At 40.6% G+C, this 139,282-nt stretch overlaps 10 protein-coding genes and 1 long non-coding RNA gene across 22 annotated transcripts in view; 6 read left to right on the top strand and 5 right to left on the bottom strand.

Moving 5' to 3' along the window:
* The window catches only part of si:dkey-177p2.6 (uncharacterized protein LOC568712 homolog), a 5,406-nt gene extending 326 nt beyond the window's left edge, over positions 1-5,080 (bottom strand). The window contains exons 1-2 of one of the 2 annotated variants that reach the window (XM_063909501.1): positions 3,943-5,080; positions 1-2,805 (exon numbers count right to left, since the gene is read on the bottom strand). The exon at positions 1-2,805 is cut by the window's left edge and continues 326 nt beyond it. In XM_063909501.1, the coding sequence (XP_063765571.1) occupies positions 2,043-2,805; positions 3,943-4,145 (966 nt within the window). In that variant the 5' untranslated portion in view covers positions 4,146-5,080 and the 3' untranslated portion in view covers positions 1-2,042. The remainder of the gene's footprint in view (positions 2,806-3,942) is intronic. The other variant, XM_063909503.1, reaches the window with a different exon arrangement.
* Positions 5,081-8,418: 3,338 nt separating this feature from the next.
* cdca4 (cell division cycle associated 4) lies at positions 8,419-15,258 on the bottom strand. 7 transcript variants are annotated; one of them, XM_063908589.1, is made up of 3 exons: positions 15,040-15,225; positions 11,403-11,543; positions 8,419-11,072 (listed from the first exon to the last, which is right to left on the bottom strand). In XM_063908589.1, the coding sequence occupies exon 3, from the start codon at positions 11,061-11,063 to the stop codon at positions 10,143-10,145; it is 921 nt and encodes a 306-aa protein (XP_063764659.1). In that variant the 5' UTR covers positions 11,064-11,072; positions 11,403-11,543; positions 15,040-15,225; the 3' UTR covers positions 8,419-10,142. The 7 variants fall into 7 exon arrangements, 5 of the variants coding, with proteins under 5 accessions (XP_063764659.1, XP_063764657.1, XP_063764655.1 ...); XM_063908587.1 differs by having other exon boundaries at positions 11,403-11,540; XR_010168041.1 differs by lacking the exons at positions 8,419-11,072; positions 11,403-11,543 and adding exons at positions 12,578-12,712; positions 12,793-12,881 and having other exon boundaries at positions 15,040-15,258.
* Positions 15,259-17,716: 2,458 nt separating this feature from the next.
* Positions 17,717-22,164, top strand: ahsa1b (AHA1, activator of heat shock protein ATPase homolog 1b). The gene is made up of 9 exons (XM_063909038.1): positions 17,717-17,961; positions 19,179-19,369; positions 19,707-19,789; positions 19,887-20,004; positions 20,180-20,268; positions 20,411-20,539; positions 20,667-20,768; positions 21,018-21,069; positions 21,319-22,164. The coding sequence occupies exons 1-9, from the start codon at positions 17,882-17,884 to the stop codon at positions 21,489-21,491; spliced, it is 1,017 nt and encodes a 338-aa protein (XP_063765108.1). The 5' UTR covers positions 17,717-17,881; the 3' UTR covers positions 21,492-22,164.
* Positions 21,285-25,548, bottom strand: LOC134881584 (dr1-associated corepressor). Of its 2 annotated transcripts, none has more exons than XM_063909040.1 (6): positions 25,380-25,548; positions 24,628-24,700; positions 24,248-24,341; positions 23,998-24,111; positions 23,463-23,562; positions 21,285-23,051 (listed from the first exon to the last, which is right to left on the bottom strand). In XM_063909040.1, the coding sequence occupies exons 1-6, from the start codon at positions 25,419-25,421 to the stop codon at positions 23,025-23,027; spliced, it is 450 nt and encodes a 149-aa protein (XP_063765110.1). In that variant the 5' UTR covers positions 25,422-25,548; the 3' UTR covers positions 21,285-23,024. The 2 variants fall into 2 exon arrangements, with proteins under 2 accessions (XP_063765110.1, XP_063765111.1); XM_063909041.1 differs by having other exon boundaries at positions 25,395-25,548.
* A 493-nt stretch (positions 25,549-26,041) lies between these two features.
* LOC134881190 (uncharacterized) lies at positions 26,042-32,828 on the bottom strand. 2 transcript variants are annotated; one of them, XR_010168012.1, is made up of 4 exons: positions 32,389-32,828; positions 31,978-32,067; positions 28,892-29,004; positions 26,042-26,642 (listed from the first exon to the last, which is right to left on the bottom strand). It is a non-coding gene; the product is annotated as an uncharacterized LOC134881190 (long non-coding RNA). The 2 variants fall into 2 exon arrangements; XR_010168013.1 differs by lacking the exon at positions 28,892-29,004.
* larp1b (La ribonucleoprotein 1B) lies at positions 32,035-57,314 on the top strand. Of its 3 annotated transcripts, XM_063908348.1 has the most exons (20): positions 32,035-32,196; positions 32,495-32,852; positions 35,332-35,393; positions 37,005-37,061; positions 37,613-37,859; positions 39,903-40,058; positions 41,623-41,748; positions 42,136-42,304; positions 44,120-44,264; positions 44,376-44,556; positions 45,434-45,582; positions 45,667-46,026; positions 49,507-49,618; positions 49,863-50,032; positions 50,915-51,021; positions 51,605-51,765; positions 52,548-52,692; positions 53,788-53,897; positions 55,571-55,698; positions 55,816-57,314. In XM_063908348.1, exons 1-20 carry the CDS (start codon positions 32,035-32,037, stop codon positions 56,062-56,064), a joined length of 3,354 nt encoding a protein of 1,117 aa, XP_063764418.1. In that variant the 3' UTR covers positions 56,065-57,314. The 3 variants fall into 3 exon arrangements, with proteins under 3 accessions (XP_063764418.1, XP_063764419.1, XP_063764420.1); XM_063908349.1 differs by having other exon boundaries at positions 32,046-32,852; positions 51,608-51,765; XM_063908350.1 differs by lacking the exon at positions 39,903-40,058 and having other exon boundaries at positions 32,046-32,852.
* A 1,423-nt stretch (positions 57,315-58,737) lies between these two features.
* On the top strand, positions 58,738-66,422 carry pgrmc2 (progesterone receptor membrane component 2). Its single transcript, XM_063908351.1, has 3 exons — positions 58,738-59,226; positions 63,030-63,185; positions 64,839-66,422. The coding sequence occupies exons 1-3, from the start codon at positions 58,881-58,883 to the stop codon at positions 64,934-64,936; spliced, it is 600 nt and encodes a 199-aa protein (XP_063764421.1). The 5' UTR covers positions 58,738-58,880; the 3' UTR covers positions 64,937-66,422.
* A 1,418-nt stretch (positions 66,423-67,840) lies between these two features.
* Positions 67,841-73,101, top strand: asmt2 (acetylserotonin O-methyltransferase 2). Its single transcript, XM_063908975.1, is given in 10 exon segments — positions 67,841-68,172; positions 68,252-68,339; positions 69,558-69,732; positions 70,210-70,339; positions 70,538-70,581; positions 70,584-70,605; positions 70,694-70,812; positions 71,067-71,204; positions 71,380-71,502; positions 71,612-73,101. Coding segments are annotated over 9 exon segments (1,044 nt in total). The 5' UTR covers positions 67,841-68,172; positions 68,252-68,258; the 3' UTR covers positions 71,824-73,101.
* Positions 73,102-73,660: 559 nt separating this feature from the next.
* Positions 73,661-83,405, top strand: jade1 (jade family PHD finger 1). The gene is given in 12 exon segments (XM_063908974.1): positions 73,661-73,726; positions 75,517-75,599; positions 76,438-76,505; positions 77,297-77,454; positions 78,380-78,564; positions 78,860-79,071; positions 79,382-79,549; positions 79,827-79,943; positions 80,477-81,079; positions 81,286-81,403; positions 81,622-81,885; positions 81,888-83,405. Coding segments are annotated over 12 exon segments (2,715 nt in total). The 5' UTR covers positions 73,661-73,709; the 3' UTR covers positions 82,610-83,405.
* Positions 83,406-85,866: 2,461 nt separating this feature from the next.
* Positions 85,867-103,067, bottom strand: nsd2 (nuclear receptor binding SET domain protein 2). The gene is given in 23 exon segments (XM_063909704.1): positions 85,867-88,159; positions 88,250-88,448; positions 88,534-88,640; positions 88,731-88,872; positions 89,197-89,313; positions 89,482-89,751; positions 89,877-89,980; positions 90,184-90,386; positions 90,505-90,661; positions 91,227-91,406; positions 91,708-91,908; positions 92,011-92,137; positions 92,319-92,408; positions 92,570-92,679; positions 92,796-92,904; positions 98,213-98,322; positions 98,840-98,875; positions 98,878-99,061; positions 99,426-99,857; positions 100,200-100,366; positions 100,483-100,648; positions 101,249-101,857; positions 103,037-103,067. Coding segments are annotated over 22 exon segments (4,122 nt in total). The 5' UTR covers positions 101,834-101,857; positions 103,037-103,067; the 3' UTR covers positions 85,867-87,833.
* Positions 103,068-105,253: 2,186 nt separating this feature from the next.
* On the top strand, positions 105,254-127,631 carry letm1 (leucine zipper-EF-hand containing transmembrane protein 1). Its single transcript, XM_063909582.1, is given in 17 exon segments — positions 105,254-105,592; positions 110,883-110,940; positions 111,553-112,045; positions 115,612-115,755; positions 116,400-116,537; positions 116,847-117,050; positions 117,131-117,250; positions 117,357-117,425; positions 117,427-117,489; positions 117,620-117,778; positions 117,955-118,041; positions 118,337-118,369; positions 119,306-119,440; positions 119,846-120,039; positions 120,792-120,824; positions 121,719-121,857; positions 122,789-127,631. Coding segments are annotated over 17 exon segments (2,304 nt in total). The 5' UTR covers positions 105,254-105,507; the 3' UTR covers positions 122,939-127,631.
* Positions 127,632-139,282: the final 11,651 nt, after the last annotated feature.

Here is a 139,282-nt window from a genome sequence, read left to right as displayed (position 1 = left end):
GTTGGAGCAGCAGCAGCAGTCGACTGCTTGTACATCTCCTGTGATTGGTCGGTGGTCTGAGTCTGAGTGCAAAACAAGCTCAAAACCCCTCCTACTGAACAAGTGACGCAAGTAGCTTCCTCCCACCCCTCCTCCCACCTCCATGTCCTCCTCCTCCTCCTCTTATTTTCCCTCCTGGCCCTCGCTGCCACCTCCTCCCTCAGCTAGTTTACTGTCATCCTGTCTGGATACATTAAGCTCATATGCCACTAGTGTTCACCGAGCACAGAAAAAAAAAAGGCAAAGAAAGGAGAAGAAACGATGGCGGGTTGTGGCGCTTTAAAGAACCCCTCGCTTCAGTTCTTAGGTTTCTACAAATGAAGCTCGAGCACAGACAACCACTTATACCTATAAGTTAAATTCAGTAGTAAGGCACGTTTTACAATGAGAAGGAGATGAGGATGGATTGCTTTGGCCTGACAGGAAAACATTGGAGACCATCGGGTTGGATTTTCAGCCGAGTTAAAACCGGGGAAAATTGCAAATATTTCAGTGACAGACAGGAGTGTCCAGGTAAACGAAGAGACAGACATCAGGAGGTAGAACACACGTAGTGACGGTCGGACATCATGGACATGGGGTTAGAGCTTCAGGTAGAAACACACATATAAAACAGTTGTCTTCTGTACATTGCGATAAAAAGTCATACCATCATGGCCATAAAAATACATACTGTAGGTTTCTGTTGTCATTTACAATTCTGAGACATGGCAAAGTGATCCTGATTTTTGACGTGAGGCGATCGGCTCCTCAGTCAGCACCACACTGGGATAACATTACTATTTAAAATACATGATTTACGCTGCGTTCGTGACATGTTGCATTTACCGTAAATACAAGCTGCCGACAAGGATAAACTGTTCACGTCAACCGTGAGTATTTCACGTACAGGCTTCTGATAGTTTGTCCCAAGATCATAAAGAATCTCAATTATAAGTTACACTCACACCCAAACAACAAACTCAATATACAAAAAGAAGATCTGCTGCAGATTGTGGGTGATCTTTCATTCATAAATAACAATATTAGATCAAATGTGTTGGAACTATTTAAACATCTTGTCATCCATTTTGGGGACTTGATACTTCTTTGGCTGGTAATCCCCAAATTCAGTGGCCACATTCTCCTTTTCATGAGCCAAATAAGTATATTAATAAAGACTGTCCACCCCTCTGCTGCATGAACACAGCCACAAAGACTTGTGACTGATGTCTGATTTAAAGATCCTACGCGAAGTGATACAAGTCTTTCAGTCCCAACGCTGGAAGGACACACCTCTTAAGTCATTGACGGGATTTCAATTAATAATCAACCCAGATCTGAATGACCCGACGAACACGGAAGCTTAGGTTTCGTCTTCTGGTGAATTCACTCGCAGAGAGATGCTGCTTTCGCAAAAGACGTGGAGTGATAAGTGGCATAAAAAAGTGGCTATTAAATGGTCCATCTGAAATGATAGTTTAAAATAAAGGAAAATCTACTTTCACAGCAACTTTACTGTGGTTGCAAAACACTTTTGGTGTATTGACTTTGTCTAGACATGCCTCCTGTACTTTTACTGCAGATTATTGACCCACACTGCCACTGTCCTAAAGCTGCAGAAATGTGTCTTTTTCTCGTTGAATGTCAACAATATTATTTGATAGCTTAAGATTTCCAATACTGAATTCCACTGAGACTTCTAGAAAAACCTTTACACGCCTTCACATAACTTATAGTGTTTGGAAATATGACCAAAGACAGTGTAAAAGTGTGTAAGAATGGATGTTTCATATTCATATTTAAACCAGTTTCTTCATGTATGGTAATAAATATTGATGTTCTTGCAAATAACTTTTGGATGGATTTTTTAAGAGTTATTTGCAAAGGAATGAATTAAATCTAGCTGAAGCTTGAATCGCATTTTCAACCCAAATGTCAGACGGTGCCTTAAAAGTCGAAGGTCCCGTCCTCAGCTGGGATCTGACTCTGAGACTGTGTGCAGTAAAAGTTCATCTTGGTGATCAGGACTTTACCAGAATCTCCATGATGTGGTCCAGTTCGTTCAGGTCCATCAGACAGGACTGGAGAGTCCCAGCCGATGGGTGGCTAGGAGGACGCATTTTGACATCCTCGTCCGTCCACAGCGACACACTGATGGGCCACAGGGAGCCCGCCGACCAGGCCGAAGGCAGTTCTGAAGTCTCATACATCGATGTGTCAATGTCGTCGAAGATGTCGTCCAGGGTGAGGTCGCTGAGGTAGCCCATGGCGCTTACTGCATCACTAAAAGTATTAATGGCCGCAGCAGGAAGTGATTTCTGCTGGTCGGGCAGGCTGTTTGCCTCCTGAGAAGGAAACTCTGGGGACAGTGGTGGAGAAAGGCTGTCCCCATCCTCCTCTGCACAGCCGGGACACGTAACCTGCATGTCCTCCCTGAGAAGGCAGGAGTCGGTGTGGTTGAGGAGCGTCTCAGATGTTCCCGCCCCCTCGCTCTGCATGTCCTCCTGGATCTGCCTGAGCGTGTTGATGAGCAGCACCGAGCGTCGCAGGCTGAGCTCCATGCCGGCCTGGTAGCTCTGGAGCTTCTCCATGCAGAGGCCGAGCACGAGCTGCCGCTGCTGCAGGTGGTTCATGTCGGATTTGGATGGACCCACGAGGAACCCGTCATCATCCCCTCCGCCTTCCTCGCCATTCCTCTCCTTCTCTGCAGCAGCAGGGAGGGTCTCGGCCTCCAGCTCCTCCAGGCAGCTCCACTTCCGTTTCACACCGCGACCCAACATTGACCTACATTGATACATAGATATTAACATCCACGCCTGATGTGCATCACATGACACCAATATGCATTCATTGACTATATATTCATATTGCTGTAGTATTGCATCTAATATTAATACATTACATTGGTTACACTTTTTATGCTACAATTGCACCGGTATGTAAGTGCATTTCGGGCAATTTGCAACTCTGTCACATTACAAAATTCTTCTACATTAGTGTTATCAACCCTTTAAAATGGAGACACAACTGAAGGAGGAGAGAGAGAGTTAAAACACTGCCAACATTTTCTGTAGATCAAATAATTGACTAATAAGTTTAGCTCTAAGAGACACAAGCACCTTTACATTTATAAGGTCATATATTAAGACTTGCTGTCCAATAAACTCTTAACTATTAAATAATTAACTAAACTAGTTGTGGCTTAAACCAGGTGCTTATTCTTTGTGATCACTGAGTCACATTGAGGATCACATCAGGCTGCACTGCCATGTAATAAACCTTGCATCCAGTTTATGTAACAGCACCAACCTAGCAAACATGGCTTGTTGGTTTATCATTCCTTTTGAATCAATCATCTCTCATAAATCCAGCAGAAACTAAGTTACTGACACATGCTTCTCAATCTGTACAAGTTTTACAAGGTGGACTTGCTTTTTTCCATTCAGGACATTTAAAAGTGAACATTAAAACTGGTATATGACTCACTATGAGACACCAATGCAGTCTGAGAGACTTTACTCATCCATACAGAGACACATTTTTCTATTAGTTGGATCATTGTCCCTCAAATGCTTTCCCAAATACCAGATGGGAACACACGAAGCCCCATTTGATGAGAGTTTAACCCCCAATTGAGGAGATTAAAATCAGCCTGGTGTTATTTAAGAGAGATACACAACCATACCAAGTCAAATATATGTTTAAATAACCTATTCAAACAATGTACTCTCTTTGGAGCAGCAAAATAACAAAACGATGTCACTCCATCATACTTATTCTAGCCCAGGATCCCTGCGATCACCCCCAACCCCCTTTAACGGACTTCATAGGGGAAACACTAGCTCCATTCAAACCAAGTTTAAAAGAGAAAGACATGGCGATTTTTTAAATACATCCGAACAAAATAGTTTACAAACGAACCTTACGTGCCCTTGGAAAGTGTCATTAGGGGTTTGAATCCGTCGTGTGTTCGGTTCGCTTCGTTTTCGACGTCGCGTTCCTCTGCTCTCGAGCCTCAGGAAGATGAGGAATGCTCCGTAGAGCCAGCAGCGGGGGGAGGAGGAGCAGGAGACAGACTTTCGGAGCTCACAGGGCGGCGTTGATTGGTCCGATCCCCCGCCCATCAAACCTCCACCACCGTCACTCACGGGGCAGCGAATGTGAGACGGCTGGTTCCTGCTGCTGCGTTCAGGGACCGCTCATAAAGATCAGTGACAACGGTGTAGGTCAACGTGAGCGGGGAAAAAGGGTTATGTGATCGGTGGTTATCTTTTATGACAGGAATCTGTTTGAAATCCTGATTGTGATATAAAATACACATAAAAACAGACACTAAAATTCAAAGAAATGAAATGAATATCTATATGACTCCCATACCCAGTTTGGTTGACAGTGGTGGGATAAGTATTTATATTCTTTACTTAACTACTAATTCCACAGAGTAATAATACTCTTTCTGAAGTATAAGTCACATATTATCTAATTATACTTAAAGTGTCAAAAGCTAAGCTAATGGAGAACCTTGAATTTCAGCCTCACCTGATACATACTGATAATGGGTGGAATAATTGTAAGGAGCATTTCAATGTCATACGATTTTAATAACTGTTTTTCAGAGTTCTTATAAGAACTGTGATGTTGTAACTATCTTTGTGTACTTATAGTGAAACAAAAAGTTCAGTACAATTAATGCATTTTAAGTTGTCATGTAAGTTTAAATTACCTTTAGTTGTGTCAAGAACTAAATATGTGTTATTGCATCACAGATAAGAAACATATCATTTAAGGGAACATTGTTAAATTAACTGACTCTATTTTTCACATCACTAGAGTGGATAGTCCCGATTATAGAAACACACACTTCAATCAACTTTTGTTTTCTTCTTCGCGCTGAAAGGAGCCAGTTGAGGTGGTTCGGGCACCTAGTGAGGATGCCACCTGGGCGCCTCCCTAAGGAGGTGTTCCAGGCACGTCCAGCTGGGAAGAGACCGAGGGGTAGACCTAGGACCAGGTGGAGGGATTATATCTCTTCGCTGGCCTGGGAGCGTCTTGGAATCCCCCAGTCAGCAGGGGCGGATCTAGCCATTTTGGGGCCCTAGGCAAAATATAGACATGGGGCCCTCATTCTTGAAATGGCTGCTAAATTTTTCCAATCGTTTGTGCCATCGGAGCTGAACCGCTGCTTGTTGCAATTGCCAAACAGCCGACAACAGAAGCAAACAGCGCGGTCTTTCATCATGCTGTACACGAGCCAGGACCTCTGGATTTTTTCGCCATTCTTCATGTTCATGTTGTAGTAAGTGTTTGTGAATCGTCTGCCCTGAGTGTTCTGGGGGAAATCTCCTCGTATCTGCACTGGTCCTTTCTGTACTATTGAACAACGCTCTCTGTCTGTTAACTTTTTTGGCCAATGTGCAGGGTCGTCGCCTATTATTAAATTATCTCCACTGCTGGTGGTAAATGGCCTAGCACTACTCACCACTAAATCACCTTCGTCTTCATCATCCAGAGTCACCTGTTCCTCTGCTTCGGCTTCTATAGCCACCTCTTCTCCTTCGGCACCCATAGCCACCTCTCCTTCCACTTCAACATGTTCCTCATCAATACCTGCTGAGCATGTAGAACTAGCAAGTTCAGGAGCTACTACAGCGGATGCTGTAGCAGCAGGAGATGTAAAAAAGCCAAAGGACGTTAATTTTGGCAGTGTATCTGCAATTCTTTTGCTCTCTTTTGCTCTCTTTCTTTTAGAATAACCACTTTCGTAGCTCCGCTTCATTTTTACCGAGTCGCATACAGTTTACTTCCCGCTGCTTTGGTTTGAAGGCACGTCATTATTGCTACGTCATCATATTATGGACTAGTCAATGCACAGTAATGGAGGGGGGTATGTGTGCTTGGACAATTATTATTTAGACATTAATTCGGTATTATGCTGATATTTCTTGTTTTTTTATTAGAAATGTGTTTTGTTTTTTTACTTCACTTAAGTAACAAATTAACATTCGTTTTTTGTGTCTTTACTGTGACTGGGATGGTCAGATTTGGGGGCCCCTATTTGGTTGAGGCCCTAGGCAATTGCCGAGGTTTGCCTAATGGAAGAACCGCCACTGCCAGTCAGAGCTGGTTGATGTGGCCAGGGAAAGAGAAGTTTGGGGCTCTCTGCTGGAGCTGTTACCTCCGCGACCCTGACGGATAAGCGGGAGAAGATGGATGGATGGATGGATGGAGGATCCTTCATAAAATATAAACACGTGTACATATCAGCGTTGCGTTAGAAATATCTAGAAATCATAGAGAATTGCAGTGTGTACCTGAACGCAGCATTTTAAAGGGACCAGTGAGTCAGAAAGGAGGGAGGGAGGGGGGGCCGACAGGAAATATGGGGGAGGGCAAACACCAAATAAGGAGACTCTTCATTCACGTTTTTCAGCCACTTCCTCCTGAAGCCCTCACAGCATTCATACTTCTTCTTTCCTCTCGTTTCCGCTTCGTCTTCCTCTGAACAGAAAGTAAATATTCAATGTTAAGATTCGATTATATTCCTTGTTTGTGAGCCTTCTGTTGTTGGTAATTTGGGAGCAATTGCAATTAAAATGCATATCAAAAACATGTAATGTATTCTATTGTGCCATTGAGCTCTTTGAATTGTGCCAAATGCAAAACCGCAAGGTGTAGTAAATAAATAATAACCTTTCAGCATGTTAGGGCTAGTAAATTAGAGGTTCATTCATACATAACAGACATAGTTGCTTTATGGGGGCTAATTTAAAGTACTTTAAATAGTTAGGTGGTATATTTTGTTATTGCGTCCAATAAAAATGTTGTCTTCACTTCAGATAACAAGTGAATTAAAAGCCCTTGAAGGCTACCACTTACTTTATACTCACGTTTCTTACCAGCGGTGTAGTCGACGGACAGATAACACATGTAATAAAATGTTCAGCATGATATGGAAGTAGAAATGCATTTCTGTAACACTGCACCAACATCACATTTACTGCTCTCTGTGTTGCTGCTTTTTTAAGACACAATAGCCTCTTTCTCTAATGACTCGTTTTTTCCTCGGGCTGCTTTTTTGCTGAGTCACCGAGAGTCCATTAATCTTTAACTATGGGCAAACGAAGGCCAGGCAGCAGGCCAACATGCAGAGTGAGCGAGAATTTTTATGACCAACTACTTTTCGGCAGTTTTAGACAAGACTTTGGGCTTGTTCAAGACTATGAAAAGTCTCTATTCAGCAGATTAAGAAGCAGCATTCATTATTTATAAACGTGAATCCACTATTTCACAGGTTTTGTGTAGTCATTCTGCAAACACAAGTTCTGTTGAATCAAACACTCTCTGCATATCTTCAACAGAATCTCACGTCCAACGTCATCATGTGAGAGCACGTGTTGGCGAAGGTCCTTCTGCAGCCAAACTGCGCCAGATTTACATCGAATTCACTTGAATTTTGTAAATCGAACCATAAGCACACTCACCTTCATCACTTACCTCTATCAATTCAGTGCATTTTCAAAGAGATGTAGTGAAATAATTCTAATATTCTCAAATGATAAGATGTCCTGTGCTAATTGGGACAGTTGATTAACTACATTTTTTTGGCAACTTGGATTTTTGTTTCAACAGTCAAGGCATCTAAAGAACCGTCTAGCGTTCTGAGGAGTTATTATAGCAATTTGTTTACCTTTCATGGGCTTAACTTTAACCGTTAACTCACTTTAATTACAGTATATAGAATTTGTCATATGTAAATGTTGTTCATTTGTTATACTAGTCTTAACATCGTTTTTTAAAATAGCTGTCATAGATAGAATCGGAGGATGAAACCCTCTTTATTTGTCACATGCATGCACACAGCAGAGCACACACAGTGAAATTAGTCCTCTGCATTTAACCCATCCTAGTTCTAGGAGCAGTGGGCAGCTATTGTGCAGTCCTATTTTCATTCAGTGTTGCTTCGTATTCTTCTTTCTTTGTCTTGGAATGCCCCACATAAACCAAAGTAAATTCCACGTATGTGTAAACCTACTTAGTAATAAAACAGGTTCTGATTCTTCTGATGAATGAAAGGTAACATTTGTGCTCCTGCATCAGAACGCGCTCCCTTAAACAGTTAAAGTAACCCTAAGCAAGGACAGGATATGTTGAATCATTAAGGATTTCTGTAATCCTACCAGGTCTTTTTTTATGTAACCTTAAGGAAAAGTTACCTTTTTTTCTGTATCCTGATTACATAATCCCAGATCTGCATATAGTGTGTTTTTGCAAGCCTTATCTTTCATGCTCACCCAGAAAGCCAAAGGTCAAAAAACAAGTCTTTAATAAAAGCAGTAAGAAAAACAAAAGAGAATTTGCTTAATGCTACGATAAGTGATCCAGTCCACACCACACATGTAATAGTTGCACCTTTTATTATAAAAAATATTTACAAAGATGCTACAATGTTTTTCCTTAATATAAAAAAATGCATACATTTTACAACGGTAATTAGTCTTTGAAGTTCTAGCTCCCATTCAGACCAGAGTGACATCCTTCAGGAGTGTTGTGGTAAGGTAATAAGCGTGTCGTAATACTGTATTTTTGTCAATACATTTTGTTTGCCTGAGTTAAATCTCTTCATCACGATGATAATGAACAATTTTTTTGAAAAATGCATTTGATTTTTCCACATCTTTAGGAGAAAAAGGCAACTGTTTGCATAAAAGAATTAAAGGACATTTGAGTCGTATACAATCATTTTGAAACACATATGACAGAGCTGCATAGTGATTTGAATAGTAACCCGGTCATTATTATTACTGCTAATAATAATAAAAAAATGTGAGGAATAAATAGGTACTGCATTCAAAACGGAGGGAAAATTTGGATAAATATAATTTCATCGGGCCTCGTGGTTGAATTGATACGTCAATATGGCATGTCGGTACCTAGATATAATAAATACAATAAATAAAACAACAATAAATTAGGTTGGGTTGACACACAGAACTCTACATTTGATGTTATAACAAACGAGAGAAAGAAATATGGCTTCTTGATGCAGTTATCACCCCGGGGTTTTCTCCAAAAATGCTTCCGGAAAAAAGCTGTTGTTATTATTGTTATTAGATCTGTATGTAAAGCAGGGCAGGAAAATGACTTACGCTTTACCACTGGCTACTGTAAACTTAGCAGAAACAGTCAAATGTTAACCAGCATTTGGTTGGTGGCCGTCAGTCACTTCCCTGCCCTGCGTAAAGCTTTTGAGAAAATGAAAGAACAGCGCCTTTAAAAAGTGTTTCGATGCCAGTCCTGACACCGGTTACAGTCGACTTGTTTTTACCAAACCATGGGAAGACACTGTCTCGAGTCTGGCTACATTAAAATCTTAAAAACCGCTTGGGAGGGAAAAATAATAATTAATATCAAATGATACTTGCAAAATCCCCCAGCTGTATAATGCAAAAAATATATTTCTATATACACATACGTACATATACATATATTCCATTCATAATTGCTCAAATCTTTAGGAAAATATGCATTAATTCATAGATTTGGATTTACAATTTGTTCTGTTTCTGATGCATGTAGTGTGATGAGTTGTTCCTCAGTCCATGATACAATAAATAGAAAATGGACAGAATGGCAGAAAATACGACCAGAAGGAGCTAGTATGACAGAATGTATGACAGACGTAAACATGGAAAGTACGTAAATAAGAATGCATCATGGTATAGGTAATTATCTTCGCCCTCTCTCACACATATTGTCAAGTTTTGGATTTCATCAACAAAGTAGGAAACTAACCGCTTCGCCCACAGAGCAACGTGGCTTGTGAATCCCAAAATTCATTAATTTTTGATTTCTACTTTCACTGCCAATTACGATTTTTGAATAAAAGAGGAAGGTCCCAACAGCAGCTGCCGACTCGCCTAAGTGGCCGTTAGAAGACTAACTACACCCCCAACGGCCGATCCCAAAATCTACTTGGCTTGCTGTTAATTTCCCACCTTGTCCCCAAACCTCTAACAATCTCCATGTGTAACAATACCACATACAGAACATGCACATGTGTACTGTGCATAGTCTGGAAAGAGTCTGAGGGATCAGTACAGGCCAGAGGAATGTTCTGAGTTTCAGGATCCCACAATGATCTCCATGATGTGGTCCAGTTCATTCAGGTCTGACCTGCAGCTCGAGCTGGAGCTGAGGGCCGTGGGCCCGTGAGAGGAAAGGCTCTCCAGCAGATCGTAAGGACCCATCTTAGGGGCGCTCTGCATGCCCGTCAGCACCGTGTCGAGGTCGTAGTAGGACGGGTCCACGTCTGAAAACAGTTCCTCGAGTGCAGGGTCAGGGGGCGGCGCTGGGTGTTTGATCTCAAAAGTCCCAAAAACCTGCTCCCCTGTCCTGGTGTCTGGGCTAAGGTGGTCTCGGTCCCCCTCCTCGCTCTCAGACGCACACTCCTCGCTGTCCTCCTCTTCATCCTCCTCGCACTCACCATCTTCGTCTTCCTCCTCCCAGCAAGGTCCCATGCCGAAGGGACCTGCAAGGTACGAGGTCGAGGACAGCTGTGGGGAGCTGGGCGACAAGGTGGACATGGTGACCTCTGTCTCCACATCTCCCTCCATTACCACCTCCTCAGCGTGGTAGCCTTCCTCCAGGCCGGCCCCTGGGAAGGGCTTCGGGCTCTGCCCCGCCTGAGATGCCGGGTCCGTCTGCCGGCACAGCACCTCGGTGGCCACCAGACGGTCTGCAGGACACTGGGCAGCTGCCAGCGCCTGGGTCATTATCTGCCAGGTGCCGTCCTGGGTCATCTCCTCCTGGATCTGCCGCACTGTGTTGGCTATCAGCACGGAGCGGCACAGGTTGGGCTCCACCAGCATGTGGCATAGCTGCAGCTTGATCAGCGACATGTCAAGCAGCGACTGCCGCTGCAGGCTGTACGAGGACGTCAGCGTCCGGGCCGCCACAGATGGAGCCGCCGGGACCTGGTCCTCCCCGGGGACTGGTTCCTCTCCGGAGTCTGAGAACTTGCGCTTGGTGCCCTTCGGGAACATGTTGTCTCTCTGTGGTGATGGCGGGGAGAAAGAAACAAAGTCAGACATCTGACACCTATCTTAGAATCAATAAATGTATCACACTTACAACACAAAATGCCTACTGTTCACTAGCTAAGAGTGTAGTGAAAAAAGTAAGTGCCATGTAATTAATTATGTAAATGTGTGATGCATTAAGGCTATGTGGGGTTTTATCTGTGTATGGTCATGAGGGAGCTAGAGCTACAAGCTGCTCAACAGCAGCTGTGACGTTATAAATAAACTACAGGTTTAAACTCTCAATGGACTACAGTAAACAGTAAATGTTTGTTGTAGTTTTTTTCTTAAAGTTTGCTATACCTTTCCTGTTGAGAGGCACAGGCAATAGAAATGCAGCTCGGTCCCGGCTGCAACGCTTCAAGTACTTTTGTACGAGTGACAAGCAGCTTTTGTTCAGCACCATTTCTGCCCATTTTAGGCCAGTCTGAGGCAAGACTCCTGCTGGGCGGAACAACCACACTTTTAACAGACCACTGGGCCACCGAAAATAGCATGGTTACCAACTAAATGCAAACGCTGCATCAAAGTAAGCACAGACTAGACAGACCTTTGTCAGAAAACAAACACAGCACTCAAGTTACATGATCAGTGCACTTATATTCTTTCCCACTGCCACCTGTGAGCAAAAAAATATCCCAAATCGATAAAAGGTGCTTTTAAGGGGGTAAAAGTGATAAGAATATGACAAAAAATAGCATTTACAATATCACAATACAATATACCACCATGAACCACTAGTATTTACAAGGGATAACAGGTTTCCGGGTCTACACACGCCACGATTCAAAAACTAGTAGAACAAGATTTTCACTTTCTCTTCACTGAGGGAGGGGGAAGAAGAGCAGAGTCAACTTCCTTATTACACACCGTTTGGCACACACAGTTGTCTTACAGGAACAAAACAACACTCCTGCCAACATGTAAGGTCCTCTGACTCCCCAAAAATAAACGTAAGGAGACTGAGGTCTGAATAATTGCCTTAGGCATTTCATTTTCCAGACAGAAAAATAATGTGCAGTGTCCAGCTGTGTAAGAAACCTGCCAGTGTAGGCAGGGCATTTTGGGTGAATGATCCACCTAATTTAAACTTTGTGATACATTTCCTTTAAAATAATCACAAAAAAGGAAAACCAGGGGTACAATGACAATGGTATTGATACATGCTTGACTGTAACAGCATAGCATTTGGGTTTACAGAGTAAAAAGCAAACAGCAAAGAGTTGTTAGCAATTTTACAAAAGCAGCCCCATATTTCAGCTGGAAACCAAAATTAAGCTAACGGAAAACACTGCTGTTATTGTCACAATTCATCTCCAACAAAGAATTTGTTTTCCTTTGAATGTTCATCTTAAAATGCCAGGCAAAACCAGGAGCCTATAATCAGTGGAAATGACATACCATCACCAAATTAACACACTGTAAGACTGCAGGAGTGTTGTGCAAGATTTTGAAGCCAAAAACTAGAAAGACAAAAACACAATTGTAACATTTTGCATTTAATCAACATATAGTCAAACAAATGTCTTATTTGGGGTTGATTGTAAACTCTCCAATCCTTCTCTCCAGCCTTTAATGGGGGAATAACTTTGCTTCTTTACACACATGACAACCTGACATGAAATGAGAAAGAAAGATTAAGTTACAGCTACTGTCTTCACCTGATTGATCACATGAATGATATAACCCTTACCAAAAAAAAGAAGTGGATCTAATATACACTGAATTGTTTGGGAGCCTTCACTTTCTTTGAGTCCTCGCTTGCACAGGGAATAGCATTTCCTGACATTGGACAGAATAGAAAAAAAGTCATTTATGAAAGTGCCCGTGGATCTAAAATACAAAAAGGGTGAGGAAACAATTATGGACAAATGTTTTCTTCTTGTGTGGTGCATTTGTGGCTGGCCCCTGTTAAACAAGACGACACACTATAGAGCAATATCTCTCTGAAGAAAGACAGCAACAATTATGTAAAAGTTAACTTGAATAAAACCAGGAAGACCTACAACCTGAGAGAAAGCACACTGCAAAGTGAAGAAACAACAGTTTGGGACATGACAGTTTTTACAGGTGTATTGAAAAATGGTGGTTTTGAACACCATATGGTTCAGCATTTTGGGGTTAAATCTCAAGGTAGTATTTGTTGTATAAAATCAGACTGGAAATGACTTGGGTCTATGACTTGATCATTCTCATGTTGCACCTGTAGCAGACAAACTTACATCATACAACACTTACAGAATGTAAATGAACAAACACTTATAAATTACCCAAAAATATTTAAAATACATACACTACAATTACCTGTATCTATTATATTTTCAATATATTGAGAGATGTTCAGAACTGACAATAACATGACAAACCCCTATAATACAACAACACAAAATGCAATAACTTTACACCAAAGCCTGAAAGTGGTATGTTCTTACACGCACCTAGCATTTCAAATATTGTAAGTATAACCCAAACGTATATTGATTATTAGGACATATGTTGTCTACTAAAGATGCTTTTTGTCGCGATTAACATCCGAACCACTTCCTGCACAACCAATAATTGAAACTTACACATTCCTGTCATGCAAATTTACTCAGTTTCAGGAAAATTTAACAAGGAAATGCTGACATGTGATGTTCAAAAAAACGTATCTTGCAGGAAATGAGTAATCAATTGTAAAAATGTTCATAACGCAAATACTATTGTAGTCACACAACTTGTATTACACAATTGTATATATGCAAGACAGTGCTGCTATACACAGAGTTAGCTATACAAACATTACCACAGAAGTACTGTACTTAAATACAATTTTGAAAAGGCTTGTACTTTTCTTGGGTATTTTTTGCTACTTTGTACTTCTACCCCACTGCAATTCAGTTGATCTTGTACTTTTACTCCACTACATGTTCTTTAATTCCTTAAGTTACTTTGCAGGTGTTGATTAATAATGTAAAATATAACGACCCTATAACCCTTAAATAAGACTTTAGTTACACCTTGAGTAACATTCACAAGCTACCCTGCAGTATACAAAGTCATTACAACTACCTGCACCTTTACCAGCTCTGGATTAATGCATTAATAAGTATCATCAAAACATACTATTCTAAAATGCACCAATCTGCATAATTAGCACTTCTACTTTTGGTACTTTATGTATATTTAGATGCTAATATGTTCCTACTGTTACTTGAGTCACCTTTTGATTACAGGATTTACAGAGTATTCAACACACAAAAAGTACAAAATCTGAGTACATCTTCCACCTCTGTACTCAACTGAGCCCTTGTATTATGCTAGGAGCCAAACACAAGGCAGCCTTGCTTTACGTCAATGGCTGCTAGCATGACCCATCCCCCACTGCACACTGAAACCCCTCCACTTTCACAGCCTAACGTACTAAACGAGTAAATACACTCACACCACGGCGGCATTGTATTTTTCACATTTCCCTGTGAATAATACTAACTTAGCACTATGAGCCGGTGTTGTGGAGCCCGTACAGCCGCGAAGAGAGCGGCTCGGAGCTGCTGGCCGTGACTGCCGCATGCTTTGTCTTTTCAGCATCAGAGCTACCGAGCGACAATGAGGCCATTTTGCGCTAGTAGCTAACAGCTAGCCGGCTACTCGCTAAGCTACGGCTCTGACTTTACGAGCTAAGCTAACTGTGCTAATATGTTCAGTGAAACGGTAGAAAAATGGTTGGTCTCAATACAACCTTCTTTATGTATTGCTTGTACAAAATAAATGCTAGCAAGTTGAGCTAATTAGCTGAAAGCGCCCACCCACACACATCCTCCGCGGTCCTTCCTCCTTTTTCTAGCCAAAAACAAGAGTTTTTTTTTTTACCGCGGCTGGGCTGTTTAAGTTCTCCCGAAAAAAACAACAATACACGGTCTCCCCGGGTAACAACGGCTACTAACGGTCCGGTACTCACCTCGTGTTTGTGTTATTTTATTCCCGTCTCGGTCATAGGATCGACGGCAGGGAAAGCGGAGATCAGGTTCAGATGAGATCATTCATGCCACGGCTTCAAAAACTGAACTACCTCTGTCCTGCTGCTGCTGCTGCGGAGCAAGGGAGGGAAGGAAGGGACGGGAGGGGGAGGGGAGCCGACAAAAGCCAGCCATATGCCTGGGATTCCTCTCTAATGATTTCTCCCTGCTTTTTCTCCCCCTCCAGACGCTTTAATTTGACTAACAAGTGAAAGCCTGCAGTTTGCACCAGAGAACGAGAAATTAGACATCTCTAAGTTGCGTTGGGTGTAAGTGATGAATGTGCATACGTTTAACATTTACTCAGATGTGTAGATATAAAAGAAAAACAAACAGACAACTAATATGTGGTTGAGGCTTCATTCAGAATATTCACACATTCTGAATACTTTTACTACACAGTCGTGGAAAGTAGTAAAGTAGGTTGGTTACATGTTTCATGTTTGGTTGTAACATTTTGAATATCCACATATTACAAATACAAATAGTACCAAGGGTGGAAAGTAACTAAGTAGACAACATACCTATTTTTGAGTAAGTCCAGTGTTAATAATAATCACAAATTATAAATACAAAAGTACCCAGGGGGTGGAAAGTAACTAAGTAGATTACATACTATTTTGTGTATGTCCATTAGGAATTATTCAGAATATGATTAAATGACAAATTATGAATACAAATAGTACCTAGTGGTTTTTTTAAGTGAACATATCTGCATTGTTATGTTGTTCAGAGTCTGTGTTGTTGTTTATTACATGTACTGTACGTTGCTTTCGATAAAGTGTCAGCTACATTTAATGTAGTGCAGTTTTGGAAAGTATAATAGAAGCAGACTGCAGACTATTTTTAAAGTATTCTCATTAGGTGAGTGCCAGTCCAATACTGAGTTATGCTAACCAAATTCCTGCAATGTGTTTACAAAATATTGGCATCAAATAATACTTGAAATGTCCAAATTAAAATGATGTGTTTAAGGACACCATTTCCAAATCGAATATATTAAATTACTGTAGATGTGTATTAATGTATTAATGGGTAAATCACCGCTGGTGAAGGTGGAGTTAATTTAAATGACTTGTAAACTGGATGTTCTAACCTACAATCATATCACAATTTCTACTTAGAAGTTGAATTATATTTTGAATTAGCTTATGATCTGAAGCAGAAAGGTAACTAAAGTTTTCAAACACTAGTTGTCCAGAAAAAAGTACAATGTTGGCTTCCAAAATGCAGAGAAGTAGAATGTATAAGGTAACATAAAATTAAATAACACAGATCGAAAGTACCTGAAAATTGTATTGGTACTTGAGTAAATGTTCTTTACTACTTTGATCCACTGCTTTGCCATAAAGCATGATTTTGAGTTGTGTGCAGTTTCATCAAACCACATTTCAAATGTTAACCAAAAACCCTCCCTTACTGACATCCCACTTGTGACCCCTTACAAAATACAGATAGTAAGATATGTCCTCAATATGCAGTGATGCGTACGGCAGTACAGAGAGGAATAAAACCATCTAACAGCACAACCCATCATTTGCCTGCTAACATTTAATATGTAAATTCTGTGGAATGTGTTTACTGTGAGCCATGTAAATGCTCTAGGGATGATACCGATGTTACAACAAATATTTTCACTGTTTTTTTTGGTAGAAATTTTGTTAAAACGGATTTCACCACCCTGTTCATTTATAAAAATGTAAAAAATCATGTACTTTAAAGTCCATTAAATGTATGTATTTGCTTTAAGGAAATATGTGCCTTTTCAGATGAATGTTCAATGATGGTAAGTGTTATAAAATGAAGCAATAATTGACTTGGAATGATATGCATTATACATCAATAATTATAATCCAATAACTTCATATTAATAATTCAGAAATCGTTAAAATTATATTTTTGATGCTGTGTTTTGATGATATTATGCAATTCTTATTTGACGTGCATCCCTTAACAATTAAACATAATTATTTCTCAGTACTACGAACCCTTGCACATCCCCTGGAATATATTTTTCCACCTTTCTGCATAGCTCTTCAATTTTTCAACCATTATATTGTGCATAAAAAAATATTTCTATTGCTGTTGAATATTTATGATCTATTTTTGTTTTATTCTTTATATTTTCTTGTTTATGCACCAATACACCGTAGGGACATCCTTGGAAGTGAAAACCTACTTGGTTATAAACCAGATTCTGATTCTTTTACAGAAATAGGATTTTGTATGCAGGACTTTTTCATACACAGTAGTGCTACAGTTCGGTATTAGATTCAAGATTCAAAAGTTTTAATGTCATATGCACAGAAGCTGCAGTATAGAAATGGCAATGAAAATCTTGAGTCCCGAGCTCCTCCAACAATGCAACATAGTTATGTAAGACTTAAAACAATAAAATAAATTGAAAAATAAAATTGAAAAAGTGTATATACACGTAAATAGAATATGATATATACAAGAACAGAATGTACAACATGTATATGTATATATTACTGCTGTTACTCTAGTAAAGGATATTTCATAAAGTGTTCTTTCCCTCCAAATGTCTTCCCTTTATGAAGGGGACATATTCCTTAGAAGGTAACTTCCGGTAGGGCGGAACGTTTCTACGTCGTTCCACAGAGTTCCGTTTCTAGCATTTTCTACACACGGACGACAAGAGCAGGAGCACTGCGAGGGCCAGCAGCTGCCAGAGGCTTCTAGAAACAACGTGCACCGGGACAGTCACCGGCAACAAACCTGCCATCCGCTCACAGCTCTAGACGTCAAATATTTCGGATAAAAATGGCTAAATGGGGAGAAGGGGACCCTCGTTGGATCGTAGAAGAGAGAGCCGACGCGACTAATGTCAACAACTGGCACTGGTGAGAAATCATGAAAGGACAGTGTATGCTAACTAGCCTGCTAATGCTAATATAACACATTGAGATCCTATTTTTGGCTATATCTGTTATTTTTAGATGTTGCTCCTATCTGCTGATGAACAACTGCTGTTCAGGTATTCGAGTGCTCTGAGGGTGAAATATAGACTATTATTCAATAAAATAATCACATTTTACAGGTTTTTTCTTACCGAGCTATCGTTTTGAAGTTAGCTTCCCTTGTAGCTAGCTACTGTAGCTTTAATGTATGTATGGAGGGTTTAGCGGTGTACAATATAATGGTTACTCCACACGTGTTGCGGTGTAATAACGGGCGGTGTAGTGTAATCGTGTGTTGGTACACCTCTATAGAACATGTGAAGGGAATTATATTTGAGAGGTTCCAGCAAATCGATATCTTTTTTTAAATTTTTGTGGATCGAGATTTTGGTGACAGCTATTTCTTGTGGTGAGCACAAAGCAGCAGTGTAAAAGTGGGCTAAGGTATTCCTTCATGAGATATCCTATATACCAAACACAAATGTATGCTGTTTCTAGGGTTTTCTCCATGGTTGCCTAACCCAATTACTATCCATGGTAACATCAATGAAGATTCAGTTAATGATTGACTCAGTTAATGAAGATTCAGTTCAGTAAATGTGGAAAACTTCACCTTAAATATCAGAAAAAGGGGTTTGAGGTGCAAAGATATTCTAGATTTAAATGTGTATTGTTCAAGACATAGGCTAGTAATTGAAAAGGTTTTTTTATATATATAGTTACAAATTTCCTGTCCTATTTCTGTGAAGTATTTAAATGTGTAGTTTTGTCAGTCCAAACCCCAAGATAATCAGTTAAATATGATTCATAACAGAGGAAATCCGACTGCTTATGTAGTTTACTTCCAAGTGCTTTGTAAAGATGCAATTGTTGTTGATAATTCATTACATTTCGTTTTTTTTTTGCTAAATGTCAATGAATTCTATGGTGAAATATAACTCCGGCTACAATATGTTGGTTTTAAAGATTCTAAATCCTTTTAGATAAATTTGTCAAAGCAATACATCTTCAGAATAGAAGCATCTAGCCAAAAACATTACACAATCTGGAAATGAAACAGCTGTAAAGATCACATTGCAAATGCTGTTCTTTGTAAATAATATAGAGGAAGAAAATGAAGATCTTGGTTATTCACCTATTTCGATGTGTTCCCTTTGCAGGACTGAACGAGATGCAACAAACTGGTCGTCAGACAAATTAAAATCCCTCCTCCTCGGTTTGAGCGTGGAGAACGAAGAGGGGAGCTGTGAGGTGACAGAAGTTGGCAAGGTGGAAGGAGAGGCCTCCATTAACAACCGCAAAGGGAAACTCATCTTCTTTTATGAATGGAACCTGAAAGCTACTTGGACTGGTGAGTACTGATGCTACTGTTGGTAGGTTGTAGTATAACATTTGCATTCAAATTGAATGCTGGATGGATACACAGGAAATAATTAAGTGCACAACGCAGTAATCATTTTCTGTTAAGTTAAGGCCACTTTCTTATTTTGGCATGTACATGGTTCTTAAAATAGAAACCACAGCTAGAGTAACTCAACAGCTGATCAAAAATAATTGTTCCTTTGCTGTCGTCGTCGTCGTCGTCGTCGTCGTCGTCGTCGTCGTCGTCGTCGTCGTTGTTGTAAAAGAAAGCTGAATAAAGAAGCTTCAAGTTCCCTTTGACAACTGTATTCCCTTTCTTTTCCCAGGAGTGTCAAAAGCAGGAGTCAAGTATACAGGATCAATTGAAGTCCCAAACCTTTCGGACGAGAACGACATGGAGGATCTTGATGTATGTCTCAAAGAGTTTGTTTGTAGTGTTTTGTTTTTTGTAACCAACTGAGCGTTGTAGGAACAGTAGTGATTCCCATCCTGTGATCTTTGTGCAGATCTCTGTGTCGTTGAATAAAGATGAACCGGAAACACCCCTGACCAAGCTGATGAAGACAAAAGGAGCTGACACAATTCGCCAGGTCCTGGGAAGCTACGTTGGTTACTTGAAAACAGGTGAGGGAAACCATTCTGTAACTTAAAGGGATACAGGGAGGTAAATTACAGCAAAAGAGTCCAAATATTGATGTTTATTCAATGAAGAGTTTAGAATTGAATTGTTAATTATTTAAAATGAACTCTTTTTCTGTGATGTGGGTTTATGCTGATGTTGTTTCATTTTTTATTCCAGAGTTCACACAGGGAATGATCCTTCCTACAGCCAACGGTATGGCCAAGACAACAACGTCCCAGTCCAAAGCCAAGCTGAATAAAACTCAGGTTTGTAAATTACAAAAGATCCTCAGCCGAATCTTAAATGCTCCTGTCTCTAAATGATTTACCGTTCGTTATGCACCATCGCAGTATTTTCCTCGCGGCAGTTTCCTCAACAGACTTTCTTTTTCGTTGTTGTGTGGAACAGATTTCCTCCTCAGGCTGCACAGTTGCTCCAGTCAACACCGGCGTCAAGATCCCCACCTGCAAGTTCAGCATGAGGGAAAAGTTCCTCACCTCCCCGGCTGATCTCTACAGGGTCTTCCTCAACCAGGATGTGAGCTTCCTCTCCATTTTCTCACTCTGAGTGCACTTCCTTCTCACAGATGGTTCAAATAATAAGCCAACAAAAACACATCTTGCTCCGAGTCCTCTGATTAAAGTGTTTATTCGTCAATCTGCAGATGGTTCAGGCGTTCACACACGCTCCTGCCTCGGTGGACGGAGAGAGAGGCGGAAAGTTTCGTCTGCTAGATGGAAATGTTTTCGGTGAATTCACAGAGCTGGTAAGACATCCTTTAAACCAAGCTAAGCTGCTAAGCATTAAATAACAATCAAACTAATTCATGTGAACAGCTAATGAAATAACAGTCTCAGTATTTCTTTTGGGTATAAATGAATTCTGTAAGAAACCTTCTTGTATTTGCTTTTCTAGTAACAATTTAGGTGTGATGATAAGAGTTAGTTTGGTGCTTCAATTTCACTCTTAAAAGTAAATGTGCAATTTGATGTTAACAATGAATCCTCTCCACCAGGTTCCTGATGAGAAAATAGTTATGAAGTGGAGGTATAACAACTGGCCTGCTGGTACGTTCATTTATACATTCTCTTTTATATTTTCAGAGACGATTTCACACAAATGTTAGAAATGATTGTCTAAAAGTTTACGTTTTATCTACCCAAACACACCATGTGTTTTGTCAAAATGTAGGGAAACAGTTTAGCTGGTAAAAACAAGTTTGTCAACTTAATTTTTTTACTTCTAAAGTTAATAGTATATATTTCTGAGCTTTAGACTCCAACAGTGTCTAATGTGATGGTGTTTCTGCCCCACAGAGCATTACTCGACGATCTCCATGACGTTCATGGACCGCAACAGCGAGACGGAGCTGAAGGTGGATTGTCGAGGCGTCCCGGACAACGAGGAGGACCGGACGAAAGAGGGCTGGAAGAGATACTACTTTGAAGCTATTAAACAGACTTTTGGCTACGGATCGCGACTCTACTGAAGAAGTTTTACTCTAGTCTACGGTTTTGTTCTTTTTCTGTTCTATGATCTCTCTGGCACAAGATTACCCATTGTAAACTCAAAGCACGAGTTAATGAGAAGAGATAACGAAGTGAGGCTCTTCTGTCACCCGTTTGTGTAAATGTTTTCATTTCTTTCAATGTATTTAAGACTAGATTTCTCTCGGTCAGTTTAGAGGAGAGGGATTAATGGACTGATCCTTTGAGACTCTGGATTGAATCAAGCAAAAGAAGAATCTATTGAACCACTAATGCAAATTGGCCTCCACTTCTATAAATATGTAATTACTGCAAGAGTTAATAAATGTTTGGTTTTTCTTTTACGGAAAGAAATTATGCTTTTTTTAAAAACGTATTTTACTCTTCATGTGTAACTGTAGTGAAGATGCATGTTTTATTTCAAAAAGCCAGACGGAAGAATGACTACTGGATCTGAATTTACTGAAGTGTGTCTCTTAGCGCTAAGCAGTACTTTACCGTTTAGGTATTTCATCGAAACTTCACCACAGGATCAGCTGGGAGCTGAAGCAAAATGTTAGAAAGTGTTACAATTTGAAATCAGTTTCCTCTCTTCATGCAGCTAGCAGTGCAACTCAAGAGAATTGCTTTTATTTGGCTTTAAAAATGTACATTTCCAGTAAAGTTTTCAGAACGGCGTGCGTCCATTTATTCATCATTTCACCTCACGATGTTAAAAGATTAGTTTCTTGGAATAAACCAATCTCTATGCTCTTGATTTGTTTTTATTTAACTTCACGTTAACTCGCAGAAGTTATTTATTTAGAATTTGACTTCACATGCAAAGATTCGTAGCCCCATAGGGACATGGACATTCACATCAGCATGAAAAAGTGTCTCTTTGTGCATGTTCCCGTAGGAGCTCTGTACTATTGTAAACTCTTTAAAACGTTAATTTACAAGTGCTTTAAAAGTTAAACGCTCAACAGGAACCGTTGAGGTCACTGTTCAGCATAATAAGCACTTAGTTCAGTTTTAAAGGGTGCTGCATAAAACAGTAAGGGAGACGGGGATTTAAAGCACAGTCATGTCCAAACATTGAAACTGTAACCAGAGCATCACACCATGTTAATTCAACTTATGAACAAAGCAAATTGCATGAACAGCAAAGAATTTAAAAGTCTGACATTATTTAAATGGAATAATATAATCAGTATACCTTAACGTAAACCTACACAGAGCATTCAACTTCTTCCTGTCCTCGCAACATTTCTGCAACAAACAAAAGGGGAACAGGCTTCATCACAAAATGCCACAAATATAGATATATTTTTTCAAAATAAAACAAAGACAACCCAAAACTGTACATTAGCAGCCAAAGGTGTAAAATATTATGTAACTTAAATGTTTTTCCTCAAAACGATGCGTTTTTCTTTTCATAGTTATAACCCACACATTAACCCGGACAAGCAAAGTATAAATACAAATAAACATTTAAATAAAAAGGGACATGATGAAATGATGCTGGAAGTTGACTGCACTTTCCTCTGGTTTGCTCAAAGGCAGATGTAAAGTTCTGATTCCTGCAGGAAAAAAATGAGAACAGATTAAACTAATTAACAAATATCGGATAAAATCCTGCACTAAATACACTCCAGGCACAAATGGGACACCAAATATTTTAACTGGTTAAGTCATCTGTTTTTTTATTAGCAAAGAAAAAAAAAAAGGCCTTTTCTTCTGATTGTAAAGGCCATTTTTACCCCGAGTTTAGGAAAGAAGCTAAAAATAGAAAAGCTTCCCTCACGTTTTCTTCTGGAGTGTAATAACCATTCCAGCCTCATGAGGCCGCTATTGCAACAATACACAACAGTACACTAAGACCGCCTCTGTATACGGTATATCAGGCTTTAATTATGGGTATTAAAAAAGAAGCAAAAGGAGATCATCATCAGTTATTTTTTGGTAGTACAGAAAGCAGGATATATACGTACACTGGAGCTGGAGTCGTTGTCCAGTGAGCAGAGATTTCGCCTTGGCGCCTTTTCTACCACTTCAGACGGTTTCTGAACCTGCATTTCATGCATTTTGGTCCTGGAAAGAACGTTGTGTAATATATGAATAAAGAGCTGAAACAATTGATGGTCAATTAACAGAAACCTGTATTCTTTAAGTAATTAGTGAAGCTAAAACATAAATTCTCTTGATTCTAGCTCCTGATTTGCGAAGTTAACTGATTTTGTGTTGTTAGAGAGCAGGCAAAAAGAGAAGACTAATGTGAAAAAACAAGAATATCATAGAGCAAACTATTTTTAGACTTATTGAGAAAATAGTTCAAATAAATATTGCAGTCTTAAACTCAATAAAATGAAAAAAGTATCCTTTGATAATTATTCCTTTATTTCTACACACGAAATTGTGTCGCGTAAATGCAGAAACACAAGCTCTGTCAAAGGAGTCACACCACCCAAACAGCAGTAGGGTTAGGATTGAAGTTTAACATCTGATAATAAAAGTCTCAGTGAGTACCTGTACAGCGGCCACAGGCTCAGTCCTCTGGCGTCCTTCTGTCCTGCAGACAGGGATTGCTCAACCAGATCTCTGAGGAAGTGGAAGAGCTTCTCTGACTCTATGCACTGCTTCCTACACAGAAACATAATCCATTAACTGTTCTCATATACACCCTACCCAATTGATAGTTTAGGACAACTTTATTCCAAAAGTGTGTAGTTTAATATTGACTTCATATTTGTGGAGGTGAATCTACAGGTTTACTCACATGTGAGCGACGGACACGACACCACTGTTCTTAGACTGAGTGAGCAAACAGATTTTGGTCAGCAGAGACTTCAGGAACATTTCCAACGCTCGAGCTGATCTCTGACATTCAGGACTTTAAAAGACATCAACATTTCTACATGCAATTAAAATATAGTGAACTTTATATGACAGGTTTTACATTTACACATTCATTTGGTCTTCATTTAACAACATAACTAGAAAATAAATCTGCATAAACAATATAGTAATCTTAAGTAAAGCATTAAATGGAATTATTCAAGAACAAGTAGTTCAAAGTCGTACTTGCAATCAGTATTTGGGTGGAAGAATATAAACTCACAGCTAATCTACCACATCTGAAAGTTGAAAAAAAGATACAGATTATCACAGGAACCGCCATCGCGATCCTCCCCACCTCTGCATCCTTCTGCATGATCTTTTTGATGCGACTCTGTGAGCAAAAACAAAGAACTTTAAGACACTTCCAACAACCCCTGTTTCCTAGATCTGAGGTTGTGAGAACAGAGCTTAATTCAGCCTTCAGAATTCTTTATTTGCCATCATTTGACACTTCTGATGGTACTAAATCTGCCCCATTGTTTCCATAACATACAACACATACAGTATATGAACTAAGATTCATCCCAGGAAAAACAACACTAAAAAGATGGAGACCAATATAGAGCCATTTCTGTTACTGATCAAAGTTATTTACAATCAAAAGTGTCATAGGGCCTAGTTAATACATGGAATTGCATATTCTACTGCTTTTAATTTAACTTTATTTAGCTTCTTATTTTACAGGTTAAATGTGCCATTTTGTTTGAACAAGACCAAAACTAATAATTACTTATACATCAATTTCTCACATTCAACATACATAAATACATACCAACAATCAGATTATTATTGGTATGTAAAGGTTAACATTTAACATACATTGTTAAATAGGCTTCTGTGTTGTGAATATTCCGCACTCGGGCTTCATTGAATAATAAATGACAGGCTTAGTGTTTACGACGATAACACAGATTTCCGGCATCAGACGAACGTCGCTACATGAATGCGGTTTATCATTTTTACCTTTAACTTTTAACAGGTTTAAACTCTAAAACAAAGTGTGTACTCACAGGAGGGAACCTTACATTATATCTTCTTTTCTGTCCGGGCATTTTACTCGCTTTAATCCGCGCAGTTTGGTCACATTTTTCATGTTTTCACCGCAAACCGCCGCTGGGTCCATTTGTTTACCTTCAGCAGGAATTTACCTGAGAAACACGCGAGGTCAACCCCGCGTGACCCCAACAATGACGTCACGAGCCCCGCGTTTTTTTCCTTCCTGTTCTTCTAAAACAAATATATATCAACAATGATTTAAAGGTTACCAAAACAGTGTTTAAAACTCCTCACATAAAGGGTATTATTTGTCTATTTTCCTGATTTGATCACCATAAATCCTGTAGTACTTTAATCCAGGTTCAACTTGGTTTTGAAAAGCACATTATAAATGACGTTTAACATGTTCCACCTCTCTTATTTGGCTAGGTTTGTACAAAGGCATGTTGAAATCAAACATATGTACTGGGTTTAACATTTAAGAACATCTTTCCAACACGATCTGCAATACACATCGAATATCCGCTGCATAGGACTCTGCCTAATGACTACAAAGGTCAAAGACAGCATTAATCAGAAATAAGAAAAAATAGTAAATTTAAAATAGTAAACCTAGAAAGCAACCACCAAATATATTTTTAGAAATGTGACGTGACAATGAAAAGTGACTGCGCTCTCTATGAACACAAAGACAAGCCTTTATTTATCTTAAAACAGGAAATTCAGATGTTGCCGCAATGCCAGAAATGAGTTCAGATACACAGAGGTAGCAAAAAAATAAAACTTAGTTAAGAAAAGAAGTGAAAATAGAAACTATAAGAGCAAATGAAGATTACAGTGTAGTAACTTTAGAAAACACTCACCAGACTTATAATTAAGTTCATTGTTTCAAGGTATTTAAAACAACACATATTCATGCAATCACAGGTAAGTTCAGTAAGGAGAGCTGAGTGCCCTCATGATGTTTAATTCAGTTCAAAGCTCATAATATTAAGTTGTAAATGATTTGATAATGTTTTATTGGTGTTGTGATTCATCGCTGTGTTTGTTCTTCTCCAGAAACGTCTCTGATCAGATAAGACATATGATCGACACGTTCAAGTCTTATCCCGTAAATCACAGCGTCCATAACTCTGCTTATCAGATGATTAATAATCTTTACTTAAACTTTATTTATGTGACGTTTAAGATCAACTCTCCATTCTTCAGGGTCTGAACTTTGAAGAGGACTGGAAGCTGGTGACGATGCTGATCGGCATGAAAGACATCTGTGATTACTGTAAAGACAAAGTAGGAGTAACATTTTGATAATAAGTCATTTTCAAGGCCATTCTATATATTTTTTTAGTTCAAAATGAAGCTAGAGGAGTAGGCTTGAATCAGAGAAAATAAAAACTCATAATTTTCAAGATTAAAATCCATTTTACCTAGGAATTCTTTTACAAAAATCCCCAAAATTAAGCTGAAATTATTTTAAATTTACAACAAAAAAAAGTGTTTTTATTCAGGAGTCCACGTCATCATAAAATACAAGTTCTTTTTTTGTAAATGTGAGGCTTTATCATTTAGGAATACACTTTTTCTTGTACATTTCTGACTTTTTCTTCTGCAAATTTACAGTTTTAATCTCAGAGAATATCTGAGTTAAAAAATATCAGACTTTGAATCTGACCCTCCTCTTCTCTCTCCACAGACTCTGTTCTCCCCCGAGATTCATTCACCACATGACAGAAGCTCTGGAGATGATGATGAAGGACGTGAGATTTTGTGAAATTGTCAGTAAAGTAGAAGTACCTCAAAAGGCCTGGTGTGGCTAAAGATACAAATTTAAAAAAACCTGAGCTCGACTCATATATTATACTTTAGTCAAATTAGAAATACTACAATGAAGTAATGTTTGTTGCTTCATTTGGTGTAACTGAGATATATTGACCATAATCCCCCAAAAAACCAAGTAAAATATGTAGTAATGAGGTTAAATGAAGGTCGCTTTAAATGTATAACCAAGATTTGGGTGATCATTTATAGTCTGTGCTTTATCAACAGTCAAACCAGGACAAAAGTGGCACAAATGTTAGTGCATTAAACTCAGTGCATATGCATACATGTGAGACACTCCCCTCCCCTTTTGCTATTTGGGAACAGTTTGTCCTTTCTACCTCTATCCTACTGAAACTATGAAGTAAGAGAGAGCGGACATGCAGATATTTTTAAGTACACTCTTTAGTCTTAAGTTTGTTTGTGGTGAATGTTTTGGTTTTGGTTTCAGATCCTCAGGACGATCGTGAACTTGGTGCAGATTCTCCCCATGAAGCCTTTCAGAGACGTCCAGAGGCCCACGCTCGGCTGTCAGCTGCAAAAGTGACCTCTGCATTTCTAATAATTATTTATCTAAACCCTGCAGGATCCAAGTATTACCACCAGTTTATCTTAAAATATAGATATACTACACCCTGAATCCTGTTGTGCATTGAGGGTTTTTATTTCCCCTTCCATTATATCTGTGTCCAAATCTCTGAGGATTAAAAACACAATTGATCTAATAATCTGATAACCTGATAATTGGGTTTTCTGCTCCTGTCTCGTCCAACCTGAAGAAAACTCCCCTGAGCTGAAGGAGCTGGTCGAGGTTAACTATGCATTTCAGGTAATAGAAAATGTTCTGCCTGAAAACATTGGACTCCCCAAAAAGGATTGAACAGCTTTATGATGCACAGAGTTCAAGTAAACCCGGTGTAGATGTCATGCTATCAGGCAGTAAAACTCTGATTTTGACCTCCGTTCTTAACAGAGGAGATTAGAGAAGCTTCTGCACGGCGAGCGTTTCTTCAAAAAGGACTTTGCTGTTGTTCTGCAGCCTTATTCAGAGAAGGCCGGACCTCCAACACTTCCTGTGAGTCTCACACACAAAGAAACGTTAACACCATTCATGTGTTGCCTTTTGTTTGCACTTATAATATCTATTTGTGATTCTTTTTTTGTTGTACTTCAGGACGGCAGATTGTTTCCGCTTCACTGTCAAAGGACATGAAGAGCAGGCTAAGGGACTGTGGAACAACATGGGGAAGTTATATTAGTTGCATTATGGATGGATAACTGTTTAAGGTGATTTTAGTTAGCTTAAAGTGTGCTTTAGATAAGATTAGGGTATTTGGTTAAAATGACCATTGCATTACTTGTAGGATCACTTGAAATACAGGCAAATATTTGGATATCTGTATCAATAGTTTTATCAAAAAGCAGCTGATATGGGTTCGGAACAGATCAGATATACTGTGTTTTTTCCTAATAATATATAAGTGTGTCATCACCGTATTCATGCAACATTTTACCGAGAGAGCAAATTAAGGATTTTCTTTTCTGATTCTCAAAATTAAACACAATGCTCCCTCAGTTCCAGCCTGACGGAGCAAAAGAGAACATAAAGACTTTTTCAGACCCAATAAAACTCATCTGCAAAACAAAGGTACAAAATAACTGTCATTTTGTAGATTGAAGCATTTGTGTTTGTAGATAAGATAATTACTTTCTTTTCTCGAGGAGCATCCCTACATCTACACCAGACCTTCAGTGGTGTCGTCTGCACCGAAGCATTTCTCTGTGGCGCTGACGATGTTTCTGATCTCTGTGTTTCATTATCTGTAGTTCAAAAGGCAGAGCAAGGCACTAACTGATTTTTTTGGCCCATTTGTTTTTATGTTGACACAGAGTTTAATGTATAATATGTAACATTTCCACATTAAAATGAGTATATATACGTATACGACTTGGTCTATTTTATGCAAGCTGACTTTGTCACACACATGTACAAATATATCTTTACACAAACTCTTAAGAAACCTAAATGTCAATGCATAAACATTCACATCACATACACACAACATATGTTGTGTAAAACTTCAACAAAGTCACATACTGTACACCCAGCTTTCTAGTTTAATTCCTTTCTATATTCTGAAGGTCTTTACAAGGCTGTCATTTTTTTCACAATAAAAACATGTATTCCTAAAAACAAAGTGATGTTATGGCTATTAACAGTATTTCTCTGATATAAAAAAAAATGACAAAGTGTAATCAAATATGTAAATGAATAGTTGTCTACATCAGGGGTCTTCAACGTTTTTCAGGCCAGGGACCCCCAAACTGATGGAGAGTTGGAGCAGGGACCCCCTACTATTAATATGGCATACAATTGTGTTTTATATTAAACGGGGCCTAGTGCAGTGTGTAAACATAGATACTGTTATTGTACATTCAATACTAAGCTATTCAAATAATACACAGGTTAATATATTCATGTTTTTATTTTAAACAAGTGCAAGGTACAGTGTGGCCGTACCACTGCCATTTATGAACATATATATTGCACACAACACAGGGCTATTAAAATAAATCACAATAAAAGTTTGAACTTTAAACAAGTGCAAGGTGCAGAGTGGCTGTGCCACTGTCATTTATAAACAAACACTGAGCTATGAGATTTTAACACTAAACATGCATGTAGATGGGACAATGAATCCTCAAACCATCTGTGGATGGCACACGTACTCTCACATCAGTGAGATGTCTGACCCTGATGAGCAGCACACAGCTGATCCAGCCTTGGACAGATGGAGGTTGTCAGGCAGAGGGTCATATCAGCCTCAGGCTGCAGCCTTGACCTGTATTTGTTTTTCAAGTAAGTCAGTGAGGAAAATCCACTTTCGCAAAGATAGGTTGTGGCAAAGGGCAAAAGGCTCATCATGGCTTTTCCTGCCAATTGCGGAAAGTCTTTCTGGCAAGAGATCCAGAACTGGGTGAGTGGTTTTGTGTCATATATGTGTCTGAACGTACTGTCAGTGGATAGTTCGATTAGCTGATCCTCCTCCGTCACTGTCAGGTGTGTGCCGTCTGCTGCGTTGTCTGTGAATGGAAACAGTATCCATGTCTTGTCCCTGCGCCAGGAGTCAGCCTCAGAAAAGTAGTGCCCAAATTGTCCCTCGAGCGCCTCCAAATGCGCAAGAATTGCGCGTGTAATGGGGGGCGAGAGCACAGCAGAATCTCCCAGCTCATCCACTGATGGAAACATGGAAAATATTTCCTCCCCGATGCGCTCCCTCCACCTTTTGATTTTTTTTAGAAAGCCTTCCATTTTGTCATACAGTTGAATGGCATGGGTATTGCGGCCTTGCATTGAACTGTTCAGTTTGTTCAGCTCAGCGAAAACATCAGCAAGATAGGCAAGTTTGGTGACCCAAACATTGTCACTGAAAAGTGCAGCCAGCTGCGCTTTTGGAGAAGTAAAAACTCCCGAATAGACTTGCGCAATTCCAGCACACGTGACAACACTGTTCCACGTGAAAGCCACCGAACCTCGGAATGGTAGAGTAGCGCAGTGTGTTCTTCTCTCTCAGCAGCACAGAGATTCGAGAAGAGACGTGTTTGCAATGCGCTCTTCTTGACTAGGTTGACTACTTTCACTACCGAGTCCATGACATCTGCCAATTCAGCGCTCATATCTTTGGCAACAAGTGACTCCCTGTGTAGCATGCAGTGCGTCCAAATCACTTGCGGAGACACATCCCTTACAAGCGCGATTAGTCCACTTTTTAAACCAGCCATGGCTCTTGCACCGTCAGTGCACAGCGCAATACATTTTGTCCACGGAATGTCATTCTCTCTGAAAAAAACATCGATCACTTTGAAGATTTCAGAACTAGTTGTGCGTTGAAAGTGGCTGTGTGTTGTCTCCAAGTGACGCTGCAGCTTTGATGGCTTCATAGATTCATTTGAAAGAACAGTAGAGCAAATGACACACATTAGAAACTCAATGCCATCTGTCTCCTTAAAGGTAAACCCGAACTTCAGATAATGATCTGAATATTTTCGTGTCTTCTCCCTTTTGCGCTTACCCTTATTAGCTGCAACATCTGCAGGCGCAGCAGGTTCTGCCTCGTCACTTGCATGTTCACTGGTGGATGGTATCTCGCTTGTGCTTGTAGATTTTTTCGCTCGAGTTACAAAACGATCCATTTTATATGTATGGTCTTCTCAATAATGTCGCTGCGTGCATCCCTTTGTCTGGGTCTTCAGTAAACTGGGGCCTGAATAGGCTCTCGTCCAATCACGGGGAACCTGACAGAGCCAGCGCATAGACATAATATTATGTCTATGAGCCAGCGTGTGTCACACGGCCTCGTGATTGGCACATCTGCCTCCATTTTTCCGTTCGCTATAATATTTTGGATTTGTGTTGTGCATTTAGAGACATTGCAATTTGTGGGAAAAAACGGTTTGTAAAAAAAATATATATATATAAAAAATTGTCTAATCAACCAAAGATTTGGCGACCCCCCTGCAGTACCTCCGCGGACCCCCTGGGGGTCGCGACCCCCCTGTTGAAGACCTCTGGTCTACATGTCAGTAATCAACCATGAAAGTTTCATAGTTGTGTCAAATGAGTCCATTCCTAACCTCACATTGGTCCCGTAGGCATCTCTAGGCTATTTGTAGGGTATTGAACTGATCTAAGTCGCTGTGTGAAAGTCAGCTACACAATGTATAATGTAGTATCTGCACTTCCCCTCGTATGAATATCATATACTGTAAATTAATACATGTGTGTTGCAGTACCGTCGTGAGGCCGCGGGGGGCAGCAGAGTCACTGTTTACAGGCAGGACAGCAGCTGGATGCACGAGCTCTACTCTGCTGGGAGCGTGGAGCTGAAACCAGAGAGAGACAGCGAGGAGGACGCTGTGGGAGTTTGTTTTTTAAAGAAAAGTAACAGAAAACTCGCGGGCAAACTAAACCACATCGTGTCCTCTACATGGTGGCTGACCACAGACTCTGAGGTAACTAATTGTTGATGTTAAAACTGTGGATTTAAAGCTTAAATAGAGACATTTAATCTCGCTGACTTGGTGCATGGTTAGCTAGCTGGCTAACTGTTAGCTGTAGGAGCTACTTTAGGCTAGCTGGCTAACTGTTAGCTTCAGAAGCTACTTCTTGCTGGCTAACGAGGTCCAGCCCTAAGAGTTGTTTACCCCAAGTTGTGGATGTGGTCTCCCCCTGACCTTCTCACGGCTTTTCTCTGGGATAAAAGAGCAAGGACTACATCTTCACACTGGATTTAACACTGTGCACTGTTAGGAGACTAGCAGGATGTCCACAGAGGTTGAGAGCAGTCAGGTCGGATCGGCTGGTTTGACAGCGGCCAGCTCCGAGGAGAAGAACCAAAACAAGACCGAGGTAGGGGCTCAAGAGGAGCAGCATGGAGAAAAGCAGACGGAGAAGCAACTAGACGATGACCACAGCAGCACCGAGGCGGACCCGCACAATAAATGCAAAGAAAACGACAAAGAAAATGACCAAAGCAGCACCGCTGACTCGGCTGTGGAGGCGGTGAAGACGAAAGTTGTGGAAGCTCCTCCGCCGAAAGTCAACCCGTGGACTAAGAGGACGACGGGCAGGGTGCCGAGCAGTAATATCAACAACTCCCAGGATAAAGGTGAGATTCTTTTTAAAATGTGTACTCATGTGATCAAAGTGATTTAACTGTGACAGTATGGTTACTACTAACAGCAGTAATGTGAGCACGTTGTTGAAGCATTTTGACAGCTCCCCCCTGCACAGAAAACCTCTTATCATACCTCATTTGGGCTTTTCTTTTTTAAAGGGTTGAATGAAGTGTGTAAACTTGAATGTCAAGAGGTGTTTACCGTAGCATATTTCCCCTATCCCCTCCCCCTCCCCCCTGTGCTCGGATTGTCCCGCAGCACCACGTGTTGATTGCCGACTACTTCTTTTAATTTAGCTCCCAACATATAGGTCTCACACCAATCCCCTTTTGTTGGTTAAATGGAACACACAGGGAGGCATATAATGAGTGCAAAATCAGCCCCATGTGTGTGCTGTCTCTGGGTAATAAAGGAAAAAAGCTAAGACAGCCATGGCTAGCTGCTGCTGCTGTAAAGACACGTTTTGCATGTCCAATGGCCTGGCTGCCTGCAGTTCCTCCCACCAGCCTCCTGCTTCACTGTCACTACTGAAAGTCTGCAAGCAAGGTGGCTGGGCAGGTGGAGAGTTAAATAAGTAGGTGAGGGTTAAATCTAATGGATTTTACTCTGTATAAGTCTAGTTTGTATGTCTGTGATTCATTATTTACTCATTAATTGAAGGAAATGGGAGGGACTCTGGGGCCCTGAAAAGAGCCCAGAGTCCACTCTTGTTACTGAAAAGGGTTGCAAAAATATCAAAAATAGTGGCCAATTTTCTGTTGATTAACTAATGATAAGCTGACTAACTGTTGCAGCTGTAATAATGTCAACTTTCATCAGCAATTTTTAAAAAATGGATCCAACCGACAATACAAAACCCAAAGATAATCACTTTACAATAATATATTTATAAAAGCATTACATTCTCATTGTGAAGCTGGATCGAATCAATGCTATTGTTTTCCCTGATAAGTGACAACTAATGGCTTGTGAAAATAGTTACTGTTAATAGTAACCAAACAAACACATGTTTGGATGTGTAATGCTTTCACTATGACAGTATTAGTTTGTTGAACTGATTAATTACACAAATAAAGAGGTACTCTAATGGTACACATGGAGTTTGTCACAAGAAGCGTAGGTACTATGTCATTACAAATAATGTGTGTTTGTGTTACAAACTTTGGGAGATGCCTATGTTTTTCAGCCAGGGAGGATGTAATGGAAGACACTGTTGCATTCTGGGAAATGTAGTATGCAGTGTTTTCCCCCCATTCCTGGGCCCCCTGTTTCACTTTTTAAATAAACTTTCTTACAAACCCCTTGAACATTATGACAGTTAAGTACTAAGATGTTTGTTTAGCCTTTTAATAATTGAATATTAGATATCAGAATTATAATAAATGTTCGTCCATCTGATCCGATGAAATGTTGAAAAGGAGAACATTTAGTAATTTGCTAAATGTTAGAATTTGTTAATAAGATGTGTAATTCCCTCTTCTTGCACAAGGGTATAATCGAAAACTAAAACCCCAAAATAAGCTGTGGAAAATGTGGTTAAACTGAAACTAAATATAACAATTTACTCGGATAAAAGCTGAAACAAAATGGTCTGACAAACAAAATAAAAACTAAACATAAAATGCAAAGTCTATTCGTTTTAGTTTTATAGCAAACATATTTAGCTATAAAACAAGTTTCATTTCTGAGTGTTCTAGCAAAACAAGAGGGGTAAACATTATGGCCATTCCTACACAGTATTTCGTCTGTATGTAGTGAAACACTTGTGAGACATTTTGTCTTTCTGTTGCAAAACTAGCAAACAGTCTCTCAAAACAAACTCAAATTGAATTACAAAGTCAAAACTAAGACACCTTGTTGTTGTAATAATAATGAGAAAAAAACGCAGGCTTGCTGCTCCCAGAGCCGCACAGAGTTTGGGTTGTGAATGTGTGTCAGAGCGCGGGGAGTCCAGTGGGAGCTATATCTGACTCTGACGAGAGCACAGGCATCGTTTTACAAAAGTGTTACAGTACAACGAGCGCAGTGGGCGGATGCCTGCATGCAGCCTCAGAAAAAGCACACAACCATTCATGTGAATCCTCGGGCCTGCATCTCTTATCAATCCGACCATCCTCCTGCACAGCGATAGGGACTGTCAGCAGAGGGCCACTCCCAGCATGCAGCTGCCCGTGGAGACGCAGCCACATACCGCGGCTGGCTGCATTGAAAACACCCTCAACTAGTTCAGTGGCTTGGCCCTCGGGGTAGGGGAGGTTATTTTTCATTCTGTGCTGACAGAAATTCCCAAACGCTGCCCGGCAGACAGAGCATGCAAGAGCAGCAGCAGCAGCAGCAGCAGCAGAACACTCCCAGTAGCTCAACCTTTCCGGGCTAGGGGTTGTTAAATACTGGTTTGTGAAGGATAAAGGGGATTTAAAAACACATTTGTTGTGTCAACTATGTCACTTTCCTTTATTGGTTCTGCAGATCAACAAAGCGCTCTGAAAGTGGTCCGTCCCAGCAAGCCCAGACCGAGAAAATCCAGCAAGGTAAACGCAAAGGTCATCTTTCAAATGTCACCAATATTGGGTAGATTACATGTCCTGTGAAATAAACCCACACTCCCTTTCTGTTGTTTTTTAATAGGATCTCCACTCACCTCCAAAATGATCATTTGTGTATCAATCACTCACCCTGTGTGACCTCGAATTCTTAGAAAAAGTGTATTTATCTAATTTCCTCTACAGTTAACAAAGAACCAAAAACTGAGAAAATAATTGATTAATTCTAGTAAATATTGTCTGAGTTTATCAATAGAAAAATACGTGAAAACACATCCACAGGCGTGTTTATCTTCAAGTGAATTATTCATAGTGTTTCAGCTCTGTATTTTCTCCCAGCCGCTGACATGCAGGATGGGAAATTAACATCTGCCACAAGCCAAACACTAGTTTGTTTGAAGTTTGTTTTGTTAGCTTTTACAACCAGTTTTTCCGCTGCAGGGGATTTAAATGCATGTTTTCAGACAAAAAAAAGTACCTAACATTTTTTAAGTTAACACGATGTCAGAGATGATAGCTTCTTTGAGGCTTCACTTCACTTACATCCTGTCCAGACTAGCCTGTTTGTTTAAAATCCATGCAAAAATATAGACATGGATGTTTATTTACAACTGCATTGTTGTGGCTGACAACTATTATTTCTATTGTTGGATTTTTCAATACTGCTCGTTAAGAAACCTAAAACGATTTTGTTCAAATGTAATAAACTTGGTAAAGAGGGACCATAAAGTGCTTCATACTGGGATGTCTTCATCGTATATTTTAGTGTTATTTTGCTTTAAAACGCATGATATGCTGCCATTACGTGTCAGTTAAACATTGACAAGATTCACTCAGATCTACATTGATTTCTTTTAATAAAATACCACATTTTCTATAACGAGTCCCAAGAGTTAAGCCTGTGTTTACTCAGATGGCAGCGTCATGGCAGTAAATACAACATTTGGAAGTTGTTTTCCTACAGAAGCACAAGTTACCAAGGCACTGTACGGGGAAGAAAACATAAATATATATATACCTGTCAACAGCAGGAAGATGTATAGCTATTTATAGAATACACCCTGTGAAATGTAAAAGAGATAAGTTAGAAAACACTATAATATTCTAAATAACACCAAATAAATATAAAGATAGGATCTTATATTCATAGGGCAAGTTTGCAAAGTATTTTGTAGTTTAAATGCAATTTATTTTGTATCATATTCACGGGTTCTTGCCAAAAAAACAGCCCTACTTGCGGTGCCGATTTACTGTAAACCTCGTCCCTCTAACCTTGATCCCATATCAGGCTGTCCAAATTTACCACATTCACAGAGGTGGAAACTCGGCCTGTTTATCGTAGTTGTTTGCAGTTTCCCCACAGACGGAGCACTGACCTCCTTTTCCCCACGCTGTTTTCTGCTAAAGAGCTCTAATACACACACACACACACACACACACACACACACACACACACACACACACACACACACACACACACACACACACACACACACACAGCGTTAAAAACTAATCAAAATCGATGCATGTGACGGGGTTCAAATCGAATCAATTGTTGTTGTTGTTGTTGATGTGTATTTTCTTTCTTTTCCTTAACAGTCAAGTGACTTCAGTGATATCACAAACTGGCCCACGCCTGGTGAACTGGCCAAAGAGGTAAGACGTGTGTGTGTCTGACATTAGTTTAATCAAATATATTGAAAGCAACTCCTGCTTGTTTTCTGCTGGTTGCAGCTTCTCTGATTTCGCTCACTAGATGGAGCACTGAAACCATCAGTCTTTGTTTAGGATTTGGTTTTTAAGTTTCTCATACACTTAAACGCCAAAGTTTGGAAGTGTCGTGCTTGATATCACACATAGCTTTAAATTGCCTTTCAAATATCATGTTTGAACATAGTTTTTCTATATTGTTAGAAGCTAAACCTGTTGTGGAGCCTTTTGCTCATTCAGCAGCAGATAAAGAAAACAGAACGAGCAGATTTCTACCAAATTGAAAAACTAAATGTTTACAGAATGAGTTTGGATAGTAGTAATCATTAGCTAATGGTGGTGCGGTTAAAGTGAATAATTAAACAGTCAAGTCTTCAGAAACTTACGCCACTTCACTGTAATCCAGCATTTGAAACCAAACAAAGCACTTGCGTGATATCAAAATATCCAAATAGCAAGATAGATGTGTCAAGATCTGCTCTCCATCGATCTTCCAGCAACAACAAAATGTGCTCAACAACAACGGGAAGAAGCCTCCCACCACACGTAAGGGGGAGAAGGAGAAGAGGCAGGATGGCATGGATAGTGTTATGAATAGGAAGTCGGAGAGCAGCCATGACGGCGGAGAGAGTAAAGAGAACCAGGAGGCTCAGCCCGACCCGCTCGCCGAGCTGCCCAAAGACGGAGAGTCCAAGGCGGGACTGGACGCCAAGAGCGCCAGCCTGAAGAAGAGAGGAGGGGAAGGTGAGCTGCGTTTTCTATTTGAGCATGATGAACAGCATCTTTAAAAAAAGAAAAAAGATGATTTTGGTAGCTTCAAATCAAAGTTTGATTAATGCACATCTCTTCTCTGTCCCGTGAAATCATTCATCTCCAGAATTTCAACTTTTAGAAGAAAAAAAGTCAATTTCTTGTTTTTTTATTAGGTTTTTAAATGTTGCCATGAGCCTTAACTTTCCAGGGGCTACATCTCATGATAGTTTAAGGTATTAAATAGCAGTTTGATTTTAAAAATATTAATTAAATAGTGAAAAAAATCTACAAAGTCTGAGTTCAAGTCTTTAAATTTCCTGTTTGAACCAAAAGTATATGTATATGTGAGGACACTATGCACTTTAATTAACATGAGCACATGAGTCTGTCATGTAAATGTGCAGCTTCAGCCATAAAATCAGAGTTTCATCTGCAGTCCTGGAAGGTTGATTCACTTTGACATGATATAAAACAAAGAAAAGATTGAGATTTCCAGATTTTAAGGCTGATTTTGCATTAAACACACAATAGTAATGAATAAATTACCAAAATAGTTGTCATCTATATATCTGTTGATGGAGTATTTGACTAACAGACCAATTGTTGCAGCTCTAGATTGAACTGAATTAGGAGATGACTGTTTTCCCTGGACAGAGACGACTTGTACAGATTGCTGCGCAGAGGGAGCATGTGAATTGATCAAATTGGTTTGTGCATGGTTTCTGCTCTGATTATCTCATGTGTTGCACTTTTGCATCTGATTCGCTTCCACCTTTTTTTTAATAGACATTTAAACAAAAAATAACAGGCAGTAATCTTTATGGACGCTCATAAAAAGACAGGTCACTTCATGATCTCCAGAGTGTCTTTTACCGACAGGAAATGAAGAGTTTTGTTCCAAAAAAGACGAGATCCTCCACAGGCTTTTAAATACTTTAAACTTTGTTGCTGTGTAAATCCACTTAGCTTCAATGTAAGCAAATCCATCCAAATGAGGTCTGTTATAAATATCTAATTAATACAAAAGGCTAAGTGTAAACATTCACTGTTTGTACGGATTTATAGAGGTTTCTTGTTGGCAGTTTTTGATAACTTTGGACAGAGCACCAGGCTAGCTGTTTCCCTCTGTTTCCAGTCATTATGCTAAGCTAAGCTAACCACCTCTTGGCTATAGTTTGACAGTTATTAAAGAGCCGCGAGGGGCCGGTAAATCTTCTTATTAAGCTCTCTGCAAGAAGGGAAATAAGCCTACTTTGCAAAATGACAACTACTCCTCTGAGATTTGTAATGTATCCAAACTAAACAAATCTTTACATGCTCATAAGTGAAACCTAAAACAATAAATACTCGATCTGTAATCTGACCTACGCAGAACATTTTAGTCGAAATTGTGACTTTAATTAAGTTGGAAATGCAATTACTGGTTCTTATAGCCTCTAAGGCAACATTAATCAACACTTAGTCATGAAAAGAAGGCGTGAGAGAGGCTGAAAACGGCAAATCATTCCTTTAAAGTCATTAAAAGGGTTTCATGTCGAAGTGAGTAGAAGCTGCTACAGTGAAGAAATGACACTGAACCTTAGTAACCAGTGTATCTTTAATTTAGAAACACAGATCGATGATTTTATTTGTTACAAAATGGGTTTCCAGCGTCATTTTTTGGAACAATTAGTGAACATTTTCATCCCAGTTTCACAAAGTCTAGGTTCATGTCTTTAATTGTGTTGTTTTCTAAGTGTAATCCGTAAAGATATTGACTTAAATATGATATTAAACAGAGAAAAGAAGGCGTTTCCATATCTCAGAGGCTGAATACAGAAACATTTCCTTCTAAAAGTCCTTCAAAGGGTTTTGGGTTTTATGTCAAGGTGAGTGTTTAGACGCTGCTACAGACAGAACGTCACTGTGGCGATTAGTACGTGTCATTTTATTTTAGAGACACTTTCAATTGGTTTCAAACTGGGTTTCCTGCTTTCTTTATTCGGGAACAAAAACTCTTCACGCTCTCTGTTTCCGGTGTGCAATCGTCGCCAGGTAACAAACGTAAGTGGGTTTCTCTGCCGCTGGAGGAAGCGTCCCGGGACGACGGCGACAAGACGTCCGGCGGAGACACGGAGAACGACTCCCCCGATCCCACTTCGCCCAATCACACACTCCATAATAACAGGGTGCATGATAGCAGCAGCAGGAGTAAGTGGCAAAGCTCTGTGTTTTCTGTTCCCGCCTTCACTTTGTGTTTGCTCACCTTTTCTTCGCACCCATCTGTGTTCTGCAAGCTTTCCGTCCATACTAACGCTCAGCAGGGGGAAAGCATGGGATGATTGTTGAGCTGCGTGCTAATTGAATGTTCTCTAACCAAATTAAAATGTTTAATACCTTTTCTATCTATTAACTAATCACCAATGGAAATGTATTTGTTTAACACATTTTAAACAGTTCAATGTGCTTCACAGGTGACTGAAGAGCCAAAAATTTGACAAAAACGACTTGATAATTTTACAATTTCAACCAATGCCCTTGAGAAAAGACAATTAATAAAAAATGGAATTCAAATCTTAAATAAACTCAGCAGTAAAACGGTTTGAAATAGAATCTTGATTAATAAAACAACCAAAAATATAATAAAAATGATTGTTTTAAATCAAATTAAATCGAGTAGTCAAATATAATAATTTATAAATAAATAAAAGAATAAAGAATAAAAACTTCAATGCATTAAAATCACTGAATGAAGGAATTTAAAATATATTTACTCGTTTGTTTAGTTGTTGTTGCAAACACAAGACTCAAAGCTTGTTTGACCTCAGCCTGCATTACTCAATAGTGTATGTTACTATTGAGGCAGGATAAACGGGTCATAAAGCGTAAGATATCCTATAATTCCTGTCAGTAAGATAACTTTTACACACGATCCTCACCTCGTGCCTGAGATCTTCGCTAATCGAGGAAAACATTGTTTCTGATAGTCACAGAAGTTGTAAATAAATCCTTATTCTACAACTTGTTTGGGATTAAAAACTACATTAAATGTCCTCTGTATATAAAATACAAATCCACATGAAAGATAGAATCTTAGAGACCAGATAATAACCTGAATAAGACATTTAGATTTTGATCATTCCTGCTGTGATCCCCAGTACTCTACTGTCACCGCAGTCAGGTCAGAATTAGGTTTATTAATTGATTAATTGGAAAATAACCAACAAGAATTTGTAATGCAGTGATGTTGATAACTTTTCAAAAGTACAGAAATATTGTTTTTATTACCTTTTATATTCACTAATATAACTTCTTGGACAAAATGGGAAGTATAAAAACATCAACTTTGACTCTAGGAACTTGAACGTCCATTTTCTCACCTATTAAAACCCCAAGAATGTATTTATATATAATAAACTCTGATTATTGCACGTTAAATGATGCTGCCTCTCTCTGTCGGTGCATGTAATGATAAGAAAGAGGCGACTTTATTAATGATTAAAATGTAATAACCAATAATAACAGTTGGATGAACCGATAAAAAGAAAACAGGCAACGCTTTAACTCAGATTAGTTTACTAAACTTTACTTTTAAATACCGTTAGCTTGTTTAAAAATGCTCAAGTTCTAATTATAAGTGTGTAAATAAAATATATTTTAAATTGATACGGTTTTATTAGCCCCCCCAGAAACGTTTTGGTCATTCTACATTATGAATCACCCCATGACATATTGGATAAGGTCAGACACTAAGCTATGGTTTTTATGTTTTCAGGTTGGAGAAGAGAGCCGCGGGACTTTGCGGACGATTCTTCCAGCGTGCGAAGCGACAGCACCAGCGTCCGTGGAGGAGTACGAGGCCGAGGGAAAGGTCGTGGGCGTGGGAGAGGACGTGGAAGAGGTACGACTTTTCATACCGGATTAACGTCTCACATTTACAATCATGTTGACAATGGTGTATTGTTTTCAAACCCTTTTCAAGAGACACATCTTAATGCAAGTTTCGCTTTCCTTTATAAGAAATTCAGTGTAATTTTAAATTAGAAATATGAATCTTTTCCAAAATGTTAATAATGTGCTTTATCTATCCAATCCTTGCCATCATTTGGCTATTAAAATGGATTGATCAGGATGCTTTACCTAAAAACACTAAAACAGGTCTAAGGACACTTCCAAAAATATACACTAGTGCCTTTTCTTAAAGTTTCCTTCACTTTCTGTACCAGGAGGCAACATTTCGGTCATAGTTTCTCATATTTATTCTTCTGTTTCTCTCCTGCTCTCTCAGGCCGCTATGAACACTCTCAGAGTTTCCGGGACACTCTTTCGTCCGACGGCTCGGTTCAGGTCTCCTCCGAGTTCGGCTCCAGCATGGTCTACTACTACGACGACGGCAACAAGGTCCAGATGTACCCCGTGGACGAAAAGCTTCTCAAAGAATACATCAAGCGCCAAATGTGAGTAGATGACGGCTACAGTAACAAATCGGCAAGCCTCATACGTACATGAGGGGCAGCATTCATACAATAATGGAAATAATAGTTTGTAATAGGCCAATAAAACAACCATTTATTCTAATGAGTCATTTATATAGTGAGTTACTGCTGCAGCTGGAGTGAAGCAGGGTAATTAAGTATCAGTGACAAACGGTTCATTGTACTTTACATACGTTTAATTGCCTAAAATATGTTAGAAAAACACCTTTTTAGTGCTTTTTAAAATAGGTTATTAGTGATTTACTATACATTGAATGCTATACAGTTTCAAAATTCATCATGGCAAGTCTTTCCAGTTTCATTGAAAGGACGATCACACTGATCCACCTTTCTTCAGGTTTTAGAGCTTTAATAAATAAGGCTGTTCCAAACTAGAATGACCTAATTTTACAAAATAGTCAGTGAATTGGTGGGAAAATGTATTATACACGTATAAAAAGTAATATTCTTTTAAATAATATATAAAGTATATATTCATTTCTTTAGTTCAATGAATTTAATGCGAATCGTCCAATTATAATGTAAAAATGTAAGGAAGATTTGCAAAAGCAGACATAAATTTCACTTTCTCATTGATTAAACCAGTAATGGAGAATATAATTCGCTGGTTAATTGTTTGTATACTAACAAAATGCTTGCGGTTGCACTAATTTGAGTTGTAAATCAACTTGAAAGTGGCTGAAGCAACGTAGTAGTTGACGTAGTATTTTTCTGGCTGTTGTGAAACATGGTAGGAAAGGTCAAAGTGGAAAGTGTTCAAAGTAAAGTTTTAACCAGCAGCTGTGAGATGGTGTGTGTGGCAGTAGGTGTGAGTGAGAGTGACAAGAGTGACTGATAAGCAAACACACACCCTCTATATAGGGAGTGCAGTTTCCCTGGTTGCCCTGCAGGGGGCAGCGTGCCCTCTGCTCCGACTGTCAGATCTGGCCTCATTTCAGCAGAGTGGAGGGTGAGGTAGACTCCTAAATATAGCCTGAGTGCTTCGAGAGGGACAGGGGATGAATTATATGCAGGGCTGAGCGGGGGAGTGTAAAGAAAAAAAAAAATACAGTGAGGGTGGGGGGGACATTCTTGTCGTCTCCTCTCTCGTCTCCTTCAGCGTTATTCAGGCTGCTCACTCAGCCAGCGTCACTCCACCAAACAACCACTGCACACCGCCTGCAGGCCACGTACTGTGTGTGTGTGTGTGTGTGTGTGTGTGTGTGCGCGCACGTGTGTTGACTTAAAGTGGGGTAACTTGGAGAGCTTTCAACCACCGCCTTCGTTTCCCTGCCAGAAGACATTTATTGTGGCACACAAGAATATTTGCAGAACTTACACTCCTTCTTTGTTCATATAAAATATAGTTTTGTTTGTTTTTCTCAAAGTAAAATGTAATTGTTGTATTGCGCTACACCAGATGTGGATTTAAAATACTCTGTTCTTAGATGCATTATTAAAACTGTGCACAGAAAACAATGTAAATTACAACACATATTTTCATTATTGATAAATGAGTTCTTAATTAACTTAATTTAACCTTTATGTATTGAGTAAGTCCTATTAAGATCAAGAACAAATTACAGTTATACCAAAAATGCAAAGCAGTCACTACGTACAGACAGATGTTCTGTGACAAACACTGTTTAAATAATAACAGCAAGAAGTCCCTCATGGCATCCTCTTTATCTCTAGCTTGTTTTGCAACTTCAAGTATAAGTATCTTATTCCTGCTCTACGTTCATTGAGAGGTTGCTTTATTAATTAAATACCATGCATCGCTTTTTCCTCCTGCAGTGAATACTACTTCAGCCTCCACAACCTGGAGCGAGACTTCTTCCTGAGGAGAAAGATGGACGTGCAGGGCTTCCTCCCCATCTCCCTCATCGCCAGCTTCCACCGAGTGCAGGCCCTCACCACGGACGTCAGCCTCATCGTGGAGGTAAAGGAGCATTTTATTTTGTCGTTCAGTTCTTCCCTCTGAGCATCTTGCCGCAATCTGGAAGTTGTCTTTGATAAATCTAACAAACATATCTTATGAATTCCTCCCCAGGCCCTGAAGGGCAGTAAAGAAGTGGAGATCGTGGACGAAAAGATTCGCTGTAAAGTCGACCCGGAGCACTGGCCCATCCCGACCCCCGCCATCACCGTGGGATCCCCCCACACCGACTTCTCCCAGCTGATCAACTGTCCCGAGTTCGTTCCCCGACAGTCCCTCAGCTCCACCAACTCTGGTCAGTATTCAACTGTTTCAGACACCAAAGTACAGATTAAAGGAGAAGTCAAACAGGGATTGTGTAAGTCTGTTAAAGTCGGACATGTCTTATTCTGTGTCAAACTGCTTTATTGTTGTGTACATTTATTAAAAACTCATAAATGCGTCACACTGTTGCACTCGGTGACAATTTTCTTCATTACCATGAACACAATGTAGTTTATTTTGACTCTAACACCGTCCTGCAGCCCCAAACGCTCACTAGAGCACCAGATGGGGATTCATCCACTGCTGAAAATAGTCCCAAACAAATGCATTATTTCCTCCCTGTTTGTTTGATTTAAAAACTGCGAGTGATCAGCTGTTTTAGGAAATGATTTCATCCTTTTTATAATATCAGGGCTATTTTTTTTAATGTGCAATACTTAATTCCTTGCCACATACTTCAAGGATGTAGGGGGCAGCATTTCACCTGTCCGACTGTGTCCATATAAATGAATAGTCATCACTTAACCAAAAATGTATCATATCTTCCCACTAACAGCAGGTAAACGATAAGACGTTTTACATAACTGCAGCAACTCTAAGAGCTGGTCAAAATAACACTAACACTCGGCCATGTAGTTTATACAACCATCTGTGCGTTTGAGCAATAACTGGATGCTTTACATTTTAAATACTAAGTTTCATAAACAATAAAACTATGCGGCTCTTCGGCTTGTCTTCCCTTCTGCAAGGAGATTAAAGACCAGTTTTTAGGAGCATAAATCCAGTGCTGTGTTGAGTCTTCAGCTCCTCTTGTAGCTAAATGTGAGCCGACAGCACGACGTGTGATTTTTTAGGCTGCGCTGAACCTTGTCTCAGTGTGTGATCTTTGATGTGTGTGGACCTTTCAGCTTCATCGCCTGAGAAGATGAATCCTCCCGAGTCCTCTGCTGAACCCAGCTCCACCAGCCAGGAGTCCCCACCCGACAAAGACGCCCCCAAACCCGACCCCGACGCCTGGATCCAGGTGGAGAAACGCCACCGCCAGCCCTCCGGAAAGGTACCAAACAATCATCGATTTCCCTCATGGCTCTTCATGGCTCTTCTCATCTGTTCCTTTGTTAATCGCTGTGTGTGTTTCCAGGAGCGCAGCGAGGCTTCTCCACGCAACCAGGAGGCTCCTCCGCAGGCCGCGCCCGACCAGGAGGAGCTGGACTTCCTGTTTGACGAGGAAATGGAGCAGATGGCGCCGAGGAAGAACCGCTTCACCGACTGGTCCGACGATGACGACTCGGAGTACGAGATGGACGACCAGGACGTCAACAAGATCCTCATCGTCACCCAGACGCCCCCGTACGTCCGCAAGCACCCCGCAGGAGACCGGACGGGAAACCACGAGTCCCGAGCCAAGCTCACCGCCGACCTCGCCAAAGCCATCAACGACGGGCTGTTCTACTATGAGCAGGACCTGTGGAAGGAGGAGGATCAGGTGGAGTGCGTCAAGGTGAGGAAAAACAGGGAGGATGGTGTCACTGGAGGGAAAATGGAACTTACGTTATCATTTTTTACAGAATAACAATGAAGATTTTATCTCGTATTTTTTTACTCAGTTCCTTGGCCATTTAAAGGTTACACATTCATACTTCCTGTATCCTTAAAACCAACTTGAACCCAGTCTTATGACAAACTTTTTCTGGGTTAAAAGACCCACATTAAGTAGCAAAGTTTAAACAACCAAATCCACTCATGAACTTTAACTAAGTGTGTAAATCCTTCATTTGATTGACGGCTAATTAAAATAAGGCAGTTTAGGGCAGCTGACGTGTCTGAGCAGGTCTTCATGGCGTGCTAAAGAATAGATGTGACAGATGAACACATGTCAGGTCTGAACAAGCAGCACTGAACATTAGGACACTCTCCACAGAGTACACACTCCTCAGGAAATTACAAATATGGTCAGCTTTGAGGGAATGAACAAGCTTCCTGTCTTACTCGGGGGGGGGGAAAATTATAAGCACATTGTGTATAATACATAACATTTAAAAGGCGAATAAGTACATTTTTCAAAGAGTAATGCATGTTGCATCCATAAGTATATGAAACATTTGCAAAAACCAACCATTTAAGAGCAGGCCTTATAATGGATTTATTTGGTATTTGTATCTAAAGTTTAGTGGAAAAGACTTCCCAAAGAAAGTTATTTTAGTTATAAATCACTACGTTTCTGCCTTGTGAGTAAAAGAGGTAGGCTCATGAGTGCCTGGGAGAAAATGGAGGGGTACTAGAGTCGAACTGCCGGGCCTTGGCAAAATGATTCACTTCCTGTTATTGAATTCGCTGCCTGGTGTTCACCACTGCATACCTTATTTTTTTCATTATCAGTGAGTCAGAAGGGTCACTCGGTCCAAAGTTAAATACGAACGCACAAACAGCTCAGCTACGGGATACAGAAACCAGCTTTCTTTGTTTAGAGTTCTCCTTTCTTTTTCAGTTTAAGACCAAAACATTTCCTCAAAGCGTAAAACTGAAACTTAAGACTGTGTTTCTGCACTGTCGTCGTAATGCACCTTCAACTTCACTTTAACAACTGAAGATTGAAAAATGACTGAAATATCTTTCTTTAGAGGTATATTTGTGGCATCACGATGATTGAAGTTGTCTGTAGTTTAAAACAGGTTGTGTTTATATTATAAGTTAGTTTTTTCAAAATCTATTTCTGGATTTAAATGAATTTACCGGGCTAAATATCTCCATTAATTTCTCAATTCTGTTCAATTTCCATTCAGAAAGTCTTGATCTAAATGTTTTCCTGAAGCTTTAGTTAAATTAAACTCTTACCAATATAGCGCCAATACAAAAACACTCTACAATGCATCATGGGAACTTAAAGCCCGTTTTATTCCAAAGATTTTGCCAAGAAATCACCATTCACCCAAATTACAATTTGCTATTTTTAACTTATAGAATATCTTCTGTTTTACACATCATGCAGCAGTAACTCCACCATTCATATTAAGAAACCTCTTCACAAATGAACATGTGCTCTGTTCCCAGAGGATAAGACTCCGATACAAATACAGACAATCACATTTTTGATCGATCAGATGAAAGTCAAAAGCCTCACTCTCCTGGAACTGACATCTGATCATTTTCTGTCATCGCGCCTTAAGACACAGTCAGTAAACAGCTAAATCATTTTTCGTGAAGACACACTGAAGTTGCAGTCTGGCTGTTCTCTGCTCAGTTTAAAGTTTCAGACGCCTCCCTAAAGCTCCGCTCTGAGGGCCCCGACTTAAAGACTTTGTGACAGAGCTGTTAAATCTCTCGCTGTGGAGCGGGACAGAAATAAACTACAATTTATCGCCCCCTCGCTCTGCGAGCTGCAGACTGAATGACTGTCTCACAGCTGCTTCCCAGGGGAGAAGCTGCCTCTCCACACTGTCAGGATACACTGCGTTATGTAATCTTATTTGAATACAGAACTGCTAAGCAATACGTTAAATGATCTGGGAGCAGTATTCCTTTATCAGCTCACTGGTACAAGTACTTTGTAAAAGTCAAATACATCAGGAAATTCAAAATCAAAAGTTAGTTCAGTCTCTTAATATAAATTCAATAACACATGCACAGTAATACTCTTTATGTTATTCTTATTTAAAGAGATGCGTAGGTGATTATATAAACAGAATGAAAGTAACAAAAACCAAGCCAAGATAAATAAATGCTAAATAAGTTGAAGACTAAAGTGGGTGCAAAGTCTCACAGTTTTAACAGCCATTGTTTATTTGCTGAAGTAATTAATAATATCTTAGTAAATCACACGGTTTCTTTCTTCACAACTTTAAAGTGAGGCGCTATTATTATTATTATTCCTTAATGAGGCTGTCTGCATTAAGTCAGGAATTTGAAGTAAAATTAAACTGAAATAGAAATGAATGGTATATTTAATGAAAAGTCAACCACACCAGTACATGTTTACTAAAAATAAATGTCTGTTTTGAACATGTGGTGCCGAACATGTACAATTGAATAATATTTATACTTATTATAGGTTTTACTCCAAGAAGTCTGCATTATCTACCGTCTCCAGATTTGAAAATACAAAAATGAACGATGTCTGTGCACATTATTATATATCAAGGGCTCTAAACTGCATGCCAGGACATTAGTGCATGACTGACTGACTGACTGACGGCACAGCATGGAATAAATGTGTCTTTTTTCCTCGTTTTCTTACGGTGAGTTTGTGGAAGCGGTCAGCCCGTCTGGCTCAAAGGTTGTGACTGATGTCGCCACATGTGGGAAAAGTCATGCCTGAACACACAGAGGAAGGTCACTTGGATTCTCTTTCAGACGCTGACGTGTTGTTCAAAGTGCGCGGCGCATCTGCTGAGTGTCACACAGCAGCGTTGTTATCAGTATAAACTGTAACTGAGGGGTAATAATATTATTAGGTAATTATCAGACAGCAGGCATAGTGGGAGTGTTAACTATACTTAGGTTTCACATTACTCAAAGGCATAAAGAGCGGACATTATGCAATAAAATAAACTAAATATAGAGTTCATTTGGAGTTTGTCACCATTAACACTTCCCATTATCTCAGTTAGTTTAATAAAATAACTAATAATCCCTTAATAAAATAAACTATTGCTCTTTGGTCACAAATACATTTAATTTTCTGTTCGTTTCAAAGTAAACTTTATTAATAACAATAATAACAACAATAACAACATGCGTGCATTTGTGGAGATTTTTTAAAAGCTTAAACCGTTTTAAAATAAAGTAAAAAATGTCTTCAGTCACAGTTCTTGGAATCCTTCATAGGTCAATAACATCTTTGTTTTGTGGCTTTAGCTTCAACAAATATTGCAGATTCCTGATTTAATCCTACTCGGCTGGACAGGTCATTAACGACTCTGATGTGTTACAAAGCGTTTGTTTATTTACCCTTTCTTTGCTGTTTCTGTGTGTTCCCCTGCAGGAAGTGGAGAGCTTTAAGAAGCTGAACGTCATCAGTAAAGACGAGTTTGAAACTCTCGCCCCCAAAGTGCCCATTGAGCCGAACCAGGAAATCTCGCCTCCCATCTTTCCAGGTGGGGTTTATAATTAAATATTTATTTAACTAGTGTTTTGTGTCTGACAAATGTGCATGAGTTAAACCCTGTTCTTTTACCCTCTCTAAAAAAAGAAGCAGTCACATGCATGCAAGCCAAATGATGCAGGTTAAATGGCGGCAAGCAAGCGATAAAACCTGGTAGTGGTGGTCTTAAACTATGGCGCATTTGTTCCTTGAAAAAATATATTTATATCAACGTTTTTATTGCTGCGTGTTCTCAGTGGACAGCGGAGCAGAGATGTCTCGCTCTATTCCTGCTACGGTCCCAGAGTCACCCATCACTCACGAACCCCGCACCCCAAAAACGCCTCGCACCCCCGGACGCCAGGACCCCAACAAGACGCCCCGCTTCTACCCCGTCATGAAGGAGAGTGGCACCATCGACGGACAGGTGGGATCTCTTTCTCGAAGGGTTTGCTGTAATTTAATTGCAGTGAATGTTCAGAAGCCGAAATATCTACATATTGATGCACATTAGTGAAAAGTCTGAACCCATTTTTGTCGGGTCTTTTCCCGCTAAAAAGACGAGCAAACACTTTAAAATGCTTGTTTTCTAAATAGAGTTTGGATCAGTCAGGGCTATGCTGACATTGCTCAATCAACACTCAGTAACGACATTTAAGTTTGGCACAATACAGCACATAGATATCTACATACTGGGTTGCCTTTGTTCTATATATCTGTGAAATTTGCTCCACGATGATGTTGCTCATAGTATAAAGTAGAAGTACAGATCACAGATCCGCTGCGTTTTCGGTTATTCAGTTTAAAGGAGACGACACTTCACAGCTTTTGTTGGCGCAGCTTCGGACATCAGGCTGCAGACTAAAGGCTCTCTCTCTTTGCCTTTGCATATCCGTCCTGGCAGATGCTGCAGAACGGTTATCTGTTTTGTATGTGTTTGTTTACATGGTTACAAAGGGTCGAACAACATTTGCCAATACTTTGCTGTTTCCACAAGTATCAGAGGGAGTTTGAAGGGCTCGTTTCATCATTCTAAATACCAAGACCGAGCACTCGCCTCAAATAAGGAGACAAGAATGCCTTATCCTCTTTCACTCCCATATAAGAGCAAAAATGTCTCCAATGAAATACCAGAATTCAAATGGCTGAGACTTCTGCACCACTTTGAGTATATGCATGAGAGAGGTCTTACCAGAGAGAGAGATAATGATTTAGCATCTGTGTTATCTGGCTGTAAATCTTGGGCATTATGTCCCGTCCTGGTAAACATTTCTTTGTAACACATGACTCTCTCTTTTTCCTGGTGCAGACGCCGAGGAAGAAGAAGACCCGCCACAGTTCCAACCCTCCTCAGGAAGCTCACATCGGCTGGGTGATGGACTCCCGGGAGCACCGGCCCCGCTCTTCGTCCATTAGGTCCCACTACTCGTTTTCCTACACCACTGTAAAGATGCTGCACTGTAGTGGATGTTAACGTTATTAACTTGCTTCTTTGACTCTGATCATTATCATCAGAATATCAATAGACAATATTAACTCTTACTTCTGGTAGATGAGGTCATTTATTAAAAGAAATATAAAGGCCTTTAGAAACATTTAACGCTTAGTAATGATTTCCTAACATGTCTTTCATGTTCAGCTGTCGCAGGATGGTCAAATGTCTTCCTTTGTTATACTAAAAGTCCAAAACCTACTAATATTCCATTTACAATGATAGAAAAGCAGCAAATCCTCATGTTTTAAGGGCTTGAAATTGTAATTATATTTTGCAGTCCTCTTTATAAATAATTAACAATCAGAATTTGTGGCATATCAGGTTAAAAAAAAGCAATATGAAGAGTAAGCTATCTTATTAAATATAAAGAAGGGAAACACTCATTAGAATAATTAATAAAAGAATAAACAGAAATCAGCCTTGATGGTATTTGATAGATTAAAGAAGTGAGACTAATTGATATAAAACGATGTCATCTAAACGTCTCCCGTCCTCCTCCTACAGCAGCTCCAACGCCTCTCCGTCAGACGGAGCTCCGCTGACAGGAAGTTACGGCTGCACCCCCCACTCTCTGCCCAAATTCTGGCATCCATCCCACGATCTGCTGAGGGACAACGGGTTTACTCAGCAGGGATACCACAAGTATCTCCGACGGTGTCTTAACGGTACGGGACAAAATCACTCGCGTGCTCTGACTTTTTAGAAGGTTTCCATTGAGTGAGTATTAGATTATTAATTGTATGCAAGGGAAGTTAATAAGTAAGTGTATACAGCACCAAGTTAGTAAGTTAATCATTGTATGTATGAACTTGTAAGTTAGTGGTGTATACAGCACTAGGTATATACACTTCAGTAAGTAACAGTATATATCACCTGGTAACCTTCTGAGAAGTTACTCTATATGTGACCTAGTAAGTTAGTGTGTATACAGTAGCTCCTAGTAAGTGTGACCTTTTTAAGTAATCAATTAAATAGTTAAGTGTATATATGATGACGTATGTGACCTAGTATGTAAAGTAAGTGTGTGTGAGACCTAATCAGAGTGTAATTCAAGTTAGTAAGTATATAAGTAAGTGTATATGTTGCCTGGTTATTAAGTAATTAAATAGGCGACTAAGTAAGTAGTTAAGTGTTCATAGCAGCCGGTAAGTAAGCGAGTTTATATAGCAGCTAGAAAGAAGGTAAGACATTCAATGTACATGTGTGTATAGCATCTTTTGAAATCAAAAGCTAAAACACTTAAACATAGAATGTTTGAAGACACAGCGGACAGATATGCAAATACAGAACAGACAAATTAATTAAAGCTCCATTTACGGGGAAAACGAGTCGGTAGAGATTGGTTTAGAGCAGTTTAAAGACTCCGATGATCATCTAGAGACCACCTGTGTGTTGAAGACGAAGCTTGTCTCTGTGCTCTCTGGTGACTGAATCGATGTATTTCCAGAGAGGAAGCGTGTGGGGGTCGGTCAGTCTCAGGAGATGAACACGCTGTTCAGGTTCTGGTCCTTCTTCCTGAGGGACAACTTCAACCGGAAGATGTATGAGGAGTTCAAACTACGCGCCCTGGAAGATGCCAAAGAAAACTACAGGTGAGAATTCACTGATGTTTAAATGTTAAAGGGATAGTTGTGATTGGGGTTGTATAAGACCGTAGAAAACGGCACAAAAGACAAGGCATGTTTATTTATATCGCACCTTTCAACACAAGAGGCAGTAAGAGAACAGCAACTCTTGTATTCTGTGAGGTAAAATGACTGTTTGTAAATGGAGTCTGGTGGCTTTGAAGAGAGCTTAGATTACGGCTTTAGATCCTTTGTTGGAAAGAGCTGACTGATGGCAAGGTAAAGGGTGAACATATTCTTATTACAACGTGCACTACACAATTGTGGGCGTCTCTTAAATGAATAGTCTTGAATGCTTCTCCAAACGAGGGCTTGCAGACATCTGAAGTTGGAGTATTTTGTTTCAGGAGGATGCCAATAAACTTAAAAAGAAATCCAAACTGTCTCTTTAAACTGCATTGTTAAAAAAACACCTATGCCTCAGGTGAAAAGCTAAATACTCATTGAGGAGCTGCACAAAGCAGATTCTAGTGAAGATGAGGCTTTACAAGAAAGTGCAGAGGTGTCACCAGATGTACATTTTGTACTGTGTCATATCTTCAAGTGTAAAATGACCTTAATTTGCAGGCAAGCACCGAGGGCTGGTGATCCCTGAGTGTTTGCCTGCAGGCCAACGCTGACCACTGTTGTTCGACAGCAAAGGGTCAGCGTTGAGGGGGGGCGGCGGCGGCCTCGATGTCACATTGTCGTTTATCTGCCAGAAGGCATCTTTACTCAGCAGCCAAACCCACATTCTTGTCTGAATAATTGGGAGGGACAGGGCGTGTGTGCAGACTGTGTTGCAACCATCAGCTGTTTATGTTGACTTTATTAGACTGTTCACTTCAGTCAGCCCTGTTGGTCTTTCATTAAAGGACCGAATAGGGCTAATTATAGTCAGGGAGACAAAGCTTCTACTGTTGTGAACTTCTGGCGCCACTTGTGGGAAAATAGCTGCTTACAGTTGCATCACGAACATCCTCTCCATGAAAACAAACTGCAGATTTAAAGGCAGAGCGTCCCTGTGTTTACTCGTCTCTGTTTTCACAGCCCTGTTAAATATTTGTTCCCCTCCTCCTGCAGGTACGGGCTGGAGTGTCTCTTCCGATACTACAGCTACGGTTTGGAGAAGAGATTCCGGTTAGAGCTGTTCAAGGACTTCCAAGAAGAGACCCTCAAGGACTTTGAGAGAGGTAATGGCCATCAGAAAGAGGTTCCAAACTCCATAGTTACACTTGTACTGCTTCACCGACATTTCAGAATAAAGTCCCGTCACTGCTCACTGTTCGAGTATGCAAACACAGAGTGTCCCCAATGTGGGTGAACGAGTTTGTAATATAGGTCAAATAAACACAAAACCATGGTGCAACAGGGAATTGGGACATCGAAATGATCCTGAAGTTTCATTTAAAAAAAGTTATTTGTTGCAACTAAACCTTCATGTTTTTGGAGGATTACAGGACATCACTCAGAAACATGCTGAAGAAATATTATGTTTTTGTTAAATAAATTAAAGCAGAATACCAAATAAAGAACTGAAAAGATTCAGTAGCAGTACTACGTTTATCATTTATGCATTTATTTCATATGCTTATTTTGTATTTACTACCCATAACCAACAACGCATTTCTTTCCTTGAACTAATTTAAAGTGAAATTGTCAAGTTACATTAAAATGACTTAAATGCAGTTTAAATACTACAAACTATGGAGGATATTTATAATAAATCAGAATCAAGTTTATTGTCAGGTACGTTTACACATCAAAGAGACTATTAAGCATTAAAAAAGAATAAAGACAAGTATCTACACCAAACAAAGAACTTTGAAAGCTAAAACACACGTATATGACACTAAACTGCAGTGTCTTATATTTGAAAGTGGAGGGCTGTGCAGACATGTAAAACTTCATCCACTGTTTACATGCTTCATCTAAACTCAACTGCATTATAGTGTGTGGCATTTCAAGCGTATTAATGCTAAATAATGCCAACGTTTGTCCCGTTCTGTTTGACCCGACTTAAAGGCTCACGGTGCAGATTCCCCCCCCCCTCTAATCTGAAAGTGTAAAAAGAGGAAAGAAGGATTAAAGTCGATTTCTCCAACGATTTCAACACTCAGGGACTCGGCGAGGTAGAAGGGACGGAGGGCGCCCAGTAAAGCCTGCAGCAGCCTCTTATTTCCAGTTCAGTTATTCTGGTTTCTCATTCAGACCGGACACAGACTAAACACCGTGACCACAGCTCGATACTGTTCTGTTGAGTCACAAAATGCTGTCACAATTAATGCACTAATTAAGACGTTTCATGGATTGATGTGGCTAGCATGAGTCACTTTCTTATCTTGAAGCACTCATGTCAACATCAGCAGTATTGTTTTATCAGCCAGACGTTGCTGTAAGGGGCAACATTATAAAAGGCAAGCAATATGGCTTTTTGTTACTATATAATGCACCGTATTTACTGATTTAAATGCCGATTTCAAACATCCATCAATATTTACAATGGTACTAGGTGCTCTGTTATGTTTCAACAGCATTTATCAGCTGATATGACCTGCTTTTTATTGTTTCTGAGAGATGACGAAACACTTGGAAGCTTACATTAATAATTAAATAAACAACCAAAGGAAAAGCATAACAAATTATAAAAGCTATTATCTCAGAGTATCTCTAAATTGCATTATTCATCATACCAATTATTGCACTTGACAGTAAGTTGTGATCCTACGTAGCTCAAAATTCTTCTGGTTATACGATCTGAAAAAGGAGAATTCAGAGACAATGCTGATTATGTGCGTCAGCGCTTTGATATGTTTTGCATTGCACAGAGAATTTGTAGTGAGTCAGTTTTTGCATTGTGCTGCAGGTCAGCTGTACGGACTGGAGAAGTTCTGGGCGTTCCTGAAATACTCTAAGGGGAAGAACCAGCCCATCGACCCGAAGCTGCAGGAGCATCTCTCCCAGTTCAAGAACCTGGAGGACTTCAGGGTCATGGTGAGTCTGCTTATCTTAAAATAGACACCAAAAATCACAAGAGCAACACTTGGCATCTATTTTTTCTAATTGTTGTAGCACTATCATGCAATGACCTCTGACCTGTGTTTCATGCAGCCCCCAATGGGAGATGAGGGAGGCAGGAGGAGACGTACCTCATCCTCGGCCGGGGATGAAGGGAGGCGTCGGCGACATCCTTCCAACACTACCTCAAAGCCTGCGCCGGCCTCAAAATCCTCCAACTCTTCCTCCACCTCCAGCGCTGCACAGAACGCACCCAAAGACAACGCCAAGAAAACCGCCGCCGCCGCCCAGGGGAAGAAGGCCGAGCCCGCGAAGAAGGAAAGTGTTGCAGCTAACAAATGAAGCTCCTCCTGAAGTTGCGAGTTTGGTAAGAGGATGTAGAGCGAGGCGACAGCAGCTCTGAGATCAGCGTTCGCTCTTTTCAGCAGCAAAGCGTTTGGGTATGAAGAGAGACTGAGCGTGGTTGACTTTTGTTATTGTTTTTATCTGTGCATTTCATTTTAAAGCAAGCAAGCAAAGCAAAGCGTAGGCAGTGAGCTTGAGTCTGTGCGCCTGGCCGCTCATAACGTTTACAACATATAAAAAAAACACACAAAAAAAAAATGCATTCCCTGCATTTTGCCTTTTTATTCTCTCAGATGCCAAAACTCTTTCAACACTTTTTGTTGATCACAATCTGTAAAGAGCTCTGGTCTGTATGGAGCTCTCCGCCTGTTGAACTGTGATTCGAGTTTGCCAAGATGAGAGATAACGCAGATAGTCTCGTGTGCCTTAATCTGATTCACCAGGAGGTAAAATAGCTCAGATTTTTAAAGTCTTCCCAATTCATCATGTGGGGTTTGAATGTGTTTAAAACTGACTAAACTTGCAGGTTTCTTCTCTTTTCTCACGACATTAATATGTTTTCTATCATGACAATCACTGCTGCAGTCATACATTTGTGAAGGACTGACCCCCGAGGCTGCTGCTCAACAGATGTGTCCTGATGTTCTCACTGACGGGCTTCACAGCTAAACTTATCATGTCGGTTTTTAATTCAAATCTGCAAGAAAAAAATGACAAAATTATGTGGGAAGCTTTACTTATAGTCCTGTTTTACACCCAGAGCTAGTATAATTTATTGTTTTATTCTTGTTTTTATTTCTACTTGATTTGATGGAATAGTCTTAGGTAATCATTGCAGTTTTTAATGGCTTTTGCTGTTGAATATTATATATATGAGGGAAAAAAAAAAGGAAATGTTTTTGCTGGAATTGTGGGTGTGAAGCTAGCATAAAAGTACAGTTTATTTTAGCTTGAAGTTTACTTCATATTATGTGTGAGGCTTTGTGCTCTAGAGCACTTAATTCATTAACTTTCCTTTACTTCAGCGATGGACTTAAAAGAGGTTTTAGAGTTGAATTTTAAGAAGAAAAAAAATGTAAATACTTTAAAAAATCATTTGCTATTCGATTTATTCTTTTTGATTTTAAGAAGTGATTCTGTTTTATTGGTAGTGTGGTTTTGAGTGTTTTTAGGATAAAGCAATGCATGTTAATGCCACAGTCATGAATTGTAAAATGCAAAAAAATATAAAATAACATTTGATTGTATGAACCTGTGTTCGTGTGATCTGTCCTGTCTGTTAGCGCACTGCACATTTGTCTCTCTGAGCTCACCTTTATTATGTTCTGGTTTGACTTTGGGAAAGTCATCAAGCCTGATTAGCAGGTTTTTGTTCCCGACAATGCTTGAGGGTGTATTTTGCCATCTTTAAATAAAAAACAAACTGTCTGATCTTAATCGACTGTAAATCAAAAAGGAACATTAGTTTTCATGCAGTGCATTTTGACCCGTTTTCAACTCGAGAGTAAACAAAAGTTTTGGGAAAAAAGTATTTACATAGTGTGCCAGTAGTATTCAGATAAACGCTGAAAAAAAGGGACAACACTAGGGAAATGGAGTTAGGTTTTTGGCCTAAAAAACTAACGACAACAAATGATTTAACAATAAGCAAAATATGTATGTTTTAAAGGAAACTGCATTTATTGGATAAGAATCGCAAATTCTGGCCTGAAAATGTAAGTCACATTTAAAAGCACTGAATTATATATTCTAAGATGTTTAAGAAGATAACATATTTAAAGTATTGTGTTATTTTATATTATTATTACAAGTTGTTCTTTGACTACGGGTCCCGGTGGAGGAACAAAAACATCAACAGGACAGTCAGAGGTAGGCGTGTGTCTTGCTGCCTTCAAGTGTTCCTCGTAAACCTAAACTCTGTTGAAGACGTGGATCTGAAGTGGACTTTCGTTTTGGTCTGTCTTAATGCAGTTGAATAAAATGAATTACAGTTTTTTGTATTTCTTGCACCACTCACAAATCTTTTTTTTTGTTTTCATAATAGAACAAATGGAGAACAATCACATTTGGTGAATACAAAAGTGATAAAACAAAGGTGCAAGTGGTAAGCAAGAAAGAAATACATAACCAAGACAAGACACATGCACACCAAATTCAGTACCAAGACGGAGATAATAAAACGAATTGATAATAAAAATATATGAAAACAATAACATTAAATACTAAAAATGTAATTAACAGTTTGTTGGTTGGTCTGCAACACGCATCAGAAACTACTGTATTAAACACGTGTTTCGTAAGCTTAATAACATAACTAAATTATAAGTGTGACTATAACAATTTCTCTTTTTTATCAGAAATAACATTTGCAACATAAAATCCATAATTCATTGGTTGTTTAAGTTATGTACCTTAAAATAAAGATGTTACAGCTTACAGGATACATTTTTTGGTTTTCTTACACAGCTATGATATTAAAAAGTACTTGGTGATCTGGATTTTGGACTCATGGTGACGTAAAATGTCACTTTGACTTTTGGAAAGTAGTTATTGACATATTTTTGCTATTTGCTGACAGTCTGTTGACACAATGATTAATTAATTGATCTAAATAGAACAAGACAAACAATCAGAAGAATAGTAGAATTGATAATGAAAGTAATCGTTAGCTTGCACCAACACACACACAGAGCTCTGCGTTGCACCAAAGAACACAATGTCACAACGCTCGCTCAACTAGTGGTTCGTGCTATTCCCCGACAGGACGTGAACGCAGCATCTGTCCAGGGGCGGGTAGGCGCTAACCGTGCAGTATGGCGGACGATGGAGACACTTCCAGCGGACCAGTGGACACCAGCGGCGGGCAGGGGGCAGCGGAAGAGTCGACCGACGGGTTCGGCCTCAGTGCGATGTTGTTGAATCTCAGTGTTGTGGTTCTGGTGGTGGCGTTGTGTCTAGCGGCGTACCGGCGGTGGGGCAGGCGGCTCATCGTGTCCGCGGCCCAGGGCGACGAGGCCTCGGCTCTGCCCAAGATGAGGAGACGGGACTTCAGTCTGGAGCAGCTGCGGGAGTACGACGGGCTCCAGAACCCCCGCATCCTCATGGCTGTCAACATGAAGATCTTCGATGTGACCAGCGGGAAAAAGTTTTACGGGAAAGGTGAGTAAAATGAAGGGAGAAGTGCGGGAAAACAACCAACTGACATCCGCGTGAGTTTAGAGATGACACGTCCCCCGTTCTTGGAGAGTTGTCCCGGACAACACAATTTGGGCGCTAACGGCTGTGGTTCGTTAGCTTAGCTTCTATTCGCCTCGTCTGTGATATTGAATGGGATGCAAGGTTTTAGCACGGCTGTGGTTAGCTAACTTAGCTCTTTTTGTGCATGTTATTGAATAGGATGCTATGTGTAAGCATGGCTGTAGTAAGCTAACTTAGCTCTTTTTGTCTGTGTTATTGTATGGGATGCTATGTGTTAGCATGGCTGTGGTTATGTAGCGAAGCTGATTTTGGCTTTGTCTATGTTATAAGATCAAATAAAGATTAGATATACTTTATTGATCCCAAATTGGGAATTGTTTTCGTTACAGCATGTGTTAAAACAAAGGCATTTCACATCATTTGAAAAATAGAAAGGGTAGAAAAAATAATAATATATATAAATATCTCAAAATGGGAAATATAACATTAATAAAAAGTACAACATATAAAAGTTGACCGTGTAAGATACAATCTGTAGTCTGACAAATAAACACTATGAAGGGCCAAATCACAGCTAACACAGTTCCATTGAATGGGATGATAGGTGTAAGAAATGCTGTTTTTATTTAGCACGGGTCGTGACTATTATGAGGATGCTCAAAACCTCCTAACTTTATATTTGAAAACACTCAACATGTTTAACTCTTAGGATAAAGTTCGAGCTTTACACAAGCTAGCCTGCTGCTAACGCTGGCCTGTTAGCTTCCTGCCACAGACATGCTCTGTCTGGGTGTCTGGGCTGCTGCTTGTTTACACTGATGGGACTCACCTGCATCTATACTGGGAACTTTCAGTGGTGGAAATATTACCATCTGTTAACTTTAGTCCAGATACTAATGCTACGATACAAGTTCCATTTCATGTACATCATTGTTCTATATCGTAACGTTTAATGGTTTTAAAGAAATCCTGTTTTTGTTGTTTTTCTTTCTTTGTCTCTTCTTTAACTGTGTTCATGTATGCACCATATACAACAAGGCAAATTCTTCTATGTGTAAATCTACTTTGCATAAACCTGTTCCTGATTCTGATTCAAAACTATGCCTAAGTAAAAGTATTAGGTGTTATAAAGAAAATGCACTTGCAGATTAAAAGTAAAATCGCTCGCCTTGCAGCCAAATGTGCCCTTTACATTATCATACATTATAATATCAGCTTATTTAGAGGTTAGTTTGAATGAATAAGTGAAAGTAAAGTAATAGTTGCCCATTGGAAGATGTTTTTTGAAGAGCTAAAACATCCCTGCACTTTGAAGAAGCAAGCTCTACCTCCCATACATCTTTATGTAACCTGCTACTCAACATTTTCTCAAACGCGACTCTGTAATAAACTAATTCTTCAAACAACATTCCTGCATTATGTGTCACATCTGGTATTCGACACCAGCAACACTGAGCCAAGTAGGCCTGCATTTCTCCAGTAATGACACAGATTTACAGTAGAGACACACTGGAGTTGACTGGCCATGTTTTAAATCGTTTAGTGGCTGTTCTTCACAGTGGGCTTCATGCTGGGACCGCTAGTTGATAAATACATTTGTCAGAGTTTAGAGAAAAGTAATTTATGACTCGTTGGCAGCCGATCAAAGTTCGTTATGTGACACAAAATATCCATCATTTTCTCAAGCCTTCATTTCTAAGATTTATGTTTGGCTCAACTAGAAAGATCCAAGTTCATGACTTTAACATTTTTACAGTTTTCCACATACACATGTTTATAAAAAGACAGTTAGCATTTAAGAAACAGGTTGAACATTGTGCCTGAGAGTACACAAACCAAAACTGGCTTCTGAACTAACCCCGCTGTTAGATGTTTTACTTAAAAATAAGGATAAAAACATAGTTTAAAACATGTTAATGACTGAGCAGTAATACACAAAAGTTTAGAAATGATTCACTAAGGTGGTTATTTTAGTTAAGCTCCAATTAACTCTTTTTGTTTTTCATTACTTTGTCAATTATTCCCTTGATTAGTGGCGTGAAAGTGTGTGTTATTTCCTGCACTTTTATTGTTTAATCAGTGTTTTTCACAGTGGACTTCCTTCTGGGACCTGTAGTTTATCAACCCATATGTCAGCGTTGACGGGAAAGTAATGTCTGACTAGTTTAGTAGTGAATCAAACATTTCTTCTTTTAGAAAGTGAAACTTTTGTCCACTTTCTAAAAGAAGTGAAAGTGGGATCCAGCTTCTAGAAAGTAAAAGTTTCCTAGCTTTTGCTGCTCAGATTAGATAAGCCGCTCCAACGTATATATATATATGTTACAGCCGCAGCGCTGCACAGCCGGTTAGAGACAAGTCCAGCTGGAGCTCTCATTACAGCTGAGACACTTAAAGTGTTGACTTTATTTTTGGCTCAGATCTGATTCAGTAATTCTTTATTTTGTTGTGAGTCAGGGCAAAAAAAGAATGTAATTCCAATAATAGAAAGCAACGAATATGAGTTTCTGTTGATGTAGTGTTACTGAGGCGTGCAGTTTATCAGTCAAATGCTTGTTTGGTTTATGCAAGGTAGTAGCACATCTAATCTTCAAGGTGATAAGGCGCCGTGGAGGCAGTATGGACTGAGTTATTTTTCTTCTTTCTGTTGCACAATTTTAAATATAGAGAACCTGAGGGTCTGCAGGGTTCTCACATGCTGGTCAGATGATGTTCTTCTCCAGGAAAACCAGAGATTGTATGACCGAGAGAACCAGCGGAAAGGCCCGGGGCGTTGTTGGAGAAATGTTTCAAAGAGGATAAATAACACGAGTGCTTTTTTTTCAAGAGCTTCTGAAAGTTCTGAGCATGAAACATCATTTTAACACAGTCTTCTCTTTTAAAACAACACTGCCATTTTAACTTCATGAAGACATTTTAACTGGAACTGGAAGTTACCCAACAGGGTTAGGGGTTAGTATACCCAACTAGTTGACTAGTTAAGGGAATGCTTCATAGCAAAATAAATGCTGTTTTAAAACTCTTTGTTTGGAGATTCCTTTTCTTATTTCTGTCTTGTATTATATTGAACTGGATCATGTATCATACCTGTAATCATATTACCTGATTATGACGTTTTATCAGACTAAAAGGCAGCGATCGAAAAGTAACACATGATTAAACATGAGCGGCTGCAGCCAGTGAGTGTTTGCTTTGTCAATTATCCTAGTTTCAGTTTGAATAGATTCCTGGACTGTAAATCAACACTTTTTGAATGCGCTCTTTTAGACCCTTTTAAGGCTCTTTGCAGAATGCCACAATTTCACATTTCACATATTTTCCACATCAATACTCTTCCAGCTCTGACAACAACATCACAATAAACCAGAACTTCGGCTTCGTCGCCCTCGACAGGTTTCAGAAAAGAGAAGCATGTGTGATTTGTGTGCGGCCAGAGGTGTTTTTGTTAATGTGACCTCGCTGTTTCTGCGACGCATTCAAGTGCTTTACCTACTGGCCCTCCTGAAGGCTTTAATGTGAAGCAGCAGCAGTCGCATGACGAAGGTCTGAGTTAGTCACAGAGGTGCAACGCTGAAAATCTTGCTCAACTAAATCTCACAAATAGTCTAGTTTTCATATTTATAACAGCCAAATCCCAAATCTGATTTGGATTATCCCTAATCTTTTACAAAATACAAACCAGGAAGGAAACTGACTTGTTCATCCTGAAAGTCTCAGTCCTGATTCTTAATTTCTTATTCATCCTGACGTCTCTGTTTCTTCCTCAGATGGTCCTTATGGCATTTTCGCGGGCCGGGATGCTTCGAGGGGCCTGGCCACCTTCTGCCTGGAGAAAGACGCCCTGAGGGACGAGTACGACGACTTGTCCGACCTCAACGCCGTTCAGATGGAGAGCGTGAGGGAGTGGGAGATGCAGTTCATGGGTACGCTTGTTTCATCGTGTTTCCACCCGGGAAAACGCTGCTCAGATTTTGATTCGGCTCAGATATCACAGATGCTTCCACTTTGTGCCTTTGAGCTTTGGGTTTATATTTTGTATGACAGTGGGACAATGTGTTGTTACATTTAAAGCTTCTAGCCAACTTCCACATTTTAATGACGCTTCATACACAGAGATGAAATATATTTAGCTTTACATTAAAGTCAGAAATGTTCTTCTGCTTCTTGAGATCAATAGATGTTATGTTTGCAGATTCCCCATGCATCCAAAAAAAGAGAACAAATATGAAAGTCTGTTTTTAAAGGGAATTTGTCTTCATTTTTCTGACGTTTAATATAATTAACTGAATCTTTAGCCTTTCGAATCCCTTATTGAGTTTACTATCATATAAGGATAAGAAAACCACAACATATTCTAATTTATAAACATGAAACCTGTGGATTTTCTGCACGTTTGGATGCATTATTAAAACAAACTTTGGAGGAAGCTGGAAAAACATGCAATAAACCAAGACTAAAAATATCCTCTGCGAAAGAACAGTTGAAACGGGAAACACTAAAACTGAAAGGAAACAAAAGGACTATTCAGATGCTTTAATATATCAACGTGTCAAATCTGCTGGTGGTTTTATGTAACAGTTTTAGATGCTATTATAGTCTGATTTAAAAACCTCCCTCATTCGTGGATAACCTCAAAGCTCCTTTTCTTTTTGGTTCCTTCGTGTCTAATTTGGGACTGAAACATGTTGGGCCTCTGATTACTCAAATAAGTCTCTGGACACTCGCCTCTAGGAGAAGCAGATAACAGTTAAGCTGTACGGGGCAGCTTTAGTTGTTGGCGTCCCTGAAAAGTTTCAAATTAAATCATGTAAGGAGTCACTAAATTACTGTGTGTGCTTTTTACCACTAAGAGTTCTCCCTGATGTTCAGGACAGACATTAGGCCATGGCGTGTCAATAAGACGATGAAAAGGCCTCTGTTTTAATAAACGATGGATTGATTTTTGATTAACTGAATATCCTTGGTCGCTTTAGAACTAAGTGTGTAATATTTTCTTTTCTTGAATCAATGGTTCGGTTATTGTTATTGAATACATTTACTTTGTAAGACCACGAAAACCATCTCCACATTTCTAAAGTTATAAATGGTTCGACATGTACTGGTACATATCCATTACTGGCTTGATATCAATACATTTCCCAGCTGAACTTGCTGCTATATCTTCTGATATTTATTCCCTAAATTCCCCTTCCTAGCCCGTCTTAATCTCATCCAAAAAATGGGGACTTTATAGAGGAGAGCCCGTTCACATGCAGAGCAAAATGCCGCTCTTGAATGCATTTAACTGACCGATTCAAACGCAAGATTTAATCTCTACCTTCAATATTTGAGGAGACATGAATGCTTAAATCCTGACTTTTTTTTCACTATCGCCACGGTTGAACTGATTTTTATTAAGATAATGTTTTGTCTGCATATGTTTGGTGGAGAGTGAAAAGAAGTCAAGAACAAAATGTTTAAAGGTGCAGACTGCGCCACAGAAAACCTCTCTCTGAACGATAGAACCAGGTGTTTGGAAAGTGAATACCTCTGACGATTCCCCGATTTTAACCCAATATTCTATCCATATCTTCCAGAAAAATATGACTATGTCGGGAGGTTGCTGAAGCCGGGAGACGAGCCGTCGGAGTACACGGACGAGGAGGACATCAAGGACCACCTGAAGCACGACTGAGCTCCATCACAACGACCAAAGCTGCGAGACCCCAAACAGCTGCGACAGACCGCTCCCCCCCCCCCCCCCCCCATCTACCTGCCACTCCTCTCTCCTCTCTCACCCCCCCCCAAAAAAAACCTCTTCACATCCTTGATCTGTCCGGCTGTTCTGGAGGGACCTCCCTCCCTCTCCATCCTGCGGAGATGACCACCAACGATTGAAATCCTTCAATGAGGGCTCTTTTAAAAAAAAAAAAAAAAAAGTCTGGGACGAGGGGGAGGGGGGGGGAGAGAGAGGAAAGAGGGGTTGTGCAAGTAGATGTATTCGAAAAATATTTTAGTCATTTCTCCAAGAGGTGGAGGGGTCATCGTGGAGGTAGAGAAACACGTGGAGGATCATCATCGGGACGGGGGAGCAGATTCCTCTCTTTTTATCTTTAGTCACAACTGAAACTGCTTCAGCTTTCGGACAGCTTATCAATCATCTTTATTTTTGTTTGTTCGGATAATTTCCCCTCCTTGTCGAGAGGGCAGCGCTGCGGAAATCAGCGAGGCGTCGCATTTTCCTGTTGTGTTTGTAGTGTATGCACTACTAGTTTTCTTTGTTTGTCACCATGTGATTGTATTTGTTGAGTAGCATATAGGGAAGGGAGGGAGGGAGGGAGGGAGTTTCTCTTTTTTGGATGGGGATGTAGGGGGGGGGGGCGTCTAAAAGGTCTTTGCCATATGAATCCTGTTTTGAATCACACGAGACGGACTGAATCACTGATCGGGAATACAAAGGGAAGGTGGTAAAGGCAGTCCTAATCAATCCACTCAATTGTTTACATGCCTCACAAGCCGGCTGCAAGTCTGTAGATTCCCCCTGAAAATGGTCCAAGTATTAATTGTGCCTTATTTTGTTTGTTGTGTCAGTCCTGACCGTTCAACAGAGGAGGCGAGCGGAGGGATGGAGGCGTCAGTTTTTCCCCCCCCCCCAGACTTTAAAAGAAGAAGGCATACGTTCTGTCAGTCGTCCCACACACACAGACTGTAAAAATCTCCCCACTTCACAAACTCTGTAAATAAACCGTATGAATTGCTCAGTGTTACTGCCATATTTATGTAGTCGATGAACTCCAGATATGTATAATGCTATGTCGTACTGGCCAAACCCCCCATGGTTCGTTTCTTCTTCTTTTTTTGGCTCTTTTTAAAATGTGGGTGATTTCCCCCCTCCCCCCCTCACCCTCCACCCAAAAAATAAAAAAGGAGTGTTGCAAAGGGCGGGACCGGGAGCTGTTCTTGCAAAATTTTGTTCAGAGACGTTGGTTATCCTGTAAATATATCTATCATTTTATTAAAGCATGTGCAACAACAAAGTGAGCTATGCCGAGTTTCCCACCACGTCATGTATTTAAATGTTGGGTGTGAGTGTGTGTGTGTGTGTGTGTGTGCGTGTCTGCGTGACAGAGGCAGGAAGGGATTTGTTCATGCATAATAAATCGATTTGGTTAATAATTGAAGATGTCTGGAATTTGATTTGCTCTTGGAGGCGGCATGATTTGATCACTAACGGGAAAATGCTTTATGGTTTACGCTAATGGCCTGCAGGGAAAACTGAAAGGTGCTTTAAAGTTTAATACTGTACGAGATAATGATGCATTAGTCTCATCAGCACACCAATTATCACAATTCATTAATCCCTGTTAGTTACAGTACCTCTGAGTGTTGTGGAACTGAGTTACAGTGAGGGCTTTTCCTGCATATCTTCAGTGAATATGTGAAAAACTTTTGGGAACAAACTGTTCAGCGGGCAGAGCTCTGCATGGCAAACCTCTCAGTTATTGAAACCAGATGTTCAGGAAACACCAAAAGCAAACATAGCTGAGAGGGAAAGAAAAAGTAGGAGTTTAGAGAAACATTTTAGTTTCTGAATTGTTTCAAAGCAAGACGTCTGAAAATATGGGCTGTTTTTAGATGGTTCTTCCAATAAAAGTACTATTGGTTAAAGTGAATACTGCATTTTTGAATATGATACTTCAAAGGAGAATCAAAAATGAAAGGTGCTCATCAGACTCTTTGGCAATGCACACTCAGTACTTTGGCACTGAGTGTGCATTGCTTTGGCATATTTTTGTATTTAGCAGGGACATTTATATAGTTATACAAAAACAAATGAATAAAGGAGTTAACAAGAATGAAGACAGGAATTAATGGTTATATTTAGACATGCAGGGCATATATAAACCCATGAATAACTTAATATGATTTAAACAAATAGGGAAATTCATATATAGCTTAAAATATTCAGGAAAAAAGTGCAATTCTAAGTAAAAAAATAAAGGATTCTAAGGAAACTGATAAGGGTAATTACTAAAATCATATGTACCATATATTACTGCGTTATAATATCTGACACATTATGTTCTTATTTATCTTTGACAAAGAATAACATCTTCATTTTTTAATCAAAATATTATATCATGGAAGGTTATGTATTATATTAAATATTTGTATTTTATTTAACATGGGCGTATCAAAGCAGAATTACATATATCTTTCTTAATATTCTTATATTTATTTAATATATATTTAATTATAAATATTTTTGTAATTATTGTTTTTGGGATTTCTGAATAAAAAACAATCAAAACATTTTGTTTTTATTATTATTATAACTGTATATAGTTGTAGTGTATTCAATTGAATTAATATATATATTTTATTTCCCCCATTATTTTGGTGTGTTTATTTAGCATGGATTATAGACATTAAGGTACAGAGAGACTCTTGTGGGGTCACCAAAGAGTGAAAAGAAAAACCTAGTCATCAACAACACAGCTCAACAGCGCCCCCATCTGGCACCCGGGTGATCCAGGAACTGCATCACACACACTGATTTGTGTATGAATGTGTGTGTGTGTGTGTGTGTGTGTGTGTGTGTGTGCGTGCGTGCGTGCGTGTGCGCGCGTGTGTGTCTGTGTGTGTGTGTGTGAAACTAATCGTAAGTGTTTCTTATCGGCCATCACTGCAGCGATAAGCCAAAGAGGATCACTTAGAGATCCGGAGCAAGGATGTATTTTTCCCGCTAACTGTCGACCATTTCAGATCTTCCACCGACGGACAGAAGCTCCTGAACGCATCTCCGACATCTTGGCTGTTTTTGGGCGAAAAAACAAGAAAAATCCCTCCCAAAAAAAGCATCCGTCGTCCCCTCAAAGACCCGGATCATACTGGTAGCTCTCCAGGCAACAGCATCCTAAAGAAGGCGAGGTTTGTCTGCATGCATGCACATGAAAGTTGTATGAATTCCAGCTTTAATGAAATATCCTGTTTTTATTTGTTTCTGCAGAATAATAATGGCAGAGCATCTGTCCCAGAGTGAGCTGGATTACCCCTTCAAACTTCTGGAGTATTTCAACGGATTCAGGGTCTCAAAGGTAACATGTTTAACTTCTAATTGATTCACTCATTTAATTAACATGAAGTTCGCAATATTGTAAAAGGGGTTGCTTCTAATCAATTGTGCTATTAGTACTGATTGTTTTGTCTTAAAAATCACACGATATTTCGTCTTGTGTCATAAAGAAATCTTCTAAATAATGTTAGATTGACTCATACATAATGAACCACTTATCAACATTTTAAATGAGTTCACTTAAAGGCTGCTTAAACCTGAGGAAATGTAGTCTATTATCATAAAACACTTAAAAAACAGTAAAGAAAATATCCAAATTAGTTGGAAACTGCATTTTCTTGGTATTTTTAGGAATAATTAAAGTAAATGTTCTATAATTTAAAGATTAATATCCTTATTTATATATGTTTGGAATCTGACTCATTGTCTCGGCTCTAATCTGGTGATTATTTGGCAGATTTTTATATTTATATATCTGTATTTTAAACTAAAAGCACCCATTGAGATACAATATCTCTTTGCAGGCAGCGCTGAGAAGAATCCAGGCCAAACTGTTTGACAGTGTAAAATGTGTTTTTCAAAACATGTCAGGAGAGGATAAACTCTCTAAGATAACGAGTGCCTTGCAGCTCATTAGACGCTTATTGGCCGTGCATTAATGTGAATTAATCACTTGTGAATCACTTTTTAAGAGGAAGGAGAAAGCGGGGCTAAGGGAATAATAAATTGCGTTCTCCTGGCAGAGTGTATAGGTTCTTGTGCTTCTAAATGGTCTGCAAAGCTAACACAGTTTCTTCTAGAGGGAGTTTTGTATGTGACATAATTACATCACTATGAAACAATCGCACTTCCATTGGCTAGCGCTCCAACACATTGTACTTGATAGGCTAAGGGGCGGGACATCTCTAAGTGCTTGACCAATCACAACAGAGCCGGCCAGTTTACCAATCAGAGCAGGCTGGGCTCTGGTTTCAGACAGAGGTTGAAAGAGGTGCTGCAGCACAGGCAGTATGAGAACAATAACGAGCTTTCTGAACATTAAAGCATGGAGACATGTCACACACAAATATGAACCTGGAGTTGAGTGTAATGTGTCCTCTTTAAAAGGGCAGAGCTTCCTTTTGAAACTGAACTCCGGGAAACTGGCCATAAGCTCCATTATAGTAGCTGTTCTGGATGAGCAGCTGTACTTTGCCCAATGCTCACAGAAGGATGTGATGGTGTTTGCTGGTCGCTGCAGGTGATTTTCTCGGCCTGTGAGCTGGGTGTGTTCGACCTGCTCCTGAAGGCCCCGGAGCCCGTCAGCGCTCAGCATGTGGCTCAGGAGCTGAGCTGCAGCGAGGACGGGATGGAGAGGCTGCTGGACGCCCTGGTGGGCATCGAGATCCTGGAGGTGGAGACCAAAGACGGGACAGGTGAGGAGGAGGAGGAGGAGGAGGAGGAAGAGAGAAGGAAAGAAGAAGAGGAACAAGCACAATAAGTTATAATTATTGCACTAAATGAAATGCAGTTATTGCACTAAAGTATGAATATGATTAAAGAACTGATATACATTTAATTAATGCACAGAATATATATAATTATGGCACTAGTATGAATTCAGTTATTATGCTTGAATACATTTAATTAAGTGTAATTATTGCTCCAGGTGACAAAGACAGGAGTTAAATCTGCACATTTGAGAAGCTCAAACTGGGTTGTTTTTTTTAATATAAGCTTGAAAACTACTGAAATGTTCAACACATCCTTTATCCGACTACTGGTTCTGTTTCCAGTGAACTGACACTAAAACATTTATTTCTGCATGCATGACTGCGGTTGCTGCTGTAGAAGTCCCTGTTGGGGAGTGATGACATCCTGATTTAAAGTGTGAATGTGTTTCGTTTAAACAGCTTTGTACAGCAGCAGCGACGTGGCTAATCTCTACCTCGCCGAAGGAAGCGGGAAGTCTCTCCACGACATGATCATGTACCAATCACAGACCATCTACCCGCTGTGGAACAACATGGCAGACGCCGTCAGGTCTCATTATTAAAGGAGCCCTATTATGTCTTTTGGGGTTCTCCTTTTCCTGTAGTGTGTTGTATAGGTTTCTGTGCATGTAAATGGTCTGCAAAATGCATCTCCCACACAAACCCTCCCCTGCCTGAAACACCTCCATTGGACTCTTTTGTGTACTTCTGTAACATAGTGACATCACTTACTCATTTCCCTGTGCAGAGAGGGGAAGAATCAGAATGAAAAGACGTTCGGCCTCCCATCAGAGATATCTTCAAAGCTTTGTACAGGTCGGTGTTCCTTTTGTTGCATCAGGTTTCTAAATGTGTAACTTCATCACTATGTTATATTTTGAGTGTTGTTGTTCGGCAAACGCAGATCAGAGGAGGAGATGCTGAAGTTCATGGGTCTCATGAACTCCTCGTGGGTGCTCGACGGACACGACATTGTGACGGCGTTCAACCTCTCCGGCTTTCAGAAGATTGTAGATCTTGGAGGTAAGAGATTACACTCTATTTATACACATCATATATACTGTTATATATATTTATAAGTGTGTGTTTTTATTATTCATCATCCTTCAATAGGTCTTACTGTCGTTTTTTGCTAAATCTAAATGATGGAATTACACATCTGTCTTGAAAGCGCCTTGAATAACCCAAACCCGAACTTAAATACAGTATTTGAGTAAATGTTTTGTATTAGATTCCTCCACTGCACACTGACACAATTCTCTCTGAATAACTCCCAGGATGCACCGGGGCTCTGGCCCGTGAGATGGCGAAGGCATGGCCGTCCTCCTCCGTCACGGTGCTGGACCTCCCGCAGGTCGTTGAGGCGGCGCAGAAGCATTTCTCTCAAGAGGAAGACGCTGTTGACTTTCAAAGTGGTGAGGTTCTGTGTGACTTTTCATCCAACACAACAACAGTTTACTATTAGAAAAGTAAAAGTGAATATATATTCCAGTTATTTTCAAGCTTCAGAATCCCAAAAGTCAATAGAGTTGAATAAACATATTTCTAAAACAGAAGGTAGTGGTCTCATGCTTTCTGTTGCTCATGCAGGAGACTTCTTCAGCGATGAGATCCCTCCGGCTGACCTCTACGTTCTGGCCAGGATAATTCATGACTGGCCTGAAGAGAAGTGCGTCACTCTGCTGAAGAAGATCCACGACAGCTGCAGACCAGGTGAGTTCAAGTGTGAAAGAGTCTGTTTTTCATTATTTCACCTTTGAAATCTTCTCTGAGTTTATTATCCTTGTGTTCAAAAACCTATTTGGGCTCGTCCTCCCTGCAGGCGGTGGCGTCCTGCTGGTGGAGGCCCTGCTGTTTGAGAACCGACGGGGGCCGGTCACCGCTCAGATCTTCTCCCTCAACATGCTGGTGCAGACGGAGGGCCGGGAGCGACCGCCGTCGGAGTACACCCGCATCCTCGAGAAGACCGGCTTCCACAACGTGCAGGTGTGCCGGACCGGGAAGTGCTACGACACCATCCTCGCCACCAGATGAGCAGGGACAGAAAAGAAAGTTAAACTTGAACTTTTCAAAGACTTTTTAACATATAAGCTATGAAAAAAACCTAATGTTGCCAGTATCAGTGCACATGGATCTCTAGTTTATGTGGTGTCAGTGATTATTTCTTGATATTGTGCGACAGCTTTATTGTTTTTCTAGGTGATACAAGCATTTTCTGTGTTGAGGTTGCTGCTGGATTTTTGCAACAGAATGAGGTCGAAACGTTACGTAACGGTCAATCAATTCAGGTCAAAGGATAAGTTGGGAAATACTGCTGAGAGTAAAATCAGCCAGTATCTTGTTACCTTAGCTTAGCATTAATGACTGGAAACAGAGGGAAAAGGCTAGCCTGGCTTTGTCCCAAAAATCCAAACAACTTTTCTAAAGATTATATTATCCATTAGGAAGAATTAGAAGAAAGAATAGTCAGTATTTGTATATCATGGATCTCTATAATGAATCTAAGAATCTATTGTAGCCGGTTTTTTTTAGGGTCTAACAACCATAAAACCCATTTTTTAAAAAAGCAGTGAAAAGGTTTAACACTGAATTTTTGGTGCTGATGGAAAGCTGTGTGTAGTGATTTTGTGTGTGACTGTGTGTTCCTGGCTTTCTTCCTCCCTGTGATGAGTTCAGGTACCCTCTCAGGCTGCATTAGATCAGAAGGACAACCCGCAGTTTACAACCATTTTCCTCTACTGGTGTTAAAAGCTAAATGTTAGTTGGGTAAAGTAGTTTCAGAAAGAATATCACTTCTCGATACCTATACATTTTGATTCTTATATCACCTCAGCTTTAAATACATATAGGTTCACATAATAATACAACGTAAGGGAGCAGATTTTTTTTATGGATGGTGTCAATATTAAATACATGTTTGATAGCAAAATATAAAAACTTTCCTTGTTGGATTAACACAGTCCTGTAAACTTGTTTTCTGTCCTGGTCATTCCACATTTTGACAGCATGCATCCTTCACATTAAATGTAAATTCATGCATAGTGTGTGTCTTTTGTGTATATATATATACACTAATATATATCAATATATCTTACACTTTCTATTTCATATATATATATAGTGTTTTTTCAAAGTCTACTGTTCTTTTAGTGTTTATGTTTGAACAAGTTTACACCAAAGTAAATTCCTTACGTGAAAACCTAAAATAGAAAACAAATGCTGATTCTTATTTTAACAGATAAAAGTGTATCATTTCTAAAAACTGTCAATGGTACAGCTGAGTTAAACATTTAACATGCTAAGAATAATTGCACTTTATTGAGAACAATTTGGGATTTTTAAAATAAAATAAATCTCATTTGTGAATTCTGATTTGTTTGTTTACAACTAAAATCGCATCCGGGCAACGTGGGTTGTTTGTATTGTGGCATTGGAAAAATAATAGAATATTCTCCCTGCATCAGGAGAGGGTTCGGGGGGTTCTGCTGACCTCTGGTGGCTCTCAGCTGCAGCTACAGGCAGGGAAGGGTAACCTCCTCCCGGCCGCCGCTGTGTGTTTGTGTGTATGTGGAATGCGGGTCAAGCGGAACCCACGGCTAAAAACTGCGCTTCACATCAAACTCAAAAACCCCGGCTTTCATCGGCCTGACGTGCTCTGTATGTACCGTCCACTTTATTCTCAACTCTACGCAGGTTTACATGAAATGCATATGTGCGGAAATGTTCTTAACCGGCTTTTTGAACGAGTTAATATTTCCAGTATGGTCGCAGTCCGCTAGGAAAACGCGACACCGTCATTTAAAATGGCGCCAAAGATTAACCCCAGCCAGTGGATAAAAAACTGCCACTCTGTGCCCTGAAGGCTAGCAACACAGATAGCACAACAACATGTTTAGTTAGTGAGTTAATTAACAGCGTCCATGTTTTCACATGTCAGGTAGTTGTCTAAGTTGATTATTGAGCCCTAACCTGTTTGACAGATAGCTGATTGAGGACTGTTTAACAAGGGGATGCTCCATAAATACCAACGGTTGCGTTAGCAGCTAATGCTAAATACATTACATAGGTGTAGCCTAAAGCTAACAAGCTAGCCGGTGATGCTAACAGCAAACGTCAGCTAAATCTAACGTGCAGGCCAGGCCTGTAGAAAAACATTCATATTCAAGCGTAAACGCTCATCAAATTAAACGTGTTCTGCTTCTAGTTCTAAAAAGAAATGCTTATTTTAAGATAACAGACGTAAAATAACATTCGTATCAAAAACAACATTTCCACATTATGTGGGTGGGCCCTCATGTTGCGTAACATGGTGCTGTTAGCTCTGGCTAACGGTATAGGCTAGCATTTTGAGTGATATTTCAAACAAATGCAGCGCTATGTGGTCTGATTTAAAGTTAATTGCGACCTTATCGTAAAATCACAATAATGCATTGCTTTGGTTGCTGTGTTTCCGGGGTAACAGTTAAAAACAGATGTTGTAATCATGCTAGCTAAGTTAGCTGCTAGTCAGTTATCCTTGCTTTAAGAAGGGGCGTCGCTCAGACCGATGCTAGCCTGCTTTTAGCCTAGCCTGCTAAATTGGGGTAAGCACCTTTATCAACCTTGTGCAGGCAGGCAGAAGCAGACTCTAAGATATGAAGATCGGCAGTTTTAAGAGGCCCCGTAGATGTGTTTGCACGCCTCAAGCAGAACTCATTGCACTGTAAAAAAAAAAAGGCGTAGTTCTCTGTCTGTGCTGCATGTGGTTACTTCTTGTTGTCATCGCTGAACAGTGGCTGTGGTATGTACACTTCTTTAGCTTCAAGGCTGGTTATGTGCTGTCAGATCAGCAAGGAAACGTAAAGTGACAAGCCATCTTACTGTTTCGTATTGATTTGTTTGCATATGTAGATATGGTAGTAGAGTAGAGTTTAGATGGCTTGTAAATATTTCTAGACATAAAAAGGACAGGGGGATTGTTTTGCTTGAAATGAAACTGATCCCTTAATCAGCACATTCACTTTTTTCAGAACTGTAAAAGTGATTCATCGTGTTGATAGTATCTGCTGTGTGCCTTTAAATATGCTGGAAACTCATTTATGATTAAGTTCTTATCTGTTAACTGTCTGCAAAAGTTTTTGTGTTAATTGTGTTCATCTCTGGGCAATTTTAGATTATTAAACGAGCATCAATGTCTGCCTCTAAGCAGACATGTAAAGCATTAGGGGGTGTACAATATCTTACTTATGCAGAAAACATTGTAATGCAGGGGACTAATGCAAAAATACAAACTTTCAAACGTGGTTACAGAGTGCTCTTTGAATTTGTGCCAACATAACTTTTTATAAAATATCCTTTTTTCTCTGCAGAGATTTTCTTGATTGTTCTTTTTGCAAGTTATCATTGAAGCATTTGGTGTTGCCTGCACGAGTCTAAGCTAGTGCTTTTTATTTGTTTGTTTCTATTGTTTGGCACTTTGAGATTTGTTCTCGCTCCTGTCACCTTTTATTTGTTGTAAAAATGTAAATATATAGTCAAAAAGCTTCAACAGGAAGTTATAAAACTCCAATCCAAACATTGTCTATGTCAACACAAGATCATGTCAGTTTGAGTCAGACTTATTTATATAATTGCCAGAAATATTTATTGATATTGCTGTATATTTTGCAGTTGTGCCCGGCGGGCCATTTTGCAGTTTTTAAAATCAATTTTTACAGTAACTTAACCTTCTGACTTGTATGTCTGCAGTGTCCCTATGTCGGAGCTCCACAGACAGACGATGATGAAGAGAATCAGACATCCCAGTAGCAGTGACGACTCCGACAATGGAAGTAAGGAAAAATATTGACTCTGCTGACTCATTCATACCAAGTCTAAATATAGCCTGAATCAGGTCGAGCACAACTCCTTCACCTTCCTCAATTTCAGTACTGAAAGTGCAAAGCTGCACAAGTAATTATCACGTTCAGAGCATGTGTAACTGTCATGTTTTTCTAAGTCAAGTGCATTTTGTCAAGAGTCCTTTCCTCAACATGCATCATATCTTGTTACTGTGCTTTTGAGTCAATGTTTATTCATGTTCAGGAAGGAAATTGAGGCAGAGAAAAGGAAAGAAAAGCAGCTTTTGGACAGAGATTAAGGAAACGAAAAAGATTGCTTACAGTCTGCAAGAATGGAGACAGTTTAGGGACACTTGCAGCTATGAAAACATCCTGGCAGGTCAGACAGACAGAAAGGCTCAAATCTGACCTCAGTGAAGAACTTCTGTAACACTTTTTGTGGTTTTTTCTTCCTCTAAGTATCTTTGATGTGTTGGGTTTTACCTCATTGTATATTAAATTGGGGGTAAGCAAATAATTGTGTTTGCTTGTTATCCAATCTAACCAGTGCTTCACCTGGTATTAAAACAACACCAAAGCTCTCAGGGTTTTCTTTGGTAAATAGTTAAATGCATTAATGGGACAATCCTGTACGTTCATGTAGTGAAAATTATTGAGATTAATTCTGCTGTCACACATTTTATACTAAGCTCCAAGTAAATTTAAGGAATAGTAAGTTCTAAGGACTGGAGAGTCCATAGGTTTTAGATTATGTAAGGTTCATTAGAGCAGCTGAAACAAACAAAGAAGACAGCAGACACCTTTAACACCCGTTGTGTTTCTCCTCCAGGTAATTCCACCTGCTGGTCACAGCATTCATCACAGCCAAGAAGGGGGAATGGGCAAAAACCCTCTGAGGTACGCCTGTCTAAACTCTTATTCATGTATGATAAGAGCTTGGTGAACATGTTGTAGGTATTGGTCAAAGTTCACGAATAATCTTCTGCTGTCATGTTCTTGTCCAGTCTTTTTTTATTACATCTTTATAAGAAAAACTACAATAATACACTTTTAGTGATTGATGGAAAACGTTTCCAGCAGGAAAGATGCTTGTTAAAGGAGTCTTTATTTGTCATATTCATTAAAGCAATCTCCGCGTTGTACAGACGGAAAAACAGCTGCTGCTATCTCCTGTACAGCCTGTGGACTTGGTCCCTGCAGGCCACTGCACACACCCTCTGACCGAGAGCCAATCAAATTAAAACAAAACAATGACTCAGGCCTCAGCAGGATCCTGATTGGCTGGTTTCTGTCTGGCTATGTGTTGACAACGTGGTCGTTTTGTAACCTGCACATACACTGATATACATTATCTTATCTAGCTTTGGAAAAACAGTTGTACTTACGTTTGTTGTTTACATGTTTATTGCCACACTAAACAAGTCCTCTTCAGATTAGTTTTAAAAAATAATAATAAATGCTGAAGTTTTTCTGTAATCCAAAAGGTGGATTTATGATCACTGAAGAGAAACTGTGTCCCACTGCACTTATACTTTTATCATTGTGAAGTTTTATAAGGCTTGTGGATCTTTGCATTTGTTCCTCTGACAACAAAAACAAACATGTCTTCATCTACACGCTGTCGTAATTCACGGTTTTAGTTCTTATAGTAAAACGTACTGACTCTTGATTTTACTTTTCTGTTGCAGGTTTTCAGGACTGACCTGATCACAGCCATGAAGGTGCATGACTCGAACCAGCTGAACCCCGAGGAATTTTACATCCTCGCAGACCCTTGGAGGCAGGAGTGGGAGAAGGGCGTCCAGGTTCCTGTCAGCCCCCAGTCCATCCCACAGCCCACCACCAGGTAGGACAGAGATAAAGACCTTGAGACGAGAAAGTCACATGTTTGATCCCGTATTGTCCTTGAGTAGGAATGCAAGAGAATCGACATCCTGTTTTAGAGGAGTCGGGTGCTTGTTTTACAGGTGGTTAAAAACCTGTTGTTTAATCTGGCCTCTGGAGCCTCTTAACTGATATTTTTGCACCCTATACTTTGCGTGGCGATATTGTATTGATACACAGACGCCAAGTTTCGATATTTTATGATATAAACTATTCATATTCAATTCTTTTTCGAGAACTTCGATTTTTTCAGACATTCTCAGAACTTGTTTTTACAGAGACAGTTGCACGCAGAAGATACGTTCAGAAATAGAACATTATTTACATAAAATGTGGATATACTAACAACCTACGTACAGTATCTGCTGCAGAGTACTCAGTTTAGTTCAAGTGGGTGAGAGGCGGCTTTGCGTACAGATGTGGGGACTGCTGATACTGAGCTGACATAAATAACAACAACATGTTATTTATTCTGTTTTGCTGCTGGTTTCTTTGTCTTTATGTTACTGATTATTAGGGGTGGGGGAAATAGTCGATACAGAAATGCGCCATATCGCAATACTATCATATCGTGGCTTAAGTATCGCAATAGTATCGTATCGTGGGGACCCTGGTGATTCCCACCACTACTATTGTCAGATGGCCAAGTTATTCATGACTGACTCACTGAGGGAAACGTAACACCCAAAGATTAATATCAGACCCCTCTGCTCTTTGATCTATAATGTAATGGCATAAACAACTCTCTTGATTGGAACTTCTAAGCACCATATGGTGAAGAGACAAACATTTTAAGAGGGTCTAGATAATGAATGGATCATTCAAAGTACCATACTGTAAATGCAGGACAGTAAACTGACACGTCTCCTTTCTGTGATGTGCTGCAGGGTGTTGGCGGACAAAGGAAAGGAGGTGATGTTCGTCAGACCGAAGAAGTTGATCCGGACGTCGGGCGCCGAGGCTCTGGGCTACGTGGACATCCGGACGCTGGCGGAGGGGATGTGTCGCTACGACCTGAACGAGGAGGACGTGGCCTGGCTGCAGGCCGCCAACCAGGAGTTTGAAGAGATGGGTGAGCAAATGTTTCAACTGAGGCTGGTTATCTGCATCATGTCGCTGCTGTGGGGAAAAGTGAGTGGACTCCAAAATGTCTGCCGTTAACACCGAAAGACTTTTAAGTTAAAAACAACAGTTTTTTTTAACCTTATTTATTATATACATGTTTTTCTGAAGCCACAGAGAAGCATCCGATACTTTAAGTAAGAATACAATATTAATATTGAAACTTTTCAAGAGGCAAATGGTGTTTTGTATCGACAGAGAAAGATGCTTTGTGACAATTAAACTTTTACACCTGAATTCTGCAGCCATGCCGCCGCTGGACGAGATCACCATGGAGCGGCTGATGGAGGAGTTTGAGCGCTGCTGCCACGACAACATGACCCACGCCACGGAGACGGAGGAGGGGCTGGGCATCGAGTACGACGAGGACGTGGTGTGTGACGTCTGCCGGTCACCGGACGGGGAGGACAACAACGAGATGGTGTTCTGTGACAAGTGCAACATCTGTGTTCACCAGGTCAGAGCAACACACAGGCTCGTTAGATAGCTAAAGTTCCATCTACAATGAAATGCTGCTCATTTAACACAGCATAACAAACAATTTAAACAACCTGTGATGACTCTTAAATGCTTAGAGCCTTTTTTGTGTGATTGAGATTACTTGGTTAAAAAGCCATGTGAAAATGACTCGTCTTACATTCCAGATCAGGTGTTGCTGTGGTTTCAACTGACAGACACATTCTGTGTCTTCGTTTGTGGCTACTGTATTGATTTCCACTAGCGGTCTGGCAGCTGAGCCCCCTCCCTCTGTTTGTGTTTCTCACCAGGCGTGTTACGGCATCCAGAAAGTGCCCCAGGGCAGCTGGCTGTGCCGGATCTGCGCCCTCGGCATCCTGCCGAAGTGCCAGCTGTGCCCCAAGAAGGGCGGAGCCATGAAGCCGACGAGGAGCGGCACCAAGTGGGTCCACGTCAGCTGCGCCTTGTGGATCCCAGAGGTGAACATGCAGTCTGAATCTTCAGAGCTAAATTACCTTTACATGAGGATACCAGCTCGCACACAATAATCTGAAAGGACAATAACAGCCTTTTCTGCTTTACTGGGAAAACGTTCTTAATCTGTGAAATATTATCCCAGATGTTCATCAACGTACACATTTAACTTGATGCTGGTATTTATATTTCCATTAGGCTGTGTTTCCTGTTACTTATACCAAATCGTAGACCTTTCCTCCTGAACAAGTAGAGAAATTAAAGGTAATGTGTGCCTTGCAGGTGAGCATTGGGAATCCAGAGAAGATGGAGCCGATCACTAACGTGTCGCACATTCCCAGCAACAGATGGGCTCTGATCTGCTGCATCTGCAAAGAGAAGTCAGGAGCGTGCATTCAGGTATCAGAGTCAGCGCTTATATTCCAACCCTGCCAGGCAGAAACATTAAATGAGAGGTGAAGAGCAAAGCGTCACCAGATTCCAATTAGTACCTTAATTTGCTGAGTGATAACAATCTATCCATGAAAGGGAAAATATCTTGCATGGGTTGTGACACTATTGCATGGATGAATAAGTCTGACAGTCCTGAAAATGTATCTTTGGCAACTTCTAAGCAGTATTTGCAAGAGCATGTGAAGTCAGGTTGCGCCAGGCACACAGTTTGCAATTTTGCTAAATCCTTTCATCTCGGGAAGACTGGCTCGATCACAGCGAGAGACTATTTCTAAACTTGTCAAAGAGATAGAAAAACGTTTCACTGACAGAGGATGCAGTTGTTTTTTATTTTGGTCCCTGAAGCGGTTTAACCACAACGCTCCTCCATTTATTCTGTGCATTTTGCTTAGATTGAATGAGTGTATGGTTATCGTTGAATGAGTCAAATGATCTGTGTGTTTTTTAAATGTTAAACACTGTTGGGTCTGCCCCTGTAGTGCTCAGCCAAAAACTGCCGGACTGCCTTCCATGTGACGTGCGGCCTCCACGCCGGGATCGAGATGAACACCATCCTCACAGAGGACGATGAGGTCAAGTTCAAGTCCTACTGCCCCCAACACTCGGGGCTGGAGGGCGACGAGTCCAGGGACCGAGATTCAGAGGGGGAGGGGGAGAAGGAAAGCGCCGGAGACAAGAAGGGCAGGAGAAAAGGCCGGGTGAGAGGGGAGGAAGACACCACCTCCTCCTCTTCGTCCTCCTACGTGGCTCCTCAGATCCTCCACAGAGCGCCCAGTCACCTGGAGGAGCTCAGCAGCCGGCAGCAGGAGAAGAGGGTCAGTCTGCGCAAGCTGAAGCTGCAGGAAATGGAGGAGGAGTTCTTCCAGTTTGTGGAGGTGGAGGAGGTAGCGGCTCACATGAAGCTGCTGCCGGAGGTGGTGGACTTCCTGTTCCAGTACTGGAAACTCAAGCGAAAAGCCAACTTCAACCAGCCGCTCCTCACGCCCAAGAAGGACGAGGAGGAGAGCCTGGCACGCCGCGAACACGAGGTGCTGCTGCGCCGCCTGCAGCTCTTCACCCACCTCCGGCAGGACCTGGAGAGGGTAGGTCTACAACTCAGAGCCAGAGATAGGAGGAGTTCAGGGACCGGAGGGAGGGACTGAAGAGAGAAAATGTGTAGTTCTTTGTAGATAATATTGATTTAGTATTTGATCGTTTGAAGCATATACGCCTTAAGCCTTATTGTTACAGTCTTGGAGGTTTCTAATGTAAGTGCATGTCTAAAGAAGCGGCTGCTGTTTCTCCTCAGGTGCGTAACCTCACCTACATGGTGACTCGGAGGGAGAAGATGAAGCGCTCGCTGTGGAAAGTCCAGGAGAATATCTTCCAGCACCAGATGAGACTGCTGGACCACGAGCTGCTCAACGGTGAGTCCGCAATATTTTATTAGAACTCCACAGATCAACTTCATAGAGCAATAATATGTCCCAGCTCAGTAATTCACGCCGTTTTAATAGTTGGATAATCCCATTAACAAAGTCTGCTACATAAGAAATGGAAAGGGGGGGTGGCTTAGGAAAGAAGTCAGTAAGAGATAAAGTAAAACCATTGCACTGACTTCATTCATCCCTTGTGTCTGTTGCAGGCGATCCCTCAGAGAAGGATTTGGAGAAGCTCTTCTCTCTCGACTGGTTATCCTCCCAAGGCTCCGAACCTGAACTGAAAACCAAACGAGGGTCTTCCAAGCAGGAAAGAAGAAGAAGTGCCGACAGCAAAGGCCTCTCTGACGCCCCGCACTGCCACAAGAGTAAACCTCTGGAGACGAAGGACAGTAAAAGCTCCCGGGTCAGAGAGTCTGCCGAGGACACGAGGACCGGAAAACCCCAGACCTTCGAGATAAATCAGCAGCTTTACTTCCGAAGCTCCAGAAACCAGAAGTCTTTCAGGTCTCTTTGCACAAAACTGAGAGCAGGAAAGGCCCCAGGAGGGAAGCCCCGAGGCTAGAGCAGGAGACGCTGTCCAGACAGAAACGAGATGAGGACGAGACGAGAAGAAGAAAGAGGAGTAGCGACCTGACGGAGAGCCAGGGGAAGAACCGCTTCGGGTCAAAACACCTGGAAAAAACTGTGTCCATCCGGCTGGTGGACATCAGGAACTCGGACAACGACGACTACTTCATGGAGGAAAGGATGACCAGAAGGAACCCCGTCTCTCTGGATGTATCAACCAGCTCAAAGCTCTCCGCTGCTGCTCCCAAAACGAACGGCTGGATGAGGAGAGCTGCGGCAAATGGCTCGCACACATCCAGCCGAAACGTGGGCGGACATCTGAGGAGCTGGGGGAAGTTCAGGATCCCGAAGAGGAGTGAGAAGCCCACGAGGGAGCAGCAGGAGGAGGAGGAGGAGGAGGGGGGGGATGAGCTGTTGAGTCCGCTGACCAACACGCCGTCGTACCCCAGGACGAGACTCCGCTCGGGGACGGAGAACGACGACTACGCCTCCGACTCCAAACCAAGCGACGAAGAGACGGAGCCCTGCCTGAAGAGGTGCCACTCCCACCAGCTGAGGGAGGGGGCGTCTCTCGGGCGGCGCTACGGGTCAGACATCATCCGCCGGGGGGTGCTGGCCTCCTGATGGCGGAGCGGCACTTTGATATAAATAAGCTGCACTTGTTATTTGTAAAAAACGAAAAGGAAAATGGCGATCTTTATACCCTTTTATTTTTCTCGATGAATCGTACAAATGCCTAGATTAAGAAACAGAGCTGATATTTATTTTGTATTTGTAACATATGTAAATCTGGGAAATACTTTACTTTATTTTGAGCTATTGTTTTTTTCCTTTTAAAAAGCAGAAAGATGTCAATGTGCCACTTAAACGCTCACTCAGATATTTTCAGGCGAAAGCATCACTGAGGGGGGGCCGTCGTAAATGTTGCTCGGGACCATAAGCTCGCAATGCGGTTTGTTTTTTTTGACCTAGTATTAAACTTAGTGGGAGAAAGCTGACGGATGATTCGATCTCGTCGGGGAAATAGGATTCTTTTAGATCTGTTTTTTTTTTATATCAAGCTTCATTGGATGGTTATCGCTCTTAGAAACTCCAGCTGTCGTAATTTCTTCAGATTATGAACATTATGAACTGAGAAACCACAGGGGGGGGGGAAAAAGGAATTTCAGAATGACGTCGACGTGTCTTCAGCACTTAAGTGTAATTGAACTGCGAATCGTATCGTGTCCATCATGTGCCTAACTTTGATTTGAAGCGTTTGCACTACGAGAGGACGGCACAGGGTTGAGGTATGAGAGGATTATTTTTACACTGAAAAATTCAGAAAGCGTTTTGTACCCTCGGCCGCTGCTGTACTACTGTTATGCAAAGTGAAACTTGTCTTTGTCTTGAAGAGGAATAAAATCTCTGGGAGACTGAAGCCTGTGGTCTGTGTGATTCATGCTTATTTCTTAGTGTTTGTTTTAGGACTTTATTTTTTTCTAAGGAGGAAAGACGTCTTCAGGAATTTCTATTGTTGTCTATACGTTTAAAATAAACAGAAAAATTACTAACAGAAAAAAACCCTCACATTTAACTCTAATCCCCATCCAGATACTAAAAGGAAATATACTTTTAAATGGGACTCGCCCAAAATAAAATACTTAGGAATAAACCTTACTAAAGATATGTCAAAACTTTTGAAAACAACTACGGCCCCATTGATAAAGAGATCAAATCTGATGTTTCTAGATGGACCCTCCTCCCACTGGATGTGAGTAACAGAGTAGAAATCATTCAAATGAATGTGTTGCCACGGCTTCTTCATCTCTTCCGGTCTTTGCCTTTAGAGGTACCCCAAAAACACTTTGATGAGTGGAATGCCTGGATCTCAAGGTTCATTTGGAACAGTAGACAACCTAGGGTTCAGTTCAAGACTCTGCAGCTGAGAAAAGAGAAGGGAGGAAGAGCTCTACCATGTTTACAGGATTCTTATGATGCTGCACAATTGAAACCCTTAGTATACTGGTGCTCTCCAAAAACCAAGCTGGAGTACATTATAAGAGCTTGAATCAATGGACTGTACTCACTCTTAAGTTATGGTTTAAGGTTTGAGGAAGTTAAGAATAGAGAAACCGGTTAGAGTCTTGAATTGGATAGCATATGATCCAGAATTTGAACCTGCTAGATTGGACGGGGGGTTTTAAACAGTGGGTTAGGAGAGGTATCACTTCTTTTTGTTCCCTCATCTCAAACAGTACATTTCAGAGTTATGAGTTAATTTCAGCCACATTTGGACTGGAGAAGCAGGACTTCCATAGATACCTGCAGGTCAGAGACTATTATAATCAAGGAGAAGGAATACAATTTCATTTCTATATTTCATGAGGCATATAAAAAGAAAGATAATAAAAAGTTGGTCTCAAGAATATATGAAAGTATACAAGCCTCTAAAAATCACTCTGCATTATACATTCAACAAAAATGGGAGGAGTCAGAAACATGAATATCAGAAGAGACCTGGATAGAAATATGTGAGACACAGGCGACCACTGCAAATTCAAGATCTTTAAGAGAGTTCGGCTGGAAGAATGTGGTGGGATTTTTCATAACTCCTAAATTAACAGCACTACAAACAGGCACGCAGAGCTGAGGCTTCTGCTGGAGACACTGCGGTACCCCTATGGCTAACCACTTTCATGTGTTTTGGGCCTGTCCGAAAAGCCAGTCATTTTGGAGGGAGGTGTCAGCCGAGATAAATAAAATAATGGGGGTCGATTTAGATTTTTCTTTTGTTATTTTATATCTCGGACAGGTACCTGTTGAAGATTCTTCTGGCAAGTGGTAGGAAAGCCATAACCAGAAGGTGGTTGCAACCAGATCCTCCAACATTGAACCAGTGGCATGGGATCATTCAAGAAATGTACTGCATGGAGAGACTTTACCTTTTAACTTCAGGTGGAGAATTGTATGGATCGTGTATGCGCCTTGAATAGTGACATTTGGCTATGATGTGTGTGTATATATGTATGACTGTAAAAGAATATTTTGATTTGAACTAAAAACAAACATCCTATATCATGCTATACCAGTTGTTTTTATGACACTTCTATGGCGAACTATGAGATGACTTCCTTCCAGAAATGTTACTTACTATACCTTTTTATGACATACTATACCATTCAGTTTATGACCTTTTTTGAAATGTCAATTTCTAAAAATATTTTCTACATTTATCACTCAGACATTTTTCGACTTTCTATACCATGACGTTTTTATGAATTGTACTATTTTACTACTTCATATACCAAGACTCTCTTAATGACACACTTTAACTTTTATTGAGACTATAGTAGGACTTTTTTAAACATACTTTACTATGACTTATACAAAGAAACATACCATACTCTTATTTTTCTGACATACTATAACTGTGATTACTTGTATTTATAAGCAAACTATACTATACATTTAATGCCATGTCCATAGGGGCTTGGCCTGGGAACTGGAAGGTCACCAGTTCAAGTCCCCGAAAGACCAAGTGCCACCGTGGTGTCCCTGAGCAAGACACTGGTTACCTACACTGCTCCCCGGGCGCCGTACATAATGGCAGCCCACTGCTCCTAACACTAGGATGGGTCAAATGCAGAGACCGCATTTCGTTGTCCTAGTACTTGTACTCTGTGCAATGACAATAAAGTTGAATCTTTATCTTTATGTCCAACCAACAGTGAAGCACTTGAGGGTAATTATCAGAAGAACTATTTTTACCATCTGAATAATAAAAAGTTAAGATGATTAAAACAGAACGTTTAAAAACACCACATTGAGTGGGAACCAAACACGTGTCACTGTTAGGGCTTAAAGCCAGGAGTTGTTTGATGAAAGCAAACGTGGATGCCTGTTTGTTCACTTTTTATTGCACGATTCAACAGACATGAGATCCTGCACAAAGTGTTTCAGCACTGCATCAAGAAAAAAACCCATAAACATACAATGTCAGAGGAACTGTATGATATTTACAATAGATGCATCACTATTACCACTTATACAGTATGTACATATTAGTCTCTGGGTTACTAGAACAGTAGTTACAGGATGAAAGCCCTACTCAGAGGTTACAGCTCTACAGAGTTTACAGTGCTTACAAAAACAACTGGCTGGACTACATTCACTCAACACAAGTCAACGTTAGGATACGAAGGAAGTGGAAAAATACTCGTACGACACTCGCTGCACCCCCGGTCGTGATGCATTCACACGCCCCTGGGAAAAAGGAAAACACTTAAAAAAAACATACAAAAAAAAAAGGTGCAGATACGAAAAAACCAACAGTGTTCTCCTGTCACTTCTGTACAACTAAAAAGTGGATTTCTGGGAGAGGGTTGAGAGGAAAACTAAAGCACAGACAGTAACCTTAAGATGAACTGGCCACCTGTTTGTTGAACCAGATATTAAAGATGGAAAAAGGTTGATTTTCTTTACTATAAACATGATATGAAATAAAAGCGGTAGAAGAATTGCCCATAGAGACAAAACCGTCGTTAGCCCACCCCAAAAAAAGGGAACCCGATGACTCGAAGATGCAGACTTGAATATTAAAATGGTGAGACAAGCATCACCTCCACATTTTGAAGGGAAAAGGAAGAGCAAGCTTTTTTTTTTTTTCCAGCATCTTCTCGCTACATGCATCTTTAACGGATCAAATGTGCATCTGAAGTGGTTCAGAGCTCGGAGTATGCGGGCCCTTTTAGACTCGGCTCCATTTTCTCTAGTCTAAGGGACTTCATCACCTCAATTTTAAAAGGGCCAGTGTGCCGTTTTAAAACGGTTTAAACAGGATGCCGTTTGAGACTTCAAATCTCTTGGGAATAAAAACAATAGAGGTCTGTCTTTTAAAAGCTAAATCTACAGATCAAATAGGACTGATTTTACTATCCAAAGGCTCTGCAAGGTGACACTGGGAGGTCTCAGCATGTGTATGACATTTTTTTTAAAAACAACATATTAAGCTTCAGTCTTAGATCTCGATCAAAAAAAAAAAATCACTCGTATTCCTTCATGTTTCTGGTTTAGCAGTGAAGACCCAGTAGTGTTTTCGGTTTAAGGCGGCAGTTTAAGAGCGCTCTTCGTTCAATACTTTTTAGAACCCTTTCCGGACATGCAGGCAGCGCCATCGTTCAGCATCCTGATCCCTACATAAAAATAATCCGACTCTAAACGGTAAGACTGAGCTAAAAACAACAGGTTGTAAAGAAAGCAAACAAATGTCTAGGGTTAAATGTAACCTAACGAAACAAAAGGAGGTCACCTGAAGCCATAGTGTCCTGGTTTTACATCTGGCATATATACTATATATAAAAATAAAACGTTTGGGCAACCTGTGTGATGTTTTACACTGTTCCAGTAATCAGAATTTTGGTCTTAGATATACACATATATAGATATAGCTATAAAAACTCTGCTGATGATCTGTGCTGAGTGACAGGGGGGGGGGCTACAGTGCTGCTTGGTTTTACTTTCTGCTGAAACTCACTGCTTCCTTTAGTTGTAGTAAAATAAAAGAGTAAAAGGAAGACCATAAAAGGCAGTCGTGTTGGGAGATGAATGAGAGTAGAACTAGCTGTAGTTTTCTAACCTGCACTCTTGCTGCTTCGTGTTTTACCACAGATGGTTCGCCTCAGTGCAGAGAAGAGAAATAAACCTGAAGATGTTTTGAAAATAACAAACGTTTGAGGCCGCTGCCGAGCGTGTGAGGGATCAGCGGTTTTCCCTGATGAAGATGTACAGTGCCTTGGTTTTTGTGATCTTGAGAGACATGAGTAAGCCGGGTTTACATCTGTCCAGGAAGCATGTGTCAGAGTCACTTTTAGGCCTCTGCTGCTTTCCTCTTGGAGCCTTTTACTTTGGCGGGGGCTCCTCCTGCCTTCCTGGAGCCTTTAGCAGGACGGCCGCCGACAGTGGCAGTAGTAACGGTCGTTGTTGTCGCGTTGGTCCCAGAGTTGAGGACCTGATCCTGGGTGATCGTTCCATCCAGCTCCTCATGCTCCTGACAACACATCTGTCCCGTGGGGGGCCAGGGCCGCAGCACCCCCTCCTGGTGAGCCTTGCAGAAGGAGTTGGGACAGAGCTGGCAGAAAGCCTCCGAGGTTTTCCCGCAAACGTCACAGTGATGCCAGGGGCAATCCCAGCGGCCTGCAGGGAGAGGGAAGGAAAGGATGTTTAGAATACAGGAACCTGTATTACCCATGGTGAACACTGCAAGTACGTTCAATCGCTTCTTACCGAAGGGCCTCTTGGTGAGGTTCAGGCAGGTCAGGTGATAAGCCTTGCTGCACATCTTCTTGCCGCAGAGCACCAGCTGCCCTCCGTCCCCGCAGCGGAAACAGTCGTCGTCAGACTTCTTCTTCCCCTCCGCTTTCTTCCTCTTGTACTTTCTCTTCAACCGCTTCCCTTTGGGGTCGGCTGTCTGTCCGTTTGAGTTCTGAGGAAGAGACGCCAGGTTGGGATCACTTTGACTGACACGGTATAAATGTACAATTCACTACAGTTCAGGAAGTTCAGCTCACCTTCGGCCGATCCCCGAGGAAACCGCTGCAGTTTGGAGCTTCGCAGCGGCAGACCGTCTTCTCATTCCCGAGGCAGTCCAGGTTGTAATTAAAGGTCAGCTCAGTGCCTGAAGCAGAAATGATAACATTTAGACTCTTAATACCTGTTTGTAGATGTAATTATTCTTGTGAAAAAAAGCTCGAGTCAGTGGTCTCACCCTCTGGGATGTCGCAGACGGCGAACAGTCCGACCCTCGTGTCTCCGTTCACCGTCCACTTCTGCGTCTCACAGTTGGGCTGACAGCTGTGGTTCATGAAGCGGGAGTAGTTCCCCTTCGGACCCGCGTCAATGATCCGGTCCTTAAAAAGAAATAATTGCTTTAGTATTTTGTAAAATGTATTCCTACACTTTGTTTGACCAACATTACAACTTATGCATCACAGAATTCAGTCCAATCCTCTTTCAAAGGCTTCCTCTCAGGCTTACACCTATGGCCTGAGGCTGAGTTTGTATCTGTGGTATTGACTCCTGTAACGTTACAGTTTCCTAACATGCAACATTCCCAATGCAATACCATTCTGTTTCTCTGGCTCCCAGTAGAGATGGCTCTGCTACAGAGAAAGCAGCACCATGATACACTGCGGAGCAAATCCAATAAGGGACTTCTAGACTGTGGCACTCACCTTGTCGATGGTGAGCATGTAGAAATCAGTGATGTTGTTCTCGTGGGCGTACTTGATCCTCGCCCTGCACTCCTCCTCGTCTATCAGCTCTCCGATGTACTCGTTCACAAACTCGCCCTGTTGGAGGAGCAGAGCGGTGTTACAACTCAAACGTCTCCAGTCTTTTATTTTAACTTCAGGCTTCTGTTCCTCTAAAAAAACAACCTTTACACCCAACTGAAGTTTCTTTATGTGTTACTCAAAATGTAATTAAAAGTGAGTTCGTCTGTGAGCCCTTGGCCTTACCTTCTTGATGTCCCGCAGAGAGATCAGGCCCCAGCCTTTCCCAGGCGCCTTGATGATCTTGGTCTCCGGGTAGAGGCGTTTGGTGAAGTCCTGGTTGCAGCAGCGCTCCCCGCTGGGACACACCTGAGGGTGGCACTCGTACTGCAGCATGCGGTTCAGACACTCGGACTCAAACCCACACGGCCTGTCCACTGACGGCTTGCAGTTACACTTTGGGATCTCAGAAATGTCCGCAGTGTAGACCTGAACCTTACCGTACGGCTTGTTCACCTGAAGGCAGGAGAGAAAGAACCAATGATAACTATAAACGAAGCGCAGGTGAACGCCAGCGGACAGATCTATTAACGGGATGTTTGAACAAAGGAGGAAAGGGCAAACACTTTCAGATTTCACACCTTGATAAATTTATAAGGGGGGGGCTTTCGGCTGTTCTCTTGTGCTTCCTTGGCCTCTCGTTTGATTTTGATCTCCTTGAATCGAGCTTCAGCCTCCAGCAAAGCTGTGGAAGAAAGACAACGTACAGACTTATTAAATGCCATGAAAAATGAAACAATGCCATTTCAAAACTAACAATGAATAAATTAGAAAGTTAATGCTTTCCTAAATCTGCTTACATTCTATTTTGTTCTTCACTTCGTTCATGAGTTTTTAATCACAACATTTACCTAAAAAGCGTTTCTAGGACCTAGTGTGGATCTTTACCGTTCTTGAAGACTTTGCCGATGCCGGTCCTCTGGTGCTTGCTGCCTCGGTCCCCCTCCATGTAGGGAAACACTCGGCCCTGGTGAGTCCAGAAGTAATCCTTGGAGCCGAAGAAGAAGACGGGGAACTCTCCGATCTCATGGCGAAGGTGCTGGATGTTGGTGGGGATGCTTCTGGGGTGCTGGATCTCTGCGGGCCACCATCTGAGGAGGAAAGGAACAAGAATTAGATATTTATTCAGAGTCCAAATCCCAATACAGAACACAAACCATTTGGTGGAATTAAGAGTAGAAATCTGAATCCGGGATGAGTTTCTCTGACCTGTATGTTCCCAGTTTGACCCAGATGATGTCTCTGTATTTGGGTTTCTTTCCGGCCCGGCAGTCGTTGCAGAACCAGCTCCCATCAGGCATAGCGATGTTCAGGCAGTCGGGGTGGAACGCTGCCGGACAAGACTCGCAGCACAGCAGCTGCCCTCCTGCAACACAACATTTAAACATTTAGTTACAACCAGACGCATCAAAGCTGGCAAGAGAGCCCCAACTAAGGATCAAATCCCAAAAACCAAAGCCAAAGCTTACAGGGGAACTTAAAGAACTACGTTAGTATCGGTTTTAAGACGGAGAAGCTTGACACTTTTGCCTGATGGTTCTTGACACATTTTACAACTGGCTTTTTTTCAGGGTTTCAGTTTCACCTCACATGAACACGCCTGTGGTTCCAACTGAAAACTGAGGCCCAGGAACTGCTTGAGCTCAGCATCACGTTAGATTTTCAGTAAGCTGTATGTTGTTATAAACAGCTCCACAGCCAGCCGTTGATTAAAGAGATACTAATTATTCAGACTACACCTTGTGGCTACAGAGTCTCCTGACACTAAGCCTGAAATAAAGACTTAAATGTTTTAGTTTCCATCTTTTATAAAGTGCAGCTATTGTTGATTCTGACAGCACAACAGATCCCTGAAATGCTGTCTGGGTAAGTAGAGAAAAACGACATTCATTTATGGCTATTGGCCGTCATGCGAGAGAGAAATGGCAAACCTTTGGAGCAGACGAAGCACCAGCTGACGTTCACATGTGTGTGGTGCCTGTAGCCTTTCTTGGCACTGAAGTGGTTGGTGCAGATGAAGGCCGCGTTGGTGACCATCTCACTTCCCGCAGCCGCACACAGGTCACCGACGTGGTACGCCACGGGGCAGCGTAGGCAACGCATCAACTTCCCTGCAACAGCGAGACGAATACAGCAGATTAGACGGAGTCACCTTACTCAGGACAAAACGTTTCTGATAAAGAAAACGTGATGGATAAGGCCTTATGTTTAGGGTCTCATCGGTCTAAAAACGGGAGGTGACTGCATCATATTGCATATCAATCTTAATAGTCATATGCCTCCAAAAGAACTAGTGCATTTGATCCTTTACCTGGACCCTGACTGAACTGCAATCTCAGGACTAACATGAACTCCAAATGAAACAGAATGTAATCAGTATGAAGAGAAACCCTTAATGTGGGAGAGCCTCACCCTTAGTGGACTTCTGCTTGTTCCTGCAGCCGAAGTGGCAGCTGAAGCAGGCGTGCAGTGGACAGCGGAAGCCTTTGTTGTCGAACACAGCGAGGGGGTTGAGGCTGATGCACGCGTCGTGGTAAAACTTGCCGCAGTGCTGGACGTGGCAGCGACGCACTGTCCCATCAGACTGCTTACATTGGAAACATGAGTGAATCCCTGAGGGGAGAAACAGGGAGGGAAAACGTGTTAAACAACAGTAGGTACAAACATGCAACCTTATGTAATTCTGTTTTCACAAACAGTTACCAACTAACTCACCTGTGCTGCACTCCTGACACAGCAGCTTCTCGTCGGGTTTGACTGACGGACCCAGACAGGGGAGGTGAAACATCCCACAGCACTGACCCTCACAGGGAACCAGGTCCTCACCAGCCTGCTCACATACCTGCAGGAACAACACACAGATTGAGACATATGTGGGACATAGACTTTCAGGAGAGTATCTCCATATAAATTATTATATCCTACAGTAGATTATCCTGCTTTCATGACAGCATTTAGTAACAGGCAAAGTTGCATTTACACATTTAATTGGATTGAAGGACAGTGGGATACTGAAGACATACCTGGCAGACAAACTCTTTCTTCCGTTCGCCCTTCTTTATCCCGTCCAAGCTGTCAATCGGAGAATCAGGACGTCCTTCGCTCCCAGAACCCTGCAGCAAATAACGTGTGGTGGTTTTGAATACTTGAGACACAATTGTAAGACTTCTATAGCGGTATAGGAATTAACATTAACCTAAAGTACACGGTTTGAAACAGATCTGTCCACAGGTTTACTTGTAAATCTCAGGCTGATGTGAGGTAATTCTCTCACCTCGGGATCCGGACACGGGGACGTCCTCCTCTTCTTCGCCTTAGAGGGCGTGAGTTCTCCATCCGTCTTCCTTTTCCTTTTACGCTTTGGTTTCTCCGCGTCTTGGTTTTCTGTGAGAAAACTCGGGTTAGGAGTGTTTGGCGCTATAAATCACACAGGTTTCAGGTGTGAATTTAAAGGAGGGGCCCAGTAATGTTCTGCAGTATTGACTGAAAAGATTGTTTACCAGTGAGGAGCGCTGCTGCCTTTGTGCTTCTCTTCTTGGGTTCTGCTACATCTCTGTCCGGTTTCTTTATTCTCCTCTGCTTTTTTTCTGTGCCTTCTGTAGTCAAAGCCTGGGAAATGAAGATGCATTACTACACTGTTTACAAAGAGCATACTATCCATTTTGGGAAATAAAATCAGGTGATGTTTGTTTTTAAAAAAATGATCATGCATCATTTAAAAAAAAAAAAATGTTTACCGTATTTTCCGGACTATAGGGCGCACTGGATTATAAGGCGCACTGTCAATGAACGGTCTATTTTCGAAATGTTTTCATATATAAGGCGCACCGGACTATAAGGCGCATTAAGCGAAATGTTGTTACCTCCAGCGTTGTTATGCTCTATACCATAGTGAAGAGCAGCTGGGTATGTGACACTCTCTGAGGAAAGAGGAGGGGGAAACAGCGGAGCTGGAGTAATCCTTTTTTATTGTCTTCGCCGACAACGCAGCCAACCTGGCAACAACTTCACTTTCCCAAAACCACTTCTTCCGCACACACACGCCCACCCCGCATGTCGCTCTCCTACACACTCCTTTTCTACATGCCGTAAAACGGATACATATTATATAATTATTAATTATATAACAGAAACAAAACAGTCAGATAAGTCAGTAATACGTTCAGTTATAACACGTAAAATACGTATCATTGATTCATTAATGTTGAATTCTCTCCCAGCTGCACTATTCCCATGTTCTACTGCGTGACTGATAGCCTCAAGTTTGAAGTCCGCGTCGTAAGCGTGTCTCTTGACCGGTGCCATTTGGTGCAACTCCGTGACGCTCCTGACTACGGTAGCCGTAATGCTACAAGCGGTGCGGCTTTGTAGTTTACCAAAGTCGTTCTAAAACATTTTGACAGAGCGCCGTGAGAGCTGTGTACCACACAAAATCACTTCGAGGTCAGTAAGCACAACCAGAATTACCGTAATCCATATATAAGGCGCACTGGATTATAAGACGCACTGTTGTTTTTTGAGAAAATGTAAGGCTTTTAAGTGCGCCTTATAGTCCGGAAAATATGGTACTTAGTTTTTATTTCAGTTCCAGCAAATACACACATATTCCCACTTTTACAAACAACTGTATCAGCATATTTTATACAAGTAGAAAACGATTAAAGGAACTGAAGAGAAGAAGAGCAAATGTATATTAAGAAATCCAATTAAATAAATGAAGAAAAAATATATAATTAAGGAAATAAAGACATAAAAATAAAAGGTGCAGAAGGGGGTGGACGGAGGACTTGGGTGTTAATGTGTGTACTCATTTGCCAACACCTATGCCGCTACAAACATTGTTGGTTGGGAGGGCGTAGATACTGTTATGATCCAGAAGCTGTGGGGAGATTTGGATCAATTCACTGTATTAGTGTAGTAATGGCAGGGTTCCATCTTCTAATAAATATATCTGTTTGAAGTCTCAAGGAATATGTTATTTGTTCCATCTGATAGATTCCCTGCACCTTCTCAGTCCATTGATTGCATGTTGGGGGGGGGGGGGGGTCAGGTTTTAACCATTAATTGTGATACATTTAATTGCTGCTGTGAGCAGTATTTGGAAAAGACATTTCCTCGCTCTTCCATCGATGCCTCCAGGTATAACTCCTAATAATGCAACCTTTGGATCCTTTATGAATGGTTGATGAAACACTTCATTAAGGGCCTCAAACACATCATCCCAGAACGTTCTTAGTTGAGGGCATGTCCAAAAGATATGGGTATGGTTACCTATTTGCACACCACAATTCCGCCAACATTTATTTGAAGTTGTTGGGCCAATTTTAGCTGCTAATTCTGGAGTCCAGAAAAATATTGTAATTACCTTCCATTTAAATTCCCTACATGAACTAGAGTTGGTAACTAGATATTTCTTCCATCACATCCTGTGGTATATCTGTATTCATTGCAGTTTCCCATTTCCCTTTTATCTGTAGTGTATTATTCATAGTCATGCCTAAAAATATTTTAGATTTAGTAATCTTCTGATATTATCCCCGTAGTATCTTCCCTTTATAAACCCGGTCTGATCAGGGTGGATCATTTCCGTGATAATTCTATTGACGCGCCTTGCTAGAATGGCTGTTAGTATGCGTAGGTCTGTATTTAACAGTGATATGGGCCTATAGGATTGGCACGTGGCAGGATCTTTGCCTTCCTTAGGTATTACGACAATAGTCACATCTCTCCAAGAAGGAGCCAGGGCATGTTGGTAAGCTATTAGCAGTAAAGGTGATAATGTCTCTAAACTTTTTATAAAACGCATTGATTTAGCCGTCCGGTCCGGGACTTTTGTTGTTTTTCAATGTAGAGATTACATCTTGTATTTCTTGTTCCCTAATTGGTTCGTCTAGCTCTTTCGCCATGGGTTCAGAGAGCTCTTTTTAATTTGATGTCATTTAGAAATTGTGCCAATTCTTTATCATCTGTGCAGGTATCTGTGTTTTTATATAGGGACTGATAACATTTTGCAAAGGAATCAGAACTTTCATCAGGTTTTGTAAGTATTGCATTGTCAGACTTTATTTTCTGTACTATATTAGAAGATTGCTGCTTTTTAAGGCTTGATGCTAACAATCTGCGTGCCCTGTTACCATTTTCATAATATTTGTTTTGTAAACCTTAAATTGCCCTCGATCGTTTCGGAGAGTAGGCTATTCAGGTCCCTACGTGTTAGTTTAAGAGCGTTAAGTAGATTGGACGTTGGTGTTCTTTTATGTTGTTGGTCAAGCTGTCTTATTTTGTCTTCTTCTCTTTTTCTTTGCGCCTGTAAATGAGATAATGCGGCCCCTAACATATGCCTTGGCTCAGTCCCGTAGAATGAGGGGGGATATATTGGGCGAAAGATTTGTATCCAAGTAATTATTCAATTCAATTTTCACAAGGCTGGTAAATTCCTTATCGTTCAAAAGTGATGCATTCAGTCTCCACTGTTTGGTTGTTGACCTGTGACCTATATCCCATGATAAAGCAAGAGGTGCATGGTCAGATATAGTAATTGGTAAGATCTGTATTTCCTCAACCCTCTGTAACTCTGCTTTGGGTGTAAAAAAGAGATCTATTCTAGAATAAGAAGAATGTCTATGTGAGTAAAAAGTAAAATCCCTGCCCTTTGGAACTTATTTCTCCAAACGTCCACTAGGCCTGACTCTGTCGACAGATGTTTAAGCATTTTACTCATTCTAGAAGTTGGCGTTTTGGAGGAAGGTTGTCTATCCATAAGCTGTGACACAACACAGTTGAAGTCTCCTTCCATCAAAAGAATACCAGAGCTGTGCTGCAGAATTGTGTTAAAGATTGTACTAATAAAGCCTGGCTCATCCTCATTAGGAGCATATATGTTCATAAGAGTGACTTGTATTCCATCAATTAATCCATTTATCAGAATGAATCTACCCTCAGTGACCTTATGGACCACAGTTGATGCAAAGTTAACCTGTCTATGTATCAGAATTGAGATGTGATGAATTAAACACTTTATCTGCCCAGGACTTTTTCAGTTTTTCGTCTTCGATTTCCGATAGATGGGTCTCCTGCAGGAATGCTATTTGGGAGTTAGCTCTCTTTAGTTGACCAATGATTTTCTTCCTCTTTACAGGATTATGAAGGCTTTTGACATTATAGCTTATAACCTTAAGTGTCCCCATGACTCAAATTTTGAATGGGAAAGAGTATTTCATTTGGCTATCATTGGGGCGACGAGGAGGGAAGGCAGATGGAGAGCAGGAAATTGGGAGTGGGGCGTGGTATACAATATCAAGTGTGTATTCATACAAGCGAAAGTGGATGGGTGTATGGAGGCAAATATTTGCAGTATGTTAGCATGGGGGCAATGGGGTGAAGGTGGGCTGTCTGCACAAAATAAGAAAGAGAGAGTAAAAAATAAATATAAATAAAAAGGAATATGTATGGATGAACTTAAAACATTATACGATGCAGGATCCCTGGGGAACAGTGGGGAACAGTGGGGTCCCAACAGGTACTGAACACAAGATTATAGATAGCAAAAATTCTGCCATCATTAGTGTCTAAACAGACCTTTGGGACAAGGTCCCAAGCTGCAGCTGTGCGAGCAGGTTTTAGCAGTGCTCGCCTTTGCTAGGATGCAAAACCTAACAGAACAAATAAAGTTATTGCTTGGCCAATCAGGACCTGCAGGATCACGTAATAAAGTACAAAGATAACGACACCTAACCATAGCGTCTCAGTAGTTAAAGTAATTATAAATTATATAAAGTTATCAGTGGTAGGCGGTCTTTCTTCACAAGTTCACCTCTGAAATAAGGATACATACGATCAAGTCTCCATCTCAGTCGCTGGGATGACATAGTTTTTTTACATAGTCCATGGCCTTCGCAGCATCCAAGAATTCTTTCTCCTCGTTGTTGTGGGAGATCCGGAATCTGGCAGGAAAAAAGTATTCCAACGGACACCCCGTCTGTTTCGAAGCATCTTCCTGACGTCTGTGAAGGCTGCTCTGGCCTTAGCTACGTTAGCTGTGTAGTCTGGGAATATGGCGATTGGTTTGCCGTTATAGATGAGTTGGTTACTGCTGTTGCGAGCCCTCATGATATCCATGGCATCTCCGTCGTTGTGTAGTTTTGCGATGATTACGCACGGCTTGTCTCCCGGCTTCTTCTGTGTCAAACTGCGGTGTGAGCGTTCAATCCGGACCTCTTTGTCGAGCCGGAAAACCTCCGTAAGAAGTTTGGAAACTGCCGCGGGAGAGCTAGACCCCGGCTGCTCCTCAACCCCCATAATCCGGATATTTCCCCTCTTCATCCTCCCCTCCATTTCCTCACACCTTTCTTGTACGACTTGTACTTGCTTCCGGAGGTCTGTTACCGTAGTTTGTACAGTTACAACTTCGTCCGACCATGTTGACAATCCATTCTCCACGGCTTTCACATCAGCTTTAACACACTCTGATGTTAGCAATTTCAGCTCTCACTGCCTTATTACGCATGAAATTCCTGCCTTTAGGGAGGCGAGTATGTCCGCTTTAACCGATGCGATGTCCATGGCTAAGCTAGCTGGTATAGGTTGAGTTTGGCTGGAGTTCACCAGACTTTTTTGCCGAGCAGGAGTTGGGCCTTGGTTTGGACGAGCCGTCGTACTTGTATTTTCGTAAATTTGACGCCACATACAGCGAGATATTTTCCTCTCGACTGCGCTGTAACTTCTTAGTGATACGTTCTGAGCCTTTAACGCAGTTTGAAATTTAAGTGTCGTTAAAATATGGAATTATTAAAGATTCTGCAGGAGCCCCGAGAAAGACGTCTTACTCCATTTACCGTTCAGTAGCGCCCCATCATGCATCATTTTAAATATAGATTTTTGCCCATCTCAATATCAGCTATTACCTCGGGAACCTTACCTGTTTTTCAACATCTTTGGTGGTTTTACGTCTCTTTTTGGGCGGCTGAGCTGTATTCGCTGTAGCGTCTGTTGGTGGGATTTTAGGCATCCTCTTTCGCTGCTTCTTGACTAAACACAAACAAACATTTTTATTTAGTTTTTAAACCTTAACTTTGTCCTGGGATAACACAGGAAATGCACACAATATTTGTCCAGGCAGCTTTGAAAGTGACTTGAATAAATCCAACCAAACGTTGCTTAAGAAAAAGTCTAAAGTAAATTGCCACATTCTCCAGCTTTTGGACTCACTTAAATCTCTTTGGCTTTTTTTTCCAGTTACTCAATCACGACAGCATGCAACCAAACTATCGAACAGCATTTCGGATAAACTCTCTGCAATTCTAGTACCAAAAAGCATGTGCAATCAAGGTTGAATGGCTTACTTGGTTTTAACAGTCTCACAACAACATTTGTTTATACAATCAAGACACAAAATGCTTAAATTCACTGGTCACGTTAAGAGATAAATAAACCACTTGACTGTTTTCATGGCAACATGAGGCAATTCACAGATTCTACATCTCTAGTAAACTCATTCCAGCTAAGGTCAGATTTAACTCAGCAAAAGTTTCAACTTTCAACCAACCTGGAACTGAAACTGCAAGGGGGACTGGCTCTGAATATTGTCTGTCGAAGAAACCAGCTTTGAGTTCCTTTTCTTTACAGGGGCAGTTTTGTCCATTGCAGATTTGTTCCGTCTGCTCACGGTCTTTGTGGGAGGCAGAGGCTGTGGCTGCCGAGGTCTTCGCTTTTTCTTCTGAGGTACGACTGATTCAGCTTCTAGATCTGGTGCAGAAGTGGTGGGACCCTAGAAAGAAATCATTAAGAAATGTATTAAATGAAGCCACCCTAAAACGCAAACACTTTCCAAAACCCAATTATGACAGGATTACGGTTTTACATATTCACATTTAAAAACATTCAGAGTTTTTGACACATTGATTTTGTAATTGACTAAATATTTGTTCATATTAAAAGTTAAAAAGGTCAATCAATTGTGGGATTATAATACTCTATCACGCTGAAGCCTATATACTAAACTAGAATAAAATAACGATATACTAATTTGCAAAAAAGTGATGTACTCGGGTTATACAAGGCTAAACGGCTCTATCCAGTGTTTCATTTGCACTTCAGGACCTGGTTTTACTGATTTGGTGAATAATCCTGACCTGTGAGGCTGGCGGCGGATGAATCACATCTTTGGAAGAAAGTGTCTTTTTCAGCAGTACATTTTTTAGAGGGCCTTTGTTTGTTCTTCGGCTTCCTCCTGAGTTGAGTTTTTTTCTGGGTGCTCGTGTCTTTTTCTCTGTGGAAGTGCTTTCTTGGGATTGCGGGGCAGCTGTGGGGTCGTCGTCGGCGTCCAATATCAGGGAGGGGGGTTCTGGGCTGAGTCTCGATTCTGTCTCCTGGGCCTGCGCGTTGCTCGGTTGCTCTGGCTTCAACTTCTCCAGGGTGCAGGGATTCAGATGAGGACCGTCCTCATCATACAGAAATGTGAAGTTTGCGTTGCGCTCGTGCAGTGACATGCTGAAGGCCTCCTTAGCGTGAATGACACCCATGTTCCACTGAGCCTGGAATTTACGGGGCACAGAGGGAGCAATCTGCATGGCAGAGGGAGGAAGAGAAACACAGTTATAGAGGTTATCAGCCAGTACTTTTGTTTACTATCTTTGTGTTGTAAACATTTTGAATTTCCTGTTTGTTTGTGTGTAGAAAACAGAATGAAAGGCTGACTCGGATCGCTGTTTGTTTGATGCGTTTCAGGTTAGGCACATTGTTTTCCTTCCCTTAATTTCTTGAAATGTAATCACCAGAGGGAAGTTCGTATAAAACATTTTAGGGAAGTGCAAAGTTTTAATGTTGCAATTCTGTACTAACAACAGCACACCGCATCCTATACAGGCCAAAGTACAGGGGCGACGCACTAGAAGAAGCTAATTTACCTTTTTGTGGATGACACGGGAGGCTGGTCGTTTGTTGCGCTGGATAAGCTTGTCGTATTGATCTTCCCCAGTAAAGGTCACCATGTTTTTCTCAAAGATGTAGCCTCTCTCTGGAGCGTCTCCAAAATACTGCACATGGTAGAGGGGTCCATACCTGCTAGTGACGGCTAAAGATAATAATAAAAATCAAACAATTAGGAAGAACAAAAAGACACACACAAAGGATTAATACAAGTATTAAAACAAAGCCTTTTTGAGAAAGGTGGTGGAGACTGTTTCTCACCTTTCTGTTTCTGTTTGATGTGATTGTTGAATTCTGGGTCTGTGGTCACCATGCAAGGCCACCAGGGGTATCCTGACACTTTGGTCCAAACCAAATCACCAACAGAAAAACGGATCAGCAGAGGGGATTCTTTTTTATCCTCCGGCACTTCTGCAATGAGTTCAGCCTGCAGAATAGAAACAAAATTATCAATAGAGTAAAATAGAAACCAATCACCTTTTGTATTTTCTCCAATTTTAGACACATACAGCCATACAAGTACTTAATCGTTTCCAGTATTTACTATCAAACAGCAAACTCTGCAGTAATGCATTAAGGTTTAAGGACTTGTAAATGTATATTCATTTCCAACATGTTGAGCCTATGCTGAAGTTGTATTTACTTTATATTAAGCATATATTTCCTCAAGGTATGTGGGCATATATTTGAAAGTCAATAGATTGAACAAATGTTCTCTCAGTCAAACTTCACTGTGAATTCCACTTCCCATAGGAGGCCTGCTTCACTTTGTTTAAATTAACATGTATTACTCTTTACTTAGTTTAATATCATCCTAATAAGCACATTATTAGGTTTGTCTTTAAACCAGTATTAGCTAAGTGGATTGTGGTTCGTACACATGCAAAAGACCAACAGAATTTCTTCCATATGTTTAGTTTTTTGTAGATATACATCTTGTGCTTTTACACCTTTATTGTGATATTGGGATGACATGAAGTAAATGGCGCAATAGTAAATGGCTTAAAAGTAGGAATACAAGCCAAACCTTTTCAGCTGATCCATCTCCATCTACAGCCTTGGTGTTGTCAAGTGGCTCCACAGGGATAGCAGAGGAACTCAGGTGTGGTTTGTTAAGTCCCCCCCTACTTTTCTTTGAGTCATGTCTCTTTTCAGGTCCTGATAAAGTACCTTCGGTGGCTGTGGCCAAACTGGTCCCATTGGCACACCATGGCTCAAACAGCGGCTGCTGTTCCTTCAGGTCATGTTCAGTATGAGGAGTGCAATTGTGTTGATGGGTGCCATTCGCAGTTGGGGCTTCAGCACCCTTAAGAATAGGTGGGTCTGGTGCACAAAGCTTAGGCAGCGTGTCTTGGTCTCCATTCAGCATAAGGGAGGTGAGATCTTTGAGCCTCTCGTGGCTATGGTTGATATGATTGTGGCCAGCCATCTTCTGAAGGCCATCTTGTAGTGTGGCGGCTAGCTGGGCAGCAGCTTTGTCCATTAGTAAAGCAGGGTCACTGCTCATGTCCCCCCCTCCTTTCCGTACACTGAGGGACTCTGGCGGCTGCTTCATGCTGATTGGGCTGGCTGGTTCTGGCATTGAAGGCAGGGAGCTACCTTTGCTGTCCATCCCATCCAACCCCCTCCAGGCTGACTACAAGGTAGGACAGAAAGTTCTTAGCACACAGACAACATAGAAATATCATAAAAAACAACTATTTGTGCTCTTAATTGTGCATATTTGTAAAATAGTATTCTGGGATATGAACACCATCAGCATAACATTACATATTTTACAAAATGGCACTCACTTGCGCCAGCAGAACATGAACAGAGAGCTTGGAGGCGACTGAGAAAACTGCACCTGTCACGGAATGTTCTAAGCGCGTCGTCTTCAATGTTTAAATAAGAAAGTCGACTCATACCATGACCATATGTCAGGAACAACAATGCATAGTATAGTAAAGTAGTGCCTCAATGAAATCCAAAGCTACTGGTTGATCACAACGATGAAAATGTGAACTAAGTCAAGTTATTCTCGATTAGATCCATGCATACGAACAAAAAGCATAGTGCTTGCTGAAAGCCTCTTACCACGACAGTGAATAACTTGGCTTTCTCCTGGGAAAGGACCAGCTAACTGCTAGCTGATGCACAGCGGTGTGAAGAATGCAGGAGGCTGGCTGCAGTCTCCACCGCATGCAGCGAATGCCCAATGAGTGGGAGGCTAGCTGTGCTGCCGCCGTATCACCGGCTAGAAAAGCCGCGGAAATGAAAGCAGCTGACAAGTCAGAGTATTGCGAATGGGGTGCGAATAATTGATGGATTTCAATGTATCCCACATCAGTTAAAAACTAAACAGTTTACATGGTGGATCAGTAGGAGTGTATTGTTAATAAGCTGAACATTACGTCACTTGTAATGCAAAGGCTGTGTACAGTAACATTAATGCAAGCATGTTTTACATTCTAACGTTAACTGACAAAAACGTTACAGTGTCCAACGTGAAATGTATCGTGGCAGCAGATGCACAGCAAGTCATCTACAAAACAGGGCTCCGACTATAATCTGAAGAGGCAGCCACGATGTGGGAATCTCATGGATACCATCCATGGACAAGCGTTTTCCCGTACCGCACAACCGCATCTCTGTCATAGCTAGTCAGCCATTACGCCGCATTCCAGCAAATAGTCAAAGCCGCTTCCCAAACATGTAAATGCAGCCACCTACAAACTTCCGTAGTAAAACAAACGAGTGAATAAATAAACACAACGGTGTACGGCTGGACGTAGCGTTTTAAAACGCGTTGCAATTATTTGCCTGGTGTACTCACTTTGCAGGCGCCATGACAGCTCGAACAAACAAGCTAACGGTGCTAGCCGAAGCTAACAAGCTTACAGTCAAATTGCCCCAGTGTTAGCACAGTAAGCTAGCATTCAAGCTAGCAGGTCCTCTCTTGCTAAAATGGATGGTCCGGGCTAACAAGTGTACTCGCGAAAAACTAACGCCGGCTATGGTCTCCAGGGTTGACAATAACATGAAAGATGTTCTCTTTGTGGTTACCTGTTGAATATCCTCTCGGCCGTTATAGTAGATAAATGTCCGTAATCATCCTTGAAAGCAGAGGGATTTCATTCAAGTCGAATCAAAAGCTTGCGGGAAACTCAAAATCTCCGGCCAACCAGCGCGAAAAATACTCACTTCCGATTGGTCGGCAGTAGAGCGAGGCTCCAACCGGTCCTTTCAAAAAACCCAACCGTAGGAAGTAGCTGCCTGACCCGGTGTCTCCATCTGTTTTCACATAATATCACAACGTTTACCTTATTATTTAATACTCAATATGATCGCTGTAATAACGTAAAAGAGCTGACTACTAACATATGTCGTTAGCTGTATAATTTTATTGCATAAATCACCCTATTTTCTGCTACCATATCAGCATTTGGCCTACATTAAAAAAAGTGTGAAATATGTAAAGTAAAAGAAAAACATTTAATTACTGCTTGTTTGTTAAAGGATATTGCCACTTTATAAGCTAATTACATTTTAAAATGAAGGGGTTAGATGACATAACAGCTGCCTTAATTGTATTATTCCCACTGATTTATTTTGTTTGTTGTAAAAAGTTTAACTTAAAGAACGAGTAATATGGAGAATAACAGGTATATTACATAACCAGAACGAACAAAAACTCAATACAAATAGCAAATTAGATTACATATTAAATTAGCCATACTGTATCACATACTCTTCTTATTTGATTAACACAGGGAAATCATCAAGTCAGTCACAGTCTTACTTAAGGAAAATTATCCTACGCTTTTCTAAGGCAATTGTTGCTATAAATCTCTGACCGTTTTAATGCAATGTCTGTATACTAAAGTCGTGGTCTGCTAAGCTTTACTTTCTAATGTTCGATTCCTTAGGGTTAATTCATTAGGAGTGGATTGCTGTCCTTTGTCTTAATTAAATAACTGGAAGCCAGACGTTAATTGAGGCCCTATAATTACATTTGGATCTTAATGCCTCTTCCTGGTATTGCAGTCATTGCAGAGCACAGACTCACATGCGTCCCTGCTTCTCTTAAATAATGTAAAGTAAATGCAAGCTGCTGTACCAACAGGGGAAGCTAAGTCTGAAATTAACTGAATTAATACAGACCACATCCGGCAGCTTTTGCCTTTCAAAATAAAATCCATTATTCTTAATGGAATTTTCCATTAAAGGTGCAAGACGTGATGAATGATGACCTGAACATGTGGACATTATATCACATAGATATATTTAAGTGTACTTTTGACAATAACTGATTAATTCAGATTTTTTCTCTTGATTGTAAACGTACTATTTTTGATTAGGGCCATGGTTGGGTTGATATTTAACAAAGCACAAGGACAACATGGGAGAAAGGCCAGGCTGTGTTTAGGTAAAACGAGAAAACCGAAAATGACTTTAACACAATGTTTGCATGCTGTGAATTACACAATTAAATAGTAGTTTCCTGAATAACTCAGTATGCTCTTAGGTTTGTTTTACCCAATCTACCTAAAATTGTTTGTGACTGGGATTTTTAACTTTAGTTGCCAGTCATTTAGACCTTCCCTGATCCAAAAGTCAAAATTCAAGATTTGAAGTTTTTGGTGCTGGTCATTGATTCTTATTTATTTTTATTCATTTGTCCGAACATAAGTACAATGAATCTAAATTAAAGCAAATTACTTTTCGTAAGTTGTTTGTTTTTTCACTCTTTTTTCATTAAATTTCCCATTTGGTTTTGTGCATTTTTGTATTCAGCGTATTTTAAATGCCCTTAGAGTCAACATGACACGCTAGCTCTATAAATGTTGTGGTTGGTATGACGCATTGTTTTGTTGTGACGCTTTTGAGAGTGGTTTTATTAACATTTTGTAGTTTCAAGCCAAGGGACCCTTGACACCTTTGAACCAAGGAAGCCCATTCAAAACGGAAACACGTGCTTTTATTTTATAAACAAACCGGAAGACTATCCTCACCTCAAGCTGCTTAACGATAACCCCCTGTTTGACGTCACTCGGGAGCCGGGTTCAGTTAGCTGTCATCTGCGTAGAAGGGAAGGACATGACATGGACAGAAATTTTCCGGTGTACAGTTATACATGCGTAGTAGCTTGTTAAAAGCAAAGAAGTATCGTTTTGGGGTGGTATTTTTTTAAGTGACAAAGTTAGCAGTTTCTTTGGTGTTGAAAACGCATTGGCTAGCTAGCAGGCTAACTAGCTCTTAACTTGCTGTAACTGTTTAAAGGGAGTTCAAACAGAAAGCCTCCTCATGGCGTTAATCCTTTTGACGAGGTCCCGGGCACCTTTAATGAAAACATCCAGGTCGTTAAAGAACGAGTTCAGGAAAAGTAAAGGTAAGGCTTGATTATGATCATTTGTTTGGCTGCTTTCCAAGTAACTTAGTGTTAATAATGCCTGTTATGGAGGCGAGCTAAAGCTAACAAAAACGTATCATCCAGAGGAGTCATGTTGCGTTTATTTACAGGCTGGGTTTTCAGGAAAGATGGTGGATTACTCAAGGTGATCGGATAACTGAGCATCGCATTTAAATCGCCTCTAACTCAAAATGTAAAGATAGTAATCCATTACTACTCTGCATTAAAACTGTTTGGCATGGAAAGCTTTTGTGTTATCACCTTTTCGAGTGACTGGGAACCGCCCCTTTTCTGATATATCCTCAGTAAGGAGCCATAACACGATTTTGGAATCAGGTTATATGAGGACAACCCTGTTGTAGCTGTTGAGCGCCCCCCTCTTTCTACTGCAGTCTGTGAGGATGCTCCATGTTATGGCAGGCAGGATCCTGTCTGTTTATCCAGCATCCACAAGAAACCTGTTTATTATGACTATAGAGACGGGAAAAAAAGCTAGTCATTAACAAGCATCAAGATCAGTCCTTTATGCAAGAGGCTTGGGTTGGCCCTAGGTGTGTTTTTCGAGAAGATGGTGGATGTCTCAATGTGACAGGATAACCGAGCATCATATTTTAAACAGCCTGTCATTTATTATGGTTTCTACTTTGCATGAAGGTTGCATTGCGTAGGGTTCAGGTTAGTCACTTCGCTAGGCTCTGCAGCGTGCACCTATTCTGATGAATAAGGAGAGAACATGATTTGGGATGCAGGGTATCTGAGGACAACCTGGCGTCTGTTGTTGCTGCAGAGCGCCCCCTCCTCTCCACTGCAGCCTGTGAGGATGCTGGTTGTTATTGCAGGCAGGTCCCCCTTTTAAAATCAGCCCCAAATATCGAGGCAAGATGGATTAGCACAGTTTATCATGGTTGTATTTATATTGTTGATATTTGGACAAGCCTGTGAAATGTTGAGCCATAAGTGTGTTGGAGGTTGCAAACCCAGACCACTGTGGTGATGTTGTGCCTTTTTCAAATATTTGTGACATGCTTCATTTAATACACAGAATATGTCTCACCATTTGTATTATGAAATAAGCTATCAAGGGTTAGTTTTTAAGGGATATTATTATATACTAAAAGGAATCTCATACAAAGAGAAGGGATGCTTTGTAACAGATCTGGCTTCTAGCTACTTTATACCTGCAGTCCCTGGGCAGGTGGACACAGACACTTCACAGGTATCTTTGTGCTACCTTCACAGTGTAATGCAAGCTTTAAGTATTTTATAAATGGTTGCTGAGCATATAAAAGTATAGTGGAAAATGCTGCAAATCATTGAGCAATCATTTTTGAACAACAAACACAGTTATTTGTCATGCATTTAACACATTAAACGAAACATGCACTACTGGTTTCTCAATTCATTTCCCTTAAAATGACAGTGTCACAAAATACTGTATTGCAATATATGTTTTGTTTGCATACTCAGCTCGCTTAATGATCTGAAACTGGGCGCTGGGCTAAGTAAATGTGGCTGCAGACCAACTCAGTTATTTCCTATCACAATTTTTTTGATAAACTTTGCATGTAGGCTGCTGTATTACTGGACATGGATACTAAGGTCTTATGTTTGATGCACCTTTTATGTTAAATACAATGTGTAACGTGTATCACAGTTAGACAGGAAGTAGAGTTAAAGAAATTAGAGGTCAATGCTACGGTATAAATAGTTCTTGAGAAGTATGATTGTATGTCTCTTAGTTGGTGCATTAAGGCTTTGCTTATAAATAGATGAGTAGGTCATAAAGGGAATTTGTCTGTCTGCACTGGCCTGACTGAGGCTGAGCTCTTGGCTTTAGGCCCAGACTATCAGACGAATTGTAGGAAAAGGAAAGGTCAATGCCTCTTCTAAATCCGCCTGAGACAGGCTGAGCTTAGTTTTCCCTTTCTTTACGTCTGTATCGCTGATGTGAGAGATTTATTACATGCAGTTAGAAGGGAGGGCAAACACTACTCCATATTTTGGTGTTATATTTATTAAAATGGTTGCTTGCCAATATCCCCCCTTTAATAACAACCAGTCCAGGTAGAGTCAGTATTTAGTTTCATAATAATAGTGACCAATGGGCTGCATTAACTCTTGAACATTGACCAGTCTGCAGTTTTTACAGATTGGATTTGAAGCAGTCATCAAAGTAAGGTTGCAAGGTCAGAAGTCGTAAAGATTCCGGCATTATCTAACACAGCGTAAATAAACTACAGGAGAATTGATAAAGTATCCATTCCGTTGTAATAAAATGATGTTACACTGTTGTAAGTGTTTTAAGGGGCCTTCTACTACAATATAAGGCAGTGTATATATTTGTATTAACTTATTCTATGCTTGTTTCTGTGTAGTTAATGTCAGTGTGACCGAAAGCGTTGTCCAAGGGGAAATGATGACCCAGAAACGTCATATTTATGGGCAGTGTGACAGGAGATACTTGAAATTTGAAGCCACTAAAGCCACATAGAAAGAAAGTCTTGCATATCAAACTGCTCCGCAGTCTAGACGCTGGTTTAGCGACATAATCTCAACACCTTTATTTTTAGTTTATGGTTTGTTTTTAAGTGGACAGTGTGTAACCAAATGTATATAAGGAATGTAGATTAAGCTCATAATGGCCGTGGATTTAGAGCACAATGCAAAGATGTCCAGTTAGAATTATTATATGACCCTACCAGCAATCATGTGAAGTCAATAAGATCCTTTATTTCGTAAGACATTCAGGTCAAAGCCTAAAAGAATAAATAAAATGTATTGTTTTTGTGCAAGACATCGCATCATTATCAGTGTTGAAATAGCTGAGAACAAAAGTATGGTAACTGGCTTCAGGCCCCACACACACACACACACACACACACACACACACACACACAGTGCATGAGGAAGTGATTTAATACGAAACAGTCCCACGGCTGCAGGCTGTGGGTCACGCATCAGGCAGTGTTTGCATGTAGTCAAGCAGGCATAGCAGGGCATGACCGGGTCATGACCTTTCAAGGCTACACCCAGTTCAGTTTCCAGATCCAAAAAGTGGTCAAAACCAAAACTATTTTCATCTTCATTCTACCTAAAACCAATAAATACAGAATACTCTAGAAATGCAACAGGAGTGCTTGAGAAGGGAAAAAGCACATGTTTCTATAGAAATATTACAGTAAAGACAGAAAATAGTAGTGCTGTTGTTTTTTAATGTGCATGTTGCTCCCGTGTTTAAGAAGTTTATCCTAAAGAATTGTTTCCTGTGGTTATTAGAGAGAAAACACTTGAATCATTTTCAGTTTTATCTTGGTTGAATGTGGTTAAAGTATGTGTCACAATCTCCTCTTTATTCTGCAACTTTGTGTCTACACAGTAAGAAATGAATGATTGCCAGACAAACACAGAATTGAAACGCATAAGTGAAGTTAACCTTTGACATAAGTCACCAGAATTGTCATTTCTGTACTCCTTATATACATGCATCTCACGTTGTTGTTGTTGTTGTTGCTGCTGTTGCTGTTGCTCCTTCTGTGGTCTCTATATTTCTTTGCACTAAAGGGATGTTTGGGGAGTATTTTCCTCAACTGAAGCCAGGGCCTGATAACAGAGGGTGTTAAACACTAGTGCTTTATTTTATGTTATGTGCGGAAAATCCATGATAATTGGTTAAATAAATAAATAAAAACTCATTTTTAAATTGACAGAAGGTTTAGTAATGCCCCATGGAATATTAAGTACTCCTTATTTAAGATATAAGGCCATCCTAATGGCTGTAAATGTGTTAAAGCAACACAAACTAGGAGGAACACAGCTAGAATAGTGGTATTATAGTGGTGCCATATATCTGTACACTTATTAAAAGAAAATATATAATCTTGTAGCTCTGTGTATCCATTTTGATTCATGACAGTTGTGCGACCAGAATTTCAAAGGATTCACTAAAGTGAAATGTCTTTGACTAAATGTGAAAGCAAAACTGTAAAAACCCCCCAGAGGATCAAACCCAGAGGACTGAGGTTAGACTGCTTCCCCAGGTGAATGCTTTAGGGTTAGCTAATCTGCTGTGCTTCCAGCCTTTTCTTTCTATACCACACGAGGCGGCTGCTCAGCCACAAAGGTGACACTGTTCCAGTAAACTCTGTCCTGCTGGCGGCCGGCCACCACCCAACATGTTCAACCAGGCCTCCACTGCAGTGGGCCATGTGAGAGCAGGAGGAAGGGCGGGGTTAGGCCATGTGCTTTGTCGTGATTGGTTGAAAGTGTCTCCCTACTCCGCCTCCTCTCTGCATGTACATCACGCTGAAGGTGGCCTCAGGGGTTTGGGAGCCCCACTGTGGGCCTCCCAGGGTCAAGGCGGCCTCCAAGACAGATCAGTGTAAAGAAATTAACAGAAGAATGTAGCACCTCATTTGTGTGGCCGAGGTCTTTGCAGATACATACAAATAAACTTATTTAGAGCATATTCAGTAGCTAAGATATTTTCTGATTATAGAAGATACAAATGACAACTGGGTCCACAGAAAAAGATCAAGTACAATGACCTAAAGTGATTCTTATTGCATTTTAGGTGACTTTATTTAACTTCATTGAGCCTTATGCTGTTCATTTGTATGCTACCATCATCCTATTTAAGTAAATTGCAATACTGGACTGTAAAATTACTCCACTACATATAAAAGTCCTGCATTTGAAGCCCTGTTGATGTAAAAGTGTTTATGTATAATCAGTGGATCTTACTGAAAGTATCAAAAGTAATTGCGCAGTAAAATGTTCCCTGTCAGTGTTGTGTTTGTGGCTGTAGATGTAGCACTGTATGCTATTTTTACCTCCTTTTGTATGCTGTTGGGTAGTGTATTATACAGAATTGCATCATATTCTATAGGGTCATGATATGTACTCAAAAGTACCTCAATATTTAGTACAGAAGAACCTGCTTACTTTCTACCTCTATCTTAGTAAAGCATGAAGGAAGATTGCAGCAGACTTCAGTTATTCGTTCTCAGACACACTATCATGAAAGGCATCAGGAGGGCCTTTACGTTACATGATGTTATTGCATAACCAGTTCAAAGCGCTGCTGTGTGGTTCGCTCAAGTCATTTCTGGGTCAGTGAGTGCAGAGAAAACGTTGCATTAATGAATCAGAACGGGTGAAACCTGCAGATATCTGCTGAAATCCCTCAGTTTCCTCTATGTATGTTTTTGTGTTGCTTGCTGTCTAACTGATTTTCAGAAGACAGCTGCTCATGTTTTTTTTCTCCTTTCAGGGAAAGTACAAGATGGTGTCTGTTTCAACTGCACAGCGCTCAGACTCTCCAGTCAAAAGTAAGCCAATTAAATGCGGTCCATTACAGTGTCGTCCTGCACACATCTGAGGGAGGCTTGTATTGGCCTCATTTGAAACCCAAGAATTTAAAAGGTCTTGCGTGTGGTAGAAAAAATGACATTATAAGATTTGCACTCAGTTTGGACGGACTTTAAAGCCTTTGAGGTTTCTTTGATTTTGCTGTTTTGTGCCTGACTCAAATACTTTCAGATAAGGAACCCATTTTTAATCTTAAATCTGACCTCAAAGTAACCCATTTTTCTTACCTGTTGTTTTTGGGCTGATTCAGTCTAGCACACCGTAGCTGTACTTTTCAGATTGCACCTTTTAAAGTCATGGGAGCTGTTCTAATGTTAAAAACCATGGCTCATTTACACATGCACATTTCTGAAATGTCTCTACCTTTAACTTCATTTAAAAGTCTTAAAAGATTTAACTTTAAAGGATTTAGGGGGACATTTCAAAACCATTTTTGTCTATTTTGCAAGAAGTATTCACCCCAAGTTTGACAAACTATTTTTATTTTGTACAAAGACTTTAAAAGGGTATTATTTTGAGTTTTTTTTTACTGATAGTGTATTGTAATGCTGTTTATCTTGGTCTATTCTTAGACTTGATGGGCTCCGACTGGGCAGTTTGTTCCAGGTGTCTTCCTCCGGCCCTTCCCTACTCTTGTCAGATGGATACGTGGGCGCCAGCCAGAGCCCGGAGTCACAGCGCCTCCACTTTGCTTTTATGTTGGGGGCCTCCTCTCCATCGTACCCCGCCATCACAACAGGGCCCCAGTGGATGTTAGCCCGACCACAGGACATCCGCGGCGTGAGGTGGATACACACCTCGAGGAGGAGATGGGACGACTCCAAGGTGGAGAAGTCCCTGCGCATATTAAAGGACAAGAAAAAGACGATGGAGGAAGGCGGGCCGGTGTACAGACCGACGCAGGATTCAGAGCGTGTGAGGAGGTCCGTCCGACAGTGGATTATAGACGAAGTCAAACACTACTACCACGGCTTCAGGCTGCTGTGGATCGACACCACCATCGCTGGGCGGATGCTGTGGAGGGTACTGAACGGACACCCGCTGTCCCGCCGAGAGAGGAGACAGGTGAGGCCTGAGGGGAGAGATATCCTGAATTAAAGGTTCCTCTGGGGGACAAATCTGTTAAAATGATGCTTTTATTAAATGTGTTTATTCAAAGTTTTGCTGGTAATGCAACCACTACCAGGACTCACATTCACACACCTGTTTACATTGTTCCACGGTTTGTGGACCGAAAGCTGGCGTTGAAGTTGAGTCATTCTTTCTACTAAAAGGTAAAGTTAAAAGTTACAACCTCATAGAGTCGGAGCAGCCCTAAGGTATGAGGTAGGTGTACTTTGACCCCGTTTCTCTTACTTCCTTACAGTGTTGATGTGGCATTTACTGTTAAACCCCCTCCCTTGAAGAGCATTAAAATAATCATAGCTTAGCAATGTAGCTCAGCACAGCAGGATGTAGGGTGTCTTTTTGCTCCAAAGATGCAGCTTTTACTACAGTATCATGAATGTCATCAAGTGGATAAGTTTGAGTCTCTGGCATGATTCTCTTTTTCCGATGAGTCATCTAGAAACATCGAAAAGACCACAAAAGATGGCTCTTTTCAACATTTCATGTAGCTTTAGCAGCTAGCTAGCTACAGCTGCAAAAACCTGTTTCATGTTAGTCTGCAAATTGCTAGTTGCTTCCAGACGTTTACAAACCTTCTTTAGCCCTGTGTTGAATCAGGGATGAATTAAAAAGACAAAAGTAAGAATATCTTACAAATGTTAACAGCATTATGTGCTTTGTGGTAAAAGGAAAGCCTGACAGAAGTAGAAACCATATCTACGGCAGGCAGGGCTTAGCAAACATACATTACTGGTACAATGTGACTATGTCTGGTGAGTTAATGAATTCTGTCGGCCATTTCACCAGAAACTAAGTATGAATCCATCAGCCATTGTTTCCAGTGAAGCATGTTTTCCAGTCCGAGTTTACAGAGAGGATAAGCCGCATGAGTTTTAAAAGCCAGAGATGACTGAGCACGGTTTAAGTCTGACAGCCCAGACATCTTGTTCCGTACGGTTTAATCCATAGCTTCTCAAACCGAATGGGATCAATTAAAGAAATTGGCTACAGTGTGAGTGTTTACTAACCAGGCGCTCAGCAGATTGTGCTGTGTGGTTAAAGCTCTTTAGGAAGAGGCTTTATCTTTGACGAGGAAACGTATTTAACTTTAGCTTCACACAAAGCTTACATTAGCCAAAGTTTCTAAGCATTGTCTCAGGGGTTCCCAAACTGCATTCCTTCAAATAGAAAATATTCATGAAGTATCTTGTTGAAGTGTGATAGAATATTATTTGGCTAAAACATGTGTTGAAATAGTAAAGCGGACATTTTCAGGGCTAAACTGTGATTATATGTCCTTTGCTTACGTGGAAAACCTAAACAACATATTTTAACAAGAAATCTGTTTAGTTTTAAATTTCTAATGTCAGAGAAGTGGTCTGTATTGATACCAGTGTTACCCGCTGCAGTACTCTGATGCAGGGGCTGGCACTCAGGTTTTATTTCAGGAAAGATGAGCAGGTCAGATCAGGTGACACTACTTTTATACGACAGGATTCTGCAGACTTAGTGGACACAGTTGGCAAGTTGTGAATGCGTTTGCTGCTGACTTGGCTGCAAATGCTGTTTAACTAAATGCGTCACTTTGTATTATATTAGGCTGAACTTTTCTTGAGAATTAACATTCAAAAATGAACAGCAAAGCATTGACAGGGGGGCTGGTGAGTGTATCCTGCCATAAAAACCACACTTTACTAAAAACCTAGAGAGCATTTCTTTACATATCTTCAACATAAAAACACGATAATTAAATATCTATAATAAGTGCACTGCAGGAGCATATAGAAGAATGTACAGGGGTTTTACTTCCCGACTTCACTGCTGAGGCATATTTACAATGTAGTTTAACAAGTTGTTCTGACACATAAAGATAATGGGACCCCTCATGCTTTGCACAGCGATGGTGTAACTGAACAAAGCGGCGCTGAAATACGCCTGGTCCCTTTTACAGTGACTCTTTGTTGTAGATGTTAATGTGTCCTTCTCCTTTGACTCCTCGTTTTAGAAGATCACAATACAAATATATCAAGCTACAAAGAGCGAAGGGGAAACCTTTTTATGGGTAATAATAGATTTTGATATCGGAAAAATGAACGACTCTTTCAAATAGACCTCTGGCATTTAAGAAATACCTCCACAATATTTTAAGACAACAATTCTGAAAATGAATGCAACATATCTTTTAAATCAGGCAAAACAAACTCTAAAGAACCCGATTTTACCCGGAACGTGTACCTGTATTCTTGGCATCACTCTTCTAAAGGAGCAGTGGAAATGAAGCCTTTTTCCTGCAGTAGTAGCTGCTGCAGATGACCATAGTTTCCCTGCACGTTAACCCCCCGCCACAGAGCCATTTGCACCTTTTCAAATGCAGCTGACTCCCTCGGAGCGCATGTCCATCTCCACCCCATTCATCTAACCTGCACCGCCATCGCCTCCTTAATCTCCTCCTTTCATATTCACTTACAAAACTCAGGCCTCCATTTAAGGCTTCTTCTATTTTAATCTGTCCCCCCCCCCACCGCTCCCTCCTTTTGATGTGGAACTCTGTGAGATGATATACATGTCAATGGGCAAGCAGACAAAGGCCTTTTCACTCAGTCCTAAACCCTTCACCCTACTGGTCCGCTGACATGCAGGTGGAGAAAAAGGGTCTCGTGTTTTGGCCTTCTCCTCTGAGGGCTTTCTCTGTAGCTGGCCGGTGGGGATTGTGTCTCTGCACGGTCAGTAAGCCACAGTTGGACAGCAGTATAATAAAGTGGACCAGCGTTAGCCTGGTACTTCTATACTCTGAGGATTGTTCAGGGCTGTGCTTCACAAATGTGTCCTCACAAGTGGACAGTTCCTGAGCCTTGTGAAGCCGAATGTTCACTTTGGTCTATAGAAAAATAACACAGCAGTGAAGTAGGAGGTTTCTGTTGCCCTGGCGATGTATGGGGGTTAAAAAAAAAGTGCTGACTGTAGAAACTAGAGGGATTGAGCAGGGTGATTGTACCAGGAGACAAAGGAAGCTGAGGTAAACATTTTCACAAGGTTGGCGCTTTCCCTCACTGCTGCCGCCTGCTGGAGGCACGCTCCAACTACAGCAGGGTGGGGATGAATGGTGCTTCAATGCAAAGCAATATTTATCAATGAAAACCACCAGAACAGGGATGCAAGTGAACATGGGTATCAGTTTTGGAATACCACACACACCTGTTTATTCCATATTTCCACATATTCATATAGTACAGTACACAGTATTTTTTTTTCCTACTGTACATTATTTAATTTGACATGGTCGTTCATCTTATTTTAATTAACATGAATAAGTTTGAACTATTCCTCTCAATTTAAGTTTTGTCGCACCCTATTTTATTGCATTTATTAGTATTTATTGTCATTGGAGGAGCCTTGGATATAAGGGTCCTTGCCAATAAAGTTGTAGCTGTTGTGTGATAATAGCATTTGACATTTTCCAAATTTCCTCATTTCCTAATTTGAAGAATTCTTTCTAATTTTGGTTTTCCTTATTTTCTCCCCAGTTCCTCAGAACATGTGCCGACGTCTTCAGGCTGGTGCCCTTCCTGGTGTTCATCATCGTCCCCTTCATGGAGTTCCTGCTTCCTGTAGCTCTGAAACTCTTCCCCAACATGCTGCCGTCCACCTTTGAGACAAAGTCAAAGAAGGTGATGAGACATTTAAATTTGACCAAATCTACATAATGAAGAGTCTTTGTGTTTAAGTGTACAAGGTGCTGTTGAAATTGTAGTCCAGTTTTCGGTCTCACATTGCTTGCAAATAAGGTGTGAAATGGATTTTTTAAAATGAAGGTAACCCGTATGATAGTATTGGTGACAACATGTTCACATTTGAATCCTCCTTCATGAGATGAACCTTCACCCAGGATGGTGATGAGGCTAATCCGGCTGTTTGTGGTGGCTCATCCTGACAGAGGTTAATCCTAATTACAGTCTGATCCACAGCACAGGATCCATCACCTCCTTTTCTATACAGCCTTAGAATTGGGCAATTCTAATTTCCTGTTTCCATGTTTTTACAAATTCTATTTTCCTAGTATATTTATCGTTATTCATTTGATGTTAACCAAAAGGCACCTGGTTTTATTGTGTATAAATGGTTGATAAATTAGCAATTTCTTCTGACAGATTTTCCTCCCCTATAGTCTAAAACAATACTTTTACTGACCATAGCTTATGGATATTTTTTTAATTGTATGGCACTAAACACAATGCTTAATAACATGTCCTTCATTGCGGTATTTTTTGTGAATGGGGAGTTGTTTTTAAACCGCCTTGAATTTGTCTTTCAGGAGGAGAGGTTAAAAACGGAGCTGCGAGTCAAACTGGAGATGGCCAAGTTCTTGCAGGACACCATCGAGGAGATCGCTCTGAGGAACAAAGCGGACCAGGGCAACGTGACGGAGGAATTCTCCACGTTCTTCCAGAAGGTTAGTGTCAGTTTTTACTGGGGCAAAACATGAGTAAAAACAGACTCGGTACTGCCCTCTGGTGGTGGAAACAATGAAAGGTATCCATGTATGTGTATTGCACTTAAGTAAAGTAGTTAATTATCTTCCGTGTAACTTTATTTTACACAGTTATAGCTGTAGCTTCGATAAGATAGTATCAGTTAAGATCTGTTGTAGTTTCACCTCTAATTTGTCTGGAAAAATCTGGCCTGCTTTTGCGCTCAGACTTCCCTCATCCAGAACTATATACTTCACTATACAGCTATATAAAATGTATCATGTCTGTAGATACGGGACTCCGGGGAGCGACCCAGTAATGAGCAGATCATCAAATTCTCCAAACTGTTCGAGGATGAGCTGACCCTGGACAACCTGACCCGGCCCCAGCTGGTGGCTCTGTGCCGGCTGCTGGAGCTCCAGTCCATCGGGACCAACAACTTCCTCCGCTTCCAGCTCATCATGAAGCTCAGGGCCATCCGTGCAGATGACAAGGTATGAAACTCAAAATCACCACTTTTTTTCACACTTAATGTGGAAGGCAGTTGATGATCGTAATCTCTGTGTTTCTCCAGCTGATAGCGGAGGAAGGGGTGGAGAGTCTGAACGTGAACGAGGTGCAGACAGCCTGTCGTGTCAGAGGCATGAGATCTCTCGGAGTCACAGAGGAACGACTGAGAGAGCAACTCGTCCAGGTAACAACAGCAGACACAGATGGACTCAAACAGTTTGATAATGGAAGTTTAGGTAGATGTTAAATGTTTATCATAACCTCTGCCATGTTATTTTTCGCTCCTGTAGTGGTTGGAGCTGCATCTGAAGCAGCAGATCCCCACCTCCCTGCTGCTGCTGTCCCGAGCCATGTTCCTCCCCTGACACCCTGTCCCCCGCCGACCAGCTGAAGACCACCCTGCAGACGCTGCCCGAAGTGGTGGTATGTTAATATGCTTAGTCCTGTTTGCCATGCTCTCAGGCATCTCAGGTTTAGCTTGTGGTTTCAAAAAAGAAATTCAAATATATATCTTTTCACTGTACTCGGCTCTACCCTACTCTCTCCTCTCCAGACTAAGGAGGCCCAGTCGATGATGGCAGAGATGGAGCGCTCTAAAGTGGACAATAAGGCGAAGCTGGAGACGACGCTGAAGGAGGAGGCAGCCATACGCCAGGACAACAAGGACCGGGAGGAGGAGAGGCTGGCCGACGCTGCAGAGAAAGCTGCCAGGGTAAGGATTTGTGTTCCTCGATTCTGAAATGATCTGAGTTACCTTTACAAAACAAACACCTAATCCAAATGGTTTTGATGAAGGGACTTCAGCTAAATGTGTTTGTTGTCCTACTGATTATTAGATTTGAACTTTCATGACTTTATTTGATCATTTCCTCCTTCACTGTCCAACAGGACGGGGAGGAGTTTGAAGTGGAGCTGGTTAAAGCTGACAAAGCGGAGACACTGAGGGATACAGCGCCGGTCATTGAACCAGTCAAGGTAACGCCTCCCAACATGCCGTCTGTAAAACCCTTTGTAGGCTTTACATTTAGTTTCCACTTAGTTGAGATTTGGACATGGAAGTGTCTGGTTTCTACATGAAAGACAAACTCTGTGCTTAGCTTATAGATAGATCGATATTTCACTATATTCAATTAATGAATCTATCTCTAACCCTTGACGATCCCAAAAGATGATGTTTGATCATTAGTGAGGACTGATTATTACCCAGACTGCATTGTATTTGTCTCTGACTTGTTGCCACCTTTTCCCCGGCCTCTTCTGTACCACACAGTACGGACAGTGGCAGACATTCCTGCGCTACCAGGTTAGGTTCAATGATGTCTCCCCCCAAGTGACCCTCCTCACATCTATACCAGTGTACCCCTGCACTCACACACTCTGGTCCTTCTCTGAGCGGACCCAGATGAGGGTTAAACAGTATTTGCAAATCATTTTGTGCATCTTTAAAAACGGCTGCAATGTTATCTCAGGTTCAGTAAGAATGAGAACATACTCAGAAATCCAGGAACTAACCTTTAAATACAAGGTGTTATTCTTGTGATTGAACCATGACCATTCAAATGATGATGAGTCTAACAAGGGTTTACTTCAAATGCTATTTAGTCTTGTTTGTTCTTAAGTAGAAAAGGTGAAATATAGCAAAGAAGGACGAATCACAGACAAGTTACAATCAAATAAAGAATTTGCGGTAGAATTTTATATTTCTTTCCATTTAAGTGAAACAATAAAGCCGGTAGTACTTATTTAAGAAAATCCAAAACATCTGATGCTCTGAAATGGTTTAAGAAATGCTAAATGCTGATTTTGCAAATTCTGTTTGACCCACATCTTCAATATATGGACTTCTCCTTCACTTTTCCTTGTGGATCCTTCCCGGCAGTATCACTTTCCCCTCTCACTCACAGTAGCTCCACAGTTCTCTCCATCATGTGGTAATGGGGTTTGGGTTAAGGGGAGTATCCCAGTGTCCCCTAAAGCTTCCCTCTTTACCCATTTGGTGTGTTTAGATGTGTCTCTTATGTGGGTTTATATAAAATGCACATGTTCTACTGGTTAAGTGACACATTCTTCGACTTACTTGGATCCATTTTGGAGGGAAAATACGACTTTAAGCTGACATGAACTTCACTTTCTTCTAGGGACAAAATGTAGGTTTTAAAACGACACTTTAACGGGAAACTTTGGATATAATTTCTGACATTTAGGAGCAAGTTTCTTCAACCGTTTGTTTGTGTTTCAGGGTGAGGAGATCACCAAAGAGGAGATCGACCTGCTGAGTAATGCGTGCTGTAAGCTGAAGGGCCAGAAGAGGCTGCTGACTCTGGAGAAGGAAGAGCTAGAAGACCTGAAGGACGACGTCCAGGAATACAACGAGGTGCCGCTCTCAGATCTAGTTCTTTACATTTTGAATAAAAATATATATGTTGTTACAGAATGTACGCAACAAAATGAAATATACTTAAAACTAGAATATGCATAAAATAATAATCAACAACTCAAAAGGAAACGGGGAATAAGAAAAGGTATAGTTATATTTAGTTTCCTCACCTTTGGTTCCCTTTCTTTCCTCACAGATTCGAACCTTATTTCTAATTCTTATGGTTATTTTATCATCTTTTAAACAATTCCTTGCAATGTGTGTTATTATTGCTACTCCTTTTACTAGGAATAAGAACGCTTCAATGTTCTTGACCTCTTCTAGTATTTTATTAAGGACTAGAAGTGTTATTTAAATAATTGACCTTTCTTTTTGGCTCTATTTCTATCGTGTTTTGTCCAGGATCTGGAAGAGATAAAGAAGGAGCTCTCTAAGACCGGCCAAGAGAAGGCTCTGCAGGAGTCGAAGGCGAGCCAGCGTCTGTCGAAGCGAGTGAACCGAATGATCGGTCGCATCGACAAGATCATCGGAGAGCTGGAGAAGGACAAGGTCATCCTGGACGGACAGATGGAGAGTGGAACAATCCCACCTGTCGGGTAAGAGCGGGAAATGCTTTTTTTTAAACCAATACTGCTGCCGTCAGAGGGGGGTCAGAATAGATAATGGTTCCAAGTTTCTACTGCGAATCCATCAGATATAGGGCTTTGATGTTTTGGATAGTGTCAACAAAGCCCCTAAAAAGATCCAAACTAAATATGTAGAAGTCTGTCCCTCAGTACTTTCCCAACTCCTCTCGGTGGTACTCTGTGATAATAGGGTCACAAATATATACTAAGGAGTAGTAGTTTTCTTAAACAGCTGATCTCTGTAGTTTTTCCTTTAAATATTATACCATCAGGAGGAAATGGGGTTTTTTTAGACAGTTTTTGAACAGTTTTACAGTAGATTAATCCACATTTGGTGATGAGTGTGTTTTGGTGCAACAGGATGATGTTAGTAGGAATACACAACCACTGCTCAGAATCAGAAGTACTTTATTTTTCCCAAACTGGGACATTTTTGTTAAGAATTACTGCTTTTATCTCAAGAATTAAAACATTAGGTTATCTTAGGTGTTGAAGTGTTTATGATCTATATCTCCTTTCTTTGAGCAGTGATCAATTTTTATTATGGTGTTTTACATTGTTCCTATCATGTTCATCATCTCCATCATCATCATCATCGTCTTCATCATCATTACGTTCTGAAATCGTGGTGGAGATAAAACAAGGACATTTGCTGTCAGTTATCATGCTAACTATACATTTCCGATTGCAAAACCCAATCCTAATTCATTTAAATTTTACAGATTATTCTTTATTAAACATAGGGATGCTGAAAGGTAAGCTGCACTGTGGTAAATTGCCATTTGCTTGCTTGCTAAACGCTAACCTCATCACTTAACGGTAAGCTGCTGAAACTTCGCTGTAAACGATCAACCAGCTTCCATCTGTGCTCCATACACCGACTTGCACCCCGTTGGTTGCTGTGTATCCACTTTAATAAGCAGTTACTGCTCCTTAATGAATGAAATGATGAGCAAAGATCTAACGTGCTTGATTGGAAAATTGTAGGAGAACTAAAACCTTATGAGTGATGGACGCATGTCAGTAAAAGTACATAAGTAATATCTGCAAATGTACTTAAAGTTTTGGAAGCCGAAGCACTCATGATGCAAAAGCTCCTTGAAAATGTCAGTTTTTGGACATTTTGGAGCCTTAAAGGTCCTGAAAATGGATTGTTTTTATCATACGAGTATTATTCTGCTCTCCTTTTAGTTTTTAAATGTAAAACTTTAAAGATTTCTCTTAGAACTTTACACAATATAAATCCGGAACATCAATTAAAACACCAGTGAGGCCTTTGATTCATAACAATGCAATATATGTAGTATCTCCATAATGTGCTTTGTAAATAAAAAAGAAGTTAGAAACAAATATAATATTTCCACAAGACAATAATTTGATGTAATTCTTTCAGCTTTAAACTAAATTTACCAGCTTTAAAAACAAATCGGTTGAATCCGTCTATTGATTCTTCGTAGCATTTTGAGCATGGGTTAACTTTGAGGCAGTTTCCACCAAAATGTTCACCTCTCAATGAAGTTTGAAATCAGAGTAATTGGTGTGATTTGGGAACCTCTACTGCGGCATGTTGTCCTCAGACTTCTCCACCACATTTTCCCTGCATTTGGTTACATACCGCCTCCTGTATGCAGTGTGTTCTACTCCTTCAGGGAGAACCTCATCAGCATCGACGAGCTGATCGGCGTCATGCGGCAGATCAAGAACATTCCCGAGCACAAGCTGCAGAGCATCGCCGAGTCGCTCGACGACAACAAGGACGGGAAGATCGACATCGACGACGTCATCAAGGTACGAGAAAACGGAGGAATTAGAAGTACTCCCCTGATGTGAGGATTTAGATTCTGTAGTATTGAATAGGTTTTTTTTAAGGAACAAAGCATGTGTTCTGGATGAAAGGTCTATATGTTATTAAGCATATTCATTTTTCATCTCTTAAGTGACCTTTAAAACTTTGACTTTTTAAAAAAACTTTCACATTTTTACCTTTTTAGTTCAAACCGTTTGTTTTTTGAAATGACTTTTACACGACATATTTGTCTTTTTTATTTGCCTCTCTGGATTGAAGTGAGTGGAGGTTGTTGGCATTTCTTCCCGGTGAAATTTATAAAATGGCACAAAAATGAGCAGATTTTAAAAAACTTTTGAACAGTTCATTAATATTACCTATGGCAACTTCTGCAGTTTTATTTTATGAGCCATGGATTTTTTATGTTATGTAGGAATACTTTGATTACATTTGTTCCATCATAGACACAAAGCAGGTCATAAGTATAGAATTTATTTTTAATAGAGGCTCAGTTCATTCTTAGAACAGCTGCTCCCTGTAGTTTATTTCAAACACTACAAAACAGGAGGAAACAACTCTTTATTTGGGACTATTTTCAGTGGCGGAATGATCCACTTTATGTTTGTGGGATTGGGTTTAAAATATGCTTCAGTGTGCGTCTTCTGGGTAAAAGAAGGAATACTGTTAATTCTTCAGTTTGTCACCTATCTGTAGTGACATTAAACTGCTTTCAGTTACACATCAAGAACAGGCCTCTGCCAAGATCAAATGCCCTATCTTTCTATATTAAGGAAAGCAGAACATGTATTTCCTGGCAGTTGTGACACACTTCCACCTAGTTTCATTAAAATCTAGCCATTTGTTTTTCTGTAATCCTATTATTATGTTACTATGCATATGATCGACGTCTTAAATAACTGTCTTTTGTCTCAGGTGGTGGAGCTGATCGACAAGGAGGACATCGACATCTCAACCTCTCAGGTGGCGGACATCATGGTGATGCTGCAGAAGGAGGAGAAGCTGATAGAGAAGGAGAAGGCCAAAGAGAAGGCTGAGAAGGAGGCAGCCAGTCTCAACAACTAACTTTTTCCATGAAGACACATAGCGCTTGTATAAATATAAAGACCACCGACTGGTTCCCGGTCACAGAAAACTCTGGACGGCAGATCCATGTGGACGACTCGACAGAGAGAGAGAGAGAGAGAGAGAGAGAGAGAGAGGTAACCGCTGCCTTCTCAGAATGTCATTTCATCCTAAATTAAGGTCCTGAAATTAATATAAAAAAATGATAAAAGAAGGCAAATTGTCTTTAAAATGCACAAAATCGAACGTGATAATGTTAAACCTTTCTGTACTAATCATGTAATATATGTGGATTATATGTAATATATCTATCAATGAGGTGCTGATAGAGGGAACACAAAGATATGGGTATTCTCTCAGCGTCAGAGATGGCAAAGACAATGATGTTTGGATAAATGATATTAGGAAGATTATAGTTTAAAGCTTGAGGTGAACCATCTTGCCTTTTATTCCCTTCTCCTCATCATCTCAGAGATCATTTCTGGACTCAGCCATCATCATTACCATCATCATTTATTTATTTTCCTCTTTTGATTTTGTTTTATTCATCATGCTCTCATATTGTAACCTTTTGTTCTTTTATCTTTGAATTGTACTTGCACAGAGTAGCTTTTTGCTTGCTATAGGGTAGTATGGTGGCTGCTAACGAATATATAATCACACAGAATCATCAAAAACATTAAATCCGGTCTGAGATTAAAGGGTTCAATTAAAAAAATGCTAATTATCCAATTGAATAATACAAAAATCATCATTCCCAGTAAATCATAATTCTTGTGTTGGATGTTAATGACTTAATTAGCATCAATATTAAAAACTGCTGTACTGGATTTTATTTTTATTTTGTACTCCAATACTTATAGCACTGCTCTTCGTAGCCATTCTTGTTTATTTTTCAATAGACCTCTGTTAAATGCCAAAGTTGCACTGTAGCACATTTAATAATAGATATTTTTTTGATTCCTAAAACCAACAAACAAACAAAGCCGTTAAGACTGACTTATTTTTCTCAGCAGTTGAAATATCAGTCGGTTGTTTCTGTGACGAGGAGAAAAGTGTTTATTATATTTAGTTTTTTATAGTTTTCTGTCTTAGAAAGTTTTGTGAGTTGTTTGGAGGTTGTCTGATCGGGAACTAGTTAATTTTCCGCTCATGAGTCGCGTGATGACCTGTAATCCTGACCTCCATAGCTTGATTACTAAGTGGCCTTTGCTTGACAGAGATATTATGGATCACATTCTGCTATGTATTTTATTTTGAGTACTATAAAGTAGAGCTCTGATGGTCCTCACTGAGGATTTACTTGACGTAGTTTGGGCTGAAAGAGGCTTGAGTTGTAGTTGAAGGTGGTTAGAGGCACAAACTGAGTCCACTGTTTATTGAATATGTGCAGAATGAATGCGTGTGGATCAGAAATAACGACAACGTGATTTCTGATAATAATCCAAACTGCTGAGCTTTACATCCATATTCCACTGTGTTCACACTGCAAGCAGCCCGGTCATTGCGCTGTAGACAACATATTTAAATAATTAATATTGACTTAGATTTTATTTGATATGCTTTGTATAAAAGTCAAATCTAAAGTCAAACATTTTTTGAAAAATCACAACAAGCCAAGAAGACGCTTCCAAGTTATACACCCATAATCATGGTTTGGATGCAATTTACGATCAGATAAAACATAGAAATAATTAAATACTCTTACTTTAGAACCTAAAATCAATAAAGTTCAGCCTTTTTTGCTTAATAAATAATATTTTACTAGGAATACATTTTCAAATTTGAAGTATCTGCCAATTGGCTCCTTGTTTAATCGAAATACTTCCAGCACGAGTTTAAAAACCAACATTTATCAATGCAAAAAGCTGCAATTGCAAACTCTGCAAACAACAATTTTCCAGCTTAACTCACCACTGATAATGAGTACTGGGAGGCTTTGAATGATTGTGATGAGTTTCACACAGATTTTCAAGGAATATCTGTTGTTTATGAATTCAAATGGTTGTAAAAACAAAGAAAGGTTGCTCAGAAGGAAATAAACACACTTCCCCTGAGTGGTTTGTCCAGTTGCTCGCAGTGTGAACCCACATTAAAGGGAAGATGTAGTGTTGGGCAGTCTGTGGTGGAACAAACACTCCTCCAGGGTAACCAGAGAGGAGCTCAGGTGTAAACGTTAGGAGACAAAGTGCTGCTTGAGATAGCGCGGAGAGGACGGCGCTTCATGTAATCTGTTCCCGGAATCCGCTGTCATATGTGTGCTTGATTTAGAGCTCGGCGGTGCTCTGTCCCGGGTCAGACCCAGCGCTGCAGTCCCTCTGATGGGTAAACACTCGCCCCATACATGGGCCACAGCCAGCTCTTCTGGAGGGTTGTGTTTGGGTTAGAGACGATCCGCCGGGACATGGCATGCTCTCCGCCGCATAAATCAGCCGCCGGTGTAAACACGCCGCAGGAACGTTGTGACAACTTCTCGATACGCTTGGCAGCAGAGAGGGGTGTTTGTGGTCGGGTTCAGAGGAGTGTGTACGTCAGCGGCACTGCCACAGGGGGTATGTGTGTGACAGTGATGTACACCAGGGCATCGATGCTGAGTAAAGGTCCGGAGAGGATTGAAGTATTAATCTGTTAATCATTTGATCTGTAAAATTGGGAGAAATCTCAATCTGGCAGAACCCAAGTTAACATCTTTAAGGAGTTTTTTTAAATCCAACTAACAGTATAAAACATACATGTTATTACATTTATAATGATATTAAACTAAGAAAAGCTGCAAAACTAATTTCAGAAGCTGAAACTAGAAGTGTTTGGCATTTTGGCAAGTCATTTATTTTCTGTTGATAAATGAATCAACCAACCTTTCAATTCTTAATCCTTAGCATCTTCAAGGATATTGTTTTGTTTACAAAAAGTCAAACAAATGTGATATCCTCCTAAATATTGTGCTACTAAAGACCTTTAAAATAACCTTTATATATTTGTCTTTTGACATCATATTTTTGACAATCTAGAAGGATATGATGATGGTACATAAAACCCTGACAAACCCCAGAAACACATTCATGAAATCCTGATAAAACCAATGACATTTTTAACTGAACAACATGAAGAAACCACGTTTATCAGTAGTAGCAGAATGCCACATGACAGTCACTGATTACAGACTTAAGAAAATATTTTTGCCTGTATTTCCAAACGTATTCTATATTTCACAGATTATTTTTCAAACCTGCAGGCGTGCGTGGTGGTTTGTGATTGTGTCTGGAGCGGAGCAGCGCTCAAGGCACACCGCTGGCAGCAGTGTTGCACTATGTTTCAGAGAAGTCTTCCTAAGGGAGGAAGAGAGAGTTGGCAGCAGACGCATTTTGACAGCGAGTTTAAATAAGTTCATTGGAAACAAAGTCTAGTATCCAGGAGTTTTGCTGACTTTCATTTGAAATTGTACGCTTGTTTTAAGAAGAAATGTCTGATCTAAACCCGCTGTCCTCTGCTGAGTATTCCCACTTTAAATGCACTATTTGTTTTTGATACCGTAGGTGTGTGTTGACTGCTTGGACTCGGGCTGTGTGAGCTGCTTTGTTGCGGTCGACGATATATAAAAACCGTCCTTAAAGATTCCTGTAGAGTTTTGAGGAGTTGTATGCTAGAAGGAACACGTACTTAAAGCAATAAGTCATTTATGCATCATGTATATAACTTAGATTTGTGTTTTTCTTCCTTTTTGAGGCGGATCAAGTGTGTTTGATTTGTAATATATGTAATCTAGGGTCAGTAACAAGAAGGCTACTATAACCAAAAAGTGACGTGTGGTTTTTGATAGTCTGCTTATTTGGGAGGTGATGCACTAGTCGGTGATTATTGTATGGAACTTTTTATTTTTAAAGTACATATGTACCCACTTTTTCCAGGAAGCTACCTTTTTTTAGGATCTGTAAGAATATATGAGATTCATCTTGAGGTAGAAGTAGGGAACACAGGCAGCTTGAGACTGAAGGCAGGATCAGGGGAGGTTTTTAGAGGCAGGGAAACATGATGAGGAGTCGGAGTCTAACGGGAGCAACTCAGACCTATCATGGTCATACTCTGGTGTGGAAACTAAGAAAATAATCAGGTGAATAATAGTGCCGCCGTCATCTTTTTACACAGGTGTGTTCAGGCAGAAGGCTAAGCAAATATAGCTCACATTTCCAAACGTTGAAAATCAAATGCTCTTCCCCTTCTGTCTGGACACACAATCATTTTCAAAGGTTAGAAAGCCTAACCACTGTTAGTTTACATGATATTAACCCCAAACAAATAATCAAATGTTGTCTAAAAAAGAAAATTAGGAATCCAGTGTTGATCCGTCAAGATTTAGAGACAGAAATCTGAAAAAATCCCGTCTCAGTTTGAAAGACGAGGCGAAATCATGCAGTGTAATTACGCATAATAGTCCTAAAGATATAACCTGCTGGAGTTTTTGTTTTGAGATAATTGTTATTTATTTATTTATTTAATCAAATTTTGGAAAGGTTTTATTTTTCTTTATCCAAATGTGGAACTGTTCTTTAACAACTGACCTGGTGTTAGATTTTAGTTTGACTAACTTGACTCTCAAATGTACGAAACGCTTCTCTAACACAAATCAAGTGTTCATGTAACATCGTTTAAAAAATGAATCATACATGTTGAATAAATGATGGATGATCCTGGAGCCTTTTTTTGTTTGATTTTGTTTTCCCATCACTCACGCTTCGTCTCATTTCCACCCAGCCATTTTAGGTTGTGTTTGTGTGTGTGTGTGTGTGATCTCTAAAGCGCTCCATGCAGATATTTTCTGTGTTTTGTCATCCCGAACCCTCATTCATAGGCTCACCACATCGCTGCCACTCCCCACCCAGCCTCCGTGCTCCACAGCTGGAATGCAACTACAATTTCAACGTCTGTGTGGTTATTATACGGACTAAAGTAGAGTACACAAACACATAAAGTACCTTGTTTTTAAGTCCTTATGCACGCCGTTCTTGCTGGTTTTTGTTGACTATTAAATCATTTGTTGCTGTTCTCATTCTCTAAAATAATCTTCGTCCCAGCTCGGTTAAATCCGGACCTTTTATTGCGACAAAATGCATTTTATTTTGGTGGTATCTTTCTGCTTATGTGATGGTCTGGGCCAGATCAAAACAAATCGTGACAGATAGTCCGTAAAGCTCACAGCAGAGCCTCAGATACACAACATTTAATGAGTATAATAACTAAATGCTTATACAGGGAGAGGCTGAGCATGTGTAGTGGGTTACATTTCTGATTGTGGAGCAGATGCATTGACTGCAGAAACCAATGGTGATGCACAAGCGTTACAGCCTTTAGTATTCCTTGTGTCTTGTTGAAAAAGGGGAGAATTAGAAGTTGTGTGTCTGCAAAGTATACTCAGTCACTGGATACACAGTCTGGCAGAGGACAAGTGAGAGTGAGGCGGTTTATACACTGCGGGGCTTAGCAGGGACGAAGGCAGGAACTGAAGTGGCTGGGAAGTTATCGATGACTGTGTCAAACTGAATGTTTCTGGGAAAGGTTTTGGATACTGAATATATAGATTATTAGTATGTTTATAGGAATACAGGGTCTAGAAGTATTTAAAATGACTTCTTTTGGAGCAGCACGTCACTGTAAGAGGCTAATGGCATCTGAACGTGGATCCCAGAAATGTATAGCACAGTTATGATCTGTAAATAGTCAGTAGGGAGGTATGATTGTGTATAAGATTAAACATGGGTGGTTTTAAAGTTGTTTAAAAGGCAGAAGTTAGGTCTATGGGTTTCATTTGTATGTGGTGTGGAAAATGTTGGATTTAATAAGATCTTAGGAACATTTCGGGAATGAATCTGAGGGCCTTTTTGTCCAAGAGTCTCCCTTCATGATTTCTGATTACTCTTAAGGAAAAATACATCCGTTATTTACCCTAGCCCCTAAAAATAATCACGTTTAAATGGTGTCCTGGTGTACTAATGAAGCTTTTTTGTAGGCTTTTAATATATACGTTTGACACATGTTGACCCTCCCTTACTCCAGTTTGTTTTGTCATTTTCCATCTGTCTTACCCCCATATTTATATATCATGAGCAAATGACAATTTGTGGAGATGTAAAAGATTTTGCACAAGTTAAATGAACCTTTTCTAAAGATTCAAGTGACAATAACGGGCCTTCTGACTGGCTGAACAATTTAAATGTGGAAGTGATGTATATATGGGTACGGGATGAGATGTTTACACGAGCGAAAGACGAGGAGAAAATCTGATTTAGTGAAGAAAAAACAATTGAAGTGATCCTCTGAATATATAAATGTTATTTTAAATAAGGGAGGACAAGGTGGGTTTGGTCCTGGGACTCAGCTCCATTAAGTGGACACTTGAAGCGGCAGATAAAGGTCCTCACGGATGTATAAACCACATCTGGACCTTCTTTTAAAGTACAATTTTACTGTAAATGAGTTAAGGAGCTCGCTAGATGTGTCACCGTGCAGCGCTTAGTGCCGTCGCTGACTGCATGCTCAAGAAGAAAACACTTTACTGGCAACTGTTCTGTCGGTGTATAACGTAGAGTCTGTATTTGTGTATTTCACATTTTGGAGAGTTTTCCTGATGTTGGATCTCTGCTGAGAAACAACCACAGACTGTCATCCTGTTTTCGTCAGAGTGGAGACTCTCCTCACAGCTTCACTGTTCATAGTCGCTGTACGTTTTCTCCTATGTGTACACTGGAGAAAGATACTTAAGGAAATAACAATCCTCCTGAAAGCAGAGAAGAGGAAGAAGAAGGAGTAGTGACTCAGCTGCTGTCTTCTCATCACAGGTGCTTCATGCTTCGTACTCTAACTGTGTTCTTCTTTCTTCTGGGGGTGTTTCTGTTTTGGAACATCAGTGCCTGAGGATCATTTTATTGTCCACATCCGAGTTCCTGCTGTTGTTCATGGTTATGGTTTCCTAAAACCAGTGGATGTGGTGTTGTTGTTTTATTCTTCTAACCACATTAATTGTTAACATCTTGTTAGAAAAAAGATTGTGGTTTCGAGAAGTTTTCTGTTCATGAATCATTTCCTCCAGAGCAACATTGATGGTTTTTTTTGCATGTCTTCTTAAGGGCAAAAGGTCCTTTTTAGAAGTGACGATTTCCTGGCAAAGAAATGAAGGTATTTATTACAGTGAAACATGATTCCCCACTCACCAACATCATGTTTTCAGTCCTGTAAATGAACTGTTTACTTAAATAACGTTGAAACACAACTTTTAAAACAGACTATTTTCATCTTCTTTAAATTGGGTGCTGCTTAAAAAAAGAAGGCAATACATTGATCAATTCAACTTGGGGAACACACAAGCCTAACTCAACCACATTGGTACTCACTCGCCTTGCGAGTCATGCTGGTTTGAAAGCCCCCCCCTTAATTACATCTCAAGGGCTTTGCAAAACTGCAATAATGATATTTACTAATAAGGTGTAAAGAATGTACGTTTTCAAACGATCACTTGGTGTATAACAGGTTACTCCAATGACGCTATAACACTGTCGCTTCATCAACCGGTAGTTTCTGCTCTGATTTGTGATAATATTTCAACACCATGTCGAAGATCTTTGAATTTTACATCCGTCACGACGTCTGAATGTCCTGTCTTACTACACAAAGCTGGGAAAGGACACGGGAGTTAAACAGTTTAGAAATGATACACAACAGGAAAGAAGAGGTTGTTGTTTTACACTGAGATTCTTACTCATAGTGACAGGAGAAGAGAACGCATAGTGGTGATCATCGATGTAAATCTTCACACAGACGTAGGTTCATTAAACTGAAAAGTGTGTATAGTGAAACCACACTGTTGTCTGCTGCAGTATAAAACTCCCTGTGCTGTCTGAACGAACACCTGGATGGTTCAGGAGCTGCTGTGATCACGCTGTTATTCACATCGCTTGAGACAAATTGCAATAAATCTCTCTAAACAGCTGCTGTCTGTGCTTCTGTGTTCAGTGGTAGAGGTTTATTTTATCCGTTAAATAAGCAGATACTGATACTTTGGGCTGGTGTTTGTCTTTATTTAATGTTAGATTCCCTTCACCATGTTTCATGTATATATAAAGTTGTGTTATTTCAATTATTTCCTCATTAAAAAGCAGTATTTATCCTAGAAATCATTAAAAAGTTCATTAATTTTGGATTCCACTTGAGTTTTCACCATAAAAATAATAAACAAAAAATAATTGAATACTCTCTGCATCAAAGGTATCAAAACAAACGATTGTATGCCGTATCCTGACTTGGTTCATGACTCCTCACCCTGCAAAAAACATCAGATTTAGTCACATAAATCCATAACTATAAACTGAGGCAACATGAAAATATGCTCCACAAAGCATTAAAGGTTCTGTTGTAAAGGAACCATTGAGAAACCAAAATAAAACATTGACATTTAACCAACCTCAGTGTCAAATGTCAGCATTTAAGCCTCCGAAAAGCTCATTTCTATCCATTAGTTTTCGGTTGTTTGCATTGTGGCCACTAGATAGCAGTGTGAGCCAGCGATCTGAGGCAGAGTAAATTCTCTGAACTGACTTCATGATAAATGAGTCAGCCTCATAGCAAATGGGGTAAAAAGGTAAACACTGCGTCCTCACACATGTGCAGCTTCAGGTCAGGTTAGAGGAGTTTCTACTGTGTCACGTTACCACAGAAGAAGAAACACTAATTGACTTTCAGACACTTCCCTGTGTGTGTGATCTCTCTGCTCTCGTTATGTTCCCTTGTAGGGAGACTCCACCTTCCTGGCGTCCCAGCAGAAAAAACAAAGCATAGAAAGAGTTTTCAAAGTCTCCGTGAAACTGAGCTCAATGCGAACTAATGATAGAGTGGTAAGCCTGTCATTTAAAATTGGCCAAATGCACATCGTTTTGTTTGTTTAAAAATGTCACAATGACTCAGGATGGATTGAATAAGCTGTAGTTTAAAGGAAAATCTCCTTTGCTTAAAAACACCACAATGGTATTTGCTAAAAAGTTAATAGTGGCACCAAAACGGCCCAGATGTAGACATAAAAGTAACGTTTTGTGAATTTTGTTATGCATAAATAAAACAAATACAAATGAATGGAAATATAAAAGGACATTACAGTGGCCCTTCAAGATGTGTTGCTTAACATCTTTTGATTACACGTTATATCCTCTAAAGAAGAGAAACCTGGATAAAGGCTTTCAAATAACTGTGTATTTTTTAAGTATTAGATTGCTCTTTATAATCTGTATAGAGTCAAAGGTTTTTTACAGAAGCATTTAACATAATTCCCTCTGAAGCTGCTGTATAAATTAGGATCTGAGTGATGAACAAAGCATTCTTCAAACATTAAATGTAACTCTGTGAAACATGCCAGTTGATTACTTAAACAACACACTTCTTTTTTATTAGTTCTTAAATGTTATGGATGAATATGCAAAAGTGGCATTTTCCCGTGCTAACTTCCTGTGAGTTTAGGAGAAATCTACAGATGCAAACAAACAAAGTTAGTACAATAAACACCTCAATGTGTATCTTGGATCTTTTCTTTTCCAGAAGCCTGAAAGAACGCATGTCAAAATGGACCATTGCATTATATAAACGATGGTTTTGTACCGTAGATGTAGCAGGAAATACCAGTACTGCAGCATTTTTCCAGAGTACAGTAGTGGAGGAAAGGCAGAAGAGGTATTCTACAGCTCTGCTCTTTGGTTACCGCTCAGTGAGTCTTTAAGTGTGAGTTAATGGACGCTCTGCCCTGAGGCCTCTCTGTAGCTGAGCTGCAGGCCTGTCTCTCTTCCAGACCAAACACACATCCATCTCCGTCTCCACCGCTGACCTCTGCTATCTGGCATCGGCTAACCTTCACTCTGGCGTCTGTAAACACGCTGGCTCGTCACTGAAGGCCACCCAGCCTCTGTGGTCACTCAGGACTCAGTGTTAGAGGGAGCTGAGGCCCGAGAGTACACACAGAAGTTCCTAAAGAGGTAATAAAACTTCTCAAACTTCTCACAGTGTTTGAGCTACACGCAATTTTTATTTTAGATTTATGGGAGATATCCACTGGACGCTAATCAAACCACCAGAGAGACTCGTGTGTTCTCTATCCATATTTTCCTTATGAACAGGGTATAAAAAACAAACAGCCCAGTTCAGTTTGTGCCCAGTTACTTTATTTAGTACGATATTCAATGCCACAACATTTGGTCCAGTTGGGGTAATATCTTGAAATCTGGTACGGGACGTTTTGGCCCAGTATTTACCAGCTAATCTAGTATCAAAAATCAGAATTTTCTCAAAGTCAGGATCATTATAGTACCTACGATACTGTAGAAAAACCAGTTTACTTTCCCAGTGAGAAATCTGGTAATCGACTTGGTATCGAACTATAGCTTCTAATGACATTTTTTACCTATATAAATATGAAACATGTAAAAAAAACCTTGGTCTCTTGGCAACACGCTTTAACTGAAGGAAAAAAGGAATTAAGAAATGTCATAATCAGTTGAGAGAATCAGGGGAATTTCTTTATTCTTCGCCATGCAGTAACGTCCATTGAAGATACAAACAAGAGGAATTTATGGCTCTCTATTCTAAATGCACACTCTCTCTGCTGCCAGCCTTTTTAATCCCATTTATCAATATTGAGAGTGGAAGCCATGGACGACAACATGTAAATGAAGCCATGACAGCAGCACGTTTATGGATCTTTACGACTCTCCTGCATGCTAATCCCCTCACCCTCCGGAGGAAGAATGAGTCACCAAAGTGAGTTTTTAATTTAAATGCAGATGATGTTTTCAGGTGACTGGAGGCCGAGCGTTTGGCCGGCTGTTCAGGTTCACAGTTGGCTGCAGAGGGAGGGAGGCGGGGAGGTGCAGCTTTGACTGGCAGGTGGTGCAGCCCGATGCAGGTTGCAGTTGCCGGGATGTCTGGGAGGAGAGGGGGGCAGGCGGCTGGGATGAGATGATAGTTTTTAAATGGGGTTGTTTCCTGGCCGCTGCACAGCTGGCCGCTCCTCAGAGACTCATTACCAGTTGCAGTGGGTGCTGATGTCTGGTGGCATCGCTGGGTTCAGTTGACAAACTCCAGAGAAACAAAGCAACCCCCCCCCCACTGCTGTTTCACTGGCAGCAACACTCAGTGTGTTTGTGTGAGTGTGTGTGTGTGTGTGTGTGTGTGTGAGAGGGATTGTTCTGTGCACTGAGAAAAACGTGTGTGCATGGATAAGCTCCAGCCTTTTGTAGTTTAAGAAAGTGAGGATACATCCTCTAATGGGACTCAACAAGATCTAATCTTATCAAAGTTATTTGTGTTTTTGAGGGACAACATTTTGTAGCAAGACTTACACTCTTTCCCACTCAAATCAGTGCAATACACAGTTTTTCAAACATTTGAAATACTCAATAGACTCCTTATACATCCAAGTAGACAAGTTATCATTCAGAGTGTGTGTGTGTGTGTGTGTGTGTGTGTGTGTGTGTGTGTGTGTGTGTGTGTGTTGTGTGATTCTGCAGAGGCAATTGTGTGTTGTGTGATAAAGGTGAGTGTAAAGTCCTCTAAATGTTGGTGCATGTGTTTGCATTGTATGCTTGGTGCTTTCTAGTGTGTTAAACTGTACGTGTGTATGGTTGTGATGTCTCTGAAGGTTGCAGCATATGTACAGGTGTGAGTGTGTGTGTGTGCAGCAGAGCAGATTTATTGTTCCCTTTTAATCAGCAGTCTTCCTCTAATTGGCATCTCTCTCACTTAGGGCTCTTTAAGGACCATCATCAGCATTTCATCACCATTACAGTTCATCACAGCGCCGTGCAGAATGAGACGTTCTCTCCTCCTGTGCTCAGAAACACTCTGAATACATATTAAAGAGAAAGTCTGGCTTCATAAATATCCTCTCAGTCCGCCGGCTGCTGCAGGTACAGTGAGAGAATTGGTATCCTCTTCCGAAACCGACGTCATGTTTGATTATTGAGCTCACTTTCTTCCACTGTGGTCGGCAGGGTGGAAACTGGATCTGACCCACACATAACTTCACACTGCCCAAAATGTAAATTTGTCACAGTCCTAATATTTATTTGAGCCCTTGAGCTCATCATGGCAGTTACATTATTTAACTCTTTGCAATGTCATATTTCGCAGTGATGATGCATGTCTTTTCTTTCAGTTTCCTTCTGTTTTGGCATCCTCTTCTGCCTGCATGACACTTCTAGTTTGTGCTATGGGTGTCAATTGTGTTCATCAATGGGATCATACATTTCAAATGTCTAATTTGCAACCTGCTCACACAATCTTTGGACAATTTGACCAGGTTTTGTGAACTTTTGGGGTGTCTCTATGGTTGACAATATGCTATTTCCTTGCAATGCATATCTATTTCTGCTGCATCTTTATGTGCTTTTGATCAGGACTTGATCTCTTGTTGGCTGCCTGGGTTGCTCCATTTTTGATTTATGCTCTAATGTTTGAGTATTTATAAGCTGTTTTGCTATTTGATGCATCTGTGTCATATTTTCTTTAGTCCTTAAACTAGAATAAAGTACGTCACACCTGACATTTGGTGTTACTATGATATTTCCATGTATTCATTTTGACTTTGAATGTGAATATTTGAACACTTTGAAAGTCTGTTCTCTACTGAGAAATGATGGAGGGAGGAATTTAAACTAATGTCCCTTCATCTACTCTATACTGTATAAACTCTGCACAGTGCAAAGTGTTATTTGCAGATTTGAGGTATTTAGACATTTCTTTCATTGCACAAATAAGAGTTCCTTTACATATTTGCTCTACGCCGCAATAACAAAGATGAAGCAATCTAAATGTTTACTGTGGGAGTGTTTCTCAGGAGAGTTTGAAGTCAGAGCCAGTTGATTTTCATAGTTCACTGAAATAAAATGAAGTAGGACGGCTCGGCATCAAACAACTATTTCAAGTTTCCACTGAAAGAGTATTTGCTTTTAAGTGTTTGCTCAAGTCCGTGTGGTTGAGTGAAGAAGCAACTCTTGCAGCAGACAGGTTAAGGGAAGTGACTTAATTTTGCCTCGATTTAAATTCTGAAGTCTCAATCTCTGCCTAGAGTTTGCAGGTTGGGAATAAATGTAAGAAATCCTGCTAGGTCATTTGGGATTTGCAGATAATGAGCGAAAATGGTGCAAAACCGCAAGCATGGTGCTTTAAAGTGGCATCCAGCAGCCAGGAAACCTTCCCCTCCCTCTCTCCTCTCAGGAACGTCTCACCACATTGCCCTAAAGACCAAATTTCCCTCCAGCAGCTTCCCGGTGTGATAAGAAGCTCCATATTTTCAAGCTAATGCACTTCCATCCTGTTAGAGAGAGAGCACGGGGCACACCTGCGACGGCTCTCAAGGTAATCAGGAGATGTGATGGAGTTGCATGCAGAAAGGGAGGTTGCACAGTAAGTTCAACTCTCATTTACCACACACTTCCTCCCTCCCTCTGTATCTCCCTCCTCTCCAAACCAAACCACACTACAGATGTGGTGGAAGAGGAGGAGGGGGGGAGGGGGGGGGGGTCAGACCGGCTGAATAAGACGGCTTGAAAGAGGAAGAGTGCACAAACGCTCTGCCAAGAAGATATTTCCATCCTTCTTAAAAGCGTCTCTGTTAAATAGAAAACAAATGTGTGATTGATGTGTCAGACTTCGGCGATGACGAAAGGGGAAGAGACGCCGTCCCCATCTCGAAGCTTTGAAATGAGAGACTGGCATTAGAAAAAGCGAGGGTGAAAAGTTATGTGAAGTAACAGTGGGATGCAGAGGAATGTGAGGTCGCTTTGATGGTAAAACACACAGATTTTCTCTTCAGACTTGCGATTAAAAATGCATTAAACATAAAGACAAATGTGTGAAAGCGAGACAAGGAATTAGTGTACTCAGCCTTGACGAGGAAGCAATTAAAGGTCCTTTAAATACAAACATATACAAATTGACTGCTTGTAAAGGACTTAAGGGCCTTGAATCCAGGGAAATAAAGACATTAGAGCCTGAATACACAAACGAAACAAGCCCCAGAAATAACTCAAGGCCAAAAAAAATCACTAACTCAGTGACACAGCTGTCAGTTAAAAATGACTTCTCAATCATGGAAAGCAAACCTCCCTCTGCATCTGGAATCAGGCCTATGTCTTCATTAGCTGAATACTTTGGGCGGAAAAATAATAATCTCTTAGTGGAAATTCCTGATACTAGAAGTCTGTCTGTCAGAAGTCACAGCAATGTGTTGATCAGATATCTGCTGGCAGGCCGACAAGCACTCCAATAAATGGTGAAAAATGAAACACTTTTGGCCGAGGTAACTATCACACATCTTCTCCAGAAGGATAAACTGATTATCTTTGTACCATGGTACCTTTCAGCACAAATCAACAACTGAGTTTGGTCATTTGGCCACATTTTGTCAGAAATATGGAGGAGGACTTGGCTTTTCTTTAACCTTTATACTGATGGCATTTTCTTTTTATAACTATCATGATGGCTTTAACATGATGGCTTTAACATGATGGCTTTTTTGTGTCCTCTACTTCCAAATGGACCCATGAGGGTTTCCGAATAGCCCGCAGTTTTTACAGTTTTGTACATGACCCCAAAAAGTCTCATCATGCAGATAAAATTAAAGAGTTCACAGAGAAAGAGAATAATAATACCAAAAATAACCTTTAATGATTGTTTTCCAAATTGCTACCTCCACAGTAAATGCGAAAAAAGAATTAAACAGTTAACAGTTAACTCGATTGAAAGCATCGAACACCTGAAGATCGTCTTCTTCTACGCTTTATTGATGGCGGTTGACGACCAGAGTTAAAGGTACATTACCGCCACCTGCTGCTGGATTATGGAATAGCCTTCTCTATTTCCTTTAAGACTGGCAGAAAGATCTTAAATGCTCAACATTAACTTGTTATTTTTCCAAGAGCGTTGATTGTTTTTGAGAGAATCACTGTGAACCTTTGCGTCCCTCTCAGTCAAATGATTTAGGGTCAAGTTGTTAAAGATGCTAATGCTCTGTCCTCTGAACACCCCACCTTTCCCCTTCTTCTCTTTATTGTGCATGCAGTGGAAAATTAGGAACTGGAAAGACATTTAAAGTTTGATTCTTAGCTACTCTGACAGACCTGCATGCATGTGTGCACACATCTGTGCTACCCCAACACAACTTTTCCAGAAGCACACACTCTTCTTTCTAAATGTCATCGTGTTTTGACCACTGAAGGCCTGGCAGAGCTGCCTCCCCTTTGGCTTTCCAACAGACGGGACTTTCTAAGCGCTGGATTTAAGAGTGTGAGGTGCAGATGTGGAAGCCCCCCCAATTTCATTACATATTCCCCCTCACACACAGCCTGGCAAGGTGAGCAGAAAGATGGTTGGAGGAGGAGAGAGGTGCAGAAAGGGGGAAGGTGGCATCCTCGTTCCTCCACCCACGCTTTCTAACCAGCAGCAACTCATTTACTCCCCAGTTTCTAGAGGAAATAAAGGGGGAGGAGAAAGGGAAGGGAGATTAGAAGAGGTGGAGCTCATCTTCTCTCAAAGGAGGCTCCCTCCATCCCTCACCCCCCCTCCACCAACACACCCACAGTTGCAGTCTGGCAGTTGGGAAGACAGGTGGAGCTCGCTCCCTCTCCTCCCTGTGCAACTGCATTTTCATTTACACACACACACACACACACACACACACACACACACACACACACACACACACACACACACACACACACACACACACACACACACACACACACACACACACACACACACACACACACACACACACACACACACACACACACACACACACACACACACACACACACAGGTGGAAGTGTGCCAGGATGCTGCCGCTGTGGATGAGAGGGGGAGAAGCCTTTATAGTGACGGATGCAGTCCTGAGCCAGCTCTCATCCACACCCTCCAACACTAACAGCTTTTCTTTGTTTACTACCTTTAACTCAGGAGGAGGAGAAGAAGAGAAATCCACTTCTTTAATATTTGATCTGGCCAGGTATAGTTATATCATGTCCAGAATCTGTCATTACTCCCCGTCTTTCAGTCTTTTGTTGTGTTTTTCTTGATGTTTTGTTTGGTTTTGCATGGCCGACCCCGTCAGTCTGTTGATTGGTAATTTTTAAGCCCCAGCAGGCAGAAGTCCTGTGTATGAGTTGCAAATGAACTAATTTATACCTCTCCGCAGGCTCCAGTGGGGTAATGGAACCTCATTCTTTTATAATATGAACTTCACTACAAAGCAATTGAACTTCATTAGTACGGTTTTCTGTTGTTGTGTTGTACTTCATAATCTGGAATGACAAAGTT

This window comes from Eleginops maclovinus, chromosome 19, assembly GCF_036324505.1.
Source record: "Eleginops maclovinus isolate JMC-PN-2008 ecotype Puerto Natales chromosome 19, JC_Emac_rtc_rv5, whole genome shotgun sequence".
Classification (NCBI taxonomy): Eukaryota; Metazoa; Chordata; class Actinopteri; order Perciformes; family Eleginopidae; genus Eleginops; species Eleginops maclovinus.
The sequence above is the reverse complement of the archived record's forward strand: the minus strand, read 5'-3'. Positions and strand labels throughout refer to the sequence as shown.

Coding starts and splice junctions, on each gene's coding strand:
- cdca4 (XM_063908585.1), bottom strand. CDS start 11,111: ATGTCTGACTTTGTTTCTTTCTCCCCGCCATCACCACAGAGAGACAAC.
- ahsa1b (XM_063909038.1), top strand. CDS start 17,882: ATGGCTAAATGGGGAGAAGGGGACCCTCGTTGGATCGTAGAAGAGAGA. Junction 20,540..20,666: donor GGGTCTTCCTCAACCAGGAT/GTGAGCTTCCTC, acceptor GTCAATCTGCAG/ATGGTTCAGGCGTTCACACA. Junction 20,769..21,017: donor TCGGTGAATTCACAGAGCTG/GTAAGACATCCT, acceptor CCTCTCCACCAG/GTTCCTGATGAGAAAATAGT.
- LOC134881584 (XM_063909040.1), bottom strand. CDS start 25,421: ATGCCCGGACAGAAAAGAAGATATAATGTAAGGTTCCCTCCT. Junction 24,342..24,627: donor GGCGGTTCCTGTGATAATCT/GTATCTTTTTTT, acceptor GTCAGAGATCAG/CTCGAGCGTTGGAAATGTTC. Junction 23,052..23,462: donor ACAACGACTCCAGCTCCAGT/GTACGTATATAT, acceptor TTTTTCCTGCAG/GAATCAGAACTTTACATCTG.
- larp1b (XM_063908348.1), top strand. CDS start 32,035: ATGCACGAGCTCTACTCTGCTGGGAGCGTGGAGCTGAAACCAGAGAGA. Junction 45,583..45,666: donor ACCGCCAGCCCTCCGGAAAG/GTACCAAACAAT, acceptor GTGTGTTTCCAG/GAGCGCAGCGAGGCTTCTCC. Junction 55,699..55,815: donor TGGAGGACTTCAGGGTCATG/GTGAGTCTGCTT, acceptor TGTTTCATGCAG/CCCCCAATGGGAGATGAGGG.
- pgrmc2 (XM_063908351.1), top strand. CDS start 58,881: ATGGCGGACGATGGAGACACTTCCAGCGGACCAGTGGACACCAGCGGC. Junction 59,227..63,029: donor GAAAAAGTTTTACGGGAAAG/GTGAGTAAAATG, acceptor TTTCTTCCTCAG/ATGGTCCTTATGGCATTTTC. Junction 63,186..64,838: donor GTGGGAGATGCAGTTCATGG/GTACGCTTGTTT, acceptor CATATCTTCCAG/AAAAATATGACTATGTCGGG.